The 138,854-nt window shown below is 39.5% G+C and overlaps 3 protein-coding genes and 1 long non-coding RNA gene across 5 annotated transcripts; 2 read left to right on the top strand and 2 right to left on the bottom strand.

Moving 5' to 3' along the window:
- Window positions 1-50,355: 50,355 nt before the first annotated feature.
- LOC311051357 (hemicentin-2-like) lies at window positions 50,356-86,777 on the top strand (the record flags this gene model as incomplete). Its single annotated transcript, XM_084065921.1, has 28 exons — window positions 50,356-50,410; window positions 50,835-51,017; window positions 51,190-51,414; window positions 52,631-52,891; window positions 53,310-53,387; window positions 53,499-53,789; window positions 54,012-54,093; window positions 54,206-54,233; window positions 54,325-54,428; window positions 59,201-59,286; window positions 59,671-59,856; window positions 60,079-60,303; window positions 60,683-60,973; window positions 61,229-61,272; window positions 61,524-61,630; window positions 68,452-68,537; window positions 68,930-69,121; window positions 69,358-69,582; window positions 70,138-70,422; window positions 70,652-70,716; window positions 70,980-71,073; window positions 83,349-83,448; window positions 83,880-84,001; window positions 84,524-84,787; window positions 85,018-85,278; window positions 85,820-86,110; window positions 86,357-86,400; window positions 86,667-86,777. The coding sequence occupies 28 exons, from the start codon at window positions 50,356-50,358 to the stop codon at window positions 86,775-86,777; spliced, it is 4,386 nt and encodes a 1,461-aa protein (XP_083922047.1).
- Window positions 86,778-90,392: 3,615 nt separating this feature from the next.
- LOC311051783 (uncharacterized protein) lies at window positions 90,393-95,926 on the bottom strand. Of its 2 annotated transcripts, XM_084066424.1 has the most exons (8): window positions 95,835-95,926; window positions 95,496-95,537; window positions 94,741-94,825; window positions 93,729-93,823; window positions 93,019-93,090; window positions 92,687-92,758; window positions 91,299-91,370; window positions 90,393-90,654 (listed from the first exon to the last, which is right to left on the bottom strand). In XM_084066424.1, exons 5-8 carry the CDS (start codon window positions 93,023-93,025, stop codon window positions 90,476-90,478), a joined length of 330 nt encoding a protein of 109 aa, XP_083922550.1. In that variant the 5' UTR covers window positions 93,026-93,090; window positions 93,729-93,823; window positions 94,741-94,825; window positions 95,496-95,537; window positions 95,835-95,926; the 3' UTR covers window positions 90,393-90,475. The 2 variants fall into 2 exon arrangements, with proteins under 2 accessions (XP_083922550.1, XP_083922549.1); XM_084066423.1 differs by having other exon boundaries at window positions 92,687-93,090.
- Window positions 95,927-125,883: 29,957 nt separating this feature from the next.
- On the top strand, window positions 125,884-126,829 carry LOC311051784. The gene is made up of 3 exons (XR_014601424.1): window positions 125,884-125,994; window positions 126,407-126,501; window positions 126,719-126,829. It is a non-coding gene; the product is annotated as an uncharacterized lncRNA (long non-coding RNA).
- Window positions 126,830-128,926: 2,097 nt separating this feature from the next.
- LOC311051356 (E3 ubiquitin-protein ligase CHFR-like) lies at window positions 128,927-131,119 on the bottom strand (the record flags this gene model as incomplete). Its single annotated transcript, XM_084065920.1, has 2 exons — window positions 128,927-129,762; window positions 129,925-131,119. 2 exons carry the CDS (start codon window positions 131,117-131,119, stop codon window positions 128,927-128,929), a joined length of 2,031 nt encoding a protein of 676 aa, XP_083922046.1.
- Window positions 131,120-138,854: the final 7,735 nt, after the last annotated feature.

Below are 138,854 nucleotides of genomic sequence, written 5' to 3'. Positions count from 1 at the left end.
ATTATTTGAAACAATTCAAATAACGTTTATTTAAAATGTAAAACTTTATAAAGGTGGAAATTAGTGTGAATTATGTTATGTCGTTTTTTATACAGTATATTGTGACTTTTCTACTGCTGCTATCTTTGGGCAGGGCTGCCTTAAAATAGAAATCTTGTACCTCAATAATAACTAGAAAGTACTGTTCCTGAAGAAACAGTGTGGGATCGCTAAGAATGTTGCTGGTATTGAGTATTGATAGTGTTAGTAGTGTCATAGGTTTGAAAGGTGTGAAAGGTTTGAAAGGTTTGAAAGGTTTGAAAGGTTTGAAAGGTTCTAAAGGTTCTAAAGGTTCTAAAGGTTCTAAAAGTGTGAAAGGTTCTAAAGGTTTGAAAGGTGTGAAAGGTTTGACAAGGTGTTAAAGTATTAGTGTTAAAAGTTTGTATAGTGTTGGCAGTGTTGAATAGTGTAAAAAAAAAATAGGAAAAAAAAAATAAGAAAAAAAAGAATTTGGAAAGAAAAAAAAATCTGAAAAAAAAAGCTCGGAAAAAAAAATCTAAAAAAAAAAAATATTGGAAAAAAAAAATTGAAAAAAAAAAAAATTGGAAAAAAAAAATGTCTGGAAAAAAAAAAAGTTCGAAAAAAAAAAAAATTCGGAAAAAAAAAAAGTTCGGAAAAAAAAAATCTGGAAACATTTAAAAAAAAAAAAAAAAAAATCTGAAAAAAAAAAGTTTTGGAAAAAAAAACAACAGCGGCCGTGTGGCCGATGAGAGGAGAAGAGATGAGAGTTAACATGGGTGTGAAAGGGGGACTGAGGATGATGATGAATGGAATGAATGGGCTTTTTTTAGAAGTAAAAAGTGCAATATCTCTAAAAGTACAAATTATTTAAAAAATTTGAATGTTAGCCCACATGTCCTGAGTAGGCCGAACGTTGAAGAGTTGGAACGGAGTTTGTAGCTAAAAGTATGAAGGACTAGTTAGGTGCCAAAAAACGGGCGGAATAAATATTGACAATAACAGTAGTGTGATCGCATTAGCGATCCCACAATAATAAAGGCTGGAAAAACAAGTGAACTGGCAGTTAGTACTATTAACAATGCACAGCAGCAGATTCTCAGGGTTTCTGAGACATATGTGGTTGTGTGTGAGAGGTGTGAAGTGTTTTTAGGACATGGCTAAGACCTCTATCTCATGCACAGGATGTCTGTAAATGTGAACCTGCTAGTTTATGTTGATAGGCTTTTTGACAGGTTAATCAGGGCACCTGCCCTCTCTAAAGTCTGTGCAAGGCCCTGGCATCTATTGTAGCATCAGGATATCTTGGTTGTATTGCGTCTTACCAGGTTTAGTATTTATTTGTAATCACACCATGTCAGTGTCATATTGGCAATACAGAATGAGTTTGAAAATATTTTATAAACACTGTTACAAACATGCATAGGCGCCGATCCTGTGGGTCCCCAGGACCTCGAGCACCTACAGAGAAAGCCGAGCACCCACAGCGAATGTGCCAGTCGGATGGTGAATGTGTAATGCTTTGTAACGTGCACAGGACGCATGATGTACCAGGTCTGATACCACACGTCATTCTGAACGGATTTCTGACATTAAACTCTCTCTGCAATGTCTGATTTATTTCCTCGTGCCAGTTATGGTTTATCATCAGCCGATCAAATGTTATAACTTAAAATGTAGGCTACACTTATTTACTTCCCCCCCTCTCTCTCTCTCTCTCTCTCTCTCCCTCTCCCTCCCTCGCTATCCGTCTCTCTCTTTGTCAAAGCCTTGTTCTCTCTCGATTTGAGAGAGAGACAGACAGACAGACAGACAGAAATAGTATTTTTATTTCCTGTCTCAAAAGGTCTCATCTCAAAATGTGGTTGACGTACGTGTTTCTCTGCTGTCTGTGGTGGGTGGGTGCACAGATCTAGGGTAGCCTATGTCTTTGTATCAGAGAAGAGCATTGTGCAACAACCTGTTCCTGAAACGGGTACAAACACACACCAGCAACTACTTGGAGGGGCTCCCACGTGAAAAAAAATATTTTTTTGTCTGTCTGTCAGTGTTAATTCAAGCCTAATTTCAAACTCTTCTTGTGTATCAAGTCAAGTTTATTAGTTGTTTTCCAGACAGGCCCACTGTGTGTCACACACACGTGCATACACACACACACACACACACACACACACACACACACACACACACACACACACACACACACACACACACACACACACACACACACACACACACACACACACACACACACACACACGCGTGCATTCACATACACACACACACACACACACACACACACACACACACACACACACACACACACACACACACACACACGGATGTTCCATTTGCACTTCAATTCATGATTTCTTTGATACACAGTGGGGGCGGCAGTGGCTTAGGAGGTAGAGCAGCCATTTCAATCCCTGACTCCCCCTAGGTTAGTGTTGAAGTGTCCTTGAGCAAGGCACTAAACCTCTAACTGCTCCCGATGAGCAGGTTGGTGCTTTGCATGGTTTCCTCTGCCACCCCCATCGGTGTGTGCATGTGTATGAATGGGTGAAAAATACATTGTAAAGTGTTTTGGATAAAGGCAGTAAATAGAAGCACCATTAACCATTAACAATGAACTAAAAGTCAGCAGTAGTTAAGTTTCATACTGTCCATTCTGAATCATAATGTGTACAAGTAATGAAGGAGGTAACAACACATTCTGATGGTTTTAACCTTGACTTCCTTTTTAGTTGTGTGTGCGTGTGTGTCGTGTATCTGGTCATTAGTCTAGATGTTAATGTACGTACTGGACAGACAAGCTCTGGAGATAAGTGAGTATGTCTGATGTACAGTACCTCATTGTAACTTAGTAAATATGATACTTTATATGTTCATTGACAGGATTGTATCTTATACTGATAGATGTTTGACAAGCTAGCATGAGGTCACTTTCACTTCAAATGTGATGTGATGAGATGTGAGTGAAGAAGTGGTCCACACCTCACAGTGTGCTATTGTCATTGTATATATTTTATTTAGGTTTATTTACTGTTATTAGAAAGCTCTGGAGACGGGTGAGTAAAGTAACAATGATATTTCATGTTAATTGACAGGATTGTAAGGCAAGGCAAGTTTATTTGTATAGCACATTGCAACAAGGCAATTCAATGTGCTTTACATTAAACTGATTATTGTGATTGGCTACAATTGGCTTTCAAATAATGCCACAAATAATGAGCACACTTTTGCCGTGAAAACGTGCACACATACTGCCAGTAGGGAGCATGTGTGCAGTATGCGAGATCAAGATGTATCAGTCAGATTAACCAGATTCCATTCCAATTGGCTATGACTGCTTTCCAAATTTCACGGACACTGGTTAAGCAACCCGGCCTGGCAGGTATCTGCGCGCAGAGAAGCACACTTTTCTAGTTGATATCTGCAAGTAAGAAGCATCATAAACTAGACGCGTCGCAATTCCGGGGAAATTGCAGAGTGTGGTTGCGCCGACGCGGGTCGCGGGTCGCGGCCGCCGGGACTCGAGGAATACGCCGGGAGGAATAACGTCGGAGGCTGCGCCAATTACATCGTGTCGTCACTCCTGAGATCGCTTGCGTTTCATTTTGAGAGGATTGATCCCCCCAAAAATCATGTTTTTGCATCGAACGGTTACATTTTGCGCATTTGTGGCTCCCCCTATGGGTCAAAGTGGAAATGCTTTTGGGGATTTGTTGAGTAAACCACCCTCGACATGCGATTGAAATCTGGGATCGATTGGACGTTTCGTTCGTGATTTTTGGCATTCTTTGTAAAACGGGCCCCTCCCGCTAACTTTGGAAGCCAATTACGGACGAACGGTAAGGACTATCAAAATGCCGTTTGGATACCTTTATCGCATGGGTCCATAGATCACGTGTACCGATTTTTGTGAGATTTGGAAAACAATTGTAGGAAAAGGAGCAAAAAGTGTGTTTTGAAGAAAATTCAAAATGGCGGAAAATCTATCCTGACGCAAATGGGCGTGGCCTATATGGGGAGATGCGTTGTGACCCAAGGAATCCAGGTGAAAAGAAATTTTGATTTTAGGACCTATGGTTCAAGAGTTACAGGCCAAAACGTAAAGGGGGCTGTTATAGCGCCACCATGAGGCCGAATGGTGTGATATTTTTTTAAATAATTTCGGAGAAAATTATGAACCTCCCCTCCAAATGTGGTAACTGTAGCTCTTACGGTTTCTGAGAAAAAAATACTTGAATTTGATTTTTTTCACTTTTCCATTAAAGCGGATGGGGGAAATTTAATGCACTAATAAATTAATATCAATTAAACTATTTAACCAATCTCTTAGCCCTATACACACGATTCCCGATTTAGACGGTCATTTTGACATATGGCACGAGTGGGTGCTGGCAAAACTGTGGGAGGAGTTAAGGTCTAAAGTTTAACATTGATCAGGAACAATGTTAACACTAGACGCGTCGCAATTCCGGGGAAATTGCAAAGTGTGGTTGCGCCGACGCCGGTCGGACTATCATAATGTCGTTCGGACAGGTTTATCGCAGGGGTCCATAGATCACGTGTACCGATTTGTGTGAGATTTGGAGAGAAATTGTAGGAAAAGGAGCAAAAAGTGTGTTTTGAAGAAAATTCAAAATGGCGGAAAATCTATCCTGACGCAAATGGGCGTGGCCTATATGGGGAGCTGCGTAATGACCCAAGGAATCTAGGGAAAAAGAAATTTTGATTTTACGACCTACGGTTCAAGAGTTATAGGCCAAAAGGTAAAGTGGGCTGTTATAGCGCCACCATGTGGCCGACTGGTGTGATTCTTTTCATAATAATTTCGCAAAAAACTATTAACCTCCCCTCCAAATCTTGTAACTGTAGCCCTTACGGTTTCCGAGAAAAAAATACTTGAATGGGAGTTTTTGCAATTCCCATTAAAGTGGATGGGGAAATTTAATGCAGAAATAAATCAATATCAAAAAATCTATCCTGACGCAAATGGGCGTGGCCTATATGGGGAGATGCGTAGTGACCCAAGGAATCCAGGTGAAAAGAAATTTTGATTTTCGGACCTACGGTTCAAGAGTTACAGGCCAAAACGTAAAGGGGGCTGTTATAGCGCCACCATGAGGCCGAATGGTGTGATATTTTTTTCAATAATTTCGGACAATATTATGAATTATCCCTCCAAATCTGATAACTCTAGCTCTTACGGTTTCTGAGAAAAAAATACTTGAATTTGAGTTTTTTCACTTTTACATTAAAGTGGATGGGGACATTTAATGCACTAATAAATCAATATCAATTAAACTATTTAACCAATCTCTTAGCAAAATACAAGCGCACGATTCCCGATTTAGACGGTCATTTTGATATATGGCACAACATTAGGGGATAAAAACTGTGGGAGGAGATGCGGTTCGAAATATTGTTTATCTTGAAGTGGAAGAAAGCTATAGAGTACTATAGTCTGGTTGCCCTGTTGGGCAACCACACTAATTATGTATTTATATTGCTTTATTGTTTCACATTTTCCGTTTAAAATTATTATCTTTTAACTGCAATTCATGGAAGCTTTTCTGGAAAATAATTTCACTCTTTGTGAAACTTGTGGTGTGACAGTAAACTTCACACCACAAGAGGTTGATATGGTTGCATGAGGCACTTTCAATTCAAATTCAGACATGAGAGTGAAGAAATGGTCCAAATACAAAACTTGTATTACTACTAACCCTAACCCTATAATTATTGTCTCCGCCAGGAGACATTGTTCTCACTTTCCGCCCCCCCCCCCTCGGCCAAGCTAACATTGGTCAAGCCTCAAGGATAGGACACTTATACAGACGGATAGGACACTTGTGTCATGGTACTATGACACAGTAACATGTTCTATTTTTGTAAGAATTAGAACATTCCCAACATTCCCAACACAAGTCTGCTGGCGGAGACTTGTGCTCCGAGGAGCACTTTTTCTAGTTAAAATGTAATATTAACATTGGTGAGAGTCAGTATAGCCATAGATATATTGACAGCTTATTGTATAAGAGAGAGTACAGTACATTAGTTGGTTGTGAAGTGTGTAAATGGTAAATGGTGCATTTATATAGCGCTTCTATCCGAAGCGCTTTACATTGATTGTGCCATTAACCCATTCCCACACACATTCATACACCGATGGCGGAGGAAACCATGCAAGGCACCAACCTGCTCATCGGGAGCAATTAGGGGTTCAGCGTCTTGCTCAAGGACACTTCAACACTAGCCTCGATCTCCAGGCTTTTATTGTTTAGTTTTGCTAAAAAATAAAAGCCTGGAGGAACGCGTCGGTGTACCCGGTATGGGAAGTGTTTCATTTCCCCAACCAACCAGAGTGCAGTGGGCGTCGCTCGTAATGTTGTGTTAACAGGGCGGGGGTTGACGGACAGATCGGTGAACCAATGGGATCAGGCGCAATCTCTCCGCGCCTCAGATACACCCGCCCCTCTATACCCAAAAACAGGAGTGCTGGTGCAGCCTACTTCGACACTAACTCTAGGGGAGCGCCCCAGCCCGGGATCGAACTTGGAACCTTGCGGTATTCCAGTTCACTCTACCCGGCCACTCTACCCCTGAGCCACTGCCGCCCGCAAAAGCTGTTTTGCTGTCCTGGAAATGAACTGTTTTGACCTGGTCACCTATTGGTATAGCACTGATACTAGATATCACAGGAATAAAATGAAATAAAAGCTCAAATATGTTATTATGAAAGTCCTATTTAGGTTTTGTCTCACGTGTGACATGTCACTCATGTTGTGAATTAATTTAACTAAATTAATGTATTTTGTATTCAACTCAAAGACGGTATTCAGAGTAGTATGACACACTATATTAATGCCCAGCAGCAGATTCTGCAGAGGTTCTTGAGACATACATATGTGGGTGGATATGATAGGTGTGAAGTGATAGGACATGACGACAGGAAACATCATATTCTAGTGGTTTTAACCTTGTATTCCTTTTTAGTTTTGGGTGTTTGCTGTTGATCTGGTCATCATTATGTCTAGATGACTGTTAATGTAGACTTACTGGAGAGACAAGCTCTGGAGACACCTGTGAGTATGTCTGAATTATCTCACTGTAACTAACATTCAGTGGTGAAAAAAGTACTCACATTCTTTACTTAAGTAAAAGTATCAATACTGCAATATAGAAAAACTCTGTTACAAGTCAAAGTCCAAAATTAAAAATTCACTTCAGCAAAAGTACAAAAGTATTGGAATCAAAATGTACTTAAAGTACCAAAAGTAAAAGTTCTAAAATATTTGAAAATAGCAGATCAGCTATTTTCAAAAAGCTTATGTATAAAATAGGGCTAAAGTGGTTACTGTATGTTTCATAATATCATAATTTATATATGAAAAGTAACTAGTAACAAAAGTTTTCAAATAATTGTAGTGGAGTAAAAGTACAATATTTGCCTCTGAGATGTAGTGGAGTAGAAGTAAAAGTCTTGGAAAATTTAAACACTCAAGTAAAGTTCAAATACCTCAAAATTGTACTTAAGTACAGTACTTAAGTAAATGTACTTAGTTACTCTCCACCGCTGGTAACAATGATACTTTATATATTCATTGACAGGAACAGGATTGTATCTTATATTTTGATACATGTTTGACAAGGTAGCATGAGATTACTTTCACTTCATATCATTCAGAGATGTGAGTGAAGAAGTGATCTAAAAATAAAAAGTACAAACTTTCAATGAAACCATGTGATATTATATCACACAGTGTAAATATGAAAATATAACATTAACATTGTAGAGACCATAGATGTATTGACAGCAGCTTATTGCAAAACAGAGAGTACAGTACATGTGTTGGTTGTGAAGTGTGTCTTTCATTGCAGTTACTTGATGCTGGGGTCAGTTTTCACCTCAAGATACCATGAGGTTTCTAAAGACGATCAGTGTGATCCTGGACATTCTGATCTTGGCACCTGGTAAGGAGAGTTTATAATGGTTTCATATTCACAGTGTGTTCAAACCTCATAGATTTACTAAATGATTTCAAACTGCAAAGTACAAATCATATACCAAATTCAGCACATAGTTAAATGTTGTGGGTAATGTACAGATACATGTCAAAATATATATATATTGAGGTAAATATAAAAAAGAACTACAAAATATATATATATTGAGGAAAATATCATGTTATGTTATCAATCTAGTGGATCAACGGAATGAAACCAGAAGGTCAGAATTATTATGATAAAAAAGAACAATCAGAAGATTTACTTTTTTGTTGACAGTTGTTTATTTTTCTGTGTGTCTTTTACAGGTGTTTGTAGTGGTCAGTGGAGAGCAACCATCACCAATCCATCTCCATGTGTCATGAGAGGCTCATCAGTAGATATTGGTTGTTCATATGACTACCCAGTGGGTCAAACTGTCATGCATCCAAGCTGGTACAAGAACAACATTTATTCTCACCATGGCTCTCAACCTCCTCAAGGTCGTTTTAAATACATTGGTAATAAACTCCATGATTGTACCATGAGGATCAATAACATAGAAGACAGTCATAAGGGAGGTTATTACTTCGAGTTTTGGACAACAACAGGAAATCGGATGTCCAGCGATCCAGTATCTTTGTCTGTAACAGGTAAACAAGAGTACTTTTTAACCTTTCATGTAATCAAAATCAAATCTGTCCTGTCAATCTCACCAACTGACATCCATCTTGTTGTTATTCTTCTGATCAGAACTGTCTGTACAGGTGACTCCTCCCACTGTGTCAGAGGGGACATGGGTGACACTCACCTGTCAAACATCTTGTAAACCAAGACCCAACATTGTCTGGTTTAAAAATGGAAAACGAGTATCCAACCCAGGATTCCAGGCCACAATAGAGGATGCTGGGAGTTACCAGTGTGCTGTTGAAGGACAAGAGACATGGAAGTCTGAAGCTGTGATGTTGGATGTGCAGTGTGAGTTTATATGAGTTCATGTGACGTCTTTGTCTCTCTTTGTCTGAATCTTTAATGTATTCAATTAATACAACACCACTCAAAGAAGAATCATATTAAATTAAAGCTGTAAGCAGTGATGAGCGGGCCCTCCCCTCGTACCTTTATCCACATCAGGATGCAGTGTATCCACCATGCTGTTTCTGCAGAGCAACATGATTCCAAACGTAGGATTAGTTTGTAAAAGTATAATTTCCAGGCAATTGTTGCTATGCCTATGATACATGTTGCCAGTACGTGGTGTTATAACTAAATATTGACACCTAAATGTGTTCAGGCCATGAATCATATCAAACTTATTTGATGGCAAACAAATGTATGGCTGATTTGACCGTACATTATAGTTACAAATTATTCCGTTTCATGTAAAGACATACTGTATAAAATCACCCTGGTGGTGCGTGTGATAAAAACCAATGACTTTGACAACTTGTCATCATTACGGTATTTTATTTACAGTGAGTGATTTTGAAGTGGATCTGATTATCCTCTTAGGAGGAGTTTGTTACATTACAGCTATTTTTACCCCCAACAGATGGTCCCAAAAATATTGTGTTGTCAGTAAGTCCACCAGGAGATGTTGTCAAAGGAAGCTCAGTCACTTTGACCTGCAGCAGTGGTTCAAATCCACCAATCCAGAGCTTCAGCCTTCTCAAAGACAATGTTAAAGTAACACAGGAGAAGACAATGACCATCTCTAACATCCAACCCAGTCACAGTGGAAGATACTCCTGTCAGGCAAAGAACAACATTACCACAGTCACTTCACCTGGAGTCACTCTTCATGTTCACTGTGAGGTTTTAATTTAATTTAGATCAAATGATATGTCATTATTTGCTTTATTATTTTGACCAAAGCTGGTGTAATGTACCACATTATTCAAAAGCATTAATTATTGTTCATACCAAGAAAAACTAAAATTGTATTCTATCCATTATTAATATCCATTATTCCTCCACAGACCCTCCAGTAAAGACCACAATATCAGTGAATCCACCAGGAGAAGTAGTTGAGGGCAGTAAAGTGACTCTGACCTGCAGCAGTGATGCCAACCCACCAGTAGACAACTACACCTGGTACAGAGACAGAGGAAGCAGCTTTATCTCCCTGGTCCTCAGCTGGTAAAGGACAATATGTCTCCTGCAGACTCTGGACAGTACACCTGTGAGGTGACAAACAAACATGGATCGCAGATGTCATCACCCTACTCTTTAGATGTTCTGTGTAAGTAAAGCAATAATAATAAGAAAATAAAGAATTACGTAGTGAATCACTCATAGTTGTAATCTAACCTAAATACATTTTAATATAACGATATGTTTATGATCAAATATTATTTGTGTTTTTGATGTTTATATCAAGATGCACCAGTGAATGTGTTGGTGGAGGTCAGTGCACCAGACAGTCCAGCAGAGGGCAGCAGTGTGAGCTTGACCTGCAGCAGTGATGCTAACCCACCAGTACACAACTACACCTGGTACAAGAGGACTGGGCCTCCTGGTTCCAGCTCCCTGGTCCAGGTAGGGTCAGGACAGGTGCTGGTTCTGGCCTCTCTGCAGCCCTCCCACACTGGACTGTACTTCTGTCACACCAGGAACTCACTGGGAGAAAACAACTCTACTGAGGTACTGCTGCACATGGACACAATAGACAGTGAGTAGACAGAGGAAGATGTTGGAAGGAATGATTGGAATAACATGTACTTTACAGTCTGTAACCTGACAACTACATATACTAAAGTGTGTAATGGAGTTTTAGATAAGATATAAAGATATATATATATATATATATATATATATATATATATATATATATATATATATATATATATATATATATATATATAAAGAACCAGAAAAACAATAATGTTGTTTGATTTCATTCTCAGTTGATAATTAATGTTAAATATGGTGTCATTTTGCTGCAGGTCATCTTGTCATTCTTCGTGTTGGTATTGGAGTCAAGGTGTTGGCAGTGCTGCTGCTTCCTTTGGTTATGTGGTGGGCCTGGTGAGTTTCCTGTCAACTCTACAATGAAAGTTATGTTCTTGTCAGTATTGCAACACATTAAAACGCAAAACAATTGTTTTAAAATAACATGTCTTGATTTAAAGGAAACAAGATTCTGACATGGACAAAGAAGTGAGAAGAGCTACATTATTTTTTACTTGATTGCACTTATCTATAATGATGATGAATGTTATACAGTATGATTTATTGATGATTATGAATATGATTCACTGTGTTTCAGGAGGACAGACCAGATTATGTGAACATCAGTGGAAGTGTTGGTCGTAGACGAGGCTTCATCTCCTCTGCTGATCAGGACACTAGGGTTGTAGAAGAGGAAAGCAACGTGTAAAGAAGACCAGGTGCTTATCAGTGTCTGCTGCCTGGACACTGAAATACAGCTTGTGAAGCCAAGATCAGCTAGCTTGTTAGTAGAATAGCAGAACATATAGAAAACTTACACTTACACTTACAACCTACGTCATAAAACTGTGTTGAAAGAGTGAGATTCCCAGAGTCATCACACCCATACTGGCCAGAGGGGAGAGATGAAGATGAACAGATTGAGTCAGAAATGAGAGATGGTAGAGTGAGAGAAAAAGGAAGCATACATCTCACACACACCAGGGCCTGTAGTTCACGGACGCACACACGCACGCGCGCGCACACACACACACACACGCACGCACGCGCGCACGCACACGCACACACACATTGAGGAATCAGCAGAGGAGTTGTGGGTGAAATAGAGAAATTAAATAATGTGGTAAATATGTTATGGTGGAGTTGGGAACAGAAGGCGGAGAAACCCAGAGGGTGGATAGGTACTATAAAAAAAACAAAAAAAACATTAGGAAATATAGGCTACGGATGCCTTTAGCAAGATCCTTCAATATATTGTCTACAATTCCCCCAGCTATCTTTTAGCTGCTCTTTTGTTTTTATTTTGTTCCTTTCTGCCTGATAAAAGAAAAAGAAAATGGTAGATTCTCTTGAAAGTGCTTTTTTAACATTTCTACAGGGACAGAGGTCAGCTAGGTCAACTGTTAGGGAGTTAAAGTTGGAACAGCCGTCTACTCTGATTCCCTTCAAAATGTGGTAATATACATTTGTATATTTGTATTATTATATTTGTTTTATTTCTTTAATAGTTCAACACATTTTGATTACGTTTTACTTATGTATTCAATGGATAGTCACATGCTAAGCTAAAGTTCCTGCAATAAAAGCATATATAAAATTTCAATTCTGACTTTGTCACTATTTATCCACATCATGGTATTTCAGTTCTATGGTGAATGATTGTAACTTCTGCTGAACAGCATGCTTGTCATTGTGAAAGGTTGGCTCTAATCATAAATCTACATTTCCTTGTAGTAAAAGTTTACTTTCTGATGTCCTGATATGCACAACTACTAATATGTCATTAGAGTTGTACTACAGTTAACTAAATAGTATCTTTCTACAGGTCAAAGGGAAGTGTATTTAGGTAATAAGCAGGACAAGACATCAGGATGCAGGTAGTGAGAGGTCAGATGAGTCCACTTATACCAGCTTTAATATAGCCTTAAATATTTATGATTGTGATATGCTCTGCCTAAACACTGACCCCTAGGAGGGAAACTAGCAAACTAGGTGGTCTGTTATTGTATATTGTATTTACTAAAAGTTAGATTAACTAGCAAACAGTGTGCAGTAAATGCAATGTATACTGTCATTAGTTTGTAGTTAAATGCAGTGTCAGTACACAGTAGTGTCCTGCAAAGGTGGTTCTGCCGTCCTGAAAATTAACATTTTTGAGCAGGTCACCCTAAAGGTTGTTACACACCGGGGCGATTTTTTCGCGTGAATAATGCGTTTGTTTTTAAAACCTTATAAAGTCAATGGCTCCGTACATGGAGCGAAAAAGCGAAGCGAAAAAGCGTCTTTTAATTATTCGGAACGAGTCCGAATTTTGCGTATATTCGCTATTTTCGCCGGTGTGAAAGGACCTTAAGTGTAACACTGATACTAGATAATGTAGATAATCACAGGAATAAAATAAAAAAATAAAAAGCTCATTATGAGAGTTTTTCTCACATGAGACACGTTGCTCCTGTTGTGAGCTTTCCAAAAATGTGTAAAAAAATACATTCAAATAACGTTTATTTAAAATGTAAATTTTTTTTAAGGTATAGAATTTGCCTCTGTATTGGGAAATGAGTCTGCATTATGTTATGTTGTTTTTTGTACAGTATGTTTTGTACTGCAGCTATCTTTGGGCAGGGCTCCCTTAAAAAATAAATCTTGTCAATAATAATAAAGTCTGGTTTTAGCAAGAAACAAGAAACAAACATGCTCAACTCAAAGGTACTCAGAGTACTACTAACAATGCAGAGCAGCAGATACTCAGGGTTTCTGAGACATATTTGGTTGGGTGTGAGAGGTGTGAAGTGTTTTTAGGACATGGCTAACACCTCTATCTCATGCACACGACGTCTGTAAATGTGAACCTGCTAGTTTATGTTGATGGGCTTTTTGACAGGTTAATCACGGCACCTGCCCTCTCAAAAGTCTGTGCAAGGCCCTGGCATCATAGCATCAGGATATCTTGGTGGTATTGCCTCTTACCAGGTTTAGTATTTATATGTAATCACACCATGATTGGTCACCTACAAAGAAAGCCGAGCACCGACAGAGAAAGCCGAGCACCCACAGAGAAAGCCGAGCACCCACAGAGAAAGTGCCGGATGGTGAACGTGTAATGCTTTGTAACGTGCACAGGACGCATGATGTATGTATGTATGATACCACACGTCATTCTGAACGGATTTAAACTCTCTCTGTAATCTGCAATGTCTGAATGTTAATTCCTTGTGCCAGTTATGGTTTATCGTCAGCCAATCACATTTTATGACTTGAAATGTAGGCTACACTTATTTACTTCTCTCTCACTCTCTCTCTCTTGCTCCCTCGTTCTGTGTCGCTATCTGTCTCTCTCTTTTTCAAAGACTTGTTTGTTGTAGAGAGAGAGAGAGAGAGAGAGAGAGAGAGAGAGAGAGAGAGAAACAAACAAACAGATAGACAGATAGACAGACAGACAGACAGACAGACAGACAGACAGACAGACAGACAGATAGACAGAGACATGAGAGAGAGAGAGCACTTTTATTTCCTGTCTCAAAAGGTTTCATCTCAAAAGGCGGTTGACGTACGTGTTTCGCGCACACGCACACAACGGATGTTCCATTTGCACTTCAATACATGAGCATGCTTCTTTTTTTTTTACACACCATTGGCGGCAGTGGCTTGGGAGGTAGAGCGGACACTTCAATCCCTGACCCCCCCTGTGTTAGTGTTGAAGTGTCCTTGAGCAAGGCACTAAATCTAAACTACTCCTGATTTGGTGCTTTGCATGGTTTCTTCTGCCACCCCCCATCAGTGTAAATGTGTGTGAATGGGTGAATAATACATTGTAAAGTGTTTTGGAAAAAGGCAGTAAATAAAAGCACCATTCACCATTAAGACAGAGAACAATGAACTAAAAGTCAGCAGTAGTTAAGTTTCATATTGTCCATTCTGAATCATAATGTGTACAAGTAATGATGAAGGAGGTAACAACACATTCTGGTGGTTTTAACCTTGACTTCCTTTTTAGGTGTGTGTGTGTGTGTGTGTGTGTGTGTGTGTGTGTGTGTGTGTGTGTGTGTGTGTGTGTGTGTGTGTGTGTGTGTGTGTGTGTGTGTGTGTGTGTGTGTGTGTGTGTGTGTGTGTGTGTGTGTTGTTGAGCTGGTTATCAGTATGTCTAGATGTTAATGTAGACGGACAGACAAGCTCTGGAGACGGGTGAGTATGTCTGAATTACCTTGCTGTAACTTAGTAAAAAATCTACTATATATTATTCATTGACAGGATTGTATCTTATACGATAACGGGGTAAGGTGAGCCACTTTTCACTTAAGTTATCTGGAAGCATGGCAAAATGAGATAGCAGTAAAATATAAACATCTACCCTTATTTCAGGATGTATTCTATCAATTGAAATTATGAGTAAGCATCTATGTCTATGACAAGGGGCCATAAAAATATGAACTTCTAAAACAATAAGTGGTCCTGTGGCTCAACTTGCCCCAAGTTAGGGGTAAGTTGATCCAAGTCAAGGGGTAAGTTGACCCACATGTTATTTTAATTTCTCAAGTTTAAACTTGAACAAATAATGTATTCATTTAAAATTCACAAAAATAATTTAATAACACCTTTACCTTTTGCAAATAGTCTTATTTATTTTCTTAACGGTTATTTAAACAATGTAGCCAATTAAATAACGTTTGTTATTCAGAACCTTTTAATATTTGCGATTGTTAATACAATATTGCAAACTTCTCTTAAATGAGTATATTCATCCAAATTAAAGGTCATTCAGCATAATTTGAGTCGCAAAGACATAATAAAAAATAGGTATAGTGATTAATAAAGGCAAAAGAAAACATGCTTGATGTCTTAGCCACAGCACTGGGGAAACTTAAATCATGCTATTAACATTAAATACATTTACTGATTATTATTATTTTATTTTCTATTTTTCTTTTTTCAGCGGTTGTGTACCTGTATTGTGTATTGTGTGTATTTGTTGTGGGTCTTTGCTGTATTATTATCATTATTTTGCATTTATTTTATATACTCATTTATTTTTCCTGTCTATGCTTGTTCAACCTGAGGGCCATGTAGGGTGGGGGTAGAGAGTGGGGGACATTTTTAACTGGAGGGACAAATAAGAACCCCTTGTTGAAATGTGCATTGGAATTGCCAAATGGTAGTAGTGCCGTGCAGCTGACATGCCCCAGCTATGTGAACATAAAATAAAATAAAAACCTGATCACAAAAAAAAAGAATAGTGATTAATATTAGGATAATTGGCTCAATTTACCCCAGGGCATTTAGTTAATCTTTCCCAACAGCCACCATTTTAGACAACATTGGCTAGAATAATACTTCAGACTGTTTGCTAAATTATTCACACTAGACCATACCCGGTGAAGGGCGCAGACGAAAGTCGTTGCAAACGTGGGGTTAATGCACGTCCTGTCGCGCGGTTTCTCCCCCGCGCGCGTCCTGTCGTGGCACCCCCCCCCCCCCCCCCCCGGTCGCTCCCGTCGCGGCAAGAGCCATATGAAATCCGTTTTATTTTTTTCCCAAATTCTGTTTTTTCCATTTTAATATTTTTGAATTCTGTATTTTGCTTTTTATGCTCATTTTTACCATAAAAAAAGTGTCTGGTAAGTGGAAATTAATAAATGTTCAAGATATAACAGCCCATACATGTCTCTGAAAGAAATGTACACAATTCCAAATCTTTAATATTTGCAAATTATATGCAAACATAGAACAGTATATAAGTACATTAAATAGCACCAATATAGGCTTGCTATTTTAATATAGCAAAATATAAATATAAAAACGGATATAGAAATACTATGTTGTTATAGTTCTATATATATATATATATATATATATATATATATATTAAAAAATTATATAAAATAGCAAAATAGGCTTGCTATTTTCTGTTGCCCTGCAACAGGCTTGAGTATATTTTTTGATGGCATTTTACACCACTAACAACATTAATCAGACAATCACACGTCTTTGTCACAACTCGTGTTTTGTCTTTTTGTAGTTTTATTTTTAACCAACACAGTACAAAGTAATGGACACACAGATGACACACAGGTCATAGATGACACAGGTCATAAACCTGGAAATACAGGAAAATAAACATTGTATTACCATATATTCATAGCATATATGATTCACAATTAAACAGCAGGTAATGTCTAGCACAGTCTATCACAGTAGAACCGAAATAGCAGAAAATGACTACAATACCCATGAGGCATTCTGAACCATGAGCCAACAACGCGTCGCCCCAGCTACCATTAAGTTACAGTGTCCAAGTTACAATACACAAAATACACCAAAATAATACTTTTCAATGGGCTACTTGGGTAGCACTGATAATATTATCCACAGTAAGGTTCATAAAGTTTGTTGATGAAACGTTTACATTGTTGATTAAGTCACGATGACGACGTTAGCATTAGCGTTAGCCGCATGCTAGCGCCAAACGTCCGTTAGCTTAGCATCACGCTAACGGCTCATATTAACTTGGTTTGGCTAATAAACATTAATCTCAACTAACGCCAACACAGTAATGGATGTAAACATACACAGACATGCTTTGGACATTATTATCAGGTTGCATGTTGGTGGTATAGGGTTCGTTTGGTTTGGCCTCGTTTTCATAGACCTCGTTGCTTGTTTCTCTCGCGAAACCTGTGGCCATGTTTCCCATTCAACCCGAATAAAAACCCTACGTCCGCTGCCAGTACTGCTCCCGGTTTGGCTCCAATGGGAAACATGGCCACAGGCTGACTAAATAAGCGATTTAAACGGGTAGTTTCGCTGGCGACCTAAAATATTATGTAGCCGACCAAACCTTAAACATCCGTGCGGTTTAGAATCTACCATTAGTTTTGGGATACGATGTATACAAAAGGGTAAACAGCGGGGCCTTGGCGGACGTTCGCCCGATCCTGGAAGAGAACGACATAGAACCGTTCTTTACGGAGCTAATGTGCATCGTGTGTGGGGGAAAAATCTGGAGTGTTTACTTTCCGCAGTAGAGAGTGGGCGGGGTCTATGGTGTAGCGTCGGCGTCGGTGTTGCCATGTCCGCCGATTGTAAGCGCTTTAGGGCCAATGTTGGTGTTATAGGGTTCGTTTGGTTTGGCCTCATTTTCATAGACCTTGCTGCTTGTTTCTCTCGCGAAACCTGGCAACCACGCATGCGCAGTTTGATCAAGAGTCCCCCGAACCACCAAGACACCAAGACACCGCCGCCACCACCACCGTGAGGTTACTAGAATTATAGGAGGATGGTTTTATCCATTGGCAAATCACCAATATGATATACATTTTTATACCTGGGTAAATTTGCTTTAATATAACTTTCATTCTACCTGACGAGTAGAAATCTTACTTTGACTTGCAAAAAAAGAATGTTTTCTTTCCCCATGTGCTTCCCAATTTCACAGCCAGGTGTAAATGAAAGTTTACTAGATTTATGGTCACATGACAACACAGTTTTCTAGTTTTCTAGATAAAGGGGGGAGGGGGGTGTTCAACTTACCCACTGGGTCATCTTACCCCGTTCTCCCCTATACTGATACATATTTGACAATTGAGCTCACTTTCACTTCATATCATTCAGAGATGTGAGTGAAGAAGTGAAGTGATCCGTATCACATATACAGTATAAATATGAAAATGTACATTAACATTGGTGAGGGTCAGTATAGCCATATATTTATTGTCAGCTCATTACAGAACAGAGAGTACAGTACATGTGTTGGTTGTGAAGTGTGTCTTTCATTGCAGTTACTTGATTCTGGGGTCAGTTTTCACCTCAAGATACCATGAGGTTTCTAAAGACAATCAGTGTGATCCTGGACATTCTGATCTTGGCACCTGGTAAGGAGAGTTTATAATGGTTTCATATTCACAGTGTGTTCACCTCTCATAGATTTACTAAATGACTTCAAACTGTGAACTACCAAATACCTTATCCAACACATAGTTAAATGTTGTGGGTAATGTACAGATAAATGTAAAGAATATTGAAAAATACATATGGAGGTAAATATAAAAAAGAACTACAACATATTTTGTATTCCATTATATCATATTATATTATTTTTTCATATTGAGGAAAATATCATGTCATGTTATCACAATCTAGTGGATCAACAGAATGAGATCAGAATTATTATGATAAAAAAGAACGATCAGAAGATTGTCATTTTTGTTGACAGTTATTTATTTTTCTGTGTGTCTTTTACAGATGTTTGTAGTGGAGAGTGGAGAGTAACCATCACCAATCCATCTCCATGTGTCATGAGAGGCTCATCAGTAGATCTTGGTTGTTCATATGAATACCCAGTGGGTCTTAATGTCACTCATACATACTGGTTCAAGAACAATAAAATCTTTCTCAGTGGCAAAAGACCTTATAAAGGTCGTATTCAATACATTGGTAATACACTCCATAATTGTACCCTGAGGATCAATAACATAGAAGACAGTGATAAGGGAGATTATTACTTCAAGTTTTGGACAACAGGAAATCGGATGTCCAGTGATCCAGTATCTTTGTCTGTAACAGGTAAACAAGAGTACTTTTTTCAAATCTTTCCTGTCAATCTCACCAACTGACGTCCATCTTGTTTTTATTCTTCTGATCAGAACTGTCTGTACAGGTGACTCCTCCCACTGTGTCAGAGGGGACATGGGTGACACTCACCTGTCAAACAACTTGTCAATCAAGACCCAACATTGTCTGGTTTAAAAATGGACAACGAGTATCCAACCCAGGATTCCAGGCCACAATAGAGGATGCTGGGAGTTACCAGTGTGCTGTTGAAGGACAAGAGACATGGAAGTCTGAAGCTGTGATGTTGGATGTGCAGTGTGAGTTCATGTGACGTCTTTGTCTCTCTTTGTCTGAATCTTTTTCTCTCTGTTTCATTCTGTCTTTAATGTATTAATTTAATACAACACCACTCAAAGTCATCATATTAAATTAAAGCTGTAAGCAGTGATGAGCGGGCCCTCCCCTCGTACCTTTATCCACATCAGGATGCAGTGTATCCACCATGCTGTTTCTGCAGAGCAACATGATTCCAAACGTAGGATTAGTTTGTAAAAGTATAATTTCCAGGCAATTGTTGCTATGCCTATGATACATGTTGCCAGTACGTGGTGTTATAAATAAATATTGACACCTAAATGTGTTCAGGCCATGAATCATATCAAACTTATTTGATGGCAAACAAATGTATGGCTGATTTGACCGTACATTATAGTTACAAATTATTCCCTGTTTCATGGAAAGACATGTAAAATCACCCTGGTGGTGCGTGTGATAAAAACTAATGACTTTGACAACTTGTCATCATTACGGTATTTTATCTACACTGAGCGAGTTTGAAGTGGATCTGATTATCCTCAAATTACAGCTATTTTTACCCCCAACAGATGGTCCCAAAAATGTTGTGCTGTCAGTAAGTCCACCAGGAGATGTTGTCAAAGGAAGCTCAGTCACTTTGACCTGCAGCAGCAGTGGTTCAAATCCACCAATCCAGATCTACTTGCTTCTCAAAGACAACGTTAAAGTAACACAGGAGAAGACAATGACCATCTCTAACATCCAACCCAGTCACAGAGGAAGATACTCCTGTCAGGCAAAGAACTACATTACCACAGTCACTTCACCTGGAGTCACTTTTCATGTTCACTGTGAGGTTTTAATTTAATTTAGATAAAATTATATGTCATTATTTGCTTTATTATTTTGACCAAAGCTGGTGTAATGTACCACATTATTCAAAAGCATTAATTATTGTTCATACCAAGAAAAACTAAAATTGAATTCTATCCATTATTAATATCCATTGTTCCTCCACAGACCCTCCAGTAATGACCACAATATCAGTGAATCCACCAGGAGAAGTAGTTGAGGGCAGTAAAGTGACTCTGACCTGCAGCAGTGATGCCAACCCACCAGTAGACAACTACACCTGGTACAGAGACAGAGGAAGCAGCTTTATCTCCACTGGTCCTCAGCTGGTAAAGGACAATGTGTCTCCTGCAGACTCTGGACAGTACACCTGTCAGGTGACAAACAAACATGGATCCCAAATGTCCTCAACTCGTCCCATTAGTGTTCTCTGTAAGTTAAATGACAATAATGCTGCAAATCAATACATTATCTAATAAAAAATATAACATAATATCTTAGCCACAGGTTATTTGTCTTTTTGATGTTTCTATCAAGATGCACCAGTGAATGTGTGGGTGGAGGTCAGTCCACCAGACAGTCCAGCAGAGGGCAGCAGTGTGAGCTTGACCTGCAGCAGTGATGCTAACCCACCAGTACACAACTACACCTGGTACAAGAGGACTGGGCCTCCTGGTTCCAGCTCCCTGGTCCAGGTAGGGTCAGGACAGGTGCTGGTTCTGGCCTCTCTGCAGCCCTCCCACACTGGACTGTACTTCTGTCACACCAGGAACTCACTGGGAGAAAACAACTCTACTGAGGTGCTGCTGCACATGGACACAATGAGTGAGTCATATAAAAATATGTTGTCCAAATGTGTTTGAAATAATTATGCATAAATGGTGTATTATTAGACACCACACACATTATAAATCAAATATAACTTTAGAAAACAACATCAGAAACATTTTAACTTCTCTCCTCATTTTATTGTGTTTTTCCAAAGGCAACAAAGTTGCTCTAATATCTGGAGTTGGAGTTTCACTGTTTGTGCTGATTTTGGTTTTCGGCATTTTTTTCTGGTTCAGGTGAGTGTGTGTGTGTGTGTGTGTGTGTGTGTGTGTGTGTGTGTGTGTGTGTGTGTGTGTGTGTGTGTGTGTGTGTGTGTGTGTGTGTGTGTGTGTGTATGTGTGTGTGTGTGTGTGTTTGTGTGTGCTAATTTTAATAAAGCAGTAGATACTGTGATGTTGAATGTTACACCCACTTTCATACTAAACTAAAGTTTTCACATGTGAGCTTTTCAAAGCATTCCATGTCAGACTAAACAAAGATTACTGTAATCTCATTGATCACTAAAGTATGTAAATAATAAGTTAAGTCTTTTGATTTGACAGGAAGAAAAAGATAAATGCAGACCAAGAGGTATTTATTTGTTTGCATTTTGTTTGTTTTAATTTTAATTTTGAGATGTTTCATTTTTGAAACTCTTCTAATCATATGAAGTTGACAAAATGGAAACTTGCCATCAATGATTTTGTGAAAGAAATATGTCTTTATCTTCAACATTATCACGATATACAGTATAATAGACATATTATGTTTCTAACAATTATCACTGAAACCATCTGATGTGTTACTTTCTATTGTGTCCCACACCAGCCTGCATCTGTCCCTATGGTTAGTGGGAGGGGCTTGGCGTCTGTCCCAGTGGTCGGTGGGAGGATGACAGTTATATTGTATCAACTATCACATTAGTTATTCAACATAATAAGTTGACAGGCTGATTGTGTCATTTTACTGTATTTGAGAAAGATTTTTTGAAGATGTTTAAGCTGTTTGAGTTTCAGCAGTGCATTTCATCACATTACTGATGGCACTTCTTTTTTTTTTTGCTCAGCAAGAACAGGATGTTGACTATTGTTCAGTGACATTCAAACCAGGGACCAGCAGGACCCTTGCAGATCACAACAACACAGCTCTGCAACACACACTGTAAGTTATAAAAACACATTTATTTGATTGTGAAGTATAACATGCATTGAAAACTGAAATTTTGATATAATGCAAAAATCCAGATGCATCCATTATTTTAAAAAAGACCACATAGATAAGTTGTGTTTTACAGAAGCATGTTTCCTGTGCTGCTAAAGAGCCATTAGGGTTACATGTGTAGTTCTTCTCTACATTAGTATGAATGGATGTGTATTGTTCTTCTCAGGTCTGGTGAAGCAGGAAATGAAGATGTGATCTATTCCACTGTGAAGGAAGACGTCTCTGCAATCTATTCCACAGTGAAGGAAGATGTCTCTGCAATCTATTCAAATGTGTATTAAACTAAAAAGGCAAAGTAAAGCAAAGTATAACCATAGTCTTTATTATTCTGTCTCAGTCACAAAACTGCATCTCACTCTATGTGATGCTGAACCTAATTATTGGATAATATTCTACTGCCATCTAGAGTTTAAGAGGCAGAACTTCATCATCTATATCTGTATTTCATGAATATTCTGCTTGCATATGAAACATGAGCATTTTAAAAGTTGTGAGACAATGACTGTATTAACTTTTACATTACTAAATATTTTATTGTCAATATGTTGCATTTTGAAGTACCATATGTGTGTGGGGCGGTGGGTGGGGGGGGGTTTATCATAGGAATATAATTGCATCGATATTTTAGACCAGAGGGGGAAATCCCCCCAACAAATCACAACCTGCTTCAACAGGATGAAATGCTTTATTTTTTAACTAGTAAGGAATGTTTCTTCATGACAATATTTATTGTATAGAAGATTAATGTAAATATATTGCTTTGCTATGCTAGCCATTGGTTATGGAAGCTCAGAAAGAGTCACATTTTGTAATAATTTGTTATACTTTACTAAGATTTATTGAAAATGATGTTGTGCTTGTGTTATAATCACAGTTATTTTCTTTTATTCAGCTACAGTAACATCCTAAATGTTAATTTAACTGAGTTTTCATTAAATGAGGATTGTTGAACTGGACTTGAACTGTTTTAATCCCCAGTGTAGCTATACTCAGTTTCTAGATGGACAGGATCTGGTAAATATGGTACATATTATTGCACTATTACGGTTCGGTTTGGTGGGCTGGGGATTGCATCACTGCTATTTGCAGATGATGTGGTTCTAATGACATCATCGGTCTGTGACCTCCAGCTCTCACTCACTGGATCGTTTTGTAGCCGAGTGTGAAGCTTCTGGGATGAGGATCAGTTATGGCCACAGTGTTGACACTTCAGACACATATGACATGACAAAACATTACCATAAATCTGGTGTCATTATTGCCTATCTGCTCTGTGCATAGTAATGGGATCATGGTCATTCATGTTGAATGCTCCTACATATACACACATATTCTCTACACTCTTGAAGACAGTTTAGCTCTTATTTTTCCACAATGCTTAAATTGCCAGAATTCCAACCATGTTTATGCTAAAGCAGTGGTTCTCAACCTTTTCAGGCTGTGACCCCCCAAAATAATCATATTTGAACTGGGGACCCCCCACCCTGACAAGCACTTGGAATGTAGGAGTTGAGGCATTAAATTGGGTTTGGTTCTACAGATAAATATTGTGAAAATAGCAGATCTACAAGCGAGGCGTTGTGAGCTTGTAGATCGGCTATTTTCAAAATGTTTGCCCCTTTCTTATATTATTTGACAATTTGGCCAATGTTTGACCAGTTTTTATAGTATAGTTTGTTGATTACTTTTGATGCAGGGATGGTCTTTTTATTTTATTTTTTTCTGTATTAAAAAGGTCTTAAATTGTCACTTCACTGTCACCCCCCCCCCCCCCCCCCTAATGTGGGGACCCCGAGGTTGAGAAGCACTGCCCTTAAGTGTTCTCCAATTCCTCCTTTCACTCAGAGCCGAATTCTATACTGATAGGATCAATGTTTTTGGTGGAATGAAGAACAGAACCTTGTTAAAGTCAACACCATTTATGTTGCATCATACTTCATCAAGGTGTTCATTGTCCATGACAGTGGTGGACAAAGTACTCAACCCAGAAACAAAAAGTGTTCTGAGCTTCATAAATGTATATGTGCTAGGTCGCACATATAAATGCTAATGTTTGGCTTTGTCTTCACAGGGTCATCACCTGTACTCGCCTGACAGGTACTCAGGGGTGAAAGTGGGTCGGAACGGGCCGATACGGCGGACCTGAACGTCGTACCTGCGAAGAGGGGCTGTCCTGTCCCAAAAGCCCATGTTATAACCTGCCATGATGAATGCCAACAATAGAACACTACATAAGTGTTAGTTTTCTTATAAAGTGCTTCTAAAAAACTAAAATTGTATTCTATCCATTATTAATATCCATTATTCCTCCACAGACCCTCCAGTAATGACCACAATATCAGTGAATCCACCAGGAGAAGTAGTTGAGGGCAGTAAAGTGACTCTGACCTGCAGCAGTGATGCCAACCCACCAGTAGACAACTATACCTGGTACAGAGACAGAGGAAGCAGCTTTATCTCCACTGGTCCTCAGCTGGTAAAGGACAATGGCCCTCATTTATCAACGCAGCGTATAAACCGGCGTATATTTTTCCATATATCCGGCCGTACACCAACGTCGAAGTCACATTTATCAACGCATCCTACACAGCTGATCCGAGCTTACACTTGGTCCCAGCGTTGATAAATGTCACGCCTGAAACGAGCGTCATTTAAATAACACGCCCTTAAATATTCTCACCAACGCCCCGATTTTACGACATGAAGACGAACCAGAATACGACCAAAGACATGAAAAGCCAATAAGAAACAGTCGCCGCCGCCCCCCCCCCCGCTGGCCTCGCCGCACACGCACAGGCCTCTCTCTCTCGCTCTCTCTTGCTCTCTCGCTCTCTCTCTCTCACACACACACACACACACACACACACACACACGCGCCCGCCCAACTTTGTCTTTCATGTCCGTGTCCGTAGCGTAGCGGTACATGATACTCGGGCGGAATGCAGTGATTCCGCGCCGCCACGTTAATATTGAAGCGTCGGGTTTATATCCTTAACCCAGCCAGGTTGTGTAGCCTACATAACTCTCTATGACATAACTCCATAACATAGGACAAGCTACTGTAAGTTTGTAGACCTCACTGTCCATGAAAAGGTGGCCGGGAGTCCCGACCGCGGGACTCCCGGCGCAAAAGCGCTCGTATATTTTTGAAAATAGCAGATCTATAAGCTCACAACACGTCGCGATGCAACGATGGCTTGTGAGCTTGTAGATCTGCTATTTTCAATACAGACAGATCTACAATCTTATCTGAATGACTGTTAAAGCAGTTTGTTTAAATTACTTTATAAAATGATATATTTTCACAGCAATTATTTATTAGTGTAGATATACACATTTAGGAGTGGATTATGTGTCCAGATGCTTGTCAGACAGTCAGACAATGGTGCTCCGCAGGTCTAGAATGGAATAAACGGGTGCAGCCAACGTCAACAACTGGTCTCGACCAGACGTGAGATTTCAGCCTACGGTAGGATGAAGCCCACGTCAGGATATATTGATAAATGCCGAAAGGTGCGGTGATTACGCCGTACGCTCATTATTCGGGCTGCACCGCGTTGATAAATGAGGGCCAATGTGTCTCCTGCAGACTCTGGACAGTACACCTGTCAGGGGACAAACACACATGGATCCTAAATGTCACCACCTCATCTTATTAATGTTCTCTGTAAGTTAAATAACATTAATGCTGAACATCTGTACAGTAGTCATAATCTAATGTAAATATAACAATATCTATGACCACAGGTTATTTGTGTTTTGATGTTTATATCAAGATGCACCAGTGAATGTGTCGGTGGAGGTCAGTGCACCAGACAGTCCAGCAGAGGGCAGCAGTGTGAACTTGACCTGCAACAGTGATGCTAACCCACCAGTACACAACTACACCTGGTACAAGAGGACTGGGCCTCCTGGTTCCAGCTCCCTGGTCCAGGTAGGGTCAGGACAGGTGCTGGTTCTGGCCTCTCTGCAGCCCTCCCACACTGGACTGTACTTCTGTCACACCAGGAACTCACTGGGAGAAAACAACTCTACTGAGGTGCTGCTGCACATGGACACAATAGACAGTGAGTAGACAGAGGAAGATGTTGGAAGGAATGATTTTAATAACATGTACTTTACAGTCTGTAACCTGACAATAAAATGTACTAAAGTGTGTAATGCAACACTTTAAACAATGTTGATTGATTTCATTCTCTGATGATAATTAATGTTAAATATGGTGTCATTTTGCTGCAGGTCATCTTGTCATTCTTCGTGTTGGTATTGGAGTCAAGGTGTTGGCAGTGCTGCTGCTTCCTTTGGTTATGTGGTGGGCCTGGTGAGTTTCCTGTCATCAGAACTCTACAATGACAGATATGTTCTTGTCAGTATTGCAACACATTAAAACTTAAAACAATTGTTTTAAAATAACGTTTATTTTTTTTAAAGGAAACAAGATTCTGACATGGACAAAGAAGTGAGAAGAGCTAAATTATTTAAATTGATTGCACTTATCTATACTGATGATGAATGTCATACAGTATGATTTATTGATGATTATGAATATGATTCACTGTGTTTCAGGAGGACAGTGCAGATTACGTGAACATCAGTCGAAGTGTTGGTCGTAGACGAGGCTTCATCTCCTCTGCTGATCAGGACACCAGGGTTGTAGAAGAGGAAAGCAACGTGTAAAGAAAGACAGAAGCATGAAGACGTTCCTTTACATTTACAATAGACCAGGTGCTTATCAGTGTCTGCTGCCTGGACACTGAAATACAGCTTGTGAAGCCAAGATCAGCTAGCTTGTTAGCAGAATAGCAGAACATATAGAAAACTTACACTGTCATAAAACTGTGTTGAAAGAGTGAGATTCCCAGAGTCATCACACCCATACTGACCAGAGAGGAGAGATGAAGATGAACACACACACACACACACACGCACACGCACACGCACACGCACACGCACACGCACACGCACACACACACACACACACACACACACACACACACACACACACACACACATTGAGGAATCAGCCGAGGAGTTGTTGTGGGTGAAATAGAAAAAGGAAATAATGTGGTAAATATGTTATGGTGGAGTTGGGAACAGAAGGGGAAGAAACTCAGAGCTAGGATAGCTAGGATAGGTACTATAACAAAAAAAACATGAGGAAATATAGGTTACGGATGCCTTTAGCAAGATCCTTCAATATATTGTCTACAATTCCCCTAGCTATCTTTTAGCTGCTCTTTTGTTTTTATTTTGTTCCTCTCTTCCTGATAAAAGAAAAAGAAAAAGGTAGATTCTCTTGAAAGTGCTGTTATAATATTTCATATTATATTATTAATATTTCAGAGGTCAGCTAGGTCAACTGTTAGGGAGTTAAAGTTGGAACAGCCGTCTACTCTGATTCCCTCCAAAATGTGGTAATATACATTTGTATATTTGTATAATTATATTTGTTTTATTTCTTTAGTTCAACACATTTTGATTAAGTTTTACTTATGTATTCAATAGATAGTCACATGCTAAGCTAAAGTTCCTGCAATAAAATCACATACAAATGTTCAATGCTGACTTTGTCACTATTTATCCACATCATGGTATTTCATGTTCTATGGTGAATGATTGTAACTCCTGCTGAACAGTAAAATATTACTGTATATTTTGCATATGAAAGGTTGGCTCTAGCCATAAATCTACATTTCCTTGTAGTAAAAGTTTACTTTCTGATGTCCTGATATGCACAACTACTAATATGTCATTAGAGTTGTACTACAGTTAACTAAATAGTATCTTTCTACAGGTCAAAGGGAAGTGTATTTAGGTAATAAGCAGGGAAGACATCAGGATGCAGGTAGTGAGAGGTCAGATGAGTCCACTTCTACCAGCTTTAATATAGCCTTAGATATTTAGAAGTGTGATATGTTCTGTCTAAACACTGACCTAGGAGGGGGTCAGTGTTTAGGCAGATTTTGTAGATGTTGTAGACTTTGTAGATTTTGATTATTACAAAACATAGTAACCACTTCAGCCCTATACATTTCAGCCATTTGAGAATAGCCAATCTACAAGCTCACAGCTTGTAGATCTGCTATTTTCAAAAGATCTTTTATACATTTTACACATTTGAAAACTAGTGGAATGGGACATTCTGCCTAACGAGTGCTGTCTACTTTTTTACTTTTACTCAAGTGCATTTTGAATTCCGGACTTTTACTTGTCATTATTGCATATTTATAAGTTTAGGATACTTTTACAAGTGTAGCACTGGCCCTTTAAAGAAAGTGCATAAAGAGGGGTGGCCAGGTTTGTGGCCTCCTGTCTAGCCAGAAGCCTGGCTTGAGTGTTTGTGAGAGAGACCTGGAGGCATGAGGGGTACTAATTCTTGGTAAGACAATCTGAAACAAATGACAAGGTTTTTATAACTCATTGTAGCAATAGTATATATAAGATGTTAGATAGGCTGACAATCAGGCCTGTTGTTAATTATACTAATACATATCTGTATTTCCAGAAGCCTTTGAGCAGCAGTACCCTGTGGCTATGCAGGCCTATATCAATGGGAGCCATGAGCATATATTGACTCATTGGGTATGTTTGTTATTTTTGCTGTATTTTTTTCATCTTGCTATAGGGGCCTAATGTCTGGGATGAATTGTTGGATGGTTGGTCTAATGCTTTATTATTTGATTTTTTTGTAGGAGCTGAACTAACCATCACTGTTTTTCCCACCGTGCCATACTATTTAGACTGGGTTTTTGCTATTGGACTGTGTGGAATAGGGTTGACTCAGGACAGAACTATACTGGGCCATTAAGTAGCATTGCATGATTTTGATTTGGGTTTTGCGTATTTGTATTTAGTTTTGATTTGCTTATTTTCTGATTTGCTTTTGGTTACTTATTTACTTTATTTGCTTTTGGTTTTGCATTATTTGGATTTGATTTGTTTAATTTCGGTATATTTAGTTTAGAGACCCAAGTAGGCCCTGAAGCCCTTACCCTTATTGCCCCTTTGCCTCTTGAGTTTAGTCCCTTTGCAGAACTCCCAGTAATACTAACCGCTTTCTTCCTTTCTGCATTTCAACCTGACTATTTTTTAACCTTACCGTGTTCAGTTCTTTATATCTATATACAGTATATGGTTAATGTGTTTAAAGGATCCCTCACTCCTATATGTGTGGGTGGCGTAGTCATTGCTTTATATAGCCCTGCTACACAAGTTAAAAAAATAGTACTTTTTCCACCACTGTAACCCACTACATCGACCACACAACGCAAATTCTAATCTAATGATAAGAACAGATCCTACCAGGGGCGGACTGGCCATTTGGCATACCGGGCATATGCCCGGTGGGCCGCTGGGTCAGTGGGCCGGTGGGCCCACTGACCCAGCGGGTCAATATTTCTGCTCCCATTTTAGGGTTATTACGGTCATTTCTGGGTCGCGCGGCTCAACTCCGGAAAGGTACAGGTGGGCCTTACTTAAGCAATATTACACGAGAGGGTGTGCTTTACCGTCATTATTGGCACGCCAGTGATGCGGTCAGGAACGAGGCGGAGCCGAGTTCCGCAACCAATCAGATTGCTTGGTCGGAACTACCTGTTGTATAATTTATGTTATGGCACGCAGTTAGTGACAGGACCCTGTTACTAAAAAAAACACACTATAAAAGACAGCTTTTGTGCAGTAGGAGAGGCGTTCTCACATGGCCTATTTTCCTGTACAGTTTGTACCGTTCTAATTTTTGTCGGAATAGTCGAGTACAGTACTAATTGCTACACCATGACAGTCAATGGTGGAAACTCAAATTCTTTACTTAAGTAAAAGTACCAATACTGCAATATAAAAATACTCTGCTACAAGTAAAAGTCCAGAAGTATTGGCATCAAAATGTACTTAAAGTACCAAAAGTAAAAGTACAAAATATTTGAAAATAGCAGATATACAATCTACAACAATCTACTTGTGAGCTTGTAGATCTGCTATTTTCAAATAGCCTATGTATAAAATAGGGTTAAAGTGGTTAATGTATGTTTCATTATATCATAATTTATATCTGAAAAGTAACTAGTAACTGAAGTTTTCAAATAATTGTAGTGGAGTAAAAGTACAATATTTGCCTCTGAGATGTAGTGGAGTAGAAGTAAAAGTATTGGAAATACTCAAGTAAACTACAAATACCTCAAAATTGTTCTTAAGTACAATACTTAAGTAAATGTACTTAGTTACTTTCCACCACTGATGACAGTACAGACTACTGAGACTAGGCATTTGGTGATGACAATGATCAATATAGCATCAATTATCCATCTATGAACTGACAGCAGCAAACACTGCAATGTGGGTCAATGTCCAAAACTCTACACACAATATAGACGATGTCCTGCACGACAGCGACATCTTGAGGCCGTACAAACAACAGCAGGAGTTGGCCCTAAAGCGCTTTCCAATCTAAGATGGCCAACAGCAACATGATAGCAGTGGTGCGTAAAGTAACTAAGTACATTTGCAGATATAAATTATTATAAAACATACATTAACCCCTTTAGCCCTATTTTATACCTAAGCTATTTGAAAATAGCCGATCTACAAGCTCACAACGTGTCGCGATAAGAAGAGTTGTGAGCTTGTAGATCTGCTATTTTCAAACAGTTTAGAACTTTTACTTTTGGTACTTTAATGGAATCCACAACTAGCTACCGTACCTTGCCAAAACAAAGCAATGGTTTAGCTGGTAGAACTTGATCTATAATAGACATATGATGTAATACGCACCCACTCATCTTCGCAGCTAAATGGCCCTTTTGCGATGGAAGCACTGTCTGTACCGATTAGACTCAATTATTATTATCCAAAATAATTAGGATTTGTTTTGGTGGTTAAGTGGCTCAATAGTTAATAGCAGACATACTATTGTTTTAAAATGTGCAGCACATTGGAATAGACACTATGACACATTAGGAGTCCATTAGTATTCAGTTAGGGCTAGGGTAATGTGTTTTGGTGAAAGTGTTATTTTGCATGGCAAAAATGAAATATTAATGAAAATGTCCATCACGAGCTGCCATGGTGCCTGCCTACATGGAATGTTACATTATTAGTTACATTGTTTGTACATTGCTTACTTTGCAACTGTCTGCTGGTTTAGCCTAATTATTTTATTGGCTTAAGTAGTAGGCTACTTTGCAGATGGAGTACCGTTTCAATTCAGTGTTCATAATATAGGATGATGTATTTGCACCGTATTAGCCATACTGGTGACAAAGATTAATAGTGTTGTCTCTTGACAATTTGTTGACCTGTAAGTCCAGCCCATGCACCTGCTATTTAGAGAGGATACAGGACATCTGGGCACCTTGATGTAAAATTGGACATTTTGTCCAGAATGTAAAAAATGTAAATGAAAAATGATCTTAAGTAATGTAAAGTATACATGATGTGAACATGCACAGTACATCATTATCAGACTTAATGTTATCCTTCAACTTCTTGTCCAAAAATGACTGCATATACAGGTTTTGTAGCCCCCCCGACCCAACATGATATACATGAAATCTGCTCACTCCCAGTTCCTGTTCAGAGACACATGACAGATTAAAAGGAATCAGTTGACATAACTGAATTGGGGAGAAAAATGGAGTAAAAAGCTAAAAAGTGGAAGAAAATAATTCTTAACAGTTTACTTGTTGAATTTACAGTAAATGCAAACTAATCCATTACTCATGAATAGTGTAAGACCTAATATTTGTCTTTTTGATGTTTATGTCAAAGATGCCCCAGTGAATGTGTTGGCTGAGGACTGGTCAGTGCACTAGACAGTCCAGCAGAGGGCAGCAGTGTGAACTTGACCCGCAGCAGTGACGTTAACCCACCAGTACGAAACTACAGCTCCCTGGTCCAGGTACTGGTAGGGTCAGGACAGGTGCTGGTTCTGGCCTCTGCAGCCCTCCCATTAGTCTGTGAGCCAGGACCCCAAATATTTGCCATCTGTACCATAGTGGAGTGCTAGAAAATATGTGATAGCATTGCAGCGGTGGTGGTTTTCTGTGTGTTGTTAAATTAGTATCTCTAGAAATTGCATCTATACTGGCAGTGGCAACATATATTGACCTCATTATTACACAAGGTGTAGCCTACTTCTGTTTTCATGAGAGATGTTGACACCAGTCCAAACCAATGCAACTAGTCGCAACTTGCAACCATTGCACGAAATTGCAGCGGTCTGGACTGACCAGTTTACAGACCGGTGTGTCTTTGGGCAAATGGTTGCAATAGTTGCAAGTATTGCAGTTGCAAGTAGTTGTGTTGCGAATCAATGGTGTGGAATGGCCTTTTCACAAAGGTTACCACAGTAAATAACATAAATATTTAATGCCATGTTTACATAGACAGATTCTAAAGAAATGTATTAATAAGTTCAATAAGCACAATTTTGTGTAATGCATATAGGATAACTTATTTTTATTATATTACATACATGAATATCACCTTTGCAGCAGGTGCTTTTTTCACAACAGTTGTTTACATGCAAAGCATGGCTTGCAGAATCGCTAATTCATTCATTCATACATGTTTTGACCTACAGTAAGTGGGACAAATCGATAATCATGCAGGTTCCACCCCTAGTTCATATTCCGTAAGCTATGACCCCAAATTTACCATGTGGGGGGAATCATTTTCATAGTGATTTTTGGGAAGGTACGCAACCCCTAGTGCTAGAAAATATGTGATAGCATTACAGCGGCGGTAGCTTTCTGTGTGTTATCACTCCATACATAGAACCGAAGATTTCTATTTCAAACGGATGATCCTCTCTTATTATTGACCCTCTCTTATTTAAAAAACGGTGGGCATAGCTTAGACTATATGCTCTCTATTAATGGAAGTGACAACATATACATTACACTAGATGTACTTCTTGTAATACCATGATTGCAAGATACAGATTCTAAGGAAATGTATTATGACTTTCAATACACTAAATATAGTCTAGTAAGTGTAAGTAACGCATTTGTAGAATGCCTTCTAAATCCTAACAGTTCTCTGACAAATCTTATAGTCTAATGACACAGATGCTTTCCCGGATTGAATGGGTTAACATTACATACAGTACATGAATAAAAGCAGGTGCTTTTTTCACCAGCAGTTTTTTTTTTTACATGCAAAGCACCTCTATGGCTGGCAACATAGCTAACTCATTCATTCATTCATGTGTGTAAGTAATAATGCATAGAATAGCATTTATTTTACCATTACCGGTACATATTTGCAGCTTTTCATCAGCAATTGTTTACATGCAGAGCACCTCTATGGCTGGCAAAATGACACACACACACACACACACACACACACACACACACACACACACACACACACACACACACACACACACACACACACACACACACACACACACACACACACACACATTGAGGAAGCAGCAGAGGAGTTGTGTGAGAAATAGAGACATTCAATAATGATGGTATATAGATGTTATGGTGGAGTTGTGAATAGAAGGTTGAGAACCAGAGCTCAGGGAGAGATAAGGACACCATTAGGACAGTTAGAGAAAGCATGCAGGGTGGAAAAGGAGGATGGAACAGTGGGGACATGTTTGGCTGTGGCCATTGATCAAGAACATGTCATGAAAATGCATCTGATGATGAATGTGTGGTCAAGGGCATATTTAACCCATTTAGACCTGAAGCCGATACCACAAATGTCTTCTTAATTCCAAAAGATTACTGAAAAACCTATGTTTCTATATCAGTGGTGCTCAAACTTTTTCATGTCAAGGACCCCCAAAATGATATGTATTTGGCCGCAGACCCCCATGTGAAAATATGTTGTTCCAGGGACCCCCCAGAAGCAAAGATTTGAGTTAAAAATGTTCACTTTAAAAGAATATATATATTCAAAGATTTGCACACATTTTCACGATTTAAAAAAAATAGCAGATATACAAGCTTGTAGATCTGCTATTTTTGAAAAATCTTGAAAATGTGTGCAAATCTTTGAATATATGTGTGTGTGTGTGTGTGTGTGTGTGTGTGTGTGTGTGTGTGTGTGTGTGTGTGTGTGTGTGTTTGTGTAACACTGATGTTCCACAACTTGCATCGGAGTGACCACACTTGCAGTTCCTCAAAATGTCACCCTCCATTTAACCTTCACAATGACTACTATAAAAGTTTGTTAACCATATTCACAAGCTTCCACGCATGATTATTTTCTTTAAGAAAACAACCTCAGACATCATAGATTTCACATTATTAACAAAAAGATAAATGACTAGGAATACATATTGAAGATATATCAAAAATGCACTCATTTTAAATGATGAGGGATACTAGACATATCACCAAATCATTTGTAATAATAATGTAATGTAGCCTAGATAACAATTTCTTATTGTCTAAATGTTTCAGAAATTGCAATGAAATGACAATCTATGAAAAACAGTACATTCTAGTGGTTCTCATCCTGACTTCTCTTTTTAGTTGTGGGTGTGTGTTGTTTATGGTTATCAGTATAGATAACTAATGTAATGTAGACGTACTGGACAGACAAGCTCTGGAGACGGGTGAGTAAAGTAATATTGATATTTCATGTTGACAGGATTGTAAGGCAAGTTTATTTGTATAGCACATTTCAACAAGGCAATTCAATTAACATTAAACAGATTATTCTGATTGGCTACAATTGGCTTTTAAACAATGCCACAAATAATGAGCCCACCGTCTGATTGCCGTGAAAATGTGCACACCATACTCCCAGTAGGGAGTATGTGTGCAGTATGCGAGATCAAGATGTATCAGTCAGATTTAGCAGATTCCATTTCAATTGGCTATGACTGCCTTCCAAATTTCACAGACACTGTTTAGGCAACCCGGCCTGGCAGGTGTCTGCGTGCAGAGGAGCACTATTTTCTAGTCGATATCTGCAAGTAAGAAGCATCATTAAATGATGTATTGATATTGCTTGGTTTTTTGACATTTTCCTTTTCAAATTATTATCTTTTAAATGCAATTCATGGAAGCTTTTCTGGAAAAACGATGTCACTCTTTGTGAAACTTGTGATGTGACAGTAAACTTGAGGTTGAAGTCGACATGGTTGCATGAGGCACTTTCAATTCAAACCTTTCAGACATGAGAGTGAAGAAATGCTCCAAATACAAAACTTACATTACTACTGCTAGCCCTAATCCTATAATTATTAAAATGTAACATTAACATTTGTGAGAGTCAGTATATCCATACAGTACATTTATTGACAGCTTATTGTATAACAGAGAGTACAGTACAATACATTAGTTGGTTGTGAAGTTTGTCTTTCATTGCAGTTACTTGATGCTGGGGTCAGTTTTCACCTCAAGATATCATGAGGTTTCTAAAGACAATCAGTGTGATCCTGGACATTCTGATCTTGGTACTTGGTAAGGACAGTTTGAAATGGTTTCATATTCACAGTGTGTTCACCCCTCATAGATTTACAAACAGCTAGTTGTCAGACAACAAGTTAAATGTTGTGGTTAATGTACACATAATATTGAGGTAAATATAATAAAGAACAATTAAAACATATTTTATATTATATTACTTTACATTATTTGACATTACATGACATGACATGACATGACATGATATGATATGATATTATATTATATTATTGAGGAAAACATCATGTTATCATGATCTAATGGATCAATGAAAAGAGGCCAGAAGTTCAGAATTATTAACTCGTATGATAAAAAAAATAAAAAAGAGCTGGAAAATAAAAAAATCAGAAGATTGACTATTTTTTTGACGGCTGTTTATTTTCTGTGTATTTTACAGGTGTTTGTAGTGGTCAGTGGAGAGTGACCTACACCAAGATTCTTCTCAGAGACCTACACCAAGATTCAATCCTTCTCTATGTGTCACAAGAGGCTCATCAGTAGATATTGGTTGTTCATATGACTACCCAGAGTCAGTTGTCATTCAAGGGACAACCTGGTACAGGAACAATCAAGTTGTTCTCCATGGCTCTCAACCTTATCAAGGTCGTATTCAATACATTGGTAATAAACTGCATTTGTGTACCCTGAGGATCAATAGCATACAACACAGTGATGAGGGTGAATATCACTTCAGGATGGGGACACAATACGGTCCGTGGTGGAGCGTCGATGATACTGTATATTTGTCTGTAACAGGTAAACAAGAGTACTTTTTTAACCTTTCATGTTATCAAAGTCAAATCTTTCCTGTCAATCTCACCAACTGACGTCCATCTTGTTTTTATTCTTCTGATCAGAACTGTCTGTACAGGTGACTCCTCCCACTGTGTCAGAGGGGACATGGGTGACACTCACCTGTCAAACATCTTGTCAATCAAGTTCCAACATTGTCTGGTTTAGAAATGGACAACGAGTATCCAAACCACAATTCCAGGCCAGAGTAGAGGATCCTGGGAGTTACCAGTGTGCTGTTAAAGGACAAGAGACATGGAAGTCTGAAGCTGTGATGTTGGATGTGCAGTGTGAGTTTATATGAGTTCATGTGATGCTTTTCTCTCTGTTTGTTTGAGTCTTTTTCTCTCTGTTTCATTCTGTCTTTAATGTATTTAATTAATACAACACCATATTCAGGGACTAATCGTTTTCGTACCTTTATCCACATCAGGATGCACAGTATCCACCATGCTGTTTCTGCAGAGCATCATGATTCCAAATGTAGGATTAGTTTGTAAAAGTAGAACTTCCAGGCAATTGTTGCTATGCCTATGACACATAATGCCAGTAGGTGGCATTATGACTTTATTGTAACTAAATATTGACACCTAAATATGTTCAGGCTATGACTCATATCAAACCTAAATAAAAGTCAGTAAGTCCACCAGGAGATCATTTATTTTATTGTATCAATATCCATTATTCCTCCACAGACCCTCCAAAAATGCCCTTAGTGTCAATGAATCCACCAGGAGAAGTAGTTGAGGGCAGTAAAGTGACTCTGACCTGCAGCAGTGATGCCAACCCACCAGTAGACAACTACACCTGGTACAGAGACAGAGGAAGCAGCTTTATCTCCACTGGTCCTCAGCTGGTAAAGGGCAATGTGTCTCCTGCAGACTCTGGACAGTACACCTGTCAGGGGAGAAACAAACATGGATCCCAAATGTCATCACCTCATCCCATTAATGTTCTCTGTAAGTTAAATGACAATAATGCTGCAAATCAATAAATTACTCGTAATCTAATGTAAATATAACAATATCTATGACCACAGGTTAATTGTCTTTTCGTTTTTATCAAGATGCACCAGTGATAAAAACGCATGAGTTTGATCACTTGTGTATTTTATATACACTTAGTGACTTTGAAGTGGTTATCCTCTTAGGAGGAGTTTGGTAAATTATATTTTTTTCCTCTGCAGATGGTCCCAAGAATGTTGTTTTGTCAGTAAGTCCACCAGGAGATGTTGTCAAAGGAAGCTCAGTCACTTTGACCTGCAGCAGCAGTGGTTCAAATCCACCAATCCAGAGCCTCATCCTGCTCAAAGACAATGTTAAAGTGACACAGAAGAAGATAATGACCATCTCTAACATCCAACCCAGTCACAGTGGAAGATACTCCTGTCAGGCAAAGAACTACATTACCACAGTCACTTCACCTGGAGTCACTCTTCGTGTTCACTGTGAGGTTTTAATTTAATTTAGATCAAATTATATGGCATTATTTGCTTCATTACTCTGACCAAAGCTGGTGTAATGTGTACGCCACATTATTCAAAAGCATTGATTATTGTTCATACCAAGAAAAACTAAAATTGTATTCTATCCATTATTAATATCCATTATTCCTCCACAGACCCTCCACTAAAGACCACAATATCAGTGAATCCACCAGGAGAAGTAGTTGAGGGCAGTAAAGTGACTCTGACCTGCAGCAGTGATGCCAACCCACCAGTAGACAACTACACCTGGTACAGAGACAGAGGAAGCAGCTTTATCTCCACTGGTCCTCAGCTGGTAAAGGACAATGTGTCTCCTGCAGACTCTGGACAGTACACCTGTCAGGGGGCAAACAAACATGGATCCCAAATGTCCTCAACTCGTCCCATTAGTGTTCTCTGTAAGTTAAATGACAATAATGCTGCAAATCAATACATTATCTAATATAAATATAACATAATATCTTAGCCACAGGTTATTTGTGTTTTTGATGTTTATATCAAGATGCACCAGTGAATGTGTCGGTGGAGGTCAGTGCACCAGACAGTCCAGCAGAGGGCAGCAGTGTGAGCTTGACCTGCAGCAGTGATGCTAACCCACCAGTACACAACTACACCTGGTACAAGAGGACTGGGCCTCCTGGTTCCAGCTCCCTGGTCCAGGTAGGGTCAGGACAGGTGCTGGTTCTGGCCTCTCTGCAGCCCTCCCACACTGGACTGTACTTCTGTCACACCAGGAACTCACTGGGAGAAAACAACTCTACTGAGGTGCTGCTGCACATGGACACAATAGACAGTGAGTAGACAGAGGAAGATGTTGGAAGGAATGATTGGAATAACATGTACTTTACAGTCTGTAACCTGACAACTAAATCTACTAAAGTGTAATGCAGTTTTAGATGTAGTTTTCGATAAAAAATAATATATATATATGTATATGTATATGTATATGTATATGTATATGTATATATGTATATATATATGTATAAAGAACCAGAAAACCACACTTTAAATAATGTTGATTGATTTAATTCTCTGATGATAATTAATGTTAAATATGGTGTAATTTTGCAGCAGGTCATCTTGTCATTCTTCGTGTTGGTATTGGAGTCAAGGTGTTGGCAGTGCTGCTGCTTGCTTTGATTATGTGGTGGGCCTGGTGAGTTTCCTGTCAACTCTACAATGAAAGTTATGTTCTTGTCAGTATTGCAACACATAAAAACTTAAAACAATTGTTTTAAAATAACATTTCTTGTTTTTAAAGGAAACAAGATTCTGACATGGACAAAAAAGTGAGAAGAGCTAAATTATTTTGAAATGATTGCACTTATCTATACTGATGATGAATGTCATACAGTATGATTTATTGATGATTATGAATATGATTCACTGTGTTTCAGGAGGAGAGTCCAGATTATGTGAACATCAGTGGAAGTGCTGGTTGTAGACGAGGCTTCATCGCCTCTGCTGATCAGGACACCAGGGTTGTAGAAGAAGAAAGCAACGTGTAAAGAAGACCAGGTGCTTATCAGTGTCTGCTGCCTGGACACTGAAATACATCTTGTGAAGCCAAGATCAGCTAGCTTGTTAGTAGAATAGCAGAACATATAGAAAATGTACACTGTCATAAAACTGTGTTGAAAGAGTGAGGCTCCAGACCAGAGAGGAGAGATGAAGATGAACAGATTGAGTCAAAGAGGAGAGATGGTAGAGTGAGAGAAAGAGGAAGTGCATACATCTCACACACACACACACACACGCACACGCACACGCACATTGAGGAATCAGCAGAGGAGTTGTGGGTGAAATAGATAATTTAAATAATGTGGTAAATATGTTATGGTGGAGTTGGGAATAGAAGGAGGAGAAACCTTGAAAGTGCTGTTATAACATTTCTACAGGGACAGAGGTCAGCTAGGTCAACTGTTAGGGACCCACTGAGCATTTTTCGGGCTATTAGACGTCTACAATATACATCTAAGGGCTAGTCTAAAACGGGGTTATAATTGGTCTAACAGTGAAAGTTTTTTAGCGGTCTAGGCTTAGTCTAGACGTTGATTAGATGTTTTTTAAGCGTCTATTTATAGACCGTCTATATTATAGCCGTTGAAATGACGTCTATAATATAGACGTCTATATATATACGCTTAAAAAACAGCTAATCAACGTCTAGGCTAAGCCTAGGCCGCTAAAAAACTTTCACTGTTAGACCAATTATAACCCGGTTTTAGACGGAGGTCTAATAGCCGACTATGGCTCAGTGGGGAGTTAAAGTTGGAACAGCCGTCTACTCTGATTCCCTCCAAAATGTGGTAATATACATTTGTATATTTGTATAATTATATTTGTTTTATTTCTTTAGTTCAACACATTTTGATTAAGTTTTACTTATGTATTCAATAGATAGTCACATGCTAAGCTAAAGTTCCTGCAATAAAATCACATAAAAATGTTCAATGCTGACTTTGTCACTATTTATCCACATCATGGTATTTCAGTTCTATGGTGAATGATTGTAACTCCTGCTGAACAGTAAAATATTACTGTATATTTTGCATGCTTGACATTGTGAAAGGTTGGCTCTAGCCATAAATCTACATTTCCTTGTAGTAAAAGTTTACTTTCTGATGTCCTGATATGCACAACTACTAATATGTCATTAGAGTTGTACTACAGTTAACTAAATAGCATCTTTCTACAGGTCAAAGGGAAGTGCATTTAGGTAATAAGCAGGGAAGACATCAGGATGCAGGTAGTGAGAGGTCAGATGGGTCCACTTATACCAGCTTTAATATAGCCTTAAATATTTAGAAGTGTGATATGTTCTGTCTAAACAATGACCCCTTGGAGGGGGTCAGTGTTTAGGCAGATTTTGTAGACTTTGTAGATTTTGATTATTACAAAACATAGTAACCACTTCAGCCCTATACATTTCGGCCATTTGAGAATAGCCAATCTACAAGCTCACAGCTTGTAGATCTGCTATTTTCAAAAGATCTTTTATACATTTTACACATTTGAAAACTAGTGGAATGGGACATTCTGCCTAACGAGTGCTGTCTACTTTTCTACTTTTACCCAAGTGCATTTTGAATTCCGGACTTTTACTTGTCATTATTGCATATACAGTATATAAGTATAGGATACTTTTACAAGTGTAGCACTGGCCCTTTAAAGAAAGTGCATAAAGAGGGGTGGCCAGGTTTGTGGCCTCCAGTCTAGCCAGAAGCCTGGCTTGAGTGTTTGTGAGAGATACCTGGAGGCATGTGGCATGAGGCAGGGGTACAGACTAATTCTTGGTAAGACAATCTGAAACAAATGACAAGGTTTTTATAACTCATTGTAGCAATAGTATATATATAAGAGTTTAGATAGGCTGACAATATCAGGCCTGTTGTTAATTATAGTAACTAGACCATACCCGGTGAAGGGCGCACGCGAAAGTAGTTGCAAAGTTGGGGTTAAAGCACGTCCTGTCGCGCGGTTCTCCCCCGCGCGCGCCCCGTCGTGGCGCCCCCCTATTTTGGGGTACCAAAAGCGTGGGACAAAAAATTCCAAAAGTGAAAAATAAAAAAATTCAACATTTCTTTTGTATTTTCCTGGGTGTCCCCGGACCCCTGGGGGCCCGCGCACCCCTGTGGAACATGGCGGACCCCTTCGGCTGTTTTTTTAAATATTATAGGAGGGTGTTGTGATGTATTTCATATAAATGTAATTTCAGTAATGCATTGAAGCTGGTATTGAGGCGGTACTAAAAGAGTATTTGTAGTAGTAGTTAAGTAAGTATTGTTACTCAATGTATTTACTTGAAAGTGTTTTTAATGACTTTATTAGCTTTAAAGTTTTTTTTACAGATTTTTAAGTATTTGTACTGTTTTTATCAACTTTTAGGTATTTGTAGTGTTTTTATCAACTTTTAGGTATTTGTAGGCCTAGTGTTTTCATCAATCTTTAAGTATTTTTACTCTTTTTTTCAACTTTTCAGTACTTTTAAGTATTTTTACTCATGTTGAGTACTCTGAAGTATTTTTACTCAAGGTATTTGAGTATTCTCTCCGTCTCCGTCTCTCTCTCCCCATCTCCCTATTTTCACAACGCATCGCGAGGCGTTGTGAGCTTGTAGATCAGCTATTTTCAGTTTGTTGCAACCACAACGATTAGTGTGGGTAAATGATTACCGTTGTGCGCTGAAGCTGCGTGTGAGGTCGTCATGGAGGCATGTGTTGTTGGTGGTGCTGCTCGTCGTGTCTGTGATGTTGCGTGCTGTTGGTGGCTTGCCGGGGTGAACAGCTGGTAGTGATTGGAATGTGATGCGTTGCCATGTTGGCCTATTGTAAGCGGTGTAGTGGCAATGGTGGTGGTGGTGTGTTTTTGGCGTGGTTGTGGACGTGCAGGTGGTTGTGGCCTGAACTTGTGGGGAGGCGTGGTGAGCGGCTGTTGTGCAAGAGACAATGTATTTGTGTGAAGGGCTTGCTTCGTGTGGTCTTCTTTGCATGTAGGGGTTGCTGTGTGTGGCCTGCTTCGCTGCGTGTGGCCTGCTTTCCAGCGACATTTTTGCTTGGAGTGCGCGTGTGATCTGGCAACCCTGCACACAGCGTAGTGCAAGGCTTGTCGCGCGCTACACATGCATGCGCACACACCACGGAGCGTCTAGCGCGCACACACACACACACACACACACACACACACACACACACACACACACACACACACACAGCAGGGAGCTGCAGAGACTCTGCAGAGACACACAGGCGCGGGTGCAAAGCGGACACACACACACACACACACACACACACACACACACACACACACACACACACACACACACACACACACACACACACACACACACATATGCAGGCGCGAAGCGACGCATGCGCAGTTTGATCGGAGACCCAGGACTCCATCCACCCACCCACCGTCAGGTTACTAGAATTATAGTAGGACTAGACCATACCCGGTGAAGGGCGCCCTTCACCATACCCGGTGAAGGGCGCGCGTCCCCTCGTATATATATAAAAATTTGCTATATAAAAGAGCAAAATAGGCTTGCTATTTTCTGTTGCCCTGCAGCAGGCTTGAGTATATTTTTGATGGCATTTTACACCACTAACAACATTAATCAGAGAATCACACGTCTTTGTCACAACTCGTGTTTTGTCTTTTTTAACCAACACAGTACAAAGTACTGGACACACAGATGACACACAGGTCATAGATGACTCAGGTCATAAACCTGGAAATACAGGAAAATAAACATTGTATTACCATATATTCATAGCATATATGATTCACAATTAAGCAGCAGGTAATGTAGCACAGTCTATCACAGTAGAACCGAAATAGCAGAAAATGACTACAATACCCATGAGGCATTCTGAACCATGAGCCAACAACGCGTCGCCCCAGCTACCATTAAGTTACAGTGTCCAAGTTACAATACACAAAATACACCAAAATAATACTTTTCAATGGACTACTTGGGTAGCACTGATAATATTAACCACAGTAAGGTTCATAAAGTGTGTTGATGAAACGTTTACATTGTTGATTAAGTCACGATGACGACGTTAGCATTAGCGTTAGCCGCATGCTAGCGCCAAACGTCCGTTAGCTTAGCATCACGCTAACGGCTCATATACTTGGTTTGGCTAATAAACATTAATCCCAACTAACGCCAACACAGTAATGGATGTAAACATACACATGCTTTGGACATTATTATCAGGTTGCATGTTGGTGGTATGGGGTTTGTTTGGTTTGGCCTCGTTTTCATAGACCTCGTTGCTTGTTTCTCTCGCGAAACCTGTGGCCATGTTTCCCATTCAACCCGGAAAAAAACCCTACGTCCGCTGCCACTACTGCTCCCGGTTTGGCTACAATGGGAAACATGGCCACAGGCTGACTAAATAAGCGATTAAAACGGGTAGTTTCGCTGGCGACCTAAAATATTATGCAGGCGACCAAACCTTAAACATCCGTGCGGTTTAGAATCTACCATTAGTTTTGGGATACGATGTATACAAAAGGGTAAACAGCGGAGCCTTGGCGGACGTTCGGCCGATCCTGGAAGAGAACGACATAGAACCGTTCTTTATGGAGCTAATGTGCATCGTGTGTGGGGAAACAAATCTGGAGTGTTTACTTTCCACAGCAGAGAGTGGGCGGGGTCTATGGTGTAGCGTCGGCGTCGGTGTTGCCATGTCCGCCGATTGTAAGCGCTTTAGGGCCAATGTTGGTGTTATAGGGTTCGTTTGGTTTGGCCTCGTTTTCATAGACCTCGCTGCTTGTTTCTCTCGCGAAACCTGGCACACAACGACGCATGCGCAGTTTGATCAAGAGTCCACCCTACCACCAACCACCACCACCAACCACCACCGTGAGCTTACTAGAATTATAATAGGATACATATCTGTATTTCCAGAAGCTTTTGAGCAGCAGTACCCTGTGGCTATGCAGGCCTATATCAATGGGAGCCATGAGCATATATTGACTCATTGGGTATGTTTGTTATTTTTGCTGTATTTTGTCATCTTGCTATAGGGGCCTAATGTCTGGGATGAATTGTTGGAGGGTTGGTCTAATGCTTTATTATTTGATTTTTTTGTAGGAGCTGAACTAACCATCACTGTTTTTCCCACCGTGCCATACTATTTAGACTGGGTTTTTGCTATTGGACTGTGTGCAATAGGGTTGACTCAGGACAGAACTATACTGGGCCATTAAGTAGCATTGCATGATTTTGGTTTTGCGTATTTGTATTTAGTTTTGATTTGCTGATTTGCTTTAGGTTACTTATTTACTTTATTTGCTTTTGGTTTTGCATTATTTGGATTTGATTTGTTTAATTTCGGTATATTTAGTTTAGAGGCCCAAGTAGGCCCCGAAGCCCTTCCTTAATGCCCCTTTGCCTCTTGAGTTTAGTCCCTTTGCGGAACTCCCAGTAATACTAAACGCTTTCTTCTTTCTGTATTTCAACCTGACTATTTTTTATACCAACTGTTTTAATAAACCTGACACATTTGATACATCAGCCTCTGGTTCTGTTCATTCTGAACCCGTACCTTTCTGGGGAACCTTACCGTGTTCAGTCCTATATTATATCTATATACAGTATATGGTTAATGTGTTTAAAGGATCCCTCACTCCTATATGTGTGGGTGGCGTAGTCATTGCTTTATATAGCCCTGCTACACAAGTAAAAAAAATAGTACTTTTCCCACCACTGTAACCCACTACGTCGACCGCACAACGCAAATTCTGATCTAATGATAAGAACAGATGCTACCAGGGGCGGACTGGCCATTTGGCATACCGGGCATATGCCCGGTGGGCCGCTGGGTAAGTGGGCCGGTGGGCCCACTGACCCAGCGGGTCAATATTTCTGCTCCCATTTTAGGGTTATTACGGTCATTTCTGGGTCCAACTCAGAAATGACGCGCGTTCCAACTCCGGAAAGGTACAGGTGGGCCTTACTTAGGCAATATTACACGAGAGGGTGTGCTTTACCGTCATTATTGGCACGCCAGTGATGCGGTCAGGACGGAGGCGGAGCCGAGTTCCGCAACCAATCAGATTGCTTGGTCGATGCTACTCACGTGAGATATATGACAGTCAATGATGGAAAAAGTACTCAAATTCTTTACTTAAGTAAAAGTACCAATACTGCAATATAAAAATACTCTGCTACAAGTAAAAGTCCAGAAGTATTGGCATCAAAATGTACTTAAAGTACCAAAAGTAAAAGTACTAAATATTTGAAAATAGCAGATCTACAACGCGTCGCAATGCGACGCGTTGTGAGCTTGTAGATCTGCTATCAAAAAACCTATGTATAAAACTAGAGGGTCGGGGCGCTGCGCGCCCCTCCCCCTAGCCGCTGCGCGGGGCTTTGTGTTTGTTGGTCTCTATAATATATAAAGCCATAATAGGAGATGTTCCCAATGGAGCTATGCCCAAATATGGAGTGTGTTGTCTGACCTCACTTGGGTCTCGTTGGGCGGTTATATAAAGCCATAATAGGAGATGTTCCCAATGGAGCTATGCCCAAATATGGAGTGTGTTGTCTGACCTCACTTGGGTCTCGTTGGGCGGTAGATAGGGTTAAAGTGGTTAATGTATGTTTCATTATATCATAATTTATATCTGAAAAGTAACTAGTAACTAAAGTTTTCAAATAAATGTGGTGGAGTAAAAGTACAATATTTACCTCTGAGATGTAGTGGAGTAGAAGTAAAAGTATTGGAAATACTCAAGTAAAGTACAAATACCTCAAAATTGTACTTAAGTACAATACTTAAGTAAATGTACTTTTCCACCACTGATGACAGTACAGACTACTGAGACTAGGCATTTGGTGATGAGAATGATCAATATAGCATCCATGATCCATCTATCCATCTATGCACTGACAGCACCAAACACTGCAATGTGGGTCAATGTCCAAAACTCTACACACAATATAGACGATGTCCTGCACGACAGTGACATCTTGAGGCCGTACAAACAACAACAGGAGTTGGCCCTAAAGCGCTTTCCAATCGAGGATGGCCAACAGCAACATGATAGCAGTGGTGTGTAAAGTAACTAAGTACATTTGCAGATATAAATTATTCTAAAACAAACATTAACCCCTTTAGCCCTATTTTATACCTAAGCTATTTGAAAATAGCCGCTCACAACGCGTCGCGATAAGAAGAGTTGTGAGTTTGTAGATCTGCTATTTTCAAACAGTTTAGAACTTTTACTTTTGGTACTTTAACACATTGTCTGCCAGGGTTTATTCAAAATATACTCACCCACTGCCAGCATTTTATATCATTTTGTATAGAAAGAATGTGAATTATTTTATTTTTATTATTTTATATCTCCTAATTCGTTGTGAATAACAAAAAGAAATGAATACCCAAAAATTAGAGAAACATTTTAGAAATTCAAAAACAAAATAAAAAATAAAAATAAAAAAAGGGGAGAATTTTCCCCTTTGGCGGTTAACACCATTGACTGAAATCCAATTTCTGGAATCCACAACTAGCTACCATACCTTGCCAAACCAAAGCAATGGTTTAGCTGGTAGAACTTGATCTATATAGCCATATGATGTAATACGCACCCACTCACCTTTGCAGCTAAATGGCCCTTTTGCGGTGTGTACTGATTAGACTCAATTATTATTATCCAAAATAATTAGGATTTGTTTTGGTGGTTAAGTGGCTCAGTAGTTAATAGCAGACATACTATTGTTTTGCAGCACATTGGAATAGACACTATGAAACATTAGGAGTCCATTAGTATTCAGTTAGGGCTAGGCCAATGTATTTTTGGTAAAAGTATTATTTTGCATGGCAAAAATGAAATATTAATGAAAATGTCCATCACAAGCTGCCATGGTGATGACCCCTGCCTACATGGAATGTTACATTATTAGTTACATTGTTTGTACATTGCTTACTTTGCAACTGTCTGCTGGTTTAGCCTAATTGTTTTATTGGCTTAAGTACAGTAGGCTACTTTGCAGATGGAGTACCGTTTCAATTCAGTGTTCATAATGTAGGATGTATTTTCACCGTATTAGCCATCCTGGTGACAGTAGATTAATAGTGTTGTCTCTTGACAATTTGTTGACCTGTAAGTCCAGCCCATGCACCTGCTATTTACAGAGGATACAGGACATCTGGGCACCTTGATGTAAATTTGGCCATTTTGTCCAGAATGTAAAAAATGAAAAATGATCTTAAGTAATGTAAAGTATACATGATGTGAACATGCACAGTACATCATTATCAGACTTAATGTTATCCTTCAACTTCTTGTATATGTCCAAAAATGACTGCATATACAGGTTTTGTTGCCCCCCCGACCCAACGATGACAAAATCTGCTCACTCCCAGTTCCTGTTCAGAGACACATGACAGATTAAAATAAACAGATCGTTATGTGTAGTGTGGGGAGGAATCAGTTGACATAACTGAATTGGGGAGAAAAATGGGGTAAAAAAATAAAAAGTGGAAGAAAATAATTCTTAACAGTTTACTTGTTGAATTTACAGTAAATGCAAACAAATCCATTTACTCATGAATAGTGTAAGACCTAATATTTGTCTTTTTGATGTTTATGTCAAAGATGCCCCGGTGAATGTGTTGGCTGAGGACTGGTCAGTGCACCAGACAGTCCAGCAGAGAGCAGCAGTGTGAACTTGACCTGCAGCAGTGATGCTAACCCACCAGTACACAACTACACCTACAAAAGGACTGGGCCTCCTGGTTCCAGCTCCCTGGTCCAGGTAGGGTCAGAACAGGTGCTGGTTCTGGCCTCTTTGCAGCCCTCCCACTAGTCTGTGAGCCAGGACCCCAAATATTTGCCATCTGTACCATAGTGGTTTTTGGGAAGGTGTACACACATATAGTACTAGAAAATATGGTGCTTTGCAGTTTTTTACAAGCACCTCTATGGCTGGCAACATAGCTAACTCATTCATTGATGTGTGTAAGTAATAATGCATAGAATAGCATTTTTGTAATTTACCATTACATATTTGCAGCTTTTCATCAGCAATTGTTTACATGCAGCAGAGTACCTCTATGGCTGGCAAAATGACACACACGCACGCACGCACACACATTGAGGGAGCAGCAGAGGAGTTGTGTGAGAAATAGAGACTTTCAATAATGATGGTATATAGATGTTATGGTGGAGTTGTGAATAGAAGGTTGAGAACCAGAGCTCAGGGAGAGATAAGGACACCATTAGGACCGTTAGAGAAAGCATGGTGGAAAAGGAGGATGGAACAGTGGGGACAAGTTTGGCTGTGGCCATTGATCAAGAACATGTCATGAAAATGCATCTGCTGATGAATGTGTGGTCAAGGGAATATTTAACCCATTTAGACCTGAAGCCGATTCCACAAATGTCTTCTTAATCCCAAAATATTACTGAAAAACCTATGTTTCTATATCAGTGGTGCTCAAACTTTTTCATGTCAAGGACCCTCAAAATGATATGTATTTGGCCGCCGACCCCCATGTGAAAATATGTTGTTCCAGGGACCCCCCAGAAGCAAAGATTTGAGTTAAAAATGATCGCTTTAAAAGAATATATATATTCAAAGATTTGCACACATTTTCACGATTTAAAAAAAATAGCAGATATACAAGCTTGTAGATCTGCTATTTTTGAAAAATCTTGAAAATGTGTGCAAATCTTTGAATATATATGTGTGTGTGTAACACTGATGTTCCACAACTTGCTTCGGAGTGACCACACTTGCAGTTCCTCAAAATGTCACCCTCCATTTCACCTTCACAATGACTACTATAAGTTTGTTAACCATATTCACAAACTTCCACGCATGATTATTTTCTTTAAGAAAACAACCTCAGACATCATAGATTTCACATTATTAACAAAAAGATAAATGACTAGGAATACATATTGAAGATATATCAAAAATGCACTCATTTTAAATGATGATGAGATAAAGTAATATTGATATTTCATGTTAATTGACCGGAGGCAAGGCAAGTTTATTTGTATAGCACATTTCAACAAGGCAATTCAATTAACATTAAACAGATTATTCTGATTGGCTACAATTGGCTTTCAAACAATGCCACAAATAATGAGCCCACCGTCTGATTGCCGTGAAAATGTGCACACCATACTCCCAGTAGGGAGTATGTGTGCAGTATGCGAGATCAAGATTTATCAGTCAGATTTAGCAGATTCCATTTCAATTGGCTATGACTGCCTTCCAAATTTCACAGACACTGGTTTGGCAACCCGGCCTGGCAGGTGTCTGCGTGCAGAGGAGCACTATTTTCTAGTTGATATCTGCAAGTAAGAAGCATCATTAAATGATGTATTGATATTGCTTGGTTTTTTGACATTTTCCTTTTCAAATTATCTTTTAAATGCAATTCATGGAAGCTTTTCTGGGAAAAACGATTTCACTCTTTGTGAAACTTGTGATGTGACAGTAAACTTGAGGTTGAAGTCGACATGGTTGCATGAGGCACTTTCAATTCAAACTTTCAGACATGAGAGTGAAGAAATGCTCCAAATACAAAACTTACATTACTACTGCTAACCCTAATCCTATAATTATTAAAATGTAACATTAACATTGGTGAGAGTCAGTATATCCATACAGTACATTTATTGCCAGCTTATTGTACAACGGAGAGTACAGTACAATACATTAGTTGGTTGTGAAGTTTGTCTTTCATTGCAGTTACTTGATGCTGGGGTCAGTTTTCACCTCAAGATATCATGAGGTTTCTAAAGACAATCAGTGTGATCCTGGACATTCTGATCTTGGTACTTGGTAAGGACAGTTTGAAATGGTTTCATATTCACAGTGTGTTCACCCCTCATAGATTTACAAACAGCTAGTTGTCAGACAACTAGTTAAATGTTGTGGTTAATGTACACATAATATTGAGGTAAATATAATAAAGAACAATTAAAAAAGATTTTATATTATATTATATTACTTTACATTATTTGACATTACATGATATGATATGATATGATATTATATTATTGAGGAAAACATCATGTCATCATGATCTAATGGATCAATGAAAAGAGGCCAGAAGTTCAGAATTATTATCTCGTATGATAAAAAAAGATTAATCCGAAGATTGACTATTTTTTTTACAGCTGTTTATTTTCTGTGTGTATTTTACAGGTGTTTGTAGTGGTCAGTGGAGAGTGACCTACACCAATCCTTCTCTGTGTCACAACAGGCTCATCAGTAGATATTGGTTGTTCATATGATTACCCAGTGTCAGTTGTCATTCAAGGGACAACCTGGTACAGGAACTATCGAGTTGTTCTCGATGGCTCTCAACCTGATCAAGGTCGTATTCAAAACATTGGTAATAAACTCCATGTTTGTACCCTGAGGATCATACAACACAGTGATAAGGGTAAATATCACTTCACGATGGGGACACAAAGCGGTCCGTGGAGCGGTGATAAAGTATCTTTGTCTGTAACAGGTAAACAAGAGTACTTTTTTAACCTTTCATGCAATCAAAGTCAAATCTTTCTGTCAATCTCACCAACTGACGTCCATCTTGTTTTTATTCTTCTGATCAGAACTGTCTGTACAGGTGACTCCTCCCACTGTGTTAGAGGGGACACGGGTGACACTCACCTGTCAAACATCTTGTCAATCAAGTCCCAACATTGTCTGGTTTAAAAATGGACAACGAGTATCCAAACCACAATTCCAGGCCAGAATAGGGGATCCTGGGAGTTACCAGTGTGCTGTTGAAGGACAAGAGACATGGAAGTCTGAAGCTGTGATGTTGGATGTGCAGTGTGAGTTTATATGAGTTCATGTGACGTCTTTGTCTGAATCTGTTTCTCTCTGTTTCATTCTGTCTTTAATGCATTCAATTCATACACATTCAAAGAATCATATTAAATTAAAGCTGTAAGCAGTGATGACCGGGCCCTCCCCTCGTACCTTTATCCACATCAGGATGCACAGTATCCACCATGCTGTTTCTGCAGAGCAACATGATTCCAAACGTAGGATTAGTTTGTAAAAGTAGAATTTCCAGGCAATTGTTGCTATGCCTATGACACATAATGCCAGTAGGTGGCGTTATGACTTTATTGTAACTAAATATTGACACCTAAATATGTTCAGGCTATGAAACTATCAAACCTAAATACATTTAAAAAATAAATGTCACTAAGTCCACCAGGAGGTGTTGTCAAAGCAAAGCTGGTAATGTGTACACCACATTATTCAAAAGCAAACTCAAAGAAAAAAAAGTGTAACCTATAGTTTGTAAGCACAACAAATAATGTCAATCATTTTATTGTATCAATATGCATTATTCCTCCACAGACCCTCCAGAAATGCCCTTAGTGTCAGTGAATCCACCAGGAGAAGTAGTTGAGGGCAGTAAAGTGACTCTGACCTGCAGCAGTGATGCCAACCCACCAGTAGACAACTACACCTGGTACAGAGACAGAGGAAGCAGCTTTATCTCCATTGGTCCTCAGCTGGTAAAGGACAATGTGTCTCCTGCAGACTCTGGACAGTACACCTGTCAGGTGACAAACAAACATGGATCCCAAATGTCCTCAACTCGTCCCATTAATGTTCTCTGTAAGTTAAATGACAATAATGCTGCAAATCAATAAATTACTTGTAATCTAATGTAAATATAACAATATATATGACCACAGGTTAATTGTCTTTTTGATGTTTCTATCAAGATGCACCAGTGATAAAAACGCATGAGTTTGATCACTTGTGTATTTTATATACACTTAGTGACTTTGAAGTGGATCTGATTATCCTCTTATGGCGCGCTCCCACCGCACTTTTATTTTACCTCTGGGGCGGAATCTGCCAATGCTTTGTCAATGCAAATGCGTGGATTCTTGGAAAAAATCCGCAAGAATCCACGCATTTGCATTCACAATGCATTGGCAGATTCCGCCCCGTAGGTAAAATAAAAGTGTGGTGGGAGCGCGCCCTTAGGAGGAGTTTGGTAAATTATTATTTTTTCCTCTGCAGATGGTCCCAAGAATGTTGTTTTGTCAGTAAGTCCACCAGGAGATGTTGTCAAAGGAAGCTCGGTCACTTTGACCTGCAGCAGCAGTGGTTCAAATCCACCAATCCAGAGCCTCATCCTGCTCAAAGACAACACTGAAGTGACACAGAAGAAGATAATGACCATCTCTAACATCCAACCCAGTGACAATGGAAGATACTCCTGTCAGGCAAAGAACTACATTACCACAGTCACTTCACTTGGAGTCACTCTTCATGTTCACTGTGAGGTTCTAATTTAATTTAGATCAAATTAAATGGCATTTGCTTTATTATTTTGACCAACGCTGTAATGTTTACACCACATTATTGAAAAGCATTAAGTATTGTTATTCATTGTTCATACCAAGAAGAAAGAAATACTGTAACCTATACCTATACTAAACACTATACTATACTAAACACAGAAAATAATGTAAATCATTATATTGTATCAATATCCATTATTCCTCCACAGACCCTCCAGTAAAGACCACAATATCAGTGAATCCACCAGGAGAAGTAGTTGAGGGCAGTAAAGTGACTCTGACCTGCAGCAGTGATGCCAACCCACCAGTAGACAACTACACCTGGTACAGAGACAGAGGAAGCAGCTTTATCTCCACTGGTCCTCAGCTGGTAAAGGACAATGTGTCTCCTGCAGACTCTGGACAGTACACCTGTCAGGTGACCAACAAACATGGATCCCAAATGTCATCACCTCATCCTATTAATGTTCTCTGTAAGTTAAATAACATTAATGCTGAAAATCTGTACAGTAGTCATAATCTAATGTAAATATAACAATATCTACAGTATGACCACAGGTTATTTGTGTTTTTGATGTTTCTAGATGCACCAGTGAATGTATCAGTGGAGCTCAGTGCACCAGACAGTCCAGCAGAGGGCAGCAGTGTGAGCTTGACCTGCAGCAGTGATGCTAACCCACCAGTACACAACTACACCTGGTACAAGAGGACTGGGCCTCCTGGTTCCAGCTCCCTGGTCCAGGTAGGGTCAGGACAGGTGCTGGTTCTGGCCTCTCTGCAGCCCTCCCACACTGGACTGTACTTCTGTCACACCAGGAACTCACTGGGAGAAAACAACTCTACTGAGGTGCTGCTGCACATGGACACAATAGACAGTGAGTAGACAGAGGAAGATGTTGGAAGGAATGATTGGAATAACATGTACTTTACAGTCTGTAACCTGATAACTACATCTACTAAAGTGTATAATGCAGTTTTAGACAAAATAAATATATATATATATATATAAAGAACCAGAAAACCACACTTTAAATAATGTTGATTGATTTCATTCTCTGATGATAATTAATGTTAAATATGGTGTCATTTTACTGCAGGTCATCTTGTCATTCTTCGTGTTGGTATTGGAGTCAAGCTGTTGGCAGTGCTGCTGCTTCCTTTGGTTATGTGGTGGGCCTGGTGAGTTTCCTGTCATCATAATGACTCTACAATGAAAGTTATATTCTTGTCAGCATGCAACACATTAAAACGTCAAACAATTGTTTTAAAATAACATTTCTTGTTTTTAAAGGAAACAAGATTCTGACATGGACAAAGAAGTGAGGAGAGCTAAATTATTTTTAATTGATTGCACTTTTCTTATACAGTATGATTTATTGATGATTTTGAATATGATTCACTGTGTTTCAGGAGGACAGTCCAGATTATGTGATCAGTGGAAGTGTTGGTCGTAGACGAGGCTTCATCTCCTCTGCTGATCAGGACACCAGGGTTGTAGAAGAGGAAAGCAACGTGTAAAGAAGACCAGGTGCTTATCAGTGTCTGCTGCCTGGACACTGAAATACAGCTTGAGAAGCCAAGATCAGCTAGCTTAGTAGAATAGCAGAACATATAGAAAAGTTACACTGTCATAAAACTGTGTTGAAAGAGTGAGATTCCCAGAGTCATCACACCCATACTGACCAGAGAGGAGAGATGAAGATGAACAGATTGAGTCAGAAAGGAGAGATGGTAGTGTGAGAGAAAGAGGAAGCATACATCTCACACACACCAGGGCCTGTACGCACGCACGCACGCACGCACGCACGCACACGCACATGCACATTGAGGAATCAGCAGAGGAGTTGTGGGTGAAATAGAGAAATGAAATAATGTGGTAAAGATGTTATGGTGCAGTTGGGAACAGAAGGGGGAGAAACATTAGGAAATATAGGCTATGGATGCCTTTAGCAGGATCCTTCAGTATATTGTCTTCCAATTCCCTCAGCTATCTTTTAGCTGCTCTTTTGTTTTTATGTTGTTCCTCTCTGCCTGATAAAAGAAAAAGTAAAATTCTCTTGAAAGTGCTGTTATAACATTTCTACAGGGACAGAGGTCAGCTAGGTCAACTGTTAGGGAGTTAAAGTTGGAACACCCGTCTACTCTGATTCCCTTCAAAATGTGGTAATATACATTTGTATATTTGTATAATTATATTTGTTTTATTTCTTTAATAGTTCAAAACATTTTGATTAAGTTTTACTTATGTATTCAATGGATAGTCACATAATAAGCTAAAGTTCCTGCAATAAAAGCATATATAAAATTCAATTCTGACTTTGTCACTATTTATCCACCTTCATGGTAATTCAGTTCTATGGTGAATGATTGTAACTCCTGCTGAACAGTAATATATACAGTAGGTTTTGCATGCTTGACATTGTGAAAGGTTGGCTCTAACCATAAATCTACATTTCCTTATATGTCATTAGAGTTGTACTACAGTTAACTAAATAGTATCTTTCTACAGGTCAAAGGGAAGTGTATTTAGGTAATAAGCAGGGAAGACATCAGGATGCAGGTAGTGAGAGGTCAGATGAGTCCACTTATACCAGTTTTAATATAGCCTTAAATATTTAGAAGTGTGATATGCTCTGCTTAAACACTGACCCCTAGGAGGGAAACTAGCACACTAGGGTGGTCTGTGCTATTGTTATTGTATATTGTATTTACTAAAAGTTAGAGTAACTTATTAAACAGTGTGCAGTAAATGCAATGTATACTGTCAGTACACAGTAAACAGTGTGTATAGTTTAATGCAGTGTATGGTATACTGTCAGTACACATTTTGTCCTGCAAAGGTGGCTCCGTCCTGAAAATGAACAGTTTTGACCTGCTCACCTTGGTGTAACACTGATATAATCACAGGAATAAAATAAAATAAAGAGCTAATTTTGAGAGTCCAAATTAATGTTTTTCTCACATGAGACACTTGCTCGTGTTGTGAGCTTGTATCTGCTATTTTCTCTTCTTCCAAAAATGTGTAAAAAAAATCAATTCAAATAACATTTATTAAAAATGTAAAACTTTTTTAGGGTATAGAATTTGCCTCTGTATTGGGAAATGAGTGTGAATTATGTTATGTAGATTTTTTATATGTTGTAACTTTTGTACTGCTGCTATCTTTGGGCAGGGCTCCCTTAAAATAGAAATCTTGTACCTCAATAATAATAATAAAGGCTGGAAAAACAAGAGAAACTGGCAGTTAGTACTATTAACAATGCACGGCAGCAGACACTCAGGGTTTCTGAGACATATGTGGTTGGGTGTGAGAGGTGTGAAATGTTTTTAGGACATGGCTAACACCTCTATCTCATGCACACGATGTCTGTAAATGTGAACCTGCTAGTTTATGTTGATAGGCTTTTTGACAGGTTAATCAGGGCAGTGAGGGCACCTGCTCTCTCAAAAGTCTGTGCAAGGCCCTGACATCTATTGTAGCATCAGGATATCTTGGTGGTATTGCCTCTTACCAGGTTTAGTATTTATATGTAATCACACCATGTCAGTGTCATATTGGCAATACAGAATGAGTTTGAAATATTTTATAAACACTGTTAGAAACATGCATAGGCGCCGATCCTATGGGTCCTCAGGACCTAGAGCACCCACAGAGAAAGCCGAGCACCCACAGCGAATGTGCCGGTCGGCTGGTGAATGTGTATGCTTTGTAACGTGCACAGGACGCATGATGTACCAGGTCTGATACCACACGTCATTCTGAATGGATTTCTGACATTTAAACTCTCTCTGTAATCTGCAATGTCTGATTGTGTATTCCTTGTGCCAGTAACCATGAGCTAATCAAATTTTATGACTTGAAATGTAGGCTAAACGTATTTACTTTACGCTACTCTCTCTCTCTCTCTCTCTCTCTCTCTCTCTCTCTCTCTCTCTCTCTCTTGCTCCCTCGCTCTGTGTCACTATCCGTCTCTCACTTTTATTTCCTGTCTCATCTCAAAAGGTGGTTGATGTGCGTGTTTCTCTGCTGTCTGTGGTGGGTGGGTTGCACAGATCTAGGGTAGCCTACGTCTTTTTATCAGAAAAGAGCATTGTTCAACAACCTGTTCCTGTCAGTGTTAATACAAGGCCTAATTTCAAACTCTTCTTGTGTATCAAGTCAAGTTTATTAGTTGTTTTCCAGACAGGCCCACTGTGTGTCTTGTGTCACACATGCACACACGCACGTACACGCACGTACACTTATGCACAACGGATGTTCCATTTGCACTTCAATACACGACAGCATGATTTCTTTGACACACTCGTGGCGGCAGTGGCTCATTGCAAAGTGTTTTGGATAAAGGCAGTAAATAAAAGCACCATTCACCATTAAGACAGAGAACAATGAACTAAAAGTCAGCAGTAGTTAAGTTTCATACTGTCCATTCTGAATCATAATGTGTACAAGTAATGAAGGAGGTAACAACACATTCTGGTGGTTTTAACCTTGACTTCCTTTTTAGTTGTGTGTGCGTCTGTGTTGTTGATCTGGTTAAAAGTCTAGATGTTAATGTACGTACCGGACAAGTTCTGGAGACAAGTGAGTATGTCTGATGTACCTCATTGTAACTTAGTAACAATGATACTTTATATATTCATTGACAGGATTGTATCTTATACTGATACATGTTTGACAAGGTAGCATGAGGTCAATTTCACTTCAAATCATTCAGAGATCTGAGTGAAGAAATGGTCCACACCTCACAGTGTGCTATTGTCATGTTATTTAGGTTTATTTACTGTTATTAGAATTGTTACTTCATTGATTTTTATTTGTTAGCTATTTGTGTAAATACACTCTTGTATTGTATATCTAGCATGTAACTAATACAAATCTTAAATCATTAATCAATGTACAAAACTTTCAAACTTTCAATGAACCATGTGAAATCATATCACATATAGTGTAAATATGATGTAACATTAACATTTATTGAGACTCAGTAATCTGTACTCTAAATGTCTAAAAGTAATGTGTGAAGACGAGGGAATGAAGGGAGTAAACAACATTTCTCTTTTTAGTTTTGGGTGTGTATTGTGGATCTGGTTATCAGTCATTAATGTAGGCATACTGGACAGACAAGCTCTGGAAACGGGTGAGTAAAGTAACAATGATATTTCATGTTAATTGACAGGATTGTAAGGCAAGGCAAGGCAAAGTTATTTATTCATCAAAAGTCATTATTATTTGTGGCATTGTTTGAAAGCCAATTGTAGCCAATCAGAATAATCAGTTTAATGTAAAGCACATTGAATTGCCTTGTTGAAATGGGCTTTACATTAAACTGATTATTATGATTGGCTACAATTGGCTTTCAAACAATGCCACAAATAATAATGAGTCTGATTGCCATGAAAATGTGCACGCATACTCCCAGTAGGGAGTATGTGTGCAGTATGCGAGATCAAGATGTATCAGTCAGATTTAGCAGATTCCATTCCAATTGGCTATGACCTTTCCAAATTTTGCGGACACTAGTTAGGCAACCCGGCTTGGCGGGTATCTGCGTGCAGAGGAGCACACTTTTCTAGTTGATATCTGCAATAAGAAGCATCATAAATTATGTATTGATATTGCTTTATTATTTTACGTTTTCCGTTTCAAATTATTATCTTTTAACTGCAATTCATGGAAACTTTTCTGGAAAATAATTTAACTCTTTGTAAAACTTGTGGTGTGACTGTAAACTTGAGGTTGAAGTTGACATGGTTGCATGAGGCACTTTCAATAACCTTCCAGACATGAGAGTGAAGAAATGGTCCAAATACAAAACTTGTATTACTACTAAGCCTAACCCTATAATTATTAAAATGTAACATTAACATCCCACTGAGCATTTTTCGGGCTATTAGACGTCTAAAATGCGTCTAAGAGCTAGGCTAAAATAGGGTTATAATTGGTATAACAGTGAAAGTTTTTTAGTTTTTTTGATTAGCTGTGTTTTAAGCATCTATTTATAGACCGTCTATATTATAGCCATTGAATTGACGTCTATAATATAGACGTCTATATATAGACGCTTAAAAAACAGCTAATCAACGTCTAGGCTAAGCCTAGACGTCTAAAAAACTTTCACCGTTAGACCAATTATAACCCTATTTTAGACGGAGGTCTAATAGCCGACTATGGCTCAGTGGGACTGGGATTGGTGAGACTTGGTGTAGTCATAGGTTTATTGACAGCTTATTGCAGAACAGAGAGTACAGTACATGTGTTGGTTGTGAAGTGTGTCTTTCATTGCAGTTACTTGATGCTGGGGTCAGTTTTCACCTCAAGATACCATGAGGTTTCTAAAGACAATCAGTGTGATCCTGGACATTCTGATCTTGGTACCTGGTAAGGAGAGTTTATAATGGTTTCATATTCACAGTGTGTTCACCTCTCATAGATTTACTAAATGACTTCAAACTGCAAAGTACAAATCAAATACCGTATTCAACACATTGTTAAATGTTGTGGGTAATGTACAGATAAATGTAAAAAGATATTGGAAAATATATTGAGGTAAATATAAAAAAGAACTACAAAATATTTTGTATTCCATTTTGTTATATTTTCATATTGAGGAAAATATCATGTCATGTCATCACAATCTAGTGGATCAACAGAATGAGACCAGAATTATTATGATAAAAAAGAACGATCAGAAGATTGACATTTTTGTTGACAGTTTATGACAGTTGACAGTTTATTTGTCTGTGTGTCTTTTACAGGTGTTTGTAGTGGTCAGTGGAGAGTGACCATCACCAATCCATGTGTCATGAGAGGCTCATCAGCAAATATTGGTTGTTCATATGAATACCCAGTGGGTCACACTGTCACTGAGACATTCTGGTACAAGAACAGCGTTGTTTTTCTCTCTGGCTTTCAACCTCATCAAGGTCGTATTCAAAACATTGGTAATAAACTCCATGATTGTACCATGAGGATCAATAACATACAAGACAGTGATAAGGGAGATTATCACTTCAGGTTTTGGACAACAGGTAATCAGATGTCCAGTCAACAAGTATCTTTGTCTGTAACAGGTAAATAAGAGTACTTTTTTATGTAATCAAAATCAAATCTTTCCTGACAATCTCACCAACTGACGTCCATCTTGTTTTTATTCTTCTGATCAGAACTGTCTGTACAGGTGACTCCTCCCACTGTGTCAGAGGGGTCATGGGTGACACTCACCTGTCAAACATCTTGTAAACCAAGACCCAACATTGTCTGGTTTAAAAATGGACAACACGTACCCAAGCCAAAATTCCAAGCCACAATAGAGGATGCTGGGAGTTACCAGTGTGCTGTTGAAGGACAAGAGACATGGAAGTCTGAAGCTGTGATGTTGGATGTGCAGTGTGAGTTTATATGAGTTCATGTGACGTCGTTGTCTCTCTTTGTCTGAATCTTTTTCTCTCTGTTTCATTCTGTCTTTAATTCAATTAATACAACACCACTCAAAGAAGAATCATATTAAATTAAAGCTGCAAGCAGCGATGACCGGGCCCTCCGCTCGTACCTTTATCCACATCAGGATGCACAGTATCCACCATGCTGTTTCTGCAGAGCAACATGATTCCAAACGTAGGATTAGTTTGTAAAAGTATAATTTGGTCTTCACCTGGTGTTCTCTGTAAGTTAAATGACAATAATGCTGCAAATCAATACATTATCTAATATAAATATAACAATATCTATGACCACAGGTTATTTGTGTTTTTGATGTTTCTATCAAAGATGCCCCAGCGAACGTGTTGGTGGAGGTCAGTCCACCACACAGTCCAGCAGAGGGCAGCAGTGTGAGCTTGACCTGCAGCAGTGATGCTAACCCACCAGTACACAACTACACCTGGTACAAGAGGACTGGGCCTCCTGGTTCCAGCTCCCTGGTCCAGGTAGGGTCAGGACAGGTGCTGGTTCTGGCCTCTCTGCAGCCCTCCCACACTGGACTGTACTTCTGTCACACCAGGAACTCACTGGGAGAAAACAACTCTACTGAGGTGCTGCTGCACATGGACACAATAGACAGTGAGTAGACAGAGGAAGATGTTGGAAGGAATGATTGGAATAACATGTACTTTACAGTCTGTAACCTGACAACTAAATATACTAAAGTGTATAATGCAGTTTTAGATCAAAATAAATATATATATATAAAGAACCAGAAAACCACACTTTAAATAATGTTGATTGATTTCATTCTCTGATGATAATTAATGTTAAATATGGTGTCATTTTACAGCAGGTCATCTTGTCATTCTTCGTGTTGGTATTGGAGTCAAGGTGTTGGCAGTGCTGCTGCTTCCTTTGGTTATGTGGTGGGCCTGGTGAGTTTCCTGTCATCATAACTCTACAATGAAAGTTATGTTCTTGTCAGCATTGCAACACATTAAAACGTCAAACAATTGTTTTAAAATAACATTTCTTGTTTTTAAAGGAAACAAGATTCTGACATGGACAAAGAAGTGAGAAGAGCTACATTATTTCAATTGATTGCACTTATCTATACTGATGATGAATGTCATAGGCCTACAGTATGATTTATTGATGATTTTGAATATGATTCATTGTGTTTCAGGAGGACAGTGCAGATTATGTGAACATCAGTGGAAGTGTTGGTCGTAGACGAGGCTTCATCTCCTCTGCTGATCAGGACACCAGGGTTGTAGAAGAGGAAAGCAACGTGTAAAGAAGACCAGGTGCTTATCAGTGTCTGCTGCCTGGACACTGAAATACAGCTTGAGAAGCCAAGATCAGCTAGCTTAGTAGAATAGCAGAACATATAGAAAAGTTACACTGTCATAAAACTGTGTTGAAAGAGTGAGATTCCCAGAGTCATCACACCCATACTGACCAGAGAGGAGAGATGAAGATGAACAGATTGAGTCAAAAAGGAGAGATACATCTCACACACACCAGGGCCTGTATGCACGCACTCACGCACGCACACGCACACGCACACGCACACGCACACGCACACGCACACGCACACGCACATGCACATGCACATTGAGGAATCAGCAGAGGAGTTGTGGGTGAAATAGAGAAATGAAATAATGTGGTAAAGATGTTATGGTGCAGTTGGGAACAGAAGGGGGAGAAACATTAGGAAATATAGGCTATGGATGCCTTTAGCAGGATCCTTCAGTATATTGTCTTCCAATTCCCTCAGCTATCTTTTAGCTGCTCTTTTGTTTTTATGTTGTTCCTCTCTGCCTGATAAAAGAAAAAGTAAAATTCTCTTGAAAGTGCTGTTATAACATTTCTACAGGGACAGAGGTCAGCTAGGTCAACTGTTAGGGAGTTAAAGTTGGAACAGCCGTCTACTCTGATTCCCTTCAAAATGTGGTAATATACATTTGTATATTTGTATAGTTATATTTGCTTTATTTCTTTAATAGTTCAAAACATTTTGATTAAGTTTTAATATGTATTCAATGGATAGTCACATGCTAAGCTAAAGTTCCTGCAATAAAAGCATATATAAAAATTCAATTCTGACTTTGTCACTATTTATCCACCTTCATGGTAATTCAGTTCTATGGTGAATGATTGTAACTCCTGCTGAACAGTAATATTTACAGTAGGTTTTGCATGCTTGACATTGTGAAAGGTTGGCTCTAACCATAAATCTACATTTCCTTGTAGTAAAAGTTTACTTACTGACGTCCTGATATGCACAACTACTAATATGTCATTAGAGTTGTACTACAGTTAACTAAATAGAATCTTTCTACAGGTCAAAGGGAAGTGCATTTAGGTAAGCAGGAAAGACATCAGGATGCAGGTAGTGAGAGGTCAGATGAGTCCACTTATACCAGTTTTAATATAGCCTTAAATATTTAGAAGTGTGATATGCTCTGCTTAAACACTAACCCCTAGGAGGGAAACTAGCAAACTAGGTGGTCTGTTATTGTATATTGTATTTACTAAAAGTTAGATTAACTAGCAAACAGTGTGCAGTAAATGCAATGTATACTGTCAGTAGTTTATATAGTTAAATGCAGTGTCAGTACACAGTACTGTCCTGAAAATGAACAGTTCTGACCTGCTCACCCTTGGTGTAACACTGATACTAGATAATGTAGATAATCACAGGAATAAAATAAAAAAAGCTCAGTATGAGAGTTTTTCTCACGAGACACGTTGCTCCTGTTGTGAGCTTGTAGATCTGCTATTTTCCAAAAATGTGTAAAAAATACATTCAAATAACGTTTATTTAAAATGTAAAACTTTTTAATAATAATAAAGTCTGGTTTTAGCAAGAAACAAGGGAACTGGCATGCTCAACTCAAAGGTACTCAGAGTACTACTAACAATGCACAACAGCAGATTCTCAGGGTTTCTGAGACATAGGTGGTTGGGTGTGAGAGGTGTGAAGTGTTTTTAGGTCATGGCTAACACCTATCTCATGCACACGATGTCTGTAAATGTGAACCTGCTAGTGTACTGTATGTTGATAGGCTTTTTGACGGGTTAATCAGGGCACCTGGCCTCTCTAAAGTCTGTGCAAGGCCGTATTGTAGCATCAGGAAATCTTGGTGGTATTGCCTCTTACCAGGTTTAGTATGTATATGTAATCACACCATGTCAGTGTCATATTGGCAATACAGAATGAGTTTGAAATATGTTATAAACACTGTTAGAAACATGCATAGGCGCCGATCCCATGGGTCCCCAGGACCTCGAGCATCTACAGAGAAAGCCGAGCACCCACAGCGAATGTGCCGGTCGGATGGTGAATGTGTATTGCTTTGTAACGTACACAGGACGCATGATGTACCCGGTCTGATACCACACGTCATTCTGAGCATATTTACGACATTTAAACTCTCTGTAATCTGCAATGTCTGATTTAATTCCTTGTGCCAGTTATGGTTTATCATCAGACAATCAAATGTTATGACTTGAAATGTAGGCTACACTTATTTACTTATCTCTCTCTCTCTCTCTCTCTCTCTCTCTCTCTCTCTCTCTCTCTCTCTCTCTCTCTCTGCTCCCCCGCTATCCGTCTCTCTCTTTGTCAAGTCTCTTTCGATTTGAGAGAGAGACAGACAGACAGAGAGAGAGAAATAGTATTTTTATTTCCTGTCTCAAAAGGTGGTTGACGTGCGTGCTGTCTGTGGTGGGTGGGTGCACAGATCTAGGGTAGCCTACGTCTTTGTATCAGAGGAGACTATTGTGCAACAACCTGTTCCTGAAACGGGTACACACACACACACCAGCAACTACTTGGAGGGGCTCCCACGTGAAAAATCATTATTTTTGTGTCTGTCTGTCAGTGTTAATTCAAGCCTAATTTAAAACTCTTCTTTATCAAGTCAAGTTTATTAGTTGTTTTCCAGACAGGCCCACTGTGTGTCTTGTGTCACACATGCACACGCATGCACACACACGCACGTACACTTATGCACACACAACGGATGTTCCATTAGCACTTCAATACATGACAGCATGATTTCTTTGACACACTTGTGGCGGCAGTGGCTCATTGCAAAGTGTTTTGGATAAAGGCAGTAAATAAAAGCACCATTCACCATTAAGACAGAGAACAATGAACTAAAAGTCAGCCGTAGTTAAGTTTCATACTGTTCATTCTGAATCATAACGTAACAAGTAATGAAGGAGGTAACAACACATTCTGGTGGTTTTAACCTTGACTTCCTTTTTAGTTGTGTGTGCGTGTGTGTGTTGTTGATCTGGTTATAAGTCTAGATGTTAATGTACATACTAGACAGACAAGTTCTGGAGACAAGTGAGTATGTCTGTCTGTACCTCATTGTAACTTAGTAAATATGATACTTTATCATTGACAGGATTGTATCTTATACTGATACATGTTTGACAAGGTAGCATGAGGTCACTTTCACTTCAAATCATTCAGAGATCTGAGTGAAGAAATGGTCCACACCTCACAGTGTGCTATTGTCATTATGGGGCCAGGCTTCCAGCATGGACCCATATTGTTATTCGCATTATTCCATTTCTTCTTCTTCTTCTTCTTCTTCTTCTTCTTCTTCTTCTGCCACTTTTGGCAGTTCTGGCTGAACCGTGCAGTCGCTTTTTATGAAACTCGGCCATATGGTAGATGGTCATGAAAAACGATCAAAAAATAATTCTCACAATCTTTCGTCCAAAGGTGGCGCTATAGCACTCAATTGAAAATGCCAACTTTGAACAGGTACAACTCATGCCCTGTTTGACCTACAGCCATGAAACTTGGATACACATATGCGTCTCCTCATGCTGAACAACTTTCACCCTCTGACTTTTGACCTCTGACCTTTAGATCTCCCACCATTTGGAATTATATGAAAAACAGTTAAAACCTATCTCCTCCTGGGATTTTTGAGTAATCTGCACGAAACTTTTTACACATGAACTTTGGACCTATACCAAAAAACGTTTGCAAAATATCTTCCATAAGTGAAAAAATGAAGTTTTAATGAGCCAATGAATATTGCAGTTTTATGACAATTATTCATCTGCCCCTAACACATACATGCAGACTTACCATTCTTTGAAACTTTGCAGAAATGTAAAGGGCCATTCCAAATATCACTGAAACCAATCTTACTCTAATTGGTCAAACGGGGGCGCTATAGCAATTTCTTGAAAATTGAAACTTTAAACAGGCAAAAGTCATGCCTCGTTTGGCCGACAGCCATTAGACCTGCTTACACATGTGCCTTGACTAATGAGGAACACATCTATCACGTTGACCAGTAAGCACCGCCCTTAGATTGTCCGCAATCTTGAGCAGTTTGAAAAACACTTAAACCCAGGATTTTTCAGCTATTTGCGTGAAACTGTATGATCTCTGTGATCTCCTTTTTCACAGGTTCTTGTCTGTTGGTGGCTTCTCGCTTAAATGTGTGCCCCACAACCTGAAGGTCACCAGTTCAAGCCTCACTTGGTGCAGACTTCATCCAAGTTGCATTTCACACAACATGACTATCAATGAATACATCTGCAATTGTTAAAGATAACATGAAATACTTAATTGAGTGTTTTTTACATACAGCTGATCTACAATCTCACAACTTTTCAGATAGCAATGAGAGTATGTTTTTTCAATGTATAACATACTTCATTGTGAAAATAGCCAATGTACAATCTGACAACTTTTAATGGTTTGTGAGCTTGTAGATCGGCTACTTTCACTAATTTTGGTTCTGAGGAGATGTACAATTTCTTCATTGGTAAATGGTTTGTGAACGAGTGATCTTAGTGTTAGTGAAACAGGGGCTTGGAAGGCAAGAGTTTGTGATCCTCCACAGACAATATCAGCCTGGACAAAGATATAGCACTATAGGTAGTGTTGCAGCTACCTAAGAGTGCTTCATGACCGTAAGGTTGCCGGTTCAAGCCTCACTTGATGCAGACTCATTTAAGTTGAAATGCAAAAAACATGACTCAATCTATTCCGTTTCCATGGCGCTCTCTCTCTCTCTTCAATCTATTCCATTTCCATGTCTTTCTCTTCAATCTATTCCGTTTCCATGTCTCTCTCTCTGTCTCTTCAATCTATTCCATTTGTCTCTCTCTCTGTCTCTTCAATCTATTCCATTTGTCTCTCTCTCTGTCTCTTCAATCTATTCCATTTGTCTCTCTCTCTGTCTCTTCAATCTATTCCATTTGTCTCTCTCTCTGTCTCTTCATCTATTCCATTTGTCTCTCTCTCTGTCTCTTCAATCTATTCCATTTGTTCTCTCTCTGTCTCTTCAATCTATTCCGTATCTCTCTCTCTCTGTCTCTTCAATCTATTCCGTATCTCTCTCTCTCTGTCTCTTCAATCTATTCCGTATCTCTCTCTTCCTTCTCTCTCTCTCTCTCTCTCTCTCTCTCTCTCTCTCTCTCTCTCTCTCTCTCTCTCTCTCTCTCTCTCTCTCTCTCTCTCTCTCTTCTCTCTCTCTCTCTCTCTCTCTCTTTTTTTCTCTCTCTCTCTCTCTCTCTCTCTCTCTCTCTCTCTCTCTCTCTCTCCTCTCTCTCTCTCTCTCTCTCTCTCTCTCTCTCTCTCTCTCTCTCTCTCTCTCTCTCTCTCTCTCAGGGGTGGCCATAGCTGAGTGGTTAGTGAGCCCGCCTAGGGAGCCAGAGACTCTGGTTGCCCCAGGTACGATTCCAGGCCAGGTCAGCAAATGTGTCGATGAAATGAAATTTGTCCCTGAGCAAGACTCTTAACCCCTAATTGCTCACAGGCACTCATTGGAAACAAGACCGCAAGGACTTTCATGAACTGACCTGTTAAAGGAATTATCATTTCTCTTTCTCTCTCCTGGCCCCATATTATCGCTGCTTGCAGCTATATTTGTATATGTTATTTAGGTTTATTTACTGTTATTAGAATTGTTACTTCATTGATTTTTATTTGTTAGCTATTTGTGTAAATACACTCTTGTATTGTAACTCTAGCATGTAACTAATACAAATCTTAAATCATTAATCAATATACAAACTTTCAATGAACCATGTGAAATAATATCACATATAGTGTAAATATGATGTAACATTAACATATACTGATACTCAGTAATCTGTACTCTAAATGTGTATAAGTAATGTGTGAAGACGAGGGAATGAAGGGAGTAAACAACATTTCTCTTTTTAGTTTTGGGTGTGTGTCGTGGATCTGGTTATCAGTCATTAATGTAGACGTACTGGACAGACAAGCTCTGGAAACGGGTGAGTAAAGTAACAATGATATGTCATGTTAATTCACAGGATTGTAAGGCAAGGCAAAGTTATTTATTCATCATTCAAAAGTCATTATTATTTGTGGCATTGTTTCAAAGCCAATTGTAGCCAATCAGAATAATCAGTTTAATGTAAAGCACATTGAATTGCCTTGTTGAAATGTGCTTTACATTAAACTGATTATTCTGATTGGCTACAATTGGCTTTCAAACAATGCCACAAATAATAATGAGTCTGATTGCCATGAAAATGTGCACGCATACTCCCAGTAGGGAGTATGCGTGCAGTATGCAAGATCAAGATGTATCAGTCAGATTTAGCAGATTCCTTTCCAATTGGCTTTGACCTTTCCAAATTTTGCGGACACTATAACCCGGCTTGGCGGGTATCTGCGTGCAGAGGAGCACACTTTTCTAGTTGATATATAAGTTGATATATAAGTAAGAAGCATCATAAATGATGTATTGATATTGCTTTATTGTTTGACATTTTCCGTTTCAAATTATTATCTTTTAACTGCAATTCATGGAAGCTTTTCTGGAAAATAATTTCACTCTTTGTGAAACTTGTGATGTCACGGTAAACTTGAGGTTGAAGTTGACACGGTTGCATGAGGCACTTTCAATAAACTTTCAGACATGAGTGAACAAATGGTCCAAATACAATACTTGTATTACTACTAACCCTATAATTATTAAAATGTAACATTAACATTGGTGAGACTTGGTTTAGTCATAGATGTAATTGACAGCTTATTGTATAACAGAGAGTACAGTACATGTGTTGGTTATGAAGTGTGTCTTTCATTGCAGTTACTTGATGCTGGGGTCAGTTTTCACCTCAAGATACCATGAGGTTTCCAAAGACAATCAGTGTGATCCTGGACATTCTGATCTTGGTACCTGGTAAGGAGAGTTTGAAATGGTTTCATATTCACCGTGTGTTCACCCCTCATAGATTTACTAAATGACTTCAAACTGCAAAGTACAAATCAAATACCGTATTCAACACATAGTTAAATGTTGTGGGTAATGTACAGATAAATGTAAAGAATATTGAAACATATATATAATGAGGTAAATATAAAAAAAGAACTACAAAATATTTTTAATTCCATTTTATTATATTATATTATATTTTCATATTGAGGAAAATATCATGTCATGTCATCACAATCTAGTGGATCAACGGATTGAGGCCAGAAGGTCAGAATTATTATGATAAAAAAGAACAATCAGAAGATTGACATTTTTGTTGACAGTTGTTTACTTTTCTGTGTGTATTTTACAGGTGTTTGTAGTGGAGAGTGGAGAGCAACCATCACCAATCCATCTCCATGTGTCATGAGAGGCTCATCAGTAGATATTGGTTGTTCATATGACCACCCAGTGGGTCACACTGTCACGTTTACAAAATGGTACAAGAACAACGTTTTTTTACTCTATGGCTTTCAACCTCAACAAGGTCGTATTCAATACATTGGTAATAAACTCCATGATTGTGCCCTGTGGATCAATAACATACAAGACAGCGATAAGGGAGATTATTACTTCAGCTTTTGGACAACAGGTAGGCTTTTATGGAAGTCCAGTCAACCAGTATCTTTGTCTGTAACAGGTAAACTTGAGTACTTTTTTAACCTTTCATGTAATCAAAATCAAATCTTTCCTGACAATCTGACCAACTGACGTCCATCTTGTTTTTATTCTTCTGATCAGATCTGTTTGTACAGGTGACTCCTCCCACTGTGTCAGAGGGGACATGGGTGACACTCACCTGTCAAACATCTTGTAAACCAAGACCTAGCTTTGTCTGGTTTAAAAATGGACAACGAGTATCCAACCCAGGATTCCAGGCCACAATAGAGGATGCTGGGAGTTACCAGTGTGCTGTTAAAGGACAAGAGACATGGAAGTCTCAAGCTGTGATGTTGGATGTGCAGTGTGAGTTTTTATTTTATTTATTTTTTATCTCTGTTTCATTCTGTCTTTAATGCATTCAATTAATACACATTCAAAGAAGAATCATATTAAATTAAAGCTGCAAGCAGTGATGAGCCGCCCCTCCCCTTGTACCTTAATTAATCCACATCAGGATGCACAGTATCCACCATGCTGTTTCTGCAGAGCAACATGATTCCAAACGTAGGATTAGTTTGTAAAAGTAGAACTTCCAGGCAACTGTTGCTATGCCTATGATACATGTTGCCAGTAGATGGTATTATGACTTTAACTAAATATTGACACCTAAATGTGTTCAGGCCATGAATCATATCAAACGTGAAATTTGGGGCTTGACCTAATATTCCAGTTACAAAGTATAATGTAAATCATTTTATTGTATCAATATCCATTCTTTGGATGTTCTGTGTAAGTACAAAAATGTAATAAGAAAATAAACAATTATCTAGTGAATCACTCATACTTGTAATCTAATCTAAATAAATGTTTAATATAACATGTTCAAATGTTACTTGTATTTGTGATGTTTCTATCAAGATGCACCAGTGAATGTGTTGGTGGAGGTCAGTGCACCAGACAGTCCAGCAGAGGGCAGCAGTGTGAAGTTGACCTGCAGCAGTGATGCTAACCCACCAGTACACAACTACACCTGGTACAAGAGGACTCCTGGTTCCAGCTCCCTGGTCCAGGTAGGGTCAGGACAGGTGCTGGTTCTGGCCTCTCTGCAGCCCTCCCACACTGGACTGTACTTCTGTCACACCAGGAACTCACTGGGAGAAAACAACTCTACTGAGGTGCTGCTGCACATGGACACAATAGACAGTGAGTAGACAGAGGAAGATGTTGGAAGGAATGATTGGAATAACATGTACTTTACAGTCTGTAACCTGACAACTACATATACTAAAGTGTGTAATGCAGTTTTAGATGTAGTTATCGATAAAAAAATATATATATATATAAAGAACCAGAAAACCACACTTTAAATAATGTTGATTGATTTCATTCTCTGATGATAATGAATGTTAAATATGGTGTCATTTTACTGCAGGTCATCTTGTCATTCTTCGCGTTGGTATTGGAGTCAAGGTGTTGGCAGTGCTGCTGCTTCCTTTGGTTATGTGGTGGGCCTGGTGAGTTTCCTGTCATCAGAACTCTACAATGAAAGTTATGTTTTTGTCAGTATTGCAAAACATTAAAACTTAAAACAATTGTTTTAAAATAACATTTCTTGTTTTTAAAGGAAACAAGATTCTGACATGGACAAAAAAGTGAGAAGAGCTAAATTATTTTGAAATGATTGCACTTATCTATACTGATGATGAATGTCATACAGTATGATTTATTGATGATTATGAATATGATTCACTGTGTTTCAGGAGGACAGTCCAGATTATGTGAACATCAGTGGAAGTGTTGGTTGTAGACGAGGCTTCATCTCCTCTGCTGATCAGGACAAGAGGAAAGCAACGTGTAAAGAAGACCAGGTGCTTATCAGTGTCTGCTGCCTGGACACTGAAATACAGCTTGTGAAGCCAAGATCAGCTAGCTTGTTAGTAGAATAGCAAAACATATAGAAAATGTACACTGTCATAAAACTGTGTTGAAAGAGTGAGGCTCCCAGAGTCATCACACCCATACTGACCAGAGAGGAGAGATGAAGATGAACAGATTGAGTCAAAGAGGAGAGATGGTAGAGTGAGAGAAAGAGGAAGTGCATACATCTCACACACACCAGGGCCTGTAGTTCACACACAAACACACACACACACACGCACACGCGCACACGCACACACGCACACACGCACACACACACACACACACACACACACACACACACACACACACACACACACACACATTGAGGAATCAGCAGAGGAGTTGTGGGTGAAATAGATAATTTAAATAATGTGGTAAATATGTTATGGTGGAGTTGGGAATAGAAGGAGGAGAAACCTTGAAAGTGCTGTTATAACATTTCTACAGGGACAGAGGTCAGCTAGGTCAACTGTTAGGGACCCACTGAGCATTTTTCGGGCTATTAGACGTCTACAATATACATCTAAGGGCTAGTCTAAAACAGGGTTATAATTGGTCTAACAGTGAAAGTTTTTTAGCGGTCTAGGCTTAGTCTAGACGTTGATTAGATGTTTTTTAAGCGTCTATTTATAGACCGTCTATATTATAGCCGTTGAAATGACGTCTATAATATAGACGTCTATATATATATACGCTTAAAAAACAGCTAATCAACGTCTAGGCTAAGCCTAGGCCGCTAAAAAACTTTCACTGTTAGACCAATTATAACCCGGTTTTAGACGGAGGTCTAATAGCCGACTATGGCTCAGTGGGGAGTTAAAGTTGGAACAGCCGTCTACTCTGATTCCCTCCAAAATGTGGTAATATACATTTGTATATTTGTATAATTATATTTGTTTTATTTCTTTAGTTCAACACATTTTGATTAAGTTTTACTTATGTATTCAATAGATAGTCACATGCTAAGCTAAAGTTCCTGCAATAAAATCACATAAAAATGTTCAATGCTGACTTTGTCACTATTTATCCACATCATGGTATTTCAGTTCTATGGTGAATGATTGTAACTCCTGCTGAACAGTAAAATATTACTGTATATTTTGCATGCTTGACATTGTGAAAGGTTGGCTCTAGCCATAAATCTACATTTCCTTTTAGTAAAAGTTTACTTTCTGATGTCCTGATATGCACAACTACTAATATGTCATTAGAGTTGTACTACAGTTAACTAAATAGCATCTTTCTACAGGTCAAAGGGAAGTGCATTTAGGTAATAAGCAGGGAAGACATCAGGATGCAGGTAGTGAGAGGTCAGATGGGTCCACTTATACCAGCTTTAATATAGCCTTAAATATTTAGAAGTGTGATATGTTCTGTCTAAACAATGACCCCTTGGAGGGGGTCAGTGTTTAGGCAGATTTTGTAGACTTTGTAGATTTTGATTACTAGACCATACCCGGTGAAGGGCGCCCTTCACCATACCCGGTGAAGGGCGCGCGTCCCCTCGTATATATATAAAAATTTGCTATATAAAAGAGCAAAATAGGCTTGCTATTTTCTGTTGCCCTGCAGCAGGCTTGAGTATATTTTTGATGGCATTTTACACCACTAACAACATTAATCAGAGAATCACACGTCTTTGTCACAACTCGTGTTTTGTCTTTTTTAACCAACACAGTACAAAGTACTGGACACACAGATGACACACAGGTCATAGATGACTCAGGTCATAAACCTGGAAATACAGGAAAATAAACATTGTATTACCATATATTCATAGCATATATGATTCACAATTAAACAGCAGGTAATGTAGCACAGTCTATCACAGTAGAACCGAAATAGCAGAAAATGACTACAATACCCATGAGGCATTCTGAACCATGAGCCAACAACGCGTCGCCCCAGCTACCATTAAGTTACAGTGTCCAAGTTACAATACACAAAATACACCAAAATAATACTTTTCAATGGACTACTTGGGTAGCACTGATAATATTAACCACAGTAAGGTTCATAAAGTGTGTTGATGAAACGTTTACATTGTTGATTAAGTCACGATGACGACGTTAGCATTAGCGTTAGCCGCATGCTAGCGCCAAACGTCCGTTAGCTTAGCATCACGCTAACGGCTCATAGTAACTTGGTTTGGCTAATAAACATTAATCCCAACTAACGCCAACACAGTAATGGATGTAAACATACACAGACATGCTTTGGACATTATTATCAGGTTGCATGTTGGTGGTATGGGGTTCGTTTGGTTTGGCCTCGTTTTCATAGACCTCGTTGCTTGTTTCTCTCGCGAAACCTGTGGCCATGTTTCCCATTGAACCCGGAATAAAACCCTACGTCCGCTGCCACTACTGCTCCCGGTTTGGCTACAATGGGAAACATGGCCACAGGCTGACTAAATAAGCGATTTAAACGGGTAGTTTCGCTGGCGACCTAAAATATTATGCAGCCGACCAAACCTTAAACATCCGTGCGGTTTAGAATCTACCATTAGTTTTGGGATACGATGTATACAAAAGGGTAAACAGCGGAGCCTTGGCGGACGTTCGCCCGATCCTGGAAGAGAACGACATAGAACCGTTCTTTATGGAGCTAATGTGCATCGTGTGTGGGGAAACAAATCTGGAGTGTTTACTTTCCACAGCAGAGAGTGGGCGGGGTCTATGGTGTAGAGTCGGTGTTGCCATGTCCGCCGATTGTAAGCGCTTTAGGGCCAATGTTGGTGTTATAGGGTTCGTTTGGTTTGGCCTCGTTTTCATAGACCTCGCTGCTTGTTTCTCTCGCGAAACCTGGCACACAACGACGCATGCGCAGTTTGATCGGAGACCCAAGACCCCATCCACCCACCCACCCACCGTCAGCTTACTAGAATTATAGTAGGATTACAAAACATAGTAACCACTTCAGCCCTATACATTTCGGCCATTTGAGAATAGCCAATCTACAAGCTCACAGCTTGTAGATCTGCTATTTTCAAAAGATCTTTTATACATTTTACACATTTGAAAACTAGTGGAATGGGACATTCTGCCTAACGAGTGCTGTCTACTTTTCTACTTTTACCCAAGTGCATTTTGAATTCCGGACTTTTACTTGTCATTATTGCATATACAGTATATAAGTATAGGATACTTTTACAAGTGTAGCACTGGCCCTTTAAAGAAAGTGCATAAAGAGGGGTGGCCAGGTTTGTGGCCTCCTGTCTAGCCAGAAGCCTGGCTTGAGTGTTTGTGAGAGATACCTGGAGGCATGTGGCATGAGGCAGGGGTACAGACTAATTCTTGGTAAGACAATCTGAAACAAATGACAAGGTTTTTATAACTCATTGTAGCAATAGTATATATATATAAGAGTTTAGATAGGCTGACAATATCAGGCCTGTTGTTGATTATAGTAATACATATCTGTATTTCCAGAAGCCTTTGAGCAGCAGTACCCTGTGGCTATGCAGGCCTATATCAATGGGAGCCATGAGCATATATTGACTCATTGGGTATGTTTGTTATTTTTGCTGTATTTTGTCATCTTGCTATAGGGGCCTAATGTCTGGGATGAATTGTTGGAGGGTTGGTCTAATGCTTTATCATTTGATTTTTTTGTAGGAGCTGAACTAACCATCACTGTTTTTCCCACCGTGCCATACTATTTAGACTGGGTTTTTGCTATTGGACTGTGTGCAATAGGGTTGACTCAGGACAGAACTATACTGGGCCAATAAGTAGCATTGCATGATTTTGGTTTTGCGTATTTGTATTTAGTTTTGATTTGCTGATTTGCTTTAGGTTACTTATTTACTTTATTTGCTTTTGGTTTTGCATTATTTGGATTTGATTTGTTTAATTTCGGTATATTTAGTTTAGAGGCCCAAGTAGGCCCCGAAGCCCTTCCTTAATGTCCCTTTGCCTCTTGAGTTTAGTCCCTTTGCGGAACTCCCAGTAATACTAACCGCTTTCTTCTTTCTGTATTTCAACCTGACTATTTTTTATACCAACTGTTTTAATAAACCTGACACATTTGATACATCAGCCTCTGGTTCTGTTCATTCTGAACCCGTACCTTTCTGGGGAACCTTACCGTGTTCAGTCCTATATTATATCTATATACAGTATATGGTTAATGTGTTTAAAGGGGGTGCATTTCTCCTTTCCGACATGTCGCCTTTCCGACGTTGACGAACCCTATACCTAACCCTAACCCTAACCTTAACCGCACGCGGAAGCCACTAGTCGGAGTGGTGAGATGTCGGAATGGAGAGTGAACACCGTTTAAAGGATCCCTCACTCCTATATGTGTGGGTGGCGTAGTCATTGCTTTATATAGCCCTGCTACACAAGTAAAAAAAATAGTACTTTTCCCACCACTGTAACCCACTACGTCGACCGCACAACGCGTCGCTATGCGACGCGTTGTGAGCTTGTACGATACGATACGATACGATAATACTTTATTGTCAGTTCACACTGAAATTTGTCTTGCGACCCAGCAGCCATGTATGCAACAATAAACAGTTCACACATTTGACATGACACAAGAAAAACAAAACACAATACAAAATACATACATAAAGACATACAAAGACAAGAGCAATGTCCACCTCTCAGCCTACCCTTGGCCTATAAATCCTGATTAAGCCTCAGTGTCGTCTGATGGACAAAGGACCTCTTCAGTTTGACCTTATTGTATGTAGGAACACCGTATCTCCTTCCTGAAGGCAGCAACCTATATTCTCCATACAAAGCATGGCTAGTGTTTGAAGTGATATTCCTTGCCAACCTTATCATACTATCATTATACGTAGTTGTATAGAGCCTCTGAAGTGGCTGTCCAACAATCTTTGAACAAATGTTCAGTTGCTGCAGCAGTTGTGACTTTAAGGCTACAGACAGACATCCATACCAGGTGGTACTACAGTACTGAAGAACACTCATTATAACAGAAGTGAAAAACAAAAGAAGAATCTGTCTACTAGCACCAAAAGATCTCAAACGGCGAAGGAAATAGACTCTTTGCTTTGTCTTCTTACCCACTGATTCAATCTGTTCTTTCCATGACAGAAGGTGGTCAATTACTACTCCTAGGTATATATACGAACATACCTGGTTGATCTGTTCACTATGAATAGTTATGGGGGATCTGTGTATCTCTAGTGGGGCACCAAAAACAATCTCCTCTGTCTTTTTTGTGTTAATGATAAGAGCGTTGTTATCGCTCCACTCCACCACCTTATTTACTCTGTGTTGGTGCAGTCCAGGATCACTGGAACTATCCAAAAGGGAAATCAAAACTGTATCGTCAGAGTACTTTAGAATGTATTGGTCTGTTTTGTCAGTGCGACATTCAGACAGACATTCCTCAGTACGACAGCTGTCAGTATAAAGGGTGAAAAGTACAGCTGAGCTTACGCAACCCTGGGGAGCACCAACATTAGTAGTTAATGCTGCGGAGAGGGTTTTGTTCACTTTCACCCTCTGTACTCTGTTAGTAAGGAAGGAAGCATACCAGTGAATTAAGTATGGATTCAGTTGCAACTGCACCAGCTTTGACACCAGAATATCAGACTGTATTGTATTGAAAGCTGAAGAGAAGTCTAAGAACAGCACCCTTGCATAATTCTTATTAGACTTATCTAGGTGTTTTGTAATGAAGTGGACCAGTGTGACAACCGCATCCTCTGTACCGCAACCTTTCTTATAAGCAAACTGACAGGGGTCAAATTTGTCTTTAGTTATACTTACAAGATGTTGCAACAGTATTCTTTCCAGTGATTTCATGATCACTGAAGTGAGAGCTATGGGTCTATAATCCTTATGTTCTTTTGGACATTGGATTTTGGGTAGTGGTTTTATGTGTGAGGTTTTCCAACACAGAGGAATTGTGTGTGTGTCTACAGAGGTTTGAAAAATTGGTTGCCACACAGGAGCCAACTCAGATGCAAAGTTTTTGAGGAGAAAAGCACTGCACTCGTCCGGCCCATTAGCTTTCCTTGTGTTAGTACACCGAAACACTTTTCTGACATCCTCTTCAGTGATGACAATTCTGTCTGAGGGGGCAGGTGTTACAGCCTTGAGTATTTCAGTGCACTTAGAGGAATCGCCTAATGATTCGAATCTGGCAAAGAAAGTATTTAGGTCATTAGAAAAGCCAAGTTCATTATCTGTCACAATAGGTTTGGTTGGGGATGACATTCCTGTCATGGATTTCATAGTATCCCACGCCTTTTTGTGATTTTTGGCTTTAAACGCATCCTCTAGATGCTGTCTATGTGTCAATTTTGCCTGCCTCATTTTTGTTTTGAGCTTTCTTTCCGTCAACTTGAGTGCACCGAAGTCTTTGTTTATGAAAGCTATTTTCCTTTCATTTATTACATCTTTTATGTCCTTGGTCACATATGATTTATTGTTCGGAAAGATTTTAATTTCCTTTGTAGGAACAACCAGCTGTACACAAAAATTAATATAATCATTTGTAACATTGGTTGTTTTGTCCAATGAACTTTCTCTAAATGTGTCCCAATCTGTACAGTCCAGGCATGCTTTTAGTTGTTCCTTGCTTTCATTTGTCCATGTCCTAACTACTTTCTTCTCCAGTTTTCCCCTCTTCAGTTTTGACTTATAGACTGGAGTCAAGCACACGACATTATGATCAGAGGTCAATATAGGCGGCCCAACCGTGGCAACATATGCTTTTGGAATGTTCACATAACACTTGTCCAGAATGTTATTTTTCCTAGTCGCATCCTTAACATATTGTTCGAATCCTGGCAACACGGTGTCCAGATAGCACTGATTTAAGTCCCCAAGCACGATGGCTGGTGCCTCTGGATACTGCAGTTGCAGTCCGTGTACACAGTCAGCAATGGTTTTTGCTGCTTGTGCAGCTCTTCCCGCCCCTTTAGGAGGCACATATACTAGAAACAGTAAAATGCACCCAAATTCGCGGGGAAGGTAGAAAGGTCTTAAAGTCATGCCTAGGATCTCCACGTTGGGATCGTCGCATATCCTAAGTTTGACGGAGAAGGATCGACACCAGAGATCATTTATGTACACACATACACCACCGTAACCACTCCCTCCACCTCTGTCCAGTCGTACCATAGTAAATCCGGGGACTTCATAAAGTGAGTCTGGTTTTGATGGCTGTAACCAGCTCTCAGTGAAACATAACAGTGATAAAATAGGGTTAAGTGGTATAAATAAGTGGTTAATGTATGATTCATTATATCATAATTTATATCTGAAAAGTAACTAGTAACTAAAGTTTTCAACTAAATGTGGTGGAGTAAAAGGACAATATTTGCCTCTGAGATGTAGTGGAGTAGAAGTAAAAGTATTGGAAATACTCAAGTAAAGTACAAATACCTAAAAATTGTACTTAAGTACAATACTTAAGTAAATGTACTTTTCCACCACTGATGACAGTACAGACTACTGAGACTAGGCATTTGGTGATGAGAATGATCAATATAGCATCCATGATCCATCTATCCATCTATGCACTGACAGCAGCAAACACTGCAATGTGGGTCAATGTCCAAAACTCTACACGCAATATAGACGATGTCCTGCACGACAGCGACATCTTGAGGCCGTAGAAACAACAGGAGTTGGCCTAAAGCGCTTTCCAATCGAGGATGGCCAACAGCAACATGATAGCAGTGGTGTGTAAAGTAACTAAGTACATTTGCAGATATAAATTATTCTAAAACAAACATTAACCCCTTTAGCCCTATTTTATACCTAAGCTATTTGAAAATAGCCGATCTACAAGCTCACAACGCGTCGCGATAAGAAGAGTTGTGAGCTTGTAGATCTGCTATTTTCAAACAGTTTAGAACTTTTACTTTTGGTACTTTAACACATTGTCTGCCAGGGTTTATTCATAATGTACTCACCACTGCCGGCATTTTATATAATTTTTTATAGAAAGAATGTGAATTACTTGTCCGTTTAATTTTTAACATTGAAGAGAATGGTTTTTTTTTTTAATTATTTTATATCTCCTAATTCGTTGTGAATAACAAAAAGAAATGAATACCCAAAAATTAGAGAAACATTTTAGAAATTCAAAAACAAAATTCAAGAAAATACAAAAAAGGGGAGAATTTTCCCCTTTGGCGGTTAACACCATTGACTGAAAAGGGGAGAATTCTCCCCTTTCTGGAATCCACAACTAGCTACCGTACCTTGCCAAGCCAAAGCAATGGTTTAGCTGGTAGAACTTGATCTATAATAGACATATTCTATTCTAACCCACCAGTACGAAACTACAGCTCCCTGGTCCAGGTACTGGTAGGGTCAGGACAGGTGCTGGTTCTGGCCTCTCTGCAGCCCTCCCACTAGTCTGTGAGCCAGGACCCCAAATATTTGCCATCTGTACCATAGTGGTTTTTGGGAAGGTGTACACACATATAGTGCTAGAAAATATGTGATAGAATTGCAGCGGTGGTGGTTTTCTGTGTGTTAAATTAGCATCTCTAGAAATTGCATCTATACCTATATCTGTTACTGGCAGTGGCAACATATATTGACCTCATTACACAAGGTGTAGCCTACTTCTGTTTTCATGAGAGATGTTGACACCAGTCCAAACCAATGCAACTAGTCGCAACTTGCAACCATTGCACGAAATTGCAGCGGTCTGGACTGACCAGTTTACAGACCGGTGTGTCTTTGGGCAAATGGTTGCAATAGTTGCAAGTATTGCAGCTGCAAGTAGTTGTGTTGCGAATCAATGGTGTGGAATGGCCTTTTCACAAAGGTTACCACAGTAAATAACATAAATATTTAATGCCATGTTTACATAGACAGATTCTAAAGAAATGTATTATGAAGTTCAATAAGCACAATTTTGTGTAATGCATATAAGATAACTTATTTTATTATATTACATACATGAATATCACCTTTGCAGCAGGTGCTTTTTTCACAACAGTTGTTTACATGCAAAGCATGGCTTGCAGAATCGCTAATTCATTCATACATGTTTTGACCTACAGTAAGTGGGACAAATCGATAATCATGCAGGTTCCACCCCTAGTTCATATTCCGTAAGCTATGAACCCAAATTTACCATGTGGGGGGAATCATTTTCATAGTGATTTTTGGGAAGGTACGCAACCCCTAGTGCTAGAAAATATGTGATAGCATTACAGCGGCGGTAGCTTTCTGTGTGTTATCACTCCATACATAGAACCGAAGATTTCTATTTCAAACGGATGATCCTCTCTTATTATTGACCCTCTCTTATTTAAAAAACGGTGGGCATAGCTTAGACTATATGCTCTCTATTAATGGAAGTGACAACATATACATTACACTAGGTGTACTTCTTGTAATACCATGATTGCAAGATACAGATTCTAAGGAAATGTATTATGACTTTCAATACACTATAGTCTAATGTAAGTGTAAGTAACGCATTTGTAGAATGCCTTCTAAATCCTAACAGTTCTCTGACAAATCTTATAGTCTAATGACACAGATGCTTTCCCGGATTGAATGGGTTAACATTACATACAGTACATGAATAAAAGCAGGTGCTTTTTTCACCAGCAGTTTTTTTTTTTTACATGCAAAGCACCTCTATGGCTGGCAACATAGCTAACTCATTCATTCATTCATGTGTGTAAGTAATAATGCATAGAATAGCATTTATTTTACCATTACCGGTACATATTTGCAGCTTTTCATCAGCAATTGTTTACATGCAGAGCACCTCTATGGCTGGCAAAATGTCTCACACACACACACACACACACACACACACACACACACACACACACACACACACACACACACACACACACACACACACACACACACACACACACACACACACACACACACACACACACACACACACACACACACACATTGAGGAAGCAGCAGAGGAGTTGTGTGAGAAATAGAGACATTCAATAATGATGGTATATAGATGTTATGGTGGAGTTGTGAATAGAAGGTTGAGAACCAGAGCTCAGGGAGAGATAAGGACACCATTAGGACAGTTAGAGAAAGCATGCAGGGTGGAAAAGGAGGATGGAACAGTGGGGACATGTTTGGCTGTGGCCATTGATCAAGAACATGTCATGAAAATGCATCTGCTGATGAATGTGTGGTCAAGGGAATATTTAACCCATTTAGACCTGAAGCCGATTCCACGAATGTCTTCTTAATCCCAAAAGATTACTGAAAAACCTATGTTTCTATATCAGTGGTGCTCAAACTTTTTCATGTCAAGGACCCCCAAAATGATATGTATTTGGCCGCCGACCCCATGTGAAAATATGTTGTTCCAGGGACCCCCCAGAAGCAAAGATTTGAGTTAAAATCGTGTGTGTGTGTGTGTGTGTGTGTGTGTGTGTGTGTGTGTGTGTGTGTGTGTGTGTGTGTGTGTGTGTGTGTGTGTGTGTGTGTGTGTGTGTGTGTGTGTGTGTGTGTGTGTGTGTGTGTGTGTGTGTGTGTGTGTGTGTGTGTGTGTGTGTGTTGTTCCACAACTTGCATCGGAGTGACCACACTTGCAGTTCCTCAAAATGTCACCCTCCATTTCACCTTCACAATGACTACTATAAAAGTTTGTCCATATTCACAAGCTTCCACGCATGATTATTTTCTTTAAGAAAACAACCTCAGACATCATAGATTTCACATTATTAACAAAAAGATAAATGACTAGGAATACATATTGAAGATATATCAAAAATGCACTCATTTTAAATGATGAGGGATACTAGACATATCACCAAATAATTTGTAATAATAATGTAATGTAGCCTAGATAACAATTTCTTATTGTCTAAATGTTTCAGAAATTGCAATGAAATGACAAAATCTATGAAAAACAGTACATTCTAGTGGTTCTCATATCCTGACTTCTCGTTTTAGTTGTGGGTGTGTGTTGTTTATGGTTATCAGTATAGATAACTAATGTAACGTAGACGTACTGGACAGACAAGCTCTGGAGACGGGTGAGTAAAGTAATATTGATTTCATTGATTTCATGTTAATTGACAGGATTGTGAGGCAAGGCAAGTTTATTTGTATAGCACATTTCAACAAGGCAATTCAATTAACATTAAACAGATTATTCTGATTGGCTACAATTGGCTTTCAAACAATGCCACAAATAATGAGCCCACCGTCTGATTGCCGTGAAAATGTGCACACATACTCCCAGTAGGGAGTATGTGTGCAGTATGCGAGATCAAGATGTATCCGTCAGATTTAGCAGATTCCATTTCAATTGGCTATGACTGCCTTCCAAATTTCACAGACACTGGTTAGGCAACCCGGCCTGGCAGGTGTCTGCGTGCAGAGGAGCACTATTTTCTAGTTGATATCTGCAAGTAAGAAGCATCATTAAATCATGTATTGATATTGCTTGGTTTTTTGACATTTTCCTTTTCAAATTATTATCTTTTAAATGCAATTCATGGAAGCTTTTCTGGAAAAACGATTTCACTCTTTGTGAAACTTGTGATGTGACAGTAAACTTGAGGTTGAAGTCGACATGGTTGCATGAGGCACTTACAATTCAAACCTTTCAGACATGAGAGTGAAGAAATGCTCCAAATACAAAACTTACGTTACTACTGCTAACCCTAATCCTATAATTATTAAAATGTAACATTAACATTTGTGAGAGTCAGTATATCCAACCAGTACATGTATTGACAGCTTATTGTATAACAGAGTACAGTACAATACATTAGTTGGTTGTGAAGTTTGTCTTTCATTGCAGTTACTTGATGCTGGGGTCAGTTTTCACCTCAAGATATGAGGTTTCTAAAGACAATCAGTGTGATCCTGGACATTCTGATCTTGGTACTTGGTAAGGACAGTTTGAAATAGTTTCATATTCAGTGTGTTCACCCCTCATAGATTTACAAACAGCTAGTTGTCAGACAACTAGTTAAATGTTGTGGTTAATGTACACATAATATTGAAGTAAATATAATAAAGAACAATTAAAAAATATTTTATATTATATTACTTTACATTATTTGACATTACATGACATGACATGATATGATATATTATATTATTGAGGAAAACATCATGTTATGTTATCATGATCTAATGGATCAATGAAAAGAGGCCAGAAGTTCAGAATTATTATCTCGTATGATAAAAAAAATGATAATCAGAAGATTGACTATTTTTGACGGCTGTTTATTTTCTGTGTGTATTTTACAGGTGTTTGTAGTGGTCAGTGGAGAGTGACCTACACCAATCCTTCTCTATGTGTCACAAGAGGCTCATCAGTAGATATTGGTTGTTCATATGACTACCCAGAGTCAGTTGTCATTCAAGGGACAACCTGGTACAGGAACAATCAAGTTGTTCTCCATGGCTCTCAACCTTATCAAGGTCGTATTCAATACATTGGTAATAAACTGCATGTGTGTACCCTGAGGATCAAGAGCATACAACACAGTGATGAGGGTGAATATCACTTCAGGATGGGGACACAATACGGTCCGTGGTGGAGCGTCGATGATACTGTATCTTTGTCTGTAACAGGTAAACAAGAGTACTTTTTTAACCTTTCATGTTATCAAAGACGAATCTTTCCTGACAATCTCACCAACTGACGTCCATCTTGTTTTTATTCTTCTGATCAGAACTGTCTGTACAGGTGACTCCTCCCACTGTGTCAGAGGGGACATGGGTTACACTCACCTGTCAAACATCTTGTCAATCAAGTTCCAACATTGTCTGGTTTAGAAATGGACAACGAGTATCCAAACCACAATTCCAGGCCAGAGTAGAGGATCCTGGGAGTTACCAGTGTGCTGTTAAAGGACAAGAGACATGGAAGTCTGAAGCTGTGATGTTGGATGTGCAGTGTGAGTTTATATGAGTTCATGTGATGCTTTTCTCTCTGTTTGTTTGAGAATTTTTCTCTCCGTTTCATTCTGTCTTTAATGTATTTAATTAATACAACACCATATTCAGGGACTAATCGTTTTCGTACCTTTATCCACATCAGGATGCACAGTATCCACCATGCTGTTTCTGCAGAGCATCATGATTCCAAATGTAGGATTAGTTTGTAAAAGTAGAACTTCCAGGCAATTGTTGCTATGCCTATGACACATAATGCCAGTAGGTGGCATTATGACTTTATTGTAACTAAATATTGACACCTAAATATGTTCAGGCTATGACTCATATCAAACCTAAATAAAATAAAATCAGTCAGTAAGTCCACCAGGAGGTGTTGTCAAAGCAAATGCTGGTGTAATGTGTACACCACATTATTCAAAAGCAAAGTCATTAAAGAAAAAAAAAGGTGTAACCTATACTTTGTAAGCACAACAAATAATGTCAATCATTGTATTGTATCAATATCCATTATTCCTCCACAGACCCTCCACTAAAGACCACAATATCAGTGAATCCACCAGGAGAAGTAGTTGAAGGCAGTAAAGTGACTCTGACCTGCAGCAGTGATGCCAACCCACCAGTAGACAACTACACCTGGTACAGAGACAGAGGAAGCAGCTTTATCTCCACTGGTCCTCAGCTGGTAAAGGACAATGTGTCTCCTGCAGACTCTGGACAGTACACCTGTCAGGTGACAAACAAACATGGATCCCAAATGTCATCACCTTATCCCATTAATGTCCTCTGTAAGTTAAATGACAATAATGCTGCAAATCAATAAATTACTCGTAATCTAATGTATATATAACAATATCTATGACCACAGGTTAATTGTCTTTTCAATGTTTTTATCAAGATGCACCAGTGATAAAAACGCATGAGTTTGATCACTTGTGTATTTTATATACACTTAGTGAGTTTGAAGTGGTTATCCTCTTAGGAGGAGTTTGGTAAATTATATTTCTTTCCTCTGCAGATGGTCCCAAGAATGTTGTTTTGTCAGTAAGTCCACCAGGAGATGTTGTCAAAGGAAGCTCAGTCACTTTGACCTGCAGCAGCAGTGGTTCAAATCCACCAATCCAGAGCCTCATCCTGCTCAAAGACAATGTTAAAGTGACACAGAAGAAGATAATGACCATCTCTAACATCCAACCCAGTCACAGTGGAAGATACTCCTGTCAGGCAAAGAACTACATTACCACAGTCACTTCACCTGGAGTCACTCTTCATGTTCACTGTGAGGTTTTAATTTAATTTAGATCAAATTATATGGCATTATTTGCTTTATTACTCTGACCAAAGCTGGTGTAATGTGTACGCCACACTATTCAAAAGCATTGATTATTGTTCATACCAAGAAAAACTAAAATTGTATTCTATCCATTATTAATATCCATTATTCCTCCACAGACCCTCCACTAAAGACCACAATATCAGTGAATCCACCAGGAGAAGTAGTTGAGGGCAGTAAAGTGACTCTGACCTGCAGCAGTGATGCCAACCCACCAGTAGACAACTACACCTGGTACAGAGACAGAGGAAGCAGCTTTATCTCCACTGGTCCTCAGCTGGTAAAGGACAATGTGTCTCCTGCAGACTCTGGACAGTACACCTGTCAGGGGACAAATAAACATGGATCCCAAATGTCCTCAACTCGTCCCATTATTGTTCTCTGTAAGTTAAATGACAATAATGCTGCAAATCAATACATTATCTAATATAAATATAACATAATATCTTAGCCACGGGTTATTTGTGTTTTTGATGTTTCTATCAAGATGCACCAGTGAACGTGTTGGTGGAGGTCAGTCCACCAGACAGTCCAGCAGAGGGCAGCAGTGTGAGCTTGACCTGCAGCAGTGATGCTAACCCACCAGTACACAACTACACCTGGTACAAGAGGACTGGACCTCCTGGTTCCAGCTCCCTGGTCCAGGTAGGGTCAGGACAGGTGCTGGTTCTGGCCTCTCTGCAGCCCTCCCACACTGGACTGTACTTCTGTCACACCAGGAACTCACTGGGAGAAAACAACTCTACTGAGGTGCTGCTGCACATGAACACAATAGACAGTGAGTAGACAGAGGAAGATGTTGGAAGGAATGATTGGAATAACATGTACTTTACAGTCTGTAACCTGACAACTACATATACTAAAGTGTATAATGCAATTTTAGATTTAAAATATATAGAGCACCAGCAAACCACACTCTGAACAATGTTGATTGATTTAATTCTCTGATGATAATTAACGTTAAATATGGTGTCATTTTGCTGCAGTTCATCTTGTCATTCTTCGTGTTGGTATTGGAGTCAAGGTGTTGGCAGTGCTGCTGCTTCCTTTGGTTATGTGGTGGGCCTGGTGAGTTTCCTGTCATCAGAACTCATTACAATGACAGTCCCAAGTTCCCATATTGAACTATATCCTGTTCTTGTCAGTATTGCAACACATTTTCTCAAAACCTTAAAATACATATATTTTAAATACTTTTTCTTGTTTTTAAAGGAAACAAGATTCTGGCATGGACAAAGAAGTGAGGAGAGATAAAAAGAAAAAAAGATTATGAATTTCATTCATTATGATATATTCATGTTTTTTCTTGTTTTAACTGTGTTGTCATGTTTCAGGAGGACAGTCCAATTTATGTGAACATCAGTGCAAATTGGGGTCGTAGACGAGGCTTCACCTCCTCTGCTGATCAGGACACCAGGGTTGTAGAAGAGGAAAGCAACGTGTAAAGAAAGACAGAAGCATGAAGACGTTCCTTTACATTTACAATAAACCAGGTGCTTATCAGTGTCTGCTGCCTGGACACTGAAATACAGCTTGAGAAGCCAAGATCAGCTAGCTTGTTATTTGATTGGTAGAACAAATAGAAAATGTACACTGTCATAAAACTGTGTTGAAAGAGCGAGGCTCCCAGAGTCATCACAGAGAGGAGAGATGAAGATGAACAGATTGAGTCAGAGAGGAGAGATGGTAGAGTGAGAGAAAGAGGAAGTGCATACTGTACATCTCACACACACCAGGGTACACGCACGCACACACGCACATTGAGGAATTAGCAGAGGAATTGTGGGTGAAACAGAGAAATGAAATAATGTGGTAAATATGTTATGGTGGAGTTGGGAATAGAAGGAGGAGAAACCCAGAGCTAGGTTGGATAGGTACTATAAAAAAAACACATTAGGAAATATAGGCTACGGATGCCTTTAGCAAGATCCTTCAATATATTGTCTACAATTCCTCCAGCTATCTTTTAGCTGCTCTTTTGTTTTTATTTTGTTCCTCTCTGCCTGATAAAAGAAAAAGTAAGTCTTGAAAGTGCTGTTATAACATTTCTACAGGGACAGAGGTCAGCTAGGTCAACTGTTAGGGAGTTAAAGTTGGAACAGCCGTCTACTCGGATTCCCTCCAAAATGTGGTAATATACATTTGTATATTTGTATAATTATATTTGTTTTATTTCTTTAATAGTTCAACACATTTTGATGTAGTTTTACTTACAGTATGTATTCAATGGATAGTCACATGCTAAGCTAAAGTTCCTGCAATAAAAGCATATATAAAATTTCAATTCTGACTTTGTCACTATTTATCCACATTAATGGTATTTCAGTTCTATGGTGAATGATTGTAACTCCTGCTGAACAGTAATATTTACAGTAGGTTGTGCATGCTTGACATTGTGAAAGGTTGGCTCTAGCCATAAATCTACATTTCCTTGTAGTAAAAGTTTAGTTTCTGATGTCCTGATATGCACAACTACTATATGTCATTAGAGTTGTACTACAGTTAACTAAATAGTATCTTTCTACAGGTTAAAGGGAAGTGCATTTAGGTAATAAGCAGGACAAGACATCATGATGCAGGTAGTGAGAGGTCAGATGAGTCCACTTATACCAGCTTTAATATAGCCTTAAATATGTATGATTGTGATATGCTCTGTCTAAACACTGACCCCTAGGAGGGAAACTAGCAAACTAGTTGGTCTGTTATTGTATATTGTATTTACTAAAAGTTAGATTAAGTAACAAACAGTGTGTAGTACATGCAATGTATACTGTCAGTAGTTTGTATAGTTAAATGCAGTGTCAGTACACAGTACTGTCCTGAAAATGAACAGTTCTGACCTGTTCACCCTTGGTGTAACACTGATACTAGATAATGTAGATAATCACAGGAATAAAATAAAAAAAGCTCATTATGAGAGTTTTTCTCACATGAGACACGTTGAGCTTGTAGATCTGCTATTTTCCAAAAATGTGTAAAAAATACATTCAAATAACGTTTATTTAAAATGTAAAACTTTTTTAAGGTATAGAATTTGCCTCTGTATTGGGAAATGAGTGTGCATTATTTTTTGAAGTTTTCTGTATGTTGTAACTTTTGTACTGCTATACAGCTATCAGCAGAACTCCCTTAAAAAAAGAAATCTTGTACCTCAATAATAATAAAGTCTGGTTTTAGCGAGAAACAAGGGAACTGGCATGCTCAACTCAAAGGTACTCGGAGTACTACTAACAATGCACAGCAGCAGATTCTCAGGGTTTGTGAGACATATGTGGTTGGGTGTGAGAGGTGTGAAGTGTTTTTAGGTCATGGCTAACACCTCTATCTCCTGCACACGATGTCTGTAAATGTGAACCTGCTAGTTTATGTTGATAGGCCTTTTGACGGGTTAATCAGGGCACCTGCCCTCTCTAAAGTCTGTGCAAGGCCCTGACATCTATTGTAGCATCAGGATATCTTGGTGGTATTGCCTCCTACCAGGTTTAGTATTTATATGTAATCACACCATGTCAGTGTCATATTGGCAATACAGAATGAGTTTGAAAATATATATAGGAACTCGAGCACCCACAAAGAAAGCCGAGTACCCACAGAGAAAGCCGAGCACCCACAGCAAATGTGCCGGTCGGATGGTGAATGTGTAATGCTTTGCAGAGGACACATGATGTACCCGGTCTGATACCACACGTCATTCTGAACCGATTTCTAACATTTAAACTCTCTCTGTAATCTGCAAAGTCTGATTGTTAATTCCTCGTGCCAGTTATGGTTTATCATCACCAGCCAATCAAATGTTATTATACTGAAATGTAGGCTACAATTATTTACTTCTCTCTCCCTCCCTCCCTCTCTCTCTCTCTTGCTCCCTCGCTCTGTCCCACATAGCAAAAAAGACCTGGCAAAGTTATGGCCCGGATCATGCTGTTTGTCATGGCCCACTCGGAGCAATGGTCTATACCCCCTGGTCTGGCGCCAGATCGGTTTGCCAGAAGCTCAGACATACATGAACCGTATATGGGCCAGCTGTAAAGGGCCACACTGTGCTGACCCAGTGATGAGCCAGAACATAGCAAAAAAGACCTGGCAAAGTTATGGCCCGGATCATGCTCTTTGTCATGGCCCACTCGGAGCAATGGTCTATACCCCCTGGTCTGGCGCCAGATCGGTTTGCCAGAAGCTCAGACATACATGAACCGTGCATGGGCCAGCTGTAAAGGGCCACACTGTGCTGACCCAGTGATGAGCCAGAACAGTGTTTCCACTGCTGGCCCAAACATGGGTCACCAGAACAGGGCCTGAACAGTGTTTCCACAGCTGGCCCAGACATGGGTCACCAGCACAGGGCCTGAATAGTGTTTCCACAGCTGGCCCAGACATGGTTGGCCAGCACAGGGCCAGAGCACTGTGTCCATACTTGGCCTAGGCATGGTTGGCCAGAACTAGCCCAGAACAATGTGTCCATAATTGGCCCAGATATGGGTCACCAGCATAGGGCCAGAACACTGTGCCCACAGCTGGCCCATACATTTGCCAGGACAGGGCCAGCTGTGGACATAATGTTCTGGCCCAAAGCTGGCAAAGTTATGGCCCGGATCATGCAGTTTGTCATGGCTCGCTCGGAGCAATGGTCTATACCCCCTGGTCTGGCGCCAGATCGGTTTGCCAGAAGCTCAGACATACATGAACCGTGCATGGGCCAGCTGTAAAGGGCCACACTGTGCTGACCCAGTGATGAGCCAGAACAGTGTTTCCACTATGGAAACAGGAGCACCTATGAAAAAAGTCAACTGTAGAAGTTAAGATGGGGTGTGACAAAGGTCTTATTTAGGGGGGGTTGTGCTTTAGTCAGGCTCTCTCCTTTAATCAAGCCATACTAAATGCCATACACAGGCTATAATTGACTAAGATAAAATAAAAACAAGCATAAAGTTTTCTGCTTTTTTATTATTAAACTGCAAACCATGTGAGGCAAATGCGTGTATGAACAATGCAGTCAACATTTGGAATATGTGAACAATGCAGTTAACAAGAAACTGTAAACTGAAAAAAAAGTAGTGCTTTTTTGCTGAAGTGACGGTCCTCCCTCGCCAAAATTTAACTCACAGAATTTGACGTTCCGAGTCAACAAATCTCATCATGTCCATTATACATTTCCGATGTGACAACTGTGAGTCACAAAGAACTGTACCAGGAGACCCTCATCCACGTAGCTCGCACCTCCCTCAGAACCAAGGTTCACGCAGAGATGGCAGACCTCCTCCACGAGGCTGTTGTAGATGCTGTTCTGGCCATTGTCAGAACAGAACTGATGAGATCCGAGTCCTGAAATCAAAGCAAACATAAGAATGTTGTTCTTTAGTCAAGTGGCTTAATTATTGGTAAAATAGTAAATAAATAAAAACCTGTGTAAGAAAAGAGGGGGGAAAACGCAGCATCAAAGTAAATTTATTATTTAGGCTTGTATACCCAAGGGATGCGGTGACCTAGTGGTTAAGAGGGTCAGGCTTGTTACCGAGAGGTTCCCAGTTCGACTCCCCAACACGACACTAGGTATGAAAATCACCGGGTGATTAACAATCCTGCAGGGTCTGGCAAGAAATAAGTTACTGCAACTTAGTCCAAACCCTGGGTAAATAACGATTTCTTCCTCTTCCTCTTCCCAGGAGTATTTATTTTTCTATGTGAAAATAACTTTGTATGTGCTTTATAAATAAAGCACTTAAAAACTTAAGCTAGTGATGGTACACCATATTATCAATATTGGCAGACATCTTAAGTAGTATATTAAAACACAATTCCTACATACTGTAGGCTATATGGGGGGGGGGGGGTAAGTAATTTTTGGTGGTGCTACCTACTGAAAAGTTAAGTGGCACCAGTGAAAAAGTTACGTCTGGAGCCGTGACCCCATCCCAGAACTAACTGTATCTACGTAAACACACCATGTCTTTCTAGACAAGACTCACTCTGCATTGGAGCTCCTTCACATGCGCCTGTCTCTGTCTCTTCTGCCCCCACCTCCACCTGACGCTGAAGCCCTGAAATCAAAGCAATCATGAGAATGTTTCTTCAGTAATGTGTCTTAATTATCAGTGCAACGGTAAATAAAACCGCAGTAAGGAAAAATAAATCCATTTTGTTTAGAACAAGAATTTGGAACTAAAGATGAGATGTGGTCATGACCAAAAGCACAAGGTCACAGGTACAAGCATAGATATAAATACCTAGATGCCTCATCCGGCAATGGCCGATGGACATTCTCAGTAATTAGCATACATGGTCGGCATTTTTGTTTCTTGGAGAAACTGGCCAATCACCGCGGGTCTTTCCCGTCACATGACAGAATCTACGGTGCGCTTGATGTGCTGCAGCACCATGCCCTGAGTGCACTGAAGAAACAACCCCAGAAGTCCCTGGAAAAACAAGGCTTTGATTGGCCTGTAGTGTCGCCGCCCATTGTAAAACAATAATGGATACTTCCGTGTTACTTCCTTGTAGCCGTCAAGGAAAATCTCATAAGGAAGTGTCATACATCACGTGGTTGCGTCCATAGAGATGCGCCATGACACTTTCGGTGGCATAACATCTACCAGAAGTTCAGTGAATACATTGCAGTGGATGAGAGCCTTCTGGACAGCTCGTATCAAACATTATTTTCTGAACGAATGCAACCTTTGTGTTTTGTCATGAGCTCAAAGACTGGAGTCCTCATGCACGCGCAGTCATTATCATACCTTCAGTGTAGAGTAGGCTATTATTTTAGAACACACCCCTCTAATTCCTCTTATTCTGATCAATCTGATTTTCTCATTTTCGTTGCAAGTTCAATATATTTCACCTTCACATCTGCACAACTTGATGTAAAATTGTTTCTAAAACAGCCTGTTTGAAACAATTTGTCTATAGCGCCGCTGATACTGTACAGTATCAATTAGACTATCTTAGATTTATTCAATCATTTGACATTATATCTTAAAATCTATAGCCTAGTTTGACTATCGACCCAACACTAATACTGATGAGCTCAGCCACTTATCATTATTCTACTGATGCTCTGCGAAGAGATCAAACGTGACATGTTTAGCCTAGATGTTGGTCCGATCGTTAAAGTTGATATTTGAATTAAAACGTTACTTTGTTTAGCTGAACATAAGCTGGCATATATTGCAGCTGTTCTGCAAAAAGGAATGGTCAAAACTACCCAAAAATATGTGAGCCAAACTTGTGGAAACATATTCAAAAATACTTTTTTCAATAGGGCTGTAACATAAGAAAATGTAGGAAAAGTGAAGCATTCTGAATACTTTCCGGACTGACTGTACGTAAACACCCCATCTTTCTAGACAAGACTCACTCTGCATTGGAGCTGTTTGAGAACCCCCTGTCTCGGTCTCTTCTGCCCCCACCTCCACCTGACGCTGGAGACCTGAAATCAAAGCAAACATCAGAATGTTTCTTTAGTCATGGGGCTTGATTCTCGGTGCAACGGTAAAAAAATAAATAAATAAAATAAAATGCAGTAAGGAAAACTGGAGGGAAAAAAAAGAAAAAACAAATCCATATTGTTTAGAAGAAGAACTTGGAATTTAAGATAATTTAAGCTCAGTTATTAATGGCCAGACAAGACCCCTATTCCAGAATGAACTGTATCAATGTAAACACACCATCTTTCTAGACAAGACTCACTCTGCATTGGAGCTGTTTGAGAACCCCCTGTCTCGGCCTCTTCTGCCCCCACCTCCACCTGACGCTGGAGACCTGAAATCAAAGCAATCATGAGAATGTTTCTTTAGTAATGTGTCTTAATTCTCAGTGCAACGGTAAATAAAACAGTAAGGGAAAATAAATCAATTTTGTTTAGAACAAGAATTTGGAACTAAGGATGATGTGCTCTGTGCTGAAGTGTGGGTCATGACCAAAAGCATAAGGTCACAGGTACAAGCAGCCGAAATGAGTTCAGTCACCCGAAAGACTTGGAGTACTGCTACTGCTCACTTCTTTGTGTCATCATTTCCAATTTCACTTGTTTATCCTGTATGAGTCATCTCTGATTGGATAACATTGGTATCTGACCATAACATGCATGTTCTGTTTACTAAACACCTGGAGACAGGGAGACCCCTGTTACTGAACACTTCATAGTAATTATTGCCATCCGAATATAGATATGTTTATCTTTTAATAAACAAAATCACTTACTGCACAATTCTTTAAAAAATAGCAGTAGCTATAGAATAGCAGTGTTCCTTCATGATTGACTAAATTAGCTTCTCAATTCTATATTGTATGTCCCAGCAAAGTTGTTAGAAGCCAATTTAAGATAAGGGTTAGCATTAAACAACAAACAAAAAGGGTTTTGTGTGTGTGTCTTCCCCGAGTAGAACTGAAATTCTTACCAGTTGGATTTTGAGGTCGGGGCTATTTTGTAGCCGCTCCTCCAGGTTTTCTAGGGATTGGGTATCAGCTAATGGCAGCAGATTTGGTTCAACACCTATGAGAATGAGAAAAGCTTTATCACATCACAGGTTTGCAGGTGTAAAACAGTGGGTGTATTTCCATAAAGAAAGGGAAGAAGATGGAGCAAGGGGAAGAGAGAGAAGATACATTTTAAAAAACAACAATGCATCTACATATTTACACAAGAATAAAGTAACTTTATTCTTTTAAGCCTTAGTCAATTTAAGACATTTAATGAATAGAGTAACATCCTCGCCTTTATTCCAACAGTCGATTCATTTGTGGATTATACAGTGAGCTGCACGTTTTAATTTTTTTCCTCCTTTTTAAAAAGGCAGTGAGCTTGTAGATCGGCGGTAGTGACGTGGCGCATCTAGTGAAAGCCGGAATTACACAATTTACATGTAAATAGGAAGTAAACGAGGGGGGGGAATGGCGTTCGGCCACAGATGGGATTAAAGCACTTCTTTATTGAAAAATATGAACTAATACATTGCACAAATACTCTGGACACCTACTTAACATTTGGGGCAAGCACCTTATGTTTTGCATTTCTACATGTTTGGAGACATACAGCTCCAGGTTTTACTGGTGACATTTCAGGGCAAACTGGGGGTGTGGTCACTAAGACTCTCGTAGATACGAAAGTAAAAGTCAGATTTGATAAAATACATATACGATAGTCTTGATCTAAGGCTTTAGTGAAGCCACACTTTAGAGCGTTTGTCACCACGGTCCATATTTCAGTGACAGCATGCCTGTTGCTCACTCGCATCTAAACGCGGTGTGTGTGCGGTGCAGCGTAAATGAGTCACGCAGTCAAGTTAGATAAGTCCTGACAGATAGTCAAATACGTCTTTGATGATATATATGCCTTGTTTGAACGATTATTAGCACACCAAGGAAAAAGATAGCGCAGAGATGCAACAGAATCAACCAGATTGAACTTACTTGCTGTGAAAATAACAGCTGCTGATCAGACAGTAATGAACTTCTCCCATGCGCTGGAGTCATACAACCAATGACAATCACAGCCCTGCAAGGAAAGAAATGTTTGATTAACTAACAATACAGTATATTCAAACTCTAATTTTGTTTACAGTTGTCATATTACAATTCACCTTAAAATAAGTTATAAGTAGCTATATCATATCAGTGGTTCTCAAAGATTTCCATGTCAATTGTATTTGGCTTCAGATTTGAAAAGGTTGTGCGCCAAGGAACCCCACAAGAGAAGTGTATTTACACCTGGAGGAACCATCTCTAGAAACCCACTTTAAGAACCAACACATTAAATGTACAGTGGTTCTCAGGTGGGGTTCAGCAGGGACCCTCAAGATTCCAAATGGACCCTTACAGGCCTTTAACTCTGAGAGTACCAATTGAACCAAATGGACCCTTACATATCTGTAACTGTGAGTGTACACATGTAACCAAATGGACCCTTACATATCTGTAACTGTGTACACATGTAACCAAATGGACCCTTACATATCTGTAACTGTGAGTGTACAAATGGAACCAAATGGACCCGTACAGGTCTGTAACTCTTACGGATCTGTAAGGGTCCATTTGGTTCCATGTATACTGTCAGTTACAGACCTGTCAGGGTCCATTTGGTTACATGTGTACACTCACAGTGTACAAATGGAACCAAATGGACCCTTACGTGTCAGTAACTCAAGAGTGTACCAATGGAACCTTACCTTTGACTTGCTTATTAAAAGTCCCCCCTGGCCTACAAAGCCCTGCAATATAAGTAAAATAAATATAGATTATTGAGGCAACTTCATGATAAACAGTAGAAAAGGCCACACACCTATGTATTCTATATACAAAAGGCAAGATACTTTTGTTTTAATAGCATGTTGTCTTTTAAAACGTCCAAACAAACGGTTTGTGTTTACAAGGAAATACCTGTTACACTACAGGCTAACTAACCAACAGAATCTTACATTATGTGCAGCATATGTTGAGTCACAACGTTATTTCTCAACCATTAATGTTCAGACGTGATCTAAATAATTATAAATGCATAAACATACCTCTTTTTGCTGTTCTGTGTTCTGTCGACGTCTCCCAAAGACAATCTCAGTCACAGCTGCTGCTGATTAGACCAGCTGAGCTGGTTATCCCATGCGCTGGAGTCATGCAACCAATGAGAGCACAGGACACGGGGGTGTGTTCTGAGGGACGACCAATGAGCGCAGGTTTTATCGGTTGTCAGGGAAACCATCACGACCAATCACCGCAGGCTCTTGTCTCTCAGGCGATGGGAATAGAGTTGGAGGGTTTTCATTTTTTGGCATCAAAATATACTTCAGTACTCAAAGTAAAAGTACTCATTATGCACAATGTCCCATTTTACAAGTTATCATGTGTATAAAATCCTTTGGAAATAGCAGATCTACAAGCTCACAACGCGTCACAAAGCGATGTGTTGTGAGCTTGTAGATCACAGTGGTGTAAAGTTAATAAGTGTATTTACTCACTGTACTAAAGTAACATTTTTAGGTATTTTTTTTTTACTGGAGTATTTCCCATTCTCAATACTTTTACTTCTACTCCACTACAACTTAGAGACAAATAATGTACTTTTACTCCACTACAATTATTTGAAAACTTTATACTTAGTTACTTTGCAGATATAAATTATAATGAAAATAGCAGATCTACAAGCTCACAACGTGTTGCATTGGCGCCGTGTTGTGAGCTTGTAGATCTGCTATTTTCAAACATTTTAGTACTTTTACTATTGATACTTTAAGTATTTTGATGCCAATACTTTTGTACTTTTACTCAAGTAACAATTTGAACACAGGCCTTTTACTTATAACAGAGTAAAAGGCTCTGTCATGTCATTTAACTGGGTACCCCTGGAACCCCCTCAACCCAGTTTGAAGGGTCCTTGATGATCTGCCTTACTTTTTACTGCATGTAGAGACACATATTGGTGTGGTGGGTGATTTCGGTAGCTTTATTGTTTAATGATTCTTGTGAGTTGTTGTTTTTAACTTTTTTTGTGATGTGTTGAATGTGAGAACTGATTCAATACTGTTAAACTGTCCTTGTTATTAAAATCATTCAGACTCCTCAGGAGGAACATGCGCTTTTGGGTCTTATACTGACACTCAGCTTCAGGGAGAACCATGCATGTCCACAAGTGGTCAGAGAGCGCTTGTCACCTGCATATTTAAAGAATGACAGTCCATTGTTATTGCATGTGATTTTGTTTGTGTTTATGGAGAAGAGAATGTGGCAAGACACCCTGTGGGACCCCGGTATTTAAAACAATATTACAGGATGTCAAACCATTACATGCTGGAGTCTGTCTGAGTTACAGACCCATGTGGAAACCCCTCAAACGAGGGTTTTGAGTTTTGATTTATTCATAGTTGACAGCCAATCAGGAGTCCAGTCCCACATGTGTGGGTTCTCAAAGCCTGTTATGGAACAGGTGTTCAAACTCTGAGTCATGTGTCATTTTTTACAGAGACAGCCGTGTTGCAGTGCCGTTTTGGAGTATAAGAATTACATATTTTCATAAGGACTTTGTTGCTTAGCTCATGTACAGCTGATGTTCAGGATACTGGCAAGTGCATGTGAGTATCAGTTCCACGTACAGTTCCATTGGAGAGTGTCTGCACTACTGTTTCTTCTTCAGGAGTGTTTGTCATCACTGCCATTCACTTTGCTGCATTATCCACGTTACATTCGTGGTGAACGGCTTTGTGCAATGGAGCGAGGTGGGCCACCTCCCACTCAACCCCGGCAAGACTAAGGAGATGCCGGTGGATCCCCGAAGAAGCAGGAAAGGTCCCACCAGTACCCAGCATCATCAAAGGAGAGTCGGTGGAGCTGGTGGACAGCTACAAATTCCTGGGCGTGCACCTAAACAGCTCGCTTGACTGGTCCGATGATGCCAATGCACTGCACAGCAGAAGAAAGAGCAAGCTCTTTTCACTCAGAAGGCTCAGAGGGTTTGGGGGGGCGGGCAGGATCGTGGGTGCCCCCCAGGAGGGGATGGAAGAGGTTGCCATGGTGCGAAGAGCAAAGACATCCACATCCAAAACACAGCCAAATCTGGCAAACAGATCTGGCCCAGATCTGGCTCACTTATGGCAAGCCGGTTCCGGCATGACAAAAAAACGGACCGTGCGAGGCACCGCGCTACGGGCGCTAAACTGTAGTCAAAATAAACTAAACTACGTCGCTACTCACATAAACAAAGGTTCTTATGCGTCCTTCAATGTCGGAAAGTGTCAGAACTCTTAGCACATCCCCATTGACTTTCAGTGGTAGTGTGCTGAGTTCCGACATGACATGGTAGTTCCGACATGGCATGGTTTGTTTTCTGCTCAAAATAGTCTATTTTACAGTGTGGGTGGGGTGCTGAGAGGTTACCCACCCCGGAGAATACACTTTCAAGGTCCACATGTCGAAGAGTCCTTGAGCAAGACTCTGAACCTTATTGCTCCTGGTACGCAGGTTGCTGCCTTGCAGCCTTTTTAATCCAAGGGACTTGGATAAAAAAGGTGCCATATAAATGCACCATTTACCATTTAGGATTCAACACATCCAAGCCAAAGAGACCCCATATATGGATATAGCTGACCTGTTTTGACATCACAGTGTGACTCAACCAGCTCAGCAGAAGGGTATACATGCCAAAACGCCCATGTGCAAGGGCTCATGTGCATGCACCCATGTGCGCGAGATCGCCCTTTAGGGCTTGTTAATTATAAGGCTAATCTGGGCCAAATAAGCCCATAAACACATGCAGGCCAGATAGAAGTAAGGCTAACCTGTGTGCCAGATACAAAAATGATAAATGAAATGAACCCAAAACACATGTGGTCCAGATACAAAAATGCATAACGTGGGCCAAATGAACCCAAAACACCTGTGGGCCAGATACAAAAATGCCCAATGTGGGCCAAATGAACCCAGAACACATGTGGGCCAGATACAAAAATGTCTAATGTGGGCCAAATGAACCCAAAACACCTGTGGACCAGATACAAAAATGCCCAATGTGGGCCAAATGAACACAAAATACATGTGGGCCAGATACAAAAATGCCTAACGTGGGCCAAATGAACCCAAAACACCTGTGGGCCAGATTGTAAAATGCCTAACGTGGGCCAAATGAACCCAAAACACCTGTGGGCCAGATACAAAAATGCCCAATGTGGGCCAAATGAACCCAGAACACATGTGGGCCAGATACAAAAATGTCTAATGTGGGCCAAATTAACCCAAAACACCTGTGGACCAGATACAAAAATGCCCAATGTGGGCCAAATGAACACAAAATACATGTGGGCCAGATACAAAAATGCCTAACGTGGGCCAAATGAACCCAAAACACCTGTGGGCCAGATTGTAAAATGCCTAACGTGGGCCAAATGAACCCAAAACACCTGTGGGCCAGATACAAAAATGCCCAATGTGGGCCAAATGAACCCAAAACACATGTGTGCCAGATACAAAAATGTCTAACGTGGGCCAAATTAACCCAAAACACCTGTGGGCCAGATACAAAAATGCCCAATGTGGGCCAAATGAACCCAGAACACCTGTGGGCCAGATACAAAAATGTCTAATGTGGGCCAAATGAACCCAAAACACCTGTGGACCAGATACAAAAATGCCCAATGTGGGCCAAATGAACACAAAATACATGTGGGCCAGATACAAAAATGCCTAACGTGGGCCAAATGAACCTAAAACACCTGTGGGCCAGATTGTAAAATGCCTAACGTGGGCCAAATTAACCCAAAACACCTGTGGGCCAGATACAAAAATGCCCAATGTGGGCCAAATGAACCCAAAACACCTGTGGGCCAGATACAAAAATGCCTAATGTGGGCCAAATGAACCCAATCTATACTCGGCCCATATGCGGCTTGCCATCATGTAACCGGTGCCATCATTGCCAGACCTGGCTCACATCCGGTCCACATACCACTTGCCGGAGTGATATTCTGCCGGAGGTCTGCCAGACTGCCGGAACGAAAACGGCATTTGGGCCAGACCAGTCTGCATAGGTTTTGCTATGTGGGGTGTCGCTATCCGTCTCTCTCTTTGTCAAAGCCTTGTTCTCTCTTGATTTGAGAGAGAGAGAGAGAGAGAGAGAAACAGACAGACAGAGAGAGAGAGAGAGAAAGAGGGGACGCTTTTATTTCCTGTCTCAAAAGGTGGTTGACGTGCATGTTTCTCTGCTGTCTGTGGTGGGTGGGTGCACAGATCTACATAGGGTAGCCTTTGTAACAGAGGAGCGCATTTTGCAACAACCTGTTCTTGAAACGGACACACACACACACACACACACACACACACACACACACACACACACACACACACACACACACACACACACACACACACACACACACACACACACACACACACACACACTAGTGGCTTGGGAGGTAGAGCGGACACTTCAATCCCTGACCCCCCCTGTGTTAGTGTTGAAGTGTCCTTGAGCAAGGCACTAAACCTCTAACTGCTCCCGATTTGGTACTTTGCATGGTTTCTCCTGCCACCCGCCATCAATGTGTGTGAATGGGTGAATAATACATTGTAAAGTGTTTTGGATAAAGGCAGTAAATAAAAGCACCATTCACCATTAAGACAGAGAACAATGTACTAGAAGTCAGCAGTAGTTAAGTTTCATACTGTCCATTCTTAATCATAAATGTGTGCAAGTAATGAAGACCACATTCTGGTGGTTTTAACCTTGACTTCCTTTTTAGTTGTGTGTGTGTGTGTGTGTGTGTGTGTTGTTGATCTGGTTATCAGTATGTCTAGACTCTAGATGTTAATGTAGACGTACTGGATAGACAAGCTCTGGAGACAAGTGAGTATGTCTGAATTACTTCACTGTAACTTAGTAAAAATTATACTTTATATTATTCATTGACAGGATTGTATCTTATACGATAACGGGGTTAGATGAGCCACTTTTCACGTAAGTTGTCCTGGAAGCATGGCAAAATGTGATAGCAGTAAAATCTAAACATATTGGGTAAGTTGACCCACATGATATTTAAGATTTTCAAGTTTAAATTTGAACAAATAATGTATTCACTTATCAAAAATAATTTGATAACACATTTCCCTTTTGCAAATAGTCTTATTTATTTTCTTAACGATTATTTAAATAATATAAACCAATTAAATAAAGTGTGTCATTCAGAACCTTTTAATATTTGCGATTGTTAATACAATATTGCAAACTTCTCTTAAATAAGTGTATATTCATCCAAATTAAAGGTCATTCAGCATAATTTGAGTAGCAAATATATAATAGTAATCTAGTAATCTACTTTACTCATGTACTTCCCAATTTCACAGCCAGGAGTAAATGATGGATGTTTACTAGATTTATGGTCACATGACAACACAGTTTTCTAGTTTTCTAGATAAAGACGGTGGTTCAGCTTACCCACTGGCTCATCTTAACCCGTTCTCCCCTATACTGATACATGTTTGACAAGGTAGCATGAGCTCGCTTTCACTTCAAATCATTCAGAGATGTGAGTGAAGAAGTGAAGTGATCCGTATCACATATAAATATGAAAATGTAACCTGAACATTGGTGAGAGTCAGTATATGCATATATTTATTGACAGCTTATTACAGAACAGAGAGTACAGTACATTAGTTGGTTGTGAAGTGTGTCTTTCATTTCAGTTACTTAATGCTGGGGTCAGTTTTCACCTCAAGATACCATGAGGTTTCTAAAGACAATCAGTGTGATCCTGGACATTCTGATCTTGGTACCTGGTAAGGACAGTTTATAATGGTTTCATATTCACAGTGTGTTCACCCCTCATAGATTTACTAAATGACTTCAAACTGCAAAGTACAAATCAAATACCAAATTCAGCACATAGTTAAATGTTGTGGGTAATGTACAGATACATGTAAAAAATATTGAAAAATATATATTGAGGTAAATATAAAAAAAGTTTGTATTCCATTATATTATACTATATTTTCATATTGTGGAAGATATCATGTCATGTTATCACAATCTAGTGGATCAACGGATTGAGGCCAGAAGGTCAGAATTATTATGATAAAAAAAAGAACAATCAGAAGATTGATATTTTTGTTGAAAGTTGTTTATTTTTGTCTTTTACAGGTGTTTGTAGTGATGAGTATGGAGTGACGTTCACCAATCCATCTCCATGTGTCATGAGAGGCTCATCAGTAGATATTGGTTGTTCATACGAATACCCAGTGGATCAGGCTCTCACTGAGACATTCTGGTACAGGAACAATCGCTTTCTTCTCCACGGCTCTCAAACTTATCAAGGTCGTATTAAAAACATTGGTAATAAACTCCATGTTTGTACCCTGAGGATCAATAACATTGGTGACAGTGATGTGGGAGATTATTACTTCAAGTTTTGGACAACAAATGATAAGTGCACCAGTACATTAGTATCTTTGTCTGTAACAGGTAAACTTGAGTACTTTTTTAACCTTTCATGTAATCAAAGTCAAATCTGTCCAGTCAATCTCATCAACTGACGTCCATCTTGTTTTTATTCTTCTGGTCAGATCTGTCTGTACATGTGACTCCTCCCACTGTGTCAGAGGGGACATGGGTGACACTCTACTGTCAAACATCGTGTAAACCAAGACCCAACATTGTCTGGTTTAAAAATGGACAACGAGTATCCAACCCAGGATTCCAGGCCACAATAGAGGATGCTGGGAGTTACCAGTGTGCTGTTGAAGGACAAGAGACATGGAAGTCTGAAGCTGTGGTGTTGGATGTGCAGTGTGAGTTTATATGAGTTCATGTGACAAATTTGTATTAGGCAAAAAGCATCACAATTACATTATTATTAATACTTTTGTCTAAAAGGTCCGTCCAAAAAAGTCCTTGCGGACTTGTTTCCGTTGGGGTCCTTGGTATTAATTTCATAGACATATATAGTAGCAACCAAAATCAACATAAAAATACAGAGAAGAATATGTACAAAAAAAGAAAAAAGCATGAAAAAAAGCCATATATTTGTGTTCATTCATATATTTACTGGTGGAACATTATACTCGTACTTATATGTATTGATAGAACATACATTAGGTAAACACAGTCAGGCAAATGCAGATGGCTAGGGTCAGTTAATTTATTTAATTGTATTTATTAAATTGTATTTCCAGTCTTAGTTGTCTCTTATACACTTACCTCTAATTGCCCTGTGTTTCATGCTTAGGCTACTGCTGTTGCTGCTAAGACAGTGTCATAGGTGTTTAGGTGTCAGAATCCTATATTTCCCCACCGGGTTCAAGGTCAACAACAGCAGTGACAACACCTGTGTGTGGGGACGAATCAGTTGGCAGAACAACTACATTGGGGAGTAAATGGGGTAAAAAGCAACAACAAAAGAAGTAGTCTATGATCTAATATTATTTTTCTTTTTTTATGTTTATATCAAGATGCACCAGTGAATGTGTTGGTGGAGGTCAGTCCACCAGACCGTCCAGCAGAGGGCAGCAGTGTGAGCTTGACCTGCAGCAGTGATGCTAACCCACCAGTACACAACTACACCTGGTACAAGAGGACTGGGCCTCCTGGTTCCAGCTCCCTGGTCCAGGTAGGGACCAGGAACTCACTGGGAGAAAACAACTCTACTGAGGTGCTGCTGCACATGGACACAATAGACAGTGAGTAGACAGAGGAAGATGTTGGAAGGAATGATTGTAATAACATGTACTTTACAGTCTGTAACCTGATAACTACATCTACTAAAGTGTGTGTGTGTGTGTGTGTGTGTGTGTGTGTGTGTGTGTGTGTGTGTGTGTGTGTGTGTGTGTGTGTGTGTGTGTGTGTGTGTGTGTGTGTGTGTGTGTGTGTGTGTGTGTGTGTGTGTGTGTGTGTGTGTGTGTGTGTGTGTGTGCGCGCTCGCACGGGCGCGCTCTGGATTAAGAGCGTCTGCTAAATGCCTAAATCAGGGGTCTTCAACGTTTTCAGATCAAGGACCCACTAGCTGAGACAGAGATGAAGCAGGGACCCCCACTATTGTCTAAAATTGTTTCAGATATAACTTTTTTTTAATTTTTTACTTGATCTGCTCTTTTTTCCCTCCACAACTATACCTCTTTGTCAAAAATAGCCGATTTACAAGCTTACAATGCGTTGTGAGCTTGTAGATCTGCTATTTTTGGCTAAAGTTCTCCTAAGAATAGGGATTCTATAGGGTTCAAGTCAAGTGGTTAATGTAAAAAAAATATCCTATTACACAAAGATTTGGCGGCTCCCCTGTAGTAACTCTGAGGACCCCCTAGGGGTCCCGGACCCCCTGTTGAATACCCCTGGCCTAAATTGTAAATTGTGTCTGTCTGTCTGTCTCTCCATTCCCTGTGGCCACTCCCACAGTCTAATCTATAGTCACTGTTTCCTGAACACCTATTTCCACTTTCTTGTTAGACCTGCCAATCTATTCATCTTACCTCATTCCCCTCAACCTCAACCAATTCGATCTGGTCACCTGATCATAACAAGTCCACCATAGCAGCCCTGACAAAAAAGATCGTCATTTTGTATTTTAAAACAAAACAGGGACGCAACCATTCACTCCCTGAGTTGTCTACCTGTTCTTTGACATTGTTATTGTGTGTCTCTTATACCCTGTTTGATCCTTTGTACCTGTCTTTTGATTCTCTACCTTTTTACCCTTGCCTGTTATTTTGTTCTGGACATGATCCGTTTTGCTGTTGTCGCCTGCTTCTGAGTTAACACTTGACACACACTGTGACTCTGTTGATAATTAGTCTTTCTGCAGTTGTTCTTATCCTTAGCGTTGGTATTGGAGTCAAGGTTTTGGCAGTGCTGGTGCTTACTTTGGTTATGCTGTGGACATGGTGAGTTTCCTGTCATCATATCTCATTATAATGACAGTATAATCCCAATGGTCTATTCTTATGACATCATGCCCTAGTGTGTGGAAATAGGGGAAGGGAATTGATCAAAGTCATGTGAGTGTTGGAGGTGCAACCAAAGGCACTTCTTCCATGGATTTGACTTATTTTTGTGGCTCGGGACGGGAGCTTGAAAAATATATTTGGACGTCCTCATTTTTCACATTGCAGGATCCTGCACTATGATACTTAAGGCTAGGACAGAAAAAGATCACTGAGATCAATCTCTCAAACGTAATGCTGATACCTGTGTTGTTTGCACCTTCAAGACAATGGCGGGCTTGGCCACATCAAAATACTTAAAATAATATGTCTTACTTTTAAAGGAAAAAAGATTCTGGCTTGGACAAAGCAGTGAGGAGAGCTACGGTATTTTCATTGATTGCAATCATTTATACTGATGCATTTCATAGATTATGATTTATTGATTATACATTTTAACATGTAAAAGTATCATGTTTCAGGAGGACAATCCAATTTATGTAAACATCAGTGCAAATTGGGGTCGTAGACGAGGCTTCATCTCCTCTGCTGATCAGGACACCAGGGTTGTAGAAGAGGAAAGCAACGTGTAAAGAAAGAGAAGCATGACTTACCTTTACATTTACAACAGACCAGGTGCTTATCAGTGTCTGCTGCCAGGACACTGAAATACAGCTTGTGAAGCTAAGATCAGCTATGGGCTACAGAGGAGAGATGGTAGAGAGAGAGAAAGAGGAAGTGCATACACCTCACAGTACACCAGGGCCTGTAGTTCGCGTACACACACACACACGCACGCACGCGCACGCGCACGCACGCGCACACACACACACACACACACACACACACACACACACACACACACACACACACTGAGGAAGCAGCAGAGGAGTTGTGGGTGAAATACAGCGCAGCGATAGCTCATGTAGACACGGAAGGCAGGAGGTTTATGCTACGTTCACTCTCCCCGGACCCCCCCCCCCCCCCCCCCCCAATTCATTCATTCGTTAATAAGCTAATTCATACGTACTCCCACAATCAGTATGTTCAAACCTCACGTCATTCGCATTCGCTACAACCTAACTCACACACACCCTCATACCCATAGTGCGTCTCAGGCGCTTCATTTAACCAGCCTCTCTGTTCAATGTTCATTCTACGTGCTTAGCTGTTTCAGCTGGGTGTACAGCTGTGGTTTTCAAAATTTCCCCCTCCTCCGCCTCCTCCCTGTGGCATTTACTTCATATTGTTAATAGGTTGACTGTGGATTGTACTGTGGTTCTATGGATTGTACTATGATGTGGTAAATTAATTATGCATCGAGGTTCAATGTTATGTTTATGTAAAACTGTATTTTATGCTCTGCTCTGGGGGTTTGTGATTTCAGATCTGTTGTCCTGCTTGCGCAGGTAATCTGTAATATCACATGAGCAGAGTCACAGCGCCAAATCTAAATACAATATCATTTCAGTATGGTTAATATTGCAGTACATGGTTATATATGCAATATGGTAAATGGTTAATAAATAGTATTGGTTATTCCTGAGCTGAAGTTTCTAAATGAACAGAGAGAAATTAAACTAGAAAACGTGCTTCACGGAGCACAGGTCTCCGCCAGTACTGTTCCTGATTAATCCTGTCTTACCTATTCATATTACATATTGTCACGTGTCACTTGACCAATGTTAGCTTGGCTGATGGAAGCTCACTTCAAAAAATATAAATTATTTTTTGAAGTGAAATGCCTATCTATAGGTTTCTATTTCGTCATGCGTCTCGCTAGCCAATCAAAGCACACCCTTTCAACATATTGTCACGTGTCATGTGAAACTTGACCAATGTTAGCTTGGCGGACACACGGAAAGACGGAGACGAAAACATACTCTCCACCTCTGGCGGAGACAATAATGGTAAAGATGCTATGGTGGAGTTGGGAATAGAAAGGGGAGAAACTCAGAGCTCAGGGAGAGGACACCATCAACATGTGGTTGAGCCAGAGTGGACGTGTGTGTGTTTGAAATCACTGGAACAGTCTACTCTAAACAGTTAGGGTGGATATGAAAAAGTACAATGAAAATATTAGGAAATACTGAAGTACGGATGCCTTAATTCCAACAACCTTCCAAGATATTGTCTACAATTCCCTCCGCTGTCTTTATAGCTGCTCTGTTGTTTTTATTAAAGTGCTGTTATACCATTTCTACAGAGGACAGAGGTCAGCTCAGCTGTTAGGGATTTAAAGTTGGAACTCTTTTAGTCTACTCTGATTACTTCCAAAATGTGGTAATATATATCCTACTATAATTCTAGTAACCTCTGTAGTGGTGGTGAGTACGTGAGTGAAGATACCCGGTTCTCCTCACTGGCTGGACCAATTGCTCTGATTTTGCACACAGCCATTGACCATTACCATCTGAACGCAACTGTGAAGCCCGTTTTTCAATTTCATCAAATCTCAGCTTCTTATTAGTGTTTTTGGGTCAAACACTGTCGCCATGGTTACGGGGCTGCCCAGCTATGGGACGAACTGCCTCCCGGGTTGCCAGATCATGTGCGCATATCCCCCCACGGATGCGCTGCGCCGACCGGGTATGGTCTAGTTTAGATAATTATATTTGTTAATTTTTTTCTTTAATAGTTCAACTAATTTTGATTAACTTGTACTTATGTATTCAATGGATAGTCACATGCTAAGCTAAATTGCCAGCAATAAAAACACATCTAAAATTTCAATTCTGACTTTGTCACTATTTTTCCGCATCATGGTATTTCAGTTCTATGGTGAATAATTGTTAAGATCCTTACACACCGCGGGGGATTTTTTTCATGCAAATAATGTTTTTTTTTTAAAAACCTTACAAATTCAATGCAAGCTTCCACATCATTTTCGCAGAGCGAAAAAGCGTCTTTTATTTATTCGGACCGAGTCCGAATTTTGCGTATATATATATTCTACAGGTCAAAGGGAAGTGCATTTAGGTAATAAGCAGGGAAGACGTCAGGGTGCAGTTGTTAGCGTTCAGATGAGTCCACTCATTCTAGCTTTAATATAGCCTCAAATATTTAGTATTGTGATACATTCTAAGGACTGACCCCTAGGAGGGAAACTACACACACTACAAACACAGTCCACACATACAGGTACTGTAGCATGCTATTGTTATTGTATATATTGTGTTTACTAAAAGTTAGATTAACTATAAACCGTGTGTAAATGCATTGAATACTAATGTCAGTACACTAGACAGTAAACAGTGTGTAAATGCATTGAATACTAGTGTCAGTACAGTAGACAGTAAACAGTGTGTAAATGCATTGAATACTAGTGTCAGTACAGTAGACAGTAAACCGTTTGTAGCAAAAGTGGTTCTGCTGTCCTGCTAATGAACTGTTTTGACCAGGTATATCACAGGAATAAAATGAAATAAAAACTCAAATATGTCATTATGAAAGTCCTATTTAGTGTTTCTCTCACGTGTGACATGTCACTCGTGTTGTGAATTAATTTAACTAAATTAATGTATTTTGTATTCAACTCAAAGAAGGTATTCAGAGTAGTATGTAACACTATATTAATGCACAGCAGCAGATTCTGCAGAGGTTCTTGAGACATACATATGTGGGTGGATGTGTGAAGTGATAGGACATGACGACAGGAAACATCATATTCTAGTGGTTTTAACCATGTATTCCTTTTTAGTTTTGGGTGTGTGTCGTTGATCTGGTCATCATTATGTCTAGATGACTGTTAATGTAGACAAACTGGAGAGACAAGCTCTGGAGACACCTGTGAGTATGTCTGAATTACCTCACTGTAACTTAGTAACAATCAGTGGTGAAAAAAGTACTCACATTCTTTACTTAAGTAAAAGTATCAATAATGCAATATAGAAAACCTCTGTTACAAGTAAAAGTCAAAAAAATCTAAATTTACTTCAGTAAAAGTACAAAAGTATTGGCATCAAAATATACTAAAAGTACCAAAAGTAAAAGTTCTAAAATATTTGAAAATAGCAGATCAGCTATTTTCAAAGAAGCTTATGTATAAAATAGGGCTAAAGTGGTTAATGTATGTTTCATAATATCATAATTTATATCTGAAAGGTAACTAGTAACAAAAGTTTTTAAATAATTGTAGTGGAGTAAAAGTACAATATTTGCCTCTGAGATGTAGTGGAGTAGAAGTAAAACACTCAAGTAAAGTAAAAATACCTCAACATTTTACTTAAGTACAGTACTTAAGTACAGTAAATTTACTTAGTTACTTTCCACCACTGGTAACAATGATACTTTATATATTCATTGACAGGAACAGGCTAGTATCTTATATTCTGATACATGTTTGACAAGGTAGCATCCCTTCAAATCATTCAGAGATGTGAGTGAAGAAGTGATCTAAAAATAAAAAGTACAAACTTTCAATGAAACCATGTGATATTAATATCACACAGTGTAAATATGAAAATATAACATTAACATTGTAGAGACCATAGATGTATTGACAGCTTATTACAGAACAGAGAGTACAGTACATGTGTTGGTTGTGAAGTGTGTCTTTCATTACAGTTACTTGATGCTGGGGTCAGTTTTCACCTCAAGATACCATGAGGTTTCTAAAGACAATCAGTGTGATCCTGGACATTCTGATCTTGGTACCTGGTAAGGAGAGTTTATAATGGTTTCATATTCACAGTGTGTTCACCTCTCATAGATTTACTAAATGACTTCAAACTGCAAAGTACAAATCAAATACCGTATTCAACACATAGTTAAGTGTTGTGGGTAATGTACAGATAAATGTAAAGAATATTGAAAAATATATATTGAGGTAAATATGAAAAAGAACTACAAAATATTTTGTATTATATTATATTATATTTTCACATTGAGGAAAATATCATGGCATGTTATTACAAGTGGATCAACGGATTGAGACCAGAATTATTATGATAAAAAGAACGATCAGAAGATTGCCATTTTTGTTGACAGTTGACAGTTTATTTTTCTGTGTGTCTTTTACAGGTGTTTGTAGTGGAGAGTATGGAGTGACGTTCACCAATCCATCTCCATGTGTCATGAGAGGCTCATCAGTAGATATTGGTTGTTCATATGACTACCCAGTGGATCAGGCTCTCACTGGTACATTCTGGTACAAGAACAATGTTGTTTTTCTCTCTGGCTTTCAACCTCATCAAGGTCGTATTCAATACATTGGTAATAAACTCCATGACTGTACCCTGAGGATCAATAACATACAAGACAGTGATGAGGGAGGTTATCAATTCAGCTTTTGGACAACAGGTAATCAGATGTCCAGTCAACTAGTTTCTTTGTCTGTAACAGGTAAATAAGAGTACTTTTTTAACCTTTCATGAAACCAAAGTCAAATCTTTCCTGACAATCTCACCAACTGACGTCCATCTTGTTTTTATTCTTCTGATCAGAACTGTCTGTACAGGTGACTCCTCCCAATGTGTCAGAGGGGACATGGGTGACACTCACCTGTCAAACATCTTGTCAATCAAGTCCTAACTTTGTCTGGTTTAAAAATGGACAACGAGTATCCAACCCAGGTTTCCAGGCCAAAATAGAAGATCCTGGAAGTTACCAGTGTGCTGTTGAAGGACAAGAGACGTGGAAGTCTGAAGCTGTGATGTTGGATGTGAAGTGTGAGTTTATATGAGTTCATGTGACGTCTTTGTCTCTCTTTGTCTAAATCTTTTTATCTCTGTTTCATTCTGTATTTAATGAATTTAATTAATACACATTCAAAGAAGAATCATATTAAATTAAAGCTGTAAGCAGTGATGACCGGGCCCTCCCCTTGTACCTTTATCCACATCAGGATGCACAGTATCCACCATGCTGTTTCTGCAGAGCAACATGATTCCAAACGTAGGATTAGTTTGTAAAAGTAGAACTTCCAGGCAATTGTTGCTATGCCTATGATACATGTTGCCAGTATGTGGTGTTATAACTAAATATTGACACCTAAATGTGTTCAGGCCATGAATCATATCAAACATGTTTGATGGCAAACAAATTTATGGCCTATTTGACCTTACATTCTAGTTACAAATTATTTCCCCGTTTCATGGAAAAACATGGAAAATCACCATGGTGTTGCGTGCGATAAAAACTCATGACTTTGACAACTTGTCATCATTACAGTATTTTATTTACACTGAGCGAGTTTGAAGTGGATCTGATTATCCTCTTAGGAGGAGTTTGTTAAATTACAGCTATTTTTTAACCCTAACAGATGGTCCCAAGAATGTTGTGTTGTCAGTAAGTCCACCAGGAGATGTTGTCAAAGGAAGCTCAGTCACTTTGACCTGCAGCAGCAGTGGTTCAAATCCACCTATCCAGAGCCTCATCCTGCTCAAAGACAACGTTAAAGTGATACAGGAGAAGACAATGACCATCTCTAACATCCAACCCAGTCACAGTGGAAGATACTCCTGTCAGGCAAAGAACTACATTACCACAGTCACTTCACCTGGAGTCACTCTTCATGTTCACTGTGAGGTTTTAATGTAATGCTGGTGTAATGTGTACGCCACATTATTCAAAAGCATGAATTATTGTTCATACCAAGAAAATCTAAAATTGTATTCTATCCATTATTAATATCCATTATTCCTCCACAGACCCTCCAGTAATGACCACAATATCAGTGAATCCACCAGGAGAAGTAGTTGAGGGCAGTAAAGTGACTCTGACCTGCAGCAGTGATGCCAACCCACCAGTAGACAACTACACCTGGTACAGAGACAGAGGAAGCAGCTTTATCTCCACTGGTCCTCAGCTGGTAAAGGACAATGTGTCTCCTGCAGACTCTGGACAGTACACCTGTCAGGTGACAAACAAACATGGATCCCAGATTACATTACCCCAGTCTTTGGATGTTCTGTGTAAGTACAAAAATGTAATAAGAAAATAAACAATTATCTAGTGAATCACTTATACTTGTAATCTAATCTAAATAAATGTTTAATATAACAATATATAGTGTATGTTCAAATATTACTTGTATTTGTGATGTTTCTATCAAGATGCACCAGTGAATGTGTTGGTGGAGGTCAGTGCACCAGACAGTCCAGCAGAGGGCAGCAGTATGAGCTTGACCTGCAGCAGTGATGCTAACCCACCAGTACACAACTACACCTGGTACAAGAGGACTGGGCCTCCTGGTTCCAGCTCCCTGGTCCAGGTAGGGTCAGGACAGGTGCTGGTTCTGGCCTCTCTGCAGCCCTCCCACACTGGACTGTACTTCTGTCACACCAGGAACTCACTGGGAGAAAACAACTCTACTGAGGTGCTGCTGCACATGGACACAATGAGTGAGTCATATAAAAATATGTTGTCCAAATGTGTTTGAAATAATTAGGCATAAGTTGGTGTATTATTAGACATCACACACATATTATAAATCAAATATAACTTTAGAAAACAACATCAGAAACATTTTAACTTCTCACCTCATTTGTATTGTGTTTTTCCAAAGCCAACAAAGTTGCTCTAATATCTGGAGTTGGAGTTTCACTGTTTGTGCTGATTTTGGTTTTCGGCATTCTTTTCTGGTTCAGGTGAGTGTGTGTGTGTGTGTGTGTGTGTGTGTGTGTGTGTGTGTGTGTGTGTGTGTGTGTGTGTGTGCGTGTGCGTGCGCGTGCGTGCGTGCGTGCGTTTGTGTGTGCTAATTTTAATAAAGCAGTAGATACTGTGATGTTGAATGTTACAACCACTTTCATACTAAACTAAAGTTTTCACATGTGAGCTTTTCACAGCATTCCATGTCAGACTAAACAAAGATTACTGTAATCTCATTGATCACTAAAGTATGTAAATAATAAGTTAAGTCTTTTGATTTGACAGGAAGAAAAAGATAAAAACAGACCAAGAGGTATTTATTTGTTTGCATTTTGTTTGTTTTAATTTTAATTTGAGATGTTTCATTTTTGAAACTCTTCTATTCAAATGAAGTTGACACAATGGAAACTTCATCAATGATTTTGTGAAAGAAATGTCTTTATCTTCAACATTATCACAATATACAGTATAATAGACATATTATGTTTCTAACAATTATCACTGAAACGATATGATGTGTTACTTTCTGTTGTGTCCCACACCAGCCTGCGTCTGTCCCTATGGTTAGTGGGAGGGGCTTGGCGTCTGTCCCAGTGGTCGGTGGGAGGATGACAGTTATATTGTATCAATTATCACATTAGTTATTCAACATAATAAGTTGACAGGCTGATTGTGTAATTTTACTGTATTTGAGAAAGATTTTTTGAAGATGTTTAAGCTGTTTGAGTTTCAGCAGGGCATTTCATCACATTACTGATGGCACTTTTCTTTCTTTTTTTTGCTCAGCAAGAACAGGATGTTGACTATTGTTCAGTGACATTCAAACCAGGGACCAGCAGGACCCTTGCAGATCACAACAACACAGCTCTGCAACACACACTGTAAGTTATAAAAACACATTTATTTGATTGTGAAGTATAACATGCATTGAAAATAGAAATTTTGATATAATGCAAAAATCCAGATGCATCCATTATTTTAAAGAAGACCACATAGATAAGTGGTGTTTTACAGAAGTATGTTTCCTGTGCTGCTAAAGAGCCATTAGGGTTACATGTGTAGTTCTTCTCTACATTAGTATGAATGGATGTGTATTGTTCTTCTCAGGTCTGGTGAGGAAGGAAATTAAGATGTGATCTATTCCACTGTGAAGGAAGACGTCTCTGCAATCTATTCCACAGTGAAGGAAGATGTCTCTGCAATCTATTCAAATGTGTATTAAACTAAAAAGGCAAAGTAAAGCAAAGTATAACCATAGTCTTTATTATTCTGTCTCAGTCACAAAACTGCATCCCACTCTGTGATGCTGAACCTAATTATTGGATAATATTCTACTGCCATCTAGAGTTTAAGAGGCAGAACCTCATCATCTATATCTGTATTTCATGAATATTCTGCTTGCATATGAAACATGAGCATTTTAAAAGTTGTGAGACAATGACTGTATTAACTTTTACATTACTAAATATTTTATTGTCAATATGTTGCATTTTGAAGTACCATATGTGTGTGGGGGGGTGGGGGGGGTATATCATAGGAATATAATTGCATCGATATTTTAGACCAGAGGGGGAAATCCCCCCAACAAATCACAACCTGCTTCAACAGTATGAAATGCTTTATGTTTTAACTAGTAAGGAATGTTTCTTCATGACAATATTTATTGTATAGAAGATTAATGTAAATATATTGCTTTGCTATGCTAGCCATTGGTTATGGAAGCTCAGAAAGAGTCAAATTATGTAATAATTTGTTATACTTTACTAAGATTTATTGAAAATGATGTTGTGCTTGTGTTATAATCACAGTTCTTTGCTTTTATTCAGCTACAGTAACATCCTAAATGTTAATTTAACTGAGTTTTCATTAAATGAGGATTGTTGAACTGGACTTGAACTGTTTTAATCCCCAGTGTAGCTATACTCAGTTTGTAGATGGACAGGATCTGGTAAATATGATACATATTATTGCACTATTACGGTTCGGTTTGGTGGGCTTGGGATTGCATCACTGCTATTTGCAGATGATGTGGTTCTAATGGCATCATCGGTCTGTGACCTCCAGCTCTCACTCACTGGATCGTTTTGTAGCCGAGTGTGAAGCGTCTGGGATGAGGATCAGATATGGCCACAGTGTTGACACTTCAGACACATATGACAAAACATTACCATAAATCTGGTGTCATTAATGCCTATCTGCTCTGTGCATAGTAATGGGATCATGGTCATTCATGTTGAATGCTCCTACATATACACACATATTCTCTACACTCTTGAAGACAGTTTAGCTCTTATTTTTCCACAATACTTCAATTGCCAGAATTGCAACCATGTTTATGCTAAAGCAGTGGTTCTCAACCTTTTCAGGCTGTGACCCCCCAAAATAATCATATTTGAACTGGGGACCCCCCACCCTGACAAGCACTTGGAATGTAGGAGTTGAGGCATTAAATTGGGTTTGGTTCTACAGATAAATATTGTGAAAATAGCAGATCTACAAGCGAGGCGTTGTGAGCTTGTAGATCGGCTATTTTCAAAATGTTTGTATTATTTGACAATTTGGCCAATGTTTGACCAGTTTTTATAGCATAGTTTGTTGATTACTTGTGATGCAGGGATGGACTTTTTACTGAAAAAAAAAAAAATTGTAATAATGTGGGGACCCCGAGGTTGAGAAGCACTGCCCTTAAGTGTTCTCCAATTCCTCCTTTCACTCAGAACCGAATTCTATACTGATAGGATCAATGTTTTTGGTGAAATGAAGAACAGAACCTTGTTAAAGTCAACACCATTTATGTTGCATCATACTTCATCAACAAGGTGTTCATTGTCCATGACAGTGGTGGACAAAGTACTCAACCCAGAAACAAAAAGTGTTCTGAGCTTCATAAATGTATATGTGCTAGGTCGCACATATAAATGCTAATGTTTGGCTTTGTCTTCACAGGGTCATCACCTGTACTCGCCTGATAGGTACTCAGGGGTGAAAGTGGGTCGGAACGGGCCGATACGGCGGACCTGAACGTCGTACCTGCGAAGAGGGGCTGTCCTGTCCCAAAAGCCCATGTTATAACCTGCCATGATGAATGCCAACAATAAAACACTACATAAGTGTTAGTTTTCTTATAAAGTGCTTCTAAAAAACTAAAATTGTATTCTATCCATTATTAATATATCCATTATTCCTCCACAGACCCTCCAGTAATGACCACAATATCAGTGAATCCACCAGGAGAAGTAGTTGAGGGCAGTAAAGTGACTCTGACCTGCAGCAGTGATGCCAACCCACCAGTAGACAACTACACCTGGTACAGAGACAGAGGAAGCAGCTTTATCTCCACTGGTCCTCAGCTGGTAAAGGACAATGTGTCTCCTGCAGACTCTGGACAGTGCACCTGTCAGGTGACAAACAAACATGGATCCCAAATGTCATCACCTGATCCCATTAGTGTTCTCTGTAAGTTAAATGACAATGCTGCAAATCAATACATTATCTAATATAAATATAACATAATATCTTAGCCACAGGTTATTTGTGTTTTTGATGTTTATATCAAGATGCACCAGTGAATGTGTGGGTGGAGGTCAGTCCACCAGACAGTCCAGCAGAGGGCAGCAGTGTGAGCTTGACTTGCAGCAGTGATGCTAACCCACCAGTACACAACTACACCTGCTACAAGAGGACTGGGCCTCCTGGTTCCAGCTCCCTGGTCCAGGTAGGGTCAGGACAGGTGCTGGTTCTGGCCTCTCTGCAGCCCTCCCACACTGGACTGTACTTCTGTCACACCAGGAACTCACTGGGAGAAAACTCTACTGAGGTGCTGCTGCACATGGACACAATAGACAGTGAGTAGACAGAGGAAGATGTTGGAAGGAATGATTGGAATAGCATGTACTTTACAGTCTGTAACCTGACAACTACATATACTAAAGTGTGTAATGTAGTTTTAGATTCAAAATATATCAAGAACCAGAAAACCACACTTTAAATAATGTTGATTGATTTCATTCTCTGATGATAATTAATGTTAAATATGGTGTAATTTTGCTGCAGGTCATCTTGTCATTCTTCGTGTTGGTATTAGAGTCAAGGTGTTGGCAGTGCTGCTGCTTCCTTTGGTTATGTGGTGGGCCTGGTGAGTTTCCTGTCATCATAACTCTACAATGAAAGTTATGTTCTTGTCAGTATTGCAACACATTAAAACGTAAAACAATTGTTTTAAAATAACATTTCTTGTTTTTAAAGGAAACAAGATTCTGACATGGACAAAGAAGTGAGAAGAGCTTAATTATTTTAATTGATTGCACTTATCTATACTGATGATGAATGTTATACAGTATGATGTATTGATGATTATGAATATGATTCACTGTGTTTCAGGACAGTCCAGATTATGTGAACATCAGTGGAAGTGTTGGTCGTAGATGAGGCTTCATCTCCTCTGCTGATCAGGACACCAGGGTTGTAGAAGAGGAAAGCAACGTGTAAAGAAAGACAGAAGCATGTAGACATTCCTTTACATTTACAATAGACCAGGTACTTATCAGTGTCTGCTGCCTGGACACTGAAATACAGCTTGAGAAGCCAAGATCAGCTAGCTTGTTAGTAGAATAGCAGAACATATAGAAAACTTACACTGTCATAAAACTGTGTTGAAAGAGTGAGATTCCCAGAGTCATCACACCCATACTGACCAGAGAGGAGAGATGAAGTTGAACAGATTGAGTCAGAAAGGAGAGATGGTAGAGTGAGAGAAAGAGGAAGCATACATCTCACACACACCAGGGCCTGTAGTTCACGCACGCACGCACACACACACACACACACACACACACACACACGCACGCACACGCACACACACATTGAGGAATCAGCAGAGGAGTTGTGGGTGAAATAGAGAAATGAAATAATGTGGTAAATATGTTATGGTGCAGTTGGGAACAGAAGGTGAAGAAACCCAGAGGGTGGATAGGTACTATAAAAAAAACAAAAAAAACATTAGGAAATATAGGCTACGGATGCCTTTAGCAAGATCCTTCAATATATTGTCTTCAATTCCCCCAGCTATCTTTTAGTTGCTCTTTTGTTTTTATTTTGTTCCTCTCTGCCTGATAAAAGAAAAAGAAAAAGGTAGATTCTCTTGAAAGTGCTGTTGTAACATTTCTACAGGGACAGAGGTCAGCTAGGTCTACTGCTAGGGAGTTAAAGTTGTAACAGCCGTCTACTCTGATTCCCTTCAAAATGTGGTGTATGTATATGGATGTCTGTTGAAGGGAAAAACGGGGGTGTGTAGTGACAACTTCTTTTCAGGGGCAAAACAGTGCATTTTAAGGGCAGAAAAGGGAGAAAGAAAATGCATTTTCAGGGCACTTTCAGGGAAAGAACAGTAACGTGTGAAGTTTTGAAGTGGCACATCTGTATGCATTTGTATATTTGTATAATTATATATTTTTTTATTTCCTTAATAGTTCAACACATTTTGATTAAGTTGTACTTATGTATTCAATGGATAGTCACATGTTATTAAGCTAAATTGCCTGCAATAAAAGCATATATAAAATTTCAATTCTGACTTTGTCACTATTTATCCACCTTCATGGTATTTCAGTTCTATGGTGAATAATTGTAACTCCTGCTGAACAGTAAAATATTACAGTAGGTTTTACATGCTTGAAAGGTTGGCTCTAACCATGAATCTACATTTCCTTGTAGTAAAAGTTTACTAAAGGCCTTTGCAGACAGGGTGCGATTTTTCGCACGGAAAAAACGCACACTATCATTTTTTAAAAGAACACTTGGTTCTCTATGACCTCATGCACACCGGCTCTGGTGCGGTGGTGCGTTTTCTTTTCAATCAAACCCAGTTTGATTTGTGTGTCTTTTTGCATGCGGTAAAAACTGATTGGCCAATCGCACCCTGTCTGCAAAGGCCTTTACTGATGTCCTGATATGCACAACTACTAATATGTCATTAGAGTTGTACTACAGTTAACTAAATAGTATCTTTCTACAGGTCAAAGGGAAGTGCATTTAGGTAATAAGCAGGACAAGACATCATGATGCAGGTAGTGAGAGGTCAGATGAGTCCACTTATACCAGCTTTAATATAGCCTTAAATATTTAGAAGTGTGATATGTTCTGCCTAAACACTGACCCATATAGGAGGTAAACTAGCAAACTAGGTGGTCTGTTATTGTATATTGTATTTACTAAAAGTTAGATTAACTAGAAAACAGTGTGCAGTAAATGCAGTGTATACTGTCAGTAGTTTGTATAGTTAAATGCAGTGTCAGTACACAGTACTATCCTGCAAAGGTGGTTCTGCTGTCCTGAAAACAGTTTTGAGCTGGTCACCCTAAGTGTAACACTGATACTAGATAATGTAGATAATCACAGGAATAACATTTAAAAAATAAAAAGCTCATTATGAGAGTTTTTCTCACATGAGACACGTTGCTCCTGTTGTGGGCTTGTAGATCTGCTATTTTCCAAAAAAGTGTTGAAAAAAGACATTCAAATAACATTTATTTAAAATGTAAAACTTTTTTAATGTATAGAATTTGCCTCTGTATTGGGAAATGAGTGTGCATTATGTTATGTCGTTTTTTGTATGTTGTAACTTTTGTACTGCTGCTATCTTTGGGCAGGGCTCCCTTAAAATAGAAATCTTGTACCTCAATAATAATAAAGTCTGGTTTTAGCAAGAAACAAGGGAACTGGCATGCTCAACTCAAAGGTACTCAGAGTACTACTAACAATGCACAGCAGCAGATTCTCAGGGTTTCTGAAACATATGTCGTTGGGTGTGAGAGGTGTGAAGTGTTTTTAGGTCATGGATAACACCTCTATCTCATGCACACGATGTCTGTAAATGTGAACCTGCTAGTTTATGTTGATAGGCTTTTTGACGGGTTAATCAGGGCACCTGCCCTCTCAAAAGTCTGTGCAGGCCCTGGCATCTATTGTAGCATCAGGATATCTTGGTGGTATTGCCTCTTACCAGATTTAGTATTTATTTGTAATCACACCATGAGTTTGAAAATATTTGATTAACACTGTTACAAACATGCATAGGTGCCGATCCCATGGGTCCCCAGGACCTCGAGCACCCACAGAGAAAGCCGAGCACCCACAGAGAAAGCCGAGCACCCACAGAGAAAGCCGAGCACCCACAAAGAAAGCCGAGCACCCACTGAGATAGCCGACCACCCACAGAGAAAGCCGAGCACCCACAGAGAAAGTGCCGGATGGTGAATGTGTAATGCTTTGTAACGTGCACAGGACGCATGATGTATGTATGTATGTATGATACCACACGTCATTCTGAACGGATTTAAACTCTCTCTGTAATCTGCAATGTCTGATTGTTAATTCCTTGTGCCAGTTATGGTTTATCGTCAGCCAATCACATTTTATGACTTGAAATGTAGGCTACACTTATTTACTTCTCTCTCACTCTCTCTCTCTCTTGCTCCCTCGTTCTGTGTCGCTATCTGTCTCTCTCTTTTTCAAAGACTTGTTTGTTGTAGAGAGAGAGAGAGAGAGAGAGAAACAAACAGACAGATAGACAGACAGAGACATGAGAGAGAGAGAGACAGAGAGAGAGAGTACTTTTATTTCCTGTCTCAAAAGGTTTCATCTCAAAAGGCGGTTGACGTGCGTGTTTCGCACGCACGCACACAACGGATGTTCCATTTGCACTTCAATACATGAGCATGCTTCTTTCTTTTTTACACACCAGTGGTGGCAGTGGCTTGGGAGGTAGAGCGGACACTTCAATCCCTGGCCCCCCTTGTGTTAGTGTTGAAGTGTCCTTGAGCAAGGCACTAATCTAAGTCTAAACTAATCTAAACTGCTCCTGATTTGGTGCTTTGCATGGTTTCTTCTGCCACCCCCCATCAGTGTAAATGTGTGTGAATGGGTGAATAATACATTGTAAATTGTTTTGCATAAAGGCAGTAAATAAAAGCACCATTCACCTTTAAGTCAGAGAACAATGAACTAAAAGTCAGCAGTAGTTAAGTTTCATACTGTCCATTCTGAATCATAAATGTGTACAAGTAATGAAGGAGGTAACAACACATTCTGGTGGTTTAAACCTTGACTTCCTTTTTAGTTGTGTGTGTGCGTGTGTGTTGTTGATCTGGTTATCAGTATGTCTAGATGTTAATGTAGACGTACTGGATAGACAAGCTCTGGAGACAAGTGAGTATGTCTGAATTACCTCCCTGTAACTTAGTAAAAATTATACTATATATTATTCATCGACAGGATTGTATCTTATACGATAACAGGGTTAGATGAGCCAGTTTTCACTTAAGTTATCTAGAAGAATGGCAAAATGAGATAGCAGTAAAATATAAACATCTACCCTTATTTCAGGATGTCTTCTAATAATTGAAATTATGAGTAAGCATCTATGTCTATGACAAGGGGCCATAAAAATAAGAACTTCTAAAACAATAAGTGGTCCTGTGGCTAAACTTAGGTTAGGGGTAAGTTGATCCAAGTCAAGGGGTAAGTTGACCCACATGTTATTTTAATTTTTCAAGTTTAAACTTGAACAAATAATGTATTCACTTAAAATTCACAAAAATAATTTAATAACACCTTTCCCTTTTGCAAATAGTCTTATTTGTTTTCTTAACGGTTATTTAAACAATATAGCCAATTAAATAAAGTTTGTTTATTCAGAACCTTCTAATATTTGCGATTGTTAATACAATATTGCAAACTTCTCTTAAATGAGTATATTCATCCAAATTAAAGGTCATTCAGCATAATTTGAGTAGCAAAGACATAATAAAAAATAGGAATAGTGATTATTAAAGGCAAAAGAAACATGCTTTATATCTTATCCACAGCACTGGAGAAACTTAAATCATGCTGTTAACATTAAATACATTTACTGATTATTATTATTTTATTTTCTATTTTTCTTTTTTCAGCGGTTGTGTACCTGTATTGTGTATTGTGTGTATTTGTTGTGGGTCTTTGCTGTTGTATTATTATCATTATTTTGCATTTATTTTATATACTCATTTATTTTTCCTGTCTATGCTTGTTCAACCTGAGGGCCATGTAGGGTGGGGGTAGGGAGTGGGGGACATTTTTAACTGGAGGGACAAATAAGAACCCCTTGTTGAAATGTGCATTGGAATTGCCAAATGGCAGTAGTACTGTGCAGCTGACATGCCCCAGCTATGTGAACATAAAATAAAATAAAAACTTGATCACAAAAAAAAAGAATAGTGATTAATATTAGGATAATTGGCTCATTTTACCCCAGGGCATTTAGTTGGCTAGAATAATACTTCAGACTGTTTCTTTGCTAAATTATTCACATGGTTTTATCCATTGGCAAATCACCAATATGATATACATTTTTATACCTGGGTAAATTTGCTTTAATATAACTTTCATTCTACCTGACGAGTAGAAATCTTACTTTGACTGGCAAAAAAATAATGTTTTCTTTCCCCATGTGCTTCCCAATTTCACAGCCAGGTGTAAATGAATGTTTACTAGATTTATGGTCACATGACAACACAGTTTTCTAGTTTTCTAGATAAAGGGGGGAGGGGGTGTTCAACTTACCCACTGGCTCATCTTACCCCGTTCTCCCCTATACTGATACATGTTTGACAATTGAGCTCACTTTCACTTCATATCATTCAGAGATATGAGTGAAGAAGTGAAGTGATCCGTATCACATATACAGTATAAATATGAAAATGTACATTAACATTGGTGAGGGTCAGTATAGCCATAGATTTATTGTCAGCTCATTACAGAACAGAGAGTACAGTATACATTGGTTGTGAAGTGTGTCTTTCATTGCAGTTACTTGATGCTGGGGGTCAGTTTTCACCTCAAGATACCATGAGGTTTCTAATGACAATCAGTGTGATCCTGGATATTCTGATCTTGGTACCTGGTAAGGAGAGTTTATAATGGTTTCATATTCACAGTGTGTTCACCCCTCATAGATTTACTAAATGACTTCAAACTGCAAACTACAAATCAAATACTGTATTCAACACATAGTTAAATGTTGTGGGTAATGTACAGATAAATGTAAAGAATATTGAAAAATATATATTGAGGTAAATATAAAAAATAACTACAAAATATTTTGTATTCCATTTTATTATATTATATATTGAGGAAAATATCATGTCATGTTATCACAATCTAGTGGATCAACAGAATGAGACCAGAATTATTATGATAAAAAAGAACAATCTGAAGATTGATATTTTTGTTGACAGTTGTTAATTTTTCTGTGTCTTTTATACAGGTGTTTGTAGTGGAGAGTGGAGAGTAACCATCACCAATCCATCTCCATGTGTTATGAGAGGCTCATCAGTAGATATTGGTTGTTCATATGACTACCCAGTGGATCACACTGTCATGCATCCAATCTGGTACAAGAACAACGTTGCTTTTCTCTATGGCTCTCAACCTCAAGGTCGTAGTCAATACATTGGTAATAAACTCCATGATTGTACCATGAGGATCAATAACATAGAAGACAGTGATAAGGGAGTTTATCACTTCGACTTTTGGATGACAGATACATGGAAGTCCAGTCAACGAGTATCTTTGTCTGTAACAGGTAAATAAGAGTACTTTTTTTAACCTTTCATGTAATCAAAGTCAAATCTTTCCTGACAATCTGACCAACTGACGTCCATCTTGTTTTTATTCTTCTGATCAGAACTGTCTGTACAGGTGACTCCTCCCACTGTGTCAGAGGGGAGACAGGTGATACTCTACTGTCATGTATCTTGTCAACCAAGACCCAACATTGTCTGGTTTAAAAATTCACAACTAGTACCCAAGCCAAAATTCCTGGCCACAATAGAGGATGCTGGGAGTTACCAGTGTGCTGTTGAAGGACAAGAGACAGGGAAGTCTGAAGCTGTGAAGTTGGATGTGCAGTGTGAGTTTATATGAGTTCATGTGATGGTTTTCCCTCTGTTTGTTTGAGTCTTTTTCTCTCTGTTTCATTCTGTCTTTAATACATTCAATTAACAACACACTCAAAGAAGAATTGGGCCTTTATCCACATCAGGATGTCCAAACGTAGGATTCCAGGCAATTGTTGATAATGACTATGATTTATGTTGCCAGTAGATGATGTCATGACTTTAAGTAATATTGACACCTAGAGGTGTTCAGGCCATGACTCATAGTATTTGAGGAAAAAAATAACGTGGACTGTAGATGTGACTGAATGTAAAATTGTTCATTGGCCCTAAATGCCCAGCATGGGAAAAGCCAATAAAAAAAAATGTATCAACAAAGAATTCCCTGTTTCATGGTGAAACATGGAAAATCAACGCGTCACTGTGGTGGTGCCGCTGGTGCGTGCGATAGAAACACATGACTTTTCATCATTACAGAGTTTGCTAAAGTACAGCTATAATATATATGCTTTACCCCTAACAGATGGTCCCAAGAATGTTGTTTTGTCAGTAAGTCCACCAGGAGATGTTGTCAAAGGAAGCTCAGTCACTTTGACCTGCAGCAGCAATGGTTCAAATCCACCAATCCAGAGCTACATCCTTCTCAAAGACAACGTTAAAATGACACAGGAGAAGACAATGACCATCTCTAACATCCAACCCAGTCACAGTGGAACATACTCCTGTCAGGCAAAGAACTACATTACCACAGTCACTTCACCTGAAGTCACTCTTCATGTTTACTGTGAGGTTTTAATTTAATTTAGATCAAATTATATGGCATTATTTGCTTTGTCATTCTGACCAAAGCTGGTGTAATGTGTACGCCACATTATTCAAAAGCATGAATTATTGTTCATACCAAAAAACAAAACAAAAATCTATCCATTATTAATAGCCATTATTCCTCCACAGACCCTCCGCTAAAGACCACAATATCAGTGAATCCACCGGGAGAAGTAGTTGAGGGCAGTAAAGTGACTCTGACCTGCAGCAGTGATGCCAACCCACCAGTAGACAACTACACCTGGTACAGAGACAGAGGAAGCAGCTTTATCTCCACTGGTCCTCAGCTGGTGAAGGACAATGTGTCTCCTGCCGACTCTGGACAGTACACCTGTCAGGTGACCAACAAACATGGATCCCAAATGTCATCACCTCATCTTATTAATGTTCTCTGTAAGTTAAATGTAACTATAATTCTGCAAATCAATACATTATCTAATATAAATATAACATAATATCTTAGCCACAGGTTATTTGTGTTTTTGACGTTTATATCAAGATGCACCAGTGAATGTGTTGGTGGAGGTCAGTACACCAGACAGTCCAGCAGAGGGCAGCAGTGTGAGCTTGACCTGCAGCAGTGATGCTAACCCACCAGTACACAACTACACCTGGTACAAGAGGACTGGGCCTCCTGGTTCCAGCTCCCTGGTCCAGGTAGGGTCAGGACAGGTGCTGGTTCTGGCCTCTCTGCAGCCCTCCCACACTGGACTGTACTTCTGTCACACCAGGAACTCACTGGGAGAAAACAACTCTACTGAGGTGCTGCTGCACATGGACACACTAGACAGTGAGTCATATAAGAATATGTTGTCCAAAGGAGACATGAAATAATTAGGCCAAAGTTGGTGTATTATTATACATCACAAACAGTATTAATCAAGAATAACTTTAGAAAACAACAATCAGAAATGCACATTTTAACTTTCTCTCCGCATTTTTATTGTGTTTCTCCAAAGCCAACAAAGTTGCTCTAATATCCGGAGTTGGGGTTTCACTGTTTGTGCTGATTTTGGTTTTCTCCATTGTTTTCTGGGTCAGGTGAGTGTGTGTGTGTGTGTGTGTGTGTGTGTGTGTGTGTGTGTGTGTGTGTGTGTGTGTGTGTGTGTGTGTGTGAGTGTGTGTGTGTGTGTGTGTGTGTGTGGGGTGTGTGCGCGCGCTAGTATGTGCGTGCGTGAGTACTGTATTCTCATTGATCACAAAATTATATAAAATAATAAGTTAAGTCTTTTGATTTGACAGGAAGAAAAAGACAAATGCAGACCAAGAGGTATTTATTTGTTTGCATTTTGTTTGTTTTAATTTGAATTTGAAATGTTTCATTTTTGAAATTATTTCTTTAACTCTCCTAATATTTAGACAAATGAAATTGACTAAATTGAAACTTGCCATCAATGATTTTGTGAAAAAATAATTTCTGTATCTTCAACATTATCACATTAAACATAGACATATTAAGTTTCTAACAATTATCACTGAAACCATCTGATGTGTTACTTTCTGTTGTGTCCCACACCAGCCTGCGTCTGTCCCTATGGTCAGTGGGAGGAGCTTAGCATCTGTCCCTATGGTCAGTGGGAGGAGCTTGGCATCTGTCCCAGTGGTCAGTGGGAGGAGCTTGGCATCTGTCCCAGTGGTCAGTGGGAGGAGCTTGGCATCTGTCCCAGTGGTCAGTGGGAGGAGCTTAGCATCTGTCCCAGTGGTCAGTGGGAGGAGCTTGGCATATGTCCCAGTGGTCAGTGGGAGGAGCTCAGACCCTTCAGTCCTGCAGGTGCATCAAGACTCTTCCTCTCCCTCCTCTCAGATCAACAGTGTCTACTCCACAGTCCAGCACCACTCTCTGTCCTCTCCTCATCCTCCTACTGAGGAGATCCCTCTTTGCTCTATGTTGAAGCTCCCGTCCCGTCAGTCTGCTTCACAACCCCCTGGACAGGTACTGTGTCTAAAGGTCACATGGTCTTTGATTTACACTTGAATCCTTGACCTTGACCCAAGAAACCCACCAGGTCACTGATAAATTACAATTTATTTCTGAAAACGTTCCTTTCTGCACTGTTCAGGAACCAGATTCCTTCTACTTTCTTATATGACTCATTAGTCATGCAAACTACTTCTCTTTTATTTTCATCTCTTCTCTACAAAGATGACAGTTATATTGTATCAACTATCACCTATTAGTTATTCAACAAAATAAGCTGACAGGCTGATTGTGATTGTGCTGATTGTACTGTATTTGAGAAAGATGTTTTCTCAAAAGATGTTTAAGCTGTTTGAGTTTCAGCATTGCATTTCATGACATTACTGATGCCACTTTTTGTTATTTATTTTTATGTTGTCTTACTCAGCAAGAGCAGGATGTTGACTATTGTTCAGTGACATTCAAACCAGGGACCAGCAGGACCCTTGCAGACCACAACAACACAGCCCTGCAACACACACCGTAAGTTATAAAAACACATTTATTTAATTGTGAAGTATAACATGCATTGAAAACTGACATTTTGAAAAATCCAGATCCATCCATTATTTTAAATAAGACCATATAGATAAGTTATGCTTTACAGAAGTAGGTTTCCTGTGCTGCTGAAGAGACATTAGGATTACATGTGTAGTTCTTCTCTACATTAGTATGAATGGATGTGTATTGTTCTTCTCAGGTCTGGAGAAGCAGGAAATGAAGATGTGATCTATTCCACTGTGAAGGAAGACGTCTCTGCAATCTATTCCACTGTGGATAAAACTAAAAAGGCAAAGCAAACTAAAGCAAAGTAAAACCAAATTATTCTGTCTCAGTTACAAAACTGCATCTCACACATGTGATGCTGAACCTAATTCTTGGATTATATTCTACTGCCATCTAGAGTGTAAGAGGCAGAACTTCATCATCTTTATCTGTATAATCATGAATATATATGAATATTCTGCTTGCATATGAAACATGAGCATTTTAAAAGTTGTGAGACTGTATTAACTTTTACATTACTAGATATTTTATTATGTACATATGTTGCATCTTGAAGTATCATGTGTGTGTGGGGGGGGGGGGGGGTTAGAAGATTAATGTAAATATATTGCTTTGCTATGCTAGCCATTGGTTATGAATGCTCAGAAAAGTAGTCAAATTATATCATAATGTGTTATACTTGTGATTCAAGAAGATTTATTGAAAAGTATGTGGTGCTTGTGTTATAATCAGGTTTTATTCAGCTGCAGTAACATCCTAAATGTCAATTTAACTGAGTTTAAAAAGGACCTAACCCACTCTTTAATTCTGAGTGTAGAATGAGATTTAAATGAACGCTGAGAATGTTATGTGAAGACAATGTCATATGAATGTAAAGACAGACTGAGTTTTCATTAAATGAGGATTGTTGAACTGGACTCTGTTTAATCCCCAGTGCAGCTATAATCCGTTTCTGGTAAATATTGTACCTTATGGATAGACAGGATCTGGTAAATAATAGCATCCAATGTATCGTTGCTGTCGGGCAGAAACCTCTATCTCCATATTCAAACTTTTTGTGTTTCTTTTCCTAAAATAACGCCCCTACAAACGCATCAAAAGCAGCAGATGTACAAGCTCAAAACGTGGCGCGACGCATTTTGAGCTTTTACATCTGCTGCTTTTGATGCGTTTGTAGGGGCGTTATTTTAGGAAAAGAAACACATTGATGTTTTTCAATTTGAATCCTTGAAAGTAACAGTTTTGGAACATTTGAGGTTTCCACCCGACAGAGACAACATTATTAAACATACTTAAAACGTACTTAAAACAAACAGCTGTTCTCAACCTCTGGGTTGGGACCACTGGAACCAAGCCATCGAGGCTCCTGGTGAATCATGACCATAAAACATTTGAAATGAATATTTTAATATTTAATTATATTATATTTAATAAATACCCCCTTCTTTTGCGGTTTCCAAATATTTGTTGATCAAGACCAAACCTTAGGCTATCCACGGAGAACAGATGACTGTATATAACAATATACAATAGTATTTATGTCACTGTCTGATCATGAACATTATACTTTATATATCATAAGTAAAATCATACAAATTAGAGGTGCACGCTATTGTTTGAGAGAACATTAAATGATAACGTAGATGGATACAGTGAGTGGCCAACTACTACAACATAAGGGACATTCAAATTGGGCTTGAATGTACAGTATAGGCTAGTGTGTGAAAGGGGTTCCCAAACCTTTTCAGCTACAGACCCAAAAGAGAAATTTGGTGTCTCCCCAACAAACACTTAAAAAACTACATTATGAATTAAACACTTAAACCCTATTTCAACAATCTAGTTTGGGGGAAAAGGTTAAAAAAACAACATAAAAATGGGTCCGTGACCCAAAATGGGTCACTCAGAAATGGGGGGGGGGGGTGCTATATATCCATTTCTAACTCATGGTCCCAACTCCTCACCCAAGTGTCTTTAAAGGATTATGTAACCTATAATTAAACGATAGGAGTCCTGAGTAAAATAGAAAAGGTATATATTTTTTATTAGAGTAATACAGTAATGGAAATATAAACTGTTACATTTAGTTTATTAATTGAAATGATTTGTGAACAACATCAATAAAAAAACGTAATAAAAAAATCAGTCATCAGAAGCAAGGATGGGTGTTTTCAATAATGTTGTCATTGTGGAGTCTTGAAGTTGAATGGGCTTACAGTAGGAGGGAAGCATGTCTGATTTCAAAGTAAATCAAAGTTTAATTTGTAGGACTGATGAAAGCTGGCCCCCCCCAAAAAAAAAAAAAAACGTTTTGGAACTACATTCATAAAAAATATCTTGCTGTTGAGTGCCTGCTTCTGACTGGAGGAAATATCTCTTCTGTGGATAATACTAGAGATTATTAAAGGTCTCCATCTGTTTGCATTGGAATGAAGCGAGTCTGCTCACATATATGGTTGAATTTCAATGCATGATGTGCCTTCACCTGTGTGCGACAGTTACGTCCCCAGTAACAGACAGGACGAGACGTTACAGATGGCGGCAGGTCACATGCAGGGATGTTCTCTCTGTATTTGTAGGCCAGCTCCTTGAAGCATTGCCGGCCACAGGAGAAACAGACGATGACATCTGCATTAATGCGATAATCAGACAGATAGAGGATTCCTTGTTGTAAGCCCTGCAGGGCTTCCTGGAGCATGTCCTTCCAAGACATGCCTCTCTCAGACAGGTAGTTCCCTAGGATCTCAGACTCGTATTTATTGCTGTTCAGAACACCATCCAGGCATTTATCCGTTAGATTGAGCTCGCTAAAGTGCGCCAGGCAACCTCGACAGCCAGTCCTCTGGCAGCCCCAGTACATATGACAGAAGGGCCGCTGGCACAACATGCATTGCTGAGTAGGGAGCTGCTGGCTGCCGAGTTCACCGTGCCTGTCTGGCATTGGCTGGAGGCAGCAGGTGCAGATGATGTGGCTGCCCTGAGCAGAACACGTGTACTCCGGAGGAGCCGTTATGGCAGGGACCTCGGAAGATGTTGAGGGCTCTTCTCCAGCACTGAGTTTCCCAGGGCTGTCCTCGGGCCCTTGTGTCGCAGGCGTGGGCATCGCGGTGGGTTGGAATGGGAGAGAAGGTGAGACGGGAGACCCCGCGAAGTCGGCCCGTTGGAACGACAGCCGACTGCCCTCCTTCCTGTAGCCAGGACACTGTCTGCATGATGTCACAAATGGCTGACTGGTGTCTGAGGCGTCACTGTCACCGTCAGAGAGCTCAGAGGGAGTGTCAGAGCCATCCTCCTCGTCAGAGGAGGAGGAGTCCAGCCAGTTACTACTGCCGCCACGTTGGAACAGCAGCTGACTGCTCCGTCTCCCGAAGCCCGGTCTGTACATCACGCATGGTTCACTGTCGTGGTCGTCGCCGTCGCCTGAGAGCTCAAAGAGGTCGTCAGAGAGCTCAAAGAGGTCGTCAGAGCTCCCCTCCTCATCAGAGAAGTGGCGCTCCACCTTCGGGTGCAGCATGTCCCGCGTTATCTTATTCCTGCTGTCCATGCTCTTCTTGTCCTCCTCGCTGCGACACTTCTCAGGGTGCTGGATGAGGTAGGCCTCCATCAGGTTGTTGAGGATGTGGTTCTTGTTGATCCTCTCCACGGTGCCGCGGCAGGCGGGGCACAGAACCGAGCGCTCCATCCATCCCGAGTAACAGGCCGCACAGAAGGTGTGCATGCAGGGCTGCAGGCTGACACAGTCGTACAGCAGATCCTGACAGACGATACATGTTAAAGATTCCTCCATCTTGTCCGGTTTGGTGCCTTCCGCTGAAGGAGCCTTACCCGGCGTGTCCTGAAGGCGTCCCTTGGGTGGACCTGCAGCTTCAGTACTAGACGAGTTTGGGAGGCTCACATCGCGACCCTCGTCGTATTTTGTTTTCCTCCTCTTCTTCGTCTCTGGCTCCTGGATGTGGGTGCATTTCTCTTTAGTAGGGACACGTTTTTTAGCTGGGCCCGTCTGTACAACAGGGCCAGCTGCCGCAGGGCAACTCGTGCGCAGACGGGTGGAGGAGGAGCTACAGGGCTGGCATTCCTCCCGAGTCGGTTGCCTGGAGGGTCCTGGCAGTACTGCCGGCTCCGCAGAGAAAGACGGGTCTGGTGATGGAACGGTTTGTCTGTGAGATGACCTCTCCTCCATCACTTCAGCAGCATTTGGTCCAACACTACTAATATCTTGTGAAACGGCGCGTTCCGGTTGAATGGAATGGTAAACATAGGCGATGTTTTGTTCTGGCTCATTTTTCCTGTACACAAAGTAAATGACATCTCCATTCTGCAGCATGTGGGTCTGCTTCTTCACCAGCGTGGACGTGTTGATGATGGTGCCATGGGTGCTCATGTCCTCCAGCCACACTTGCCCTGAGCACTCATCTTGTATAATTTTGCAGTGATTCCCTGAGACCCAGGGTTGGTTAGGGGGAAAAGATAGATCACATCCTTTACTCCGACCAACCGTGCATTCCCTCTTGATGAGCAACACTTGTGTTTCACAGGAATCCACTTTCACCAGCTTTCCCCATGGTTGTCCTCTAGCAAGACTTTGGTCCCCCATCTTCGATCAATGTCCAATAATCGTTCTACCTTTGAAATATTTAACTTTATTTTATAATGAAAGTCAATGGGGCTCTGATCAGGAGTAATACGTCATAGATATGTCACAGACTGACATCATAGATGACGGACGTCACAGGCTGGTCTCTTGAAGTCCAGATCCACAATCAGATTTTTTCAGTCAGTAACCTAGGAAAGGTGTGTGTGTGTGTGTGTGTGTGTGTGTGTGTGTGTGTGTGTGTGTGTGTGTGTGTGTGTGTGTGTGTGTGTGTGTGTGTGTGTGTGTGTGTGTGTGTGTGTGTGTGTGTGTGTGTGTGTGTGTGTGTGTGTATATTTATATATATATGTACTTAGTTTAGTATGACTAAATATCCTGAAACATTCTGAAAATAAGACACAGGAAGGCGCTAGAAGGCCGCATGTGCAGGTAACATGCCAATACAAACGCCACCGTTACATCATAATAATGGATTATTCTACAGTGAATGGTATTTGCTTGGACAGAACTGAAAAGTGACTGCCAATTCTGAGCTCATCTATTGGGGAAAGAAAATCCTAAAAGCCCCACCAATCATCTTTGCAGTAATGTTCCTCTCCCATACCTAGTTCTGCTTTACAATATTCTGTTCTGTAGATGGATGACAAACAAACAAATCTGTAACATCTGTTGTAAAGTAGTTATCTTTGAGTCTTTTCTTTTTTGATATAGCGGAAACATGTCACAGATGTGCACAGCATTTTGGCCTTGTGCATCTGCTCTCACCTGGCATTGGCAACTTTAGGCATGTTGTCTTATCGCCTCCATGATTCACGGGTGACAAAAACAGCAGCCTTACTCTTACTCCATATGGTGGTGCCATACTTTGGCCAGACTATAACCACTTCTGGTACAGTGGTCATATTGATGACATGAACCAGATGTGTAATCGGGCATACCAGAGAGTCTATGTGTAATTTCAGAAAGTTGTCTCAAGTCCATAGGCATCCTTAGCTTAAACGAGAAGCCTTGAATTCATGGATTTATTTTTGTTTTTGTCGCATTCCTAAGCCAATAATTTGATGACGGGTGTATTTCCGGTAGGAGACACAAAGAATCTACTTTGTGTCTCCTACCGGATACATTACCCGGTAGGAGACGGGAATCAAATTATTAGCTTAGGTATGCGACAAAAACAAAAAATAATCCATGAATTCAAGGCTTCATGGGGTGTGCAATTGATAGAAAATAAGTCATTTTTTGGGTGAACTACTCCTTTAAGAGCTTTTCAGTACACCGATAATGTTAGCCACTTCTAATTCTGTTAGTCTCACACACACTTCCACACACCCACCCACAGCCGAAGAAAACAGGAGCATGTTAGACATGATTTGTCTCCATTGTGTGTTTAATCTTACATCTGTTTTAATGTAACATCATCAATCTCTATGAAGTAGGCTATGTATGTGCTAAATAAATACATTATTTTTCATTCACATCCAGGGCCAGGCTCACAACGCAGCTCACAGCTTCATCAGCAGTTGACAGTCACAGTTCCATCTGTGTTGAAAAGATCAAATAACATAATTAGAAGTGATATCAGTCCGTCTGTCAACCACTTTGGTCCCAAATTAAGATATGATTTATGATCTTCATTTTGCCAAATGTGAACATAACATTCAGAAGGTGATTAACTGCCGGAAAAATACTGCAAGTAACAATGTTTATTGTCATTGTATTCAGAATACGACCTTTTGTTTATTACACCCACTTCAAATAGCGGCAGCATCATACAAATACAGCAGCATTATGCAATAAGTTAGGTTTGTCATATGTCACAAGTCACCAAAGTCTGTCAAAGATAAGAACATCCATAATACATACATCTAAAGTAAGATGTACTGTGCTGATGATATACTGTAACTGTATGCCATCTTTTAGCAGATTTGCTTGCATTACTTGTTAAAAAAAACTATCCGTTTCCATAGAGATCATGATAACCCTTTTCTCTGTAATCTCTCACAAATAAGGTCCCTGGTTCTCAAGTAAATGCGATTAATTAACTGTCATGCGATTAATTAACTGTCCACTACTGACACTACAGGGGCAGCAGTGGCATGTATGTATGTGTGTGTGTGTGTGTGTGTGTGTGTGTGTGTGTGTGTGTGTGTGTGTGTGTGTGTGTGTGTGTGTGTGTGTGTGTGTGTGTGTGTGTGTGTGTGTATATATATATATATATATATATATATATATATATATATATATATATATATATATATATATACACACACACACTTAGTTTAGTATGACTAAATATCCTGAAACATTCTGAAAATAAGACACAGGAAGGCGCTAGAAGGCCGCACGCATGTGCAGGTAACATGCCAATACAAACGCCACCGTTACATCATAATAATGGATTATTCTACAGTGAATGGTATTTGCTTGGACAGAACTGAAAAGTGACTGCCAATTCTGAGCTCATCTATTGGGGAAAGAAAATCCTAAATACCCCACCAATCATCATCTTTGCAGTAATGTTCCTCTCCCATACCTAGTTCTGCTTTACAAACTTCTGTTTGTAGATGGATGACAAACAAATCTGTAACATCTGTTGTAAAGTAGTTGTCTTTGAGTCTTTTCTTTTTTGATATAGCGGAAACATGTCACAGATGTGCACAGCATTTTGGCCTTGTGCATCTGCTCTCACCTGGCATTGGCAACTTTAGGCATGTTGTCTTATCGCCTCCATGATTCACGGGTGACAAAAACAGCAGCCAGACTATGGCGTGTCAGAGGCCCGCCTCCTTGGCCAGAACCACTTCTGGTACAGTGGTCATATTGATGACATGAACCAGATGTGTAATCGGGCATACCAGAGAGTCTATGTGTAATTTCAGAAAGTTGTCTCAAGTCCATAGGCATCCTTAGTTTAAAGGAGGAGCCTTGAATTCATGGATTTATTTTTGTTTTTGTCGCATTCCTAAGCCAATAATTTGATGACCGGGTGTATTTCCGGTAGGAGACACAAAGAATCTACTTTGTGTCTCCTACCGGATACATTAGCCGGTAGGAGACGGGAATCAAATTATTAGCTTAGGAATGCGACAAAAACAAAAAAATAATCCATGAATTCAAGGCTTCATGGGGTGTGCAATTGATAGAAAATAAGTAATTTTTTGGGTGAACTACTCCTTTAAGAGCTTTTCAGTACACCGATAATGTTAGCCACTTCTAATTCTGTTAGTCTCACACACACTTCCACACACCCACCCACAGCCGAAGAAAACATGAGCATGTTAGACATGATTTGTCTCCATTGTGTGTTTAATCTTACATCTGTTTTAATGTAACACCATCAATCTCTATGAAGTAGGCTATGTATGTGCTAAATAAATACATTATTTTTCATTCAGATCCAGGGCCAGGCTCACAACACAGCTCACAGCTTCATCAGCAGTTGACAGTCACAGTTCCATCTGTGTTGAAAAGATCAAATAACATAATTAGAAGTGATATCAGTCCGTCCGTCAACCACTTTGGTCCCAAATTAAGATATGATTTATGATCTTCATTTTGCCAAATGTGAACATAACATTCAGAAGGTGATTAACTGCCGGAAAAATACTGCAAGTAACAATGTTTATTGTCATTGTATTCAGAATACGACATTTTGTTTATTACACCCACTTCAAATAGCGGCAGCATCATACAAATACTTAATACAGCAGCATTATGCAATAAGTTAGGTTTGTCATATGTCACAAGTCACCAAAGTCTGTCAAAGATAAGAACATCCATAATACATACATCTAAAGTAAGATGTACTGTGCTGATGATATACTGTAACTGTATGCCATCTTTTAGCAGATTTGCTTGCATTACTTGTTAAAAAAAACTATCCGTTTCCATAGAGATCATGATAACCCTTTTCTCTGTAATCTCTCACAAATAAGGTCCCTGGTTCTCAAGTAAATGCGATTAATTTACTGTCCACTACTGACACTACAGGGGCAGCAGTGGCTAGGTAGGGTGAACTGGAAACCGCAAGGTTCCCAGTTCAATCCCGGGCTGGGGGGCTCCCCCAGAGTTAGTGTTGAAGTGTCCTTGAGCAAGACGCTGAACCCCTAATTGCTCCCAATGAGCAGGTTGGTGCCTTGCATGGTTTTCTCCACCATCAGTGTATGAAATGGGTGAATGTAATGCACAATCTATGTAAAGTTCTTTGGATAAAACCGCTATATAAATGCACCATTTATATTATCTGCAACCTCACAACTTCTATCTGCAACCTCACCTTTATGTTGACAACTAACTCATAGTTCTGTGAATCAAATTCTTCCATTTGAATGCGGTGCCGTGGTGCCGTGGTGCCTGGGTTTTCAGGGGCGGGAGAAGGGCTGGCTGTGTCTGTGTCCGACTGGGAGTTCTCATTCTGCGCAGGAAAATTAAGGAATAAAATCAAATGATTTACACAACATGAGTTACACAGCATTTCCTAAGAATGACGAGTGTATTGATACAATAGAATGAAAGGAATAGAATGATAAGAATTAACCTTTCGGACATATTTACAGTATTTTAGGATGTCATTGCTCTCAATCTGACTCTTAATTATACATCTCTTATTTTTAACATGTAGGCCTAAATAAAACAAGACCAGGAGACCTGGTTCTGCCAGACCCAGACTTCACATGACGTGTCAGCCTGTGTCTATGCCCATGTATGGACGAAAGGGGGACAGACTTTTATGGCTGGGGCCTAAGGACAAATGGGGCAAAACCTGTTTTTTGCCCATGTATGGAGAAAACAGGTACAAAACATGCCCATGTATGGACGAAAGGGGGACAGACTTTTATGGCTGGGGCCTAAGGACAAAGGGGGCATGCCCATGTATGGATAAAACAGGTACAAAGCCTCATGTAAGACCCCCCTGGTGTCTGGCAAAGACCCCCTGGGTCTGGCAACAATAATGTTAATTGACTAAAAACAGCAGACTTCATGATTAAAAATGTAGTTAGGTTGAACTTTCAAGTGTTTTAGACAAGGGATACTCAAATAGCTGAACCTGCGGGCCACATTACAAAAATGGCAAGGGGCTAGGGGCCAGTTGATAAAATGAAAAACTTTTTTTTCCTATCAGTTTCACATACCATGGAGACTTGAATACGTGGCTATTTTTTGTTTTTGTCGCATTCCTAAGCCAATAATTTGATGACCTCCTAGCCTACTGGAACCGCTGCCGGTCATCAAATTATTGGCTTAGGAACGTAGCGCGTGGAAGGAACACATTATTCCAACCGGTTCCTTTCCCCTCCATCAGGCGCCCCGGCTGGCCAGGGGAAGGCCTCTTTCATACCTAATCTTTGACAATTTGGTATGAAAAAGGTATTAAAAGCCATTAAATTAACATTAAAAGAATTTGCAGATACCCTGTGTACACTTCTACTGTATGTTGGTTTGTTTACTGTTGAGTGAGAAAACAATGATGCACATTAAGCTCATCTGGGGACCCCAGAAAAAACATTTGGGGACCCCCAGTTTGGGAACCATTGACTTACACCATGAACTAAAATGTCCTGTAAGTGCAACATTGAAGAATGTGACCTGCACAAAATGATTGCACAGGCTACCTTCTACCTGTACCTGAAAAATGTGATCACACACGCAGTTCTATCACTATGCAGTTATACCTCACAAATCTTTATGACATTTTATGCCTTTGATTATGTTCTGGCCCACCATCTAATGGCTTAGAAAGAAATTGGACTGAGGTTAAACTCACTTGCAGACAGTGGTGGTAAAAGTACTACATTTTTTTTACTTAAGTTAAAGTATCAATACTGCAACGTAGAAATACTCTGTTGCAAGTAAAAGTCCGGAATTCAAAATTTACTTGAGTAAAAGTACAAAAGTATTCGTATCAAAAATACTTTAAGTATCAAAAGTAGAAGGTACTCATTATGCAGAATGTCCCGTTTCACAAGTTTTCAAATGGATGTGTAAAAAAATCTTTTGAAAGAGCAGAACTACAAGCTCACAGATCTACAAGCTCACAGATCTACAAGCTCGCATCTACAAGCTCACAGATCTACAAGCTCACAATGCGGCGCGACGCATTGTGAGCTTGTAGATCGGCTATTTTCAAATGGCCGATCTATCTACAAAGTATAACTAGTAAGTTGTCAAAGTCATTGCAGTGGAGTAAAAGTACAGTATTTGCCTCTGAGATGTAGTGGAGTGGAGTAGAAGTAAAAGTACTGAAAATTGGAAGTACAGTACTTGAGTAAATGTACTAGTTACTTTCCACCACTGCCTGCAGACCCCTAGGCCTGCTCTACTCTACTTCCCTGCCTTGGACAACATTGTGGTTTTCCACCTGGGGGCTATCTGACCCTCTCGACTGACCCCGGCGCAGTGCGAGTGTTGATGTTGGCCTCTCTCACCTGACACCACCTTGATTTGTGCGTCTGCAGCCCCCTGTATGTTGTCACCATCTCCCACCCACAGCCACACTTCCTCAGTCTCTTCCTCTTGGCATCCATAGTGAAAGAAAATGGGTGTGGTTCGCATTATCTCTCTCTCTCACCTGCTTTGTGAGTGGAACACCTAGCTGCAGCCAATTAACGATCAGGCTAAAACACCCGAGGAGCACTGTGAGAGGAAGAGCCTCTTTCTTTGGTGTTTCGCTCAGGTGGGTGTGGTTATACGTCTATCCCTAACCCTGACATAAACTACTGTATGGCCCAGTGGTGGAAAAAGTACTCTAATGTTTTACTTAAGTAAAAGTACCAATACTGCAATATAGTAATACTCTGTTACAAGTAAAAGTTCAGAATAAAAAATGTACTTGAGTAAAAGTACAAAATAAGTGTTAAATAGCTCTATATTCTGATAGTACTCATTGCAATAGAGTGTTTGTTCAGTAAAAGGAGTCTCCTTGTCTCTCCAGCTCTTTATAAAACAGAAAATGCATTTTCGCTTTTAACAAAATACTTTTTGTTTTAACCCAAAAATATCACAAGCTCACAACGCGTCGCGATGCGACGCGTTGTGAGCTTGTAGATCGGCTATTTTCAAATAGCCAAGGTATAAAATAGGGCTGAAGTGGTTAATGTATGTTTCATGATATCATAATTTATATCTGAAAAGTAACTAGTAAAGTTTTCAAATAATAGTAGTGGAGTAAAAGTACAATATTTGCCTCTGAGATGTAGTGGAGTAGAAATAAAATAATTGGAAATTGGAAAAAGTACAAATACCTCAAAACTTTACTTAAGTACAGTACTTAAGTAAATGTACTTAGTTACTTTACACCACTGACGACTGTATGCCTCAGCACCATGCCCACCTGGGAGAATCACCCGAAAAAAAGAGGTTAATGCGCAACGGAGAGGCTGCATACTGTAGAATTAATGGGTGGAGCGTGACCTTTTGATATGTTTTGTTTAAATGTGGTGTTTTTGCACTTCCAGGCCAGAGTGGTCCTTTCAGAAGGGTCTCTATACGTGTTCAATATCACACTGCACAAAGGCTTGACCAGAAAGCAGTATTTTTTTTTTCAGCTTTATTATAAGAATATCATACAAAATCAATAGGCTCATCACACAATTAATACACCTGATTCACTCTTCTAAATGACAATCAGCTACCGCCATACATCATCATTCTCTATCACTCAGCCCTGAAGGCACTCTATTAGTCCATTGCTTAGTCGTATTGCTTCAGTCCAGTTGGTAGGCTGTATACTGTTCTGTAT

Source organism: Gymnoscopelus microlampas (assembly GCF_963454915.1).
Source record: "Gymnoscopelus microlampas genome assembly, chromosome: 9".
Lineage (NCBI taxonomy): Eukaryota > Metazoa > Chordata > Actinopteri > Myctophiformes > Myctophidae > Gymnoscopelus > Gymnoscopelus microlampas.
This window is presented reverse-complemented; position numbering and strand designations above follow the sequence as displayed.

Excerpts from the sequence above, each read along its gene's own strand:
- LOC311051783 (XM_084066423.1), bottom strand. The coding sequence starts at position 92,777 with ATGTTTGCTTTGATTTCAGGTCTCCAGCGTCAGGTGGAGGTGGGGGCA. Across the intron at positions 91,371-92,686 it reads TCAAACAGCTCCAATGCAGA|GGCTTCAGCGTCAGGTGGAG; the intron begins GTGAGTCTTGTC and ends CTTTGATTTCAG. Across the intron at positions 90,655-91,298 it reads TGAAGGAGCTCCAATGCAGA|GACTCGGATCTCATCAGTTC; the intron begins GTGAGTCTTGTC and ends CTTTGATTTCAG.